The sequence below is a fragment of the Bemisia tabaci genome, chromosome 1 (genome assembly GCF_918797505.1).
Source record: "Bemisia tabaci chromosome 1, PGI_BMITA_v3".
Lineage (NCBI taxonomy): Eukaryota > Metazoa > Arthropoda > Insecta > Hemiptera > Aleyrodidae > Bemisia > Bemisia tabaci.
Window position 1 is genome coordinate 2,078,172 of NC_092793.1, and position 102,871 is coordinate 2,181,042.

General features: G+C 39.6%; 2 protein-coding genes across 8 annotated transcripts in view; one reads left to right on the forward strand and one right to left on the reverse strand.

The window, feature by feature from the left end:
* The first annotated feature begins 4,331 nt into the window (after positions 1 to 4,331).
* LOC109037215 (casein kinase I) lies at positions 4,332 to 86,326 on the forward strand. Of its 7 annotated transcripts, none has more exons than XM_072299987.1 (10): positions 4,332 to 4,509; positions 4,632 to 4,709; positions 4,859 to 4,969; positions 12,977 to 13,125; positions 15,328 to 15,556; positions 16,331 to 16,501; positions 19,228 to 19,376; positions 31,044 to 31,197; positions 47,022 to 47,251; positions 83,121 to 86,326. In XM_072299987.1, exons 2-10 carry the CDS (start codon positions 4,634 to 4,636, stop codon positions 83,250 to 83,252), a joined length of 1,401 nt encoding a protein of 466 aa, XP_072156088.1. In that variant the 5' UTR covers positions 4,332 to 4,509; positions 4,632 to 4,633; the 3' UTR covers positions 83,253 to 86,326. The 7 variants fall into 7 exon arrangements, with proteins under 7 accessions (XP_072156088.1, XP_018907317.1, XP_018907319.1 ...); XM_019051772.2 differs by lacking the exon at positions 83,121 to 86,326 and adding an exon at positions 56,593 to 60,184 and having other exon boundaries at positions 47,022 to 47,247; XM_019051774.2 differs by lacking the exon at positions 83,121 to 86,326 and adding an exon at positions 56,593 to 60,184 and having other exon boundaries at positions 47,022 to 47,149.
* Positions 86,327 to 88,274: 1,948 nt separating this feature from the next.
* LOC109037217 (L-xylulose reductase) overlaps positions 88,275 to 102,871 on the reverse strand; it is a 47,766-nt gene continuing 33,169 nt past the window's right edge. The window contains exon 5 of the mRNA XM_072300230.1: positions 88,275 to 88,449. Within this exon, the coding sequence (XP_072156331.1) occupies positions 88,301 to 88,449 (149 nt within the window). The 3' untranslated portion in view covers positions 88,275 to 88,300. The remainder of the gene's footprint in view (positions 88,450 to 102,871) is intronic.

The window sequence follows — 102,871 nt, forward strand, 5'->3', positions numbered from 1 at the left end:
AATGTACTTCTCCTTCGATGCTTGGACGGACTATCGACGTGCTTTTCCACAACATTGTCGAACATTAATTAATGGAGCCCATTAATTTTTTAAACAACAAGAGTTCTGGAAGAGCATGGTGACATCCTGGATGAACTAACTCAGAGAGATAACTGGATTGTTTCAATTGTTCATAGCCGCAAGAGAGATGCTGTGTTCTTCAGCTGCAAAATATTATTTTGCGTACACTGAAGTAGAGAAATTCCAACTGGAGAGAACTGAGGTATGATTAGACTTTCCACAGGGGGCAGACTTAGCAAGCGATCTGCATAGCTAGGGAACACGGCAGCCTTGTGATTTCGGAGCGGAGACGCCAAAACATAAAATTTAGAAAAAGAGTAACAACTGAAGTAACCATTTTTATTCTTCATCTGCCTTCATACGGGTGCGGTTGTGTAGTAGAGGAAACAAACTGATGACAATCATTGCATCAATACGATAAGCGCTAGTTAAAAGCAAGCAATGCGGTTACACTTTTTCACGAATCTAATCACATCACCAATACTAAATTACGAGTCTCCCGATCCACGAGTTCTAGGGGAAAAGTCTATGAGATACTAATTGATAATTTCACTTAATGGATTCTAACCTCCTCTAACTCTTAATTCACGCTCATGATCATGTTTCGAGAGTTATCAGCGATTATCAGATTATCTCACAATTTCACACTGACTATCGACAGTCAAGGATCGACAGTGGTGGAAAGTCAGAAACACCTATAAAGAAATCTCATGCTTACTTTATGGTTTGGCAACATCGTAAAATTCGAGACAGCCTTACATCTCGAAACACCGACCGATCGATTTTTGGGCACATTGCCAAAGTTTCGATTTCTCGCTCGACCAGCCCCCATGAGGGCTACCACGTATTCCACACCGCAATTTTGGATCGAATATGTATCGAGAAAGCGACCCGAACTCGGCGCACACCGGGCTCGGAATTCGTCGAGCAGAACATGGCGCCAGCTCTCCCATTCACATTACGACTCTATGTACTCTATGGAAAATAGAGATTAAAATTCATCATTAGACGCTTTTTGAATTTGGTAAGGTGAGGTCGGGTAACTGGGCAAGAGTTCGGAGAAAAATGTCAAAATTTCAACTTCATGATTTTTTTCCCATCATTATATTGACAGTGGAGGCTACTTTTAAATTTTTTTAGTAGGTACAACCCCTTGTCTAAATGTAGAAAGAGTCAAAAGTCGAAATTCATCTTTCAATTTTTTCCTACAAATTTTCAAAAATTTCCCGTTTTTTTGACCCAGTTACCAAACGTCGTGGGGTAACTGGACTACCCCCCCCCCCCTTAATTTTTGAGGGGGGCATTATTTTTAATTCTCATAGACCAGAGGGTGCAACGGCGGCCGATAGACGACCGCAACGGAAAAGTGCGGCCTTTTATCCCCACCTCCCACTTACCTTCCTCGCTCGCCTTTTCGGGCAGGGCTAGACTATAAACTTACAACGCTACGACGCCCGAAGAGCCTACTTGAGTGGTGAAAATTGTCTATTTATTCGATCGTTTTTTATCAGTAGTCGTGTGAATCAGATGATGTGTTGAGTATTAATGAGCACAGATTGTGCATCATGTTTACGCACATAGAGCTTTCTTTTTCTTCCTTTTCTCGTCATTCTGCGCCGCCCCCACCTCCCACCTTTTTTCTTTATAGTTTTTGTCTCTGCCCCCCTCCCACATCCCTCTCAGTTTCAGTCATAGAGAAAAAAAAGGAGGTGTTTGCATCTTGAGGTTTGTTTACCCTATGACGTAGGTCGGTACAACCTGGCCAGCGGAATCCGGAATTCGAAGTATGAAAAACGGACCATAATGTCCCATTTTTTTGCTTCAATCAACTCATAATATAATTTCAAGCACTTTTTATTGAATGAATTTTTTTCCATTAATTACACCATTTCCAAGAAAATCGATGATAAACGTCGCTGTACCGACCTACGTCATCAAAAAAATTCCAAGATGCCCGAAATGCAAACACGTCCTTTTTTTCTCTATGAGTTGTAGTGGTCTCGGTCTCTCCTGAACCAGAACCCAAGCTGTGTAATCGTACGTAGCGGTAGTGCAAGGTAGATTTACACAGGTATGGAAAAGTTGAAAATTTCCCATGAGCCTCAGTACGTGTCACATGACTACGTGACGTAGGTTAAGGGGCCCGTTTTTTAATTAAATTACAATCAAATTAGCATTCAAACGTTTGTGCGTTTAAACGTTAAAATTAATATCGCATTATCAAAATTGTGCAAAAAATCCCACAAAATTTTGACAAACGATAAACCGAACATAATAAATCAAAATAATCAAAACATTCAAAATGGCTGACGAGATAAATTGTATACAAGATAAATCGTATACTCCCGTCGAAATCAGATAAATCATATACAGATGGATGGTGAGAGGATAATTCATATAATTTGCCAGTTTGTCAAACTGTTGGGCGATCGCGAAATTCACTCTGATTTCTGATCATTCATAATTTCATAGCCCTTCTTTCTCACAAATAATGTAAGGAATTTTTTTTACCTAATACCACCAATAATTCTCATTTGGATTATTAATTATTTCTGCACTAATATTTCCAAAGACATATATTTCACATCTAGATAAGGTGGATTGCCAATTATCGATACTATCCACAGACTGTCCAGCTTTTTGGGGTAACGTAACCAGTCTGTTGGCTTAAATTTTAAGCGTCTTTGAGAAGAACTTAGTTCATTCTGACATTGTTGAGTCCATATAAAATTTAAAAAATTCTAGTGAAGAACTGTGTGCAGCCCGTTTAGGAGTCCCCAATATTTTGTGTCAATCTGTGTGGCAGTGACCGTTCGTCTGTCCTGATTAGGACGGAGGCCAATTTTTAATAATTTTAAATAAGTTAAAGATACAGTCCTACAATTTCAGTAGTGTCTTGTCAGTGGGTCAGCTCTTTTAGTATTTGTGTCTCCAGATATCCGTCGAAGTTCATCCATGTGGAGCTCCTGCACCGAAGTGTCTTGCGTCCCGTCCTTGACTTCATTCGTATCTGTTTTTCCGAGTCACTTGAACAGCTTACTCATTTTTTCATTTAAAATCTTCCAAAGGTCTGATGTTTGATCTCAACAGTTTACTTATCATAATTTAGTCAGGCCAATTTGTTCATCCTGCATGAATCATCTTGTTACGTCTCATTCCTTTCAATACGTGTGTAGTCCTGGCAGCTTGATTTGGCTCGACGCTAGTTTGTTCACACTTTAAATTGAAGACCCCACTAACTCCAGTTGAGAAATCAAGAGATAACGGGAGTATAAGGAGTCTCCGACAAGGAAGCTTAGCCACTGAAAGTTTCTTGATAACCCAGCATTTGGATAAATGATAACAGCAAGTCAAACCGCAGGTTTGCTTGGTTTCAAGAAACCTTATTGGCAGCCTCTAAAACAAGCCACTAATTAGTGGCAATTGCTCCAAATCCTTGGTAACTAACATCATCACTCTATCTTTGAGCAGAGGTAAGTGAAATTGTCGTAACATCTTATGTCGTTAATAACTCTTGTAACTTATGTCGCAGCTGACAATGGAAGTAGAGAAAAATAGCCTCATATTTGAGGTTTTACATTTTCTGCTATCGCTGTCCAAATTACCAGAGACCTGAGTTGTTGGTGAGACCCACAGCTCAGCAAAACTTCGGTCTCTGCCTCCTAAATTTTTCCTTTTCATCATTGGGCCTTATTTGTACACTTTAGTACCTATCCTGAAAAGCCGCTTTCTGCTGACTTCAACTGGTCAAGGGCATGGAGAAAGGCAACAAAATACGTGATAGAAAGATAACTTCAGCGGCCTCGTCATATCGTTGGGTTTGTTCTAATTATCTTTTGTGAACATTAAAAAAAGTCGCTTGGTACCGAACGTCAAAATAATCAACAACTCTCGGGCCATCCTAGTCACCTTATTGGCTACTAATCCCTAATTAATGATCACCATCTCTTCTTCCTTGAGGGTCCGAGGGTGAGATGTGTTTCAGATATTCTCAAGAATATCGACATTTCAAATAATAAATGTCAAATTCTGCTATCTATATTGCCCTTTTGCCTCTTCCGAAATGAGGTTAGTTTAAATTGTTGGTAGATTGCTAACAAATCATAACAAGAGTACAGTTTGATGTTCGGTACCCACCAACCAACAATTTGATGCTAGTATGCAATTTACCCATCGGACACCCAGTATATAAATTACCGTGTATGCGATTTATACCGTTAAGGGGCCGCTGGAGAGCCAATCAGAGGCCAGTTGTTAAGTTCTGTCCATACCTGTGTAAATCTACCTTGGTGGTAGTGGTAGTGCCGTGATCAGAGCCCTGCCTGGAAGGACCGTGATCTATTACGGAATCCCTCGTCTTTCTAGCGTCTGAAATGCAATTATGATTTGTTTAAAGTGTTCATAATACGGGTCAGACCTGCCTCCGTTTAATTTCGCTTCATTTACCAGGTAAATCTCGCAATTTTTCATTTTCGTAGGCCTATGTAGAAGTCGTACAATATCAAATATGGCTGCCATTGTAGCGTTTGCTGTTTCATTGTTCTAATCAATTTTATCGTGTTTGTCCTCAGAAATGGAGCTGAGAGTCGGGAACAAATATCGCCTCGGAAGGAAAATAGGAAGTGGCTCATTTGGAGATATTTATCTAGGTAATTTTTTTACTATGTTCCTTGTCTCCTGTCCTTCTAAATCAGACCTTTCAGTTCTGATAAATGGTTTTGCCATGTTTCTCGGTTTTTAGAAGCAGTTGAAGCCATTTCTTGCAAATCTTTCTCATCTTAATCTCTCCTACTTTCAGGAACGAATATAACTACTGCAGAAGAAGTAGCAATCAAATTAGAATGTATCAAAACAAAACATCCTCAACTACATATCGAGTCAAAAATCTACAAACTCATGCAAAATGGGGGTAAGTTTAATTGATCATGTATTTATTTCCTCATAGGGCTCCCTACCATTAGATTAGAAGGTCTTTTTTATTCTTATGTCCAATGCTATGGCAACTTGCTGATCTTGGCTCAGTAATATTCTGCCTTATTTTCCAATTGGTGAGGTAACTTAAGTAGCCAGGAACTCAAGTCTACTGACAGTGGTTGGAACATTTCACAACATGATTTCAGACACATAAGAAAATTAGTAATTGGACCCAGCATTTTTAAGTCACTCATCGCGAAGTTTATGGCATTTCCTCTTCTGGGCCCTAAGACGGCAGACACACCAGGGTCGAATAATAACCTCCATACTGAGCATTTTGTTTATGGTCTAAGTAACGGTTTTTACTCTGCCAGTTTGCTTTTCCTTAGCTTTTATTCTAAGTTTCTTTGCTGACTATTGCAAGTTTATTTTCTGAAGCCTCCTAAAATGATACTCTGAAGTTATCTGGGCATCTTGGGACTGGAGTCATTTAAAAGGAACTTCTTGCTTAAATTGAGGGTAGGTATACCTAAAGAATAACTGGGGTGAGGGAAGTTGACAGGGAGGGTATAAGATAGGTGAAGGCTCGGTATGCGAATTTGGAATGGGATTAGCCTCACAGGCTATTTGAAGAGGGAGAAAAAAAAAAAAAATCCTATAAAGACTTTAAATACTTACAAATAAGTATAGTGCCTTGTATTGTATTCTTAATTAAATAAGTGGCATGCAGTCGTAATCCTACAGGACCTTTCAGTTTGAGTTTCACATTGGTAGTACCATATTATTATTATTATTATTATTATTATTATTATTATTATTTTTCATATTCACTGCTGTCACCAGCTTTGCTGGGTTGCTTTAAGCCCTCACACAGGGGCAAACAATGCTCCTAGGTATGAGGGCTGTTTGTGGTTTGGGTGGCCGGGTGGTGGTTATTTCACTCCCCCTTGGGGGGTGGCTCGTCACGGACTAGGATACCTGTTTTAGGAACCGAGGCAGGGTAGGTGTCTGGAGGACGCCTGCCTAAAGGTTTCTTTCCTGAGGTGGTAGGCGGTAGGGGTGTTTTTGGTGTGTGGGAACGTTCTAGGTGTATTCGCGCTGCTCCACCTAGCTTAAGACCTTCCGGAGGATTCTGGCAGTGCCTAACACAGCAGACTTCTGGGCCAATACTAGCGAATGTTTCCCAGGGATTTCGTTCTTCAGTTTAGTCCAGTCTTTAGAGACTGCTCCGGTAGCTCCTATCACAAAGGGTATGACTCGGGTTTTGGTCTTCCACATCCTGCTGATTTCGATCTCTAGGTCTTTATACTTTAGTTTCTTCTCAGCTTCCTTTTTTGTGATGTTCCTGTCTGCTGGGATAGAGACGTCAATCAGCAGACACGTTTGGCCTTTCCTACGTAGGATGATGTCCGGTCTGTTTGCCTCAACAGTTCTATCGGTTCTGATAGGGAAGTTCCACAGGATCGTTGTCTCTCCATCTCTGGTTGTTGCAGTGTTTTTCGGTTTGTGTTCATACCATTTATCTGCGTCGACTTCGATTCCATATTCTTTGCAGAGGCTGTAGTGAAGTTGGGTGCATACTCTGTCGTGTCTCTCGATATAGTCCTTTTGGGCTAGAATTGGGCAACCTGATGTTATGTGCTCAATGGTTTCTTCGAACTGGTGACAGATTCTGCATTTGCTATTCACATGTTTCTTGTGGATTTTCCTCTCTCGGTACCTTGTGTTTAAGGCTTGATCCTGTGCCGCTACAATTAGGCTCTCTGTTTCTGCTTTTAGTACACCTTTACTGAGCCAGATGGTAGAGAGATTACTCTCGATAGAGTCATTTTCTAGCATCAGTGGATACTGCCCGTGCATGATCTTTCCTTTCCATTTGGTTCTGATGCTTTCTGAGATTTTCTTTTTGATTTTTTGCTTCCTGCTGTTTATGGGGGCCACTTCAAAGTTTTCTCCGAGCTCGGCTTCAAACTTGTTTGCTTCTTTCGCAATGTGGTCTTTGTCTAGAGCAAGGTTGACGGCATATACGGCTTTGAGAAAAGGGTCTTCGTTTTTTTTTTCCTGGAGGTAGTACTTCGCATTGATGATGGAAGATTTGTATGTTGATTCAATTTGCCTAAGTCCTCGTCCTCCTAGTTTTCTGCTCACGTATAGCCTGTCAACGTCTGCGGATGGGTGGTGCATTTTATGCATTGTCAGACATTTTCTTGTTTTTATGTCTAGCGCTTTTATTTCTTTTATTTTCCAATTCAGAATTGCAAATCCGTACTGTAGAACGGGTACGGCTAGCGCTCCGATTGCAGTTATCTTGTTTTTTGCCGTTAGCTCTGTCTTTAGTACTGCTCTTACTCGTCGTATGTATTCTCTCTTTACCTTTTCTTTTATTGTCTTATGTTGGATACCTATACTTTCTTCCATTCCGAGGTATTTGTATGTTTCACCTGGGTCTAACTGTCGGATGCTGGTGTCGACGTCTATATCCATGTTTTCTCCGTGGATGTATTTACCTTTCTTGAAGGTTACCTTGGCACACTTATCTAGGCCAAATTTCATACCTATGTCGTCACTGAATTCTTTCACCGTCTCGAGTTGATTTTGCAGTTTCTCGTCGCTGCTGCTGAACAGTTTCAGATCATCCATATACAGGAGGTGCGTCAGTTGTTTATGGCCTGCCTTGATGTTATATCCATTGTTCATGTTGTTTAGTCGTGTAGAGAGGGGTATTAATCCAACGCAGAACAGAAGGGGGGAGAACGCGTCCCCTTGGTAGATTCCTCGTCTTATTTTAATTTCAGAGGTGATAATTGTATCTGTTTTTCCTCTTAGTTGGATGCATGTTGACCAGTGCTCCATCATGTTCTTACAGGCGTTTACTATATTCGGGTGCACTCCCATGAGTTCCAGTGCACGGATGATCCAGCTGTGAGGCATGCTGTCGAAGGCTTTTTGGTAGTCCAGCCATGCGATCGATAGGTTCTTCTTGTTCTTCCTGCAGTCCTCAATGATGGTTTTGGATATTAAGAGTTGGTCAAGGCACCCTTTAGCTCCTTTGCGGCACCCTTTCTGCTCTATAGGGAGTAGTTTGGCACTTTCTAGGTATTTGTACGTTTTTCCGGCCAAGAGTGCCGTGAAGATCTTATACGCTATGTTGAGGCAGGTTATGGGCCTATAGTTTTTGGGATTTGCCGTTTCTCTATTCTTTGCTATCAGATATGTAGTCCCTTTGGCCAGCCATGGTGGGAATTCTTTCCCGTTCAGTAATTTATTGTACTCGGCTGTTAGGTACTTATGGATGCTAGGGATTTTTTTGAACCAGAAGCTTTGTATCTTATCTGGGCCGGGTGCTTTCCAGTTTGCAAGGTTTTTTATGGTAGTTATCAGTTCATCATCACCGAGATCTGTCCATTCCATTTTGTTGTTCGTGACCTCTGAGTCTTTGATCCACCCAGCCTCCGAGTTGTGCTGAGTAGGGACTTCGTAGATTCCTTTCCAGAACTCTTCCACCTTTTCTTTCTCTGGGGTTTCACCGATGTCGGAGGAGTCACCTTTGATGTTCCTGTAGAAGCTTTTGCAGTTGGTTTCGAAGCTTCTGTTGTGAGAGAATTGATTTGATCTTTTCTGGTATCTTCTTATTCTTTGGCTAAAGACAGCAATACGTTGCCTCAGTTGCTCCATTACATTGTCTATACTGCTTTCTTCTCCTTCCGCGGTGTATTTATCCAGGATTGACTGGACTTTGTGGGTTGTCTGTTGTCCTTTTTCCTTGCTCGTTATTTTGAAGTTAGCTAGTACTGAAAGGTTCCTCCTCAGATCTTGGATTCTGAACTCAATTCTTTTTTGCCATAGGGGCTTACTTTCTTTCTTGTTCATTTTAGTTCCTTTTGGGCCGTTCGACTCGTCACTGATTGTGAGGGCTGCAGCGTAGAGCAAGCAGTTGATTTTCCACAGGTCGAGATTTTCTTCGCTCTCAAGCATATTTTGTACTTCATTGTTAGTTCGCATGATGATTTCTTGGTCTTTTTTCGCCCCCTTTATTTTCCTTATCGGCTCTCTTTCTTCCAGATTCATCTCGAGAACTTCTTGATACACGCTTCTTAGCTTTGATGTAGAGGTCGTTGTTTCTAGTGTGCTCGCCGTGTTCTGCTCTTGGGGAGTTGTTTCGTGTTCTGGTTCTGGAGATGGTATTCTTAGCTGCTTACTTCTTCTTTTAAAAAAAAAAACCTTTTTTTTTCTTCTGGAGTTCGTTGGTTTGAGGTGTGTTTGGCGTTGACTCTGATTCCCTGGTGTCAGTTGGATCATTCCGTCTCGACGGGCGGTTCTCGTCGTTTGTGGCATCACCTGGTGAGCTTTCAGTTGTGTGTTGGTCAGTGGATGCTTCTATGGTGGAGTGAACATCGTCTTTAATTTCTTGAAGCTGTTGTTCGGTTAGTTTTTTCTTGTTCTCGATGTATCTTCGTTGCGTGGCTAGCTTATTAGCGTTGAGATGCAGGCGGGCATTAGGGTTTCGTTGCCTCCATAGCTCGTAGGTGGCCTTTATGTTGTGGATGCCCGTGTTTTCCTTAACAAACCAATGGCACCATATGACTTCTTTGTATTCCTCTTCGGTCCATTGTACTCTCTGGATGTGGTTGGCTGCATTATTCATTGTGGTAGGGGAGTTTTGGTTGTTATTGGTATTTTGGGTTTTTCTGGTGACACCCAGTTCACATTGTGTTGCTAGGTTTGCGGCTGCATCAGCTTTGATTTCTTCAATTTGTGCCTCACTTAGTTTTTGGTTTTTCGCAATGAATCGTCTTTGTGTGGCGAGCTTGTTTGCATCGATATGCGGGCGGGTGTTCGGATTCCTTTTTCTCCAGAGGTCATAGTTGGCGTTTATATTGCAGCTTTGAGTGCTCTCTTTGATGTACCAGTAGCACCATATTATTTCTTTATACTCTTCTGTGGTCCACTTCACTCGCTCTGTTGCTTGTCTACGCTGTGCGTTTGTGTTCTTACCGGCGGGCTAGTTGGTGGTGGGCTTTGGGCCTGTGGTGTTTGATTCAGCTGATTCTGCTGTTTCTGCGTTCTTTTCCGTGTTGTCCCAGAGACTGAGTCAATTCTTCTGCATTATCATCGGTTCGGTCGGTTTTTCCTTTGTAGTTTTGGGTTTTTCTTGCTTTAGAGTTGCGCGTTTCCATATTTGTTCCCACGAGTAAGATGAGGATTTAAGAGGGTCCACCCGTAACCTCTTTCCGGGTAAGGCTATATTAACTCTGGGAGGGCGCCTGGTATCCCAGGGCTCCGTAGGTCGACACCAACATAAGCGCCCTGGTGCCAAGGGACCCGATGGGCACGGTTCGCATAACACCCCGGGTTGGGCTTTTCATTAAGTACTCCTTGGCACATAGAGTGTGCGTCCAGAGTAACTCGGGAAAGGAGGTGCGTCAATACCCAGACCATAGGCAGTCCTCCCTGCAGATTTATTATTATTATTATTATCATTATTATTATTATGATTATATTTTATTATTTATTTATTATCTATGTGTCATGTCACACAACTAATTACCATAAATATCTGCTCCCTAAGCGCTGTTTACTCAGGTCCAACAAGGACGTGGAAAGACATTGAATCACATAGACCCTGCATTTGGCTCGGTTTTGTACAGGCAAAGCGTGACAATTTTCTCAGAACCTCATGTGGGGGGGGGGGGGGGGGGGGTTGCGTCCCTAGCACTCAAGTAGACTGCAGAGGAGCAATGGAGAATTGATTTGTGCTCTCAGTTTTTCGCACATTACTCGCCTTGAGTCCATTTGCAGGTAAAATTCCAAAGGACAAAAGTTGTAGAGTACTGTGTACAATTTTCTAACTGATAAGCTAAGTTTCACATTTCCAAACACGCAGTAGGACACTTAAGCTCAGAAGCTCACTGATGCAAGGTCGGCGCTCTACTCTCACTAGTCGGTGTGCCATGCCAGTTTTTAAAAGTTGTCACGCCCTCTGTAACACAGTATGGACGGTCTAAGTGATTTGATGTCTTTGGGATAATAGAATATATTGGATTATTAACTTCAGAAGAGTTTTAGTCAAGGATTACCATAGACGCTGAATTAGAATGTTGTCGTTGCTGTTTGATGGAGATAAAATTAGTGGAATTCATAATCAGTAAATAATTCCAGTGATGCAGGGGCGAAAAGTTGGGTGGGTGGGAGTTGTCTGACGGTGTAGGAATTTCTGTACTCCCTTTCAAACACATAGAATATTTGCCACAGCCTAATATAGTGAATATTGGCAATAGTTGAATTACTGGTATAATGAAAATCAGTTTGCATGCAAACCAAGAGACCAAGCTATTTGTTACCAACATTATCTATCTGTACACACTCTATTTTCTACATGTGTATACTATTCGAATACACATCAATCCACATTAATCCACATTATAAATCAAGATGATCTCAAATTTTTCCAGAGCTATCATTACCTCAGATTTACCTCTATTTAGAACATAGGAATATATCCTACAATCAGCTTACCCATTCTGCCTCTAGGTATTAAAGATACCCTCTAGCTCTATTTTATATCTGAATCCCTTATAGATAAGTAGTGTGTATTGGTGCTCCAAACTGGCAGAAGTGGTATACCCACCCAGTTGCTGCAAGCATTTTAACCTTATTTTTGCTCTCATGTGCTATTTTCTTTCCCTGGCCAAGACTTCAACTAATTCATTACCTAACTAAAACCGTAGCACTGACATACCACTGATGTCTGCAGTTTGCGAAGAGGATAGGTTTTGTTATTATCAGCCTTGAGTCGGTATGATCTTATCTTCGAAAGGTGCGTTTTTGAAAAAACTGTTCCGGACAGTTTGGAAACAGAATTAAAATGACTTGAGTGTTGACGTTTGAATAACCAACTTTTTAACCCAACAAATGAAAAATACGACCATCTTCAACCTTCGATGGGACTATAATGGTACTTTTTGTAAAGAAAAAACTTAATCATATCGGGTAAGTCTACATTAACATTGCAACTTAGGGCAGTTAGATATTACAATCTAGATATTATTCCATATCTAGAAATTGAAATAGAATGGATCAATTTAAATGGAGATAATAACCATTTACGTTGAGAATCATTTGTTTTGAAGGTTGTTGGTAGTTTTAACTCTCAGTGGTATGGTTTAATTAACCAACAATTGTATGAATGAGTCAAGTCGGGTTGGACCAACTAGACATTAGTGGATATGTCACGTATACTAATCTCTTCAATTTGATTATTGCTAGAATTTCAAATCATAACTTTTATTATTAGTGTATTTATAATGAGAAGAGTTAATTTCACAGCAAGAAACTGATCAATCCATACTTACTTCCATTGGAATTCAGTTTTTTCAATGAGTTTTGCTCTATTTAGATAATTTGAGCTAGTATAAGGCGATTGCTATTTTCCTCCAAACCGATCAAATTATAATACAGCAAACCCCGGATGATTCAAACTTATGTGGCATCAAACGAAATGAAGTAAACACTAATTTGAAGTAATTACTTTCTATTTTACAAATTACATACAAATAAACTATAAAATGAAGCCAGGTGTGTAAGTGGAGGAATACGAGCACACATTGTGAAAGCATAGAAGCAGGCAATAGAATGAGTGAAAACGATCAGCTTTGTCTGGCTGCTGAGAGAAAATACAACAAACGAGTAAAAGAAATCAGCCCTCCCAAAAATTAGTTTGGACAATCAGAGATTTAGTGAACATGTATTAGACTTTTTTTTTCATTTTTCAGTTATTTATTTAAAAGCTTTGCATCTCCCAAGAGCGACACAAGCTTCTACTCTTTAAAGAATACCTTTCATTTTGGCTGATATTATTAGCTGGTTCATTTTACCATTTTGAATTGAACGAAAGAGTAAAATGGTATCGCTGTTAAATTAGGTTGAAGGTATGATTAGAATTGTTTGTTTTACTTGCATCCTTTTTAACTCTCTCTTGTTTTTTTCTTACTTCTTGTTATAGTTGGTATTCCTAATATCAAATGGTGTGGCTCAGAAGGCGATTTTAATGTCATGGTGATGGAGTTACTAGGACCCTCGTTAGAAGATCTTTTCAACTTTTGCTCCCGGCAATTTTCTTTAAAGACTGTTCTCCTATTAGCTGACCAATTGGTGAGTAGTAACCCTCAGTCTTCAATTTAGTAGCTTTTACAATGGGTTAGTTGTGCAGGTCTTAGTATCGTGTTTTGAAGCTTGATTCTTGTAGATCAGTTAAGAATTTTAAGACCTGTCCGAACATCAACTTTCTACATTCAATATTAACTGAGATATCACGCTATGACGAATTAGGTTAGAGCTGTATACCGAACCCGTACCGATATCGACCCTCGTTAGAAGATCTTTTCAACTTTTGCTCCCGGCAATTTTCTTTTACAATGACCAACCAAACCGAAACATCTTCGATTCACCGAATACCGAAGTTATCGCGATATATCGTACATACCGAAACCTACCGAAACATTTTCGATTCATCGAATACCGAAGTTACCGCGATATATCGTACATACCGAAACTTATCGAACATACCGAAACTTATCGAACTTACCGAAACTTATCGAACTTACCGAAACTTATCGAGCATACCGAAACATATTGAACATACCTAAACACATCGAACATACCGAAACTTATCGAACACATCGAAGTTACCGACACATCGAAGTTACTGAACATACCGAAACTTACCGACACTTGCCGAACAAAATCGGACCCATCCACATTAACCGGCATCATCAAAGAGCCGGACACACGTTCAAAGTGGTGGCTGTTTAGTCAAGTGATGCGCATCGATGCCAGTGTCCGAAACTCACAGGCGCCAACGCACCAAATGCGCCTGAAAAATCAGCCATGGCGCCTAAAAAATGAAGGCTCTGCGCCAACGTGGCCCCTAAAAAGTGCTCCCTAAAGATCTGGATTTTCACAGGAAGTCACATAAGAGAGAAAAACAAATCTATTTGAATTGAAAAAACTCAGAATTTAGCTTTTCTATGAGCTTTTTCTTCTCTTCACGATTTTATTCTTAGTGCTTTTGCCCTCCCCAAGTTACAGCTACCTACTAGTTCTGTTACAAAAACATCTTGCATCTAAATTTTCACTAAATGCGCCGTATTGTATAGACAAAAAGTCAATTTGGCCCCTTAAAAATCTTCAATGGCGCCTAAAAATCGGGCTTGATGCGCCACATGACTCCTAAAACTCGAAGGTGAGTTTCAAACACCAAACATAGTTCAATTTTTACGTGAGCCGTGCAGAGCGTCGAGATTTATGGATAATAGGGCTTAATGCAAGTCCGTTGGATTCTTTAATGATGCCGGTTAATGTGGATGGGTCCGATTTTGTTCGGTAAGTTTCGGTATGTTCGGTAACTTCGATATGATCGGTAACTTCGATTCGTTCGGTAAGTTTCGGTACGTTCGATAAGTTTCGATATGTTCGATAAGTTTCGGTATGTTCGATAAGTTTCGGTAAGTTCGATAAGTTTCGGTATGTTCGGTAAGTTTCGGTATGTACGATATATCGCGATAGCTTCGTGTTTCGGTGAATCGATCGAAACCAACCGAACCGATACCGACATCGATCACCGACACTCGATGAGGCAGTTCGGTACACAGCCCTAAATTAGGTGTATTGCATCATCCACCGCGGTAGTGACATCCTTGGTTTCTTCCATCTTGCTTTCATGAGTCAGGGAGGCACACATTTGGACTGGTTCACTGGTCAACAAGAAACATGGATGGAAGCAAGATGGAAGAATTCCTGAGTAATCCTGAGTCCTATTGCAAACCTATTTCCTTTCTGTTCTGAGAGTGGATCTCGTCAATTTCGTGTTACGTTTTCGTGTTTCTATTTAAGTTTTTCGTTATTTTGAGTCCTATCAATTTTTTAAATTCATCTGATAGCTTATTGAAGCTACCCCAGATCTGCCAGAACCTCATTTTGAACTGTGCGGCAAATATGGTACGACTTGCGACGTCACTTGATGGCCTATATTCATAGTGCTGCCACTTCGGCACCCCGTTTGTCCACACCTGTAGTAGTGTGTACCTCGAGAAAGCAGGAACACATGGAGGCAGTTCAGGTACATGAATAATTTTCTTTCTCGGAAGAGGATTAATCTTCCAAGGGAGGGGGGGGGGGGGGGATCAATGGGGGATCATAATCATTGGGATCGACAAGAAATGGTTTTTTTTAATTAATTTCTTGAAGCTAATTTTTGTTTTGCTGTTCAAGTTGTGGAATGATTCCTTTACATTCCTGCTGGTTACTATATTGAAGTTGATGCATCCGAATTACCATAACTTTTCCCTGTTTCAGATTGGTCGAATAGAATATATTCATAGTCGTAATTTTATACATCGTGATATTAAACCAGACAATTTTCTCATGGGTCTCGGCAAGAAAGGGAATCTTGTTTACATCATTGATTTTGGTCTAGCTAAGAAATATAGAGATAGCCTTACGCATCAGCACATCCCATATCGAGAAAATAAAAATTTAACTGGCACAGCTAGATATGCAAGTCTAAATACTCATCTCGGCATCGGTAAGATATGTTACATATTCTGCCATTTTTTTCCAACGAACTTACATTTTCCATGTACCTGTATGGAATTGTCATTTTCTTCTTTCATTCTTGTTTTGTTTGAAACTCTCAGGTGCCACATACGCTTAAGAAATTGTTCTTGGCGCATAAAAAATTTGTTCAAGGAAGTTTTTTTCACCAATACTGAGAAAAATTGCACAAAGTTTTAGAAATGTAGGAAAAAATATTCGCTTCTGAATGAAGGAAATGATTGTTAACATTTTGAGACATCTTTTCATAACTGTGCCTTTACCTGTCACTTGACGTTGACACTTAAATATCTTAAAGTAAATGGGCATGAATCAATTTTGTGAATTAAACCGCTAAGAGATGTGGGTAAACCACTACCCTGCAGAAGAAGGGAGGTCTGGCATTATAGTAGCCTTGTAGGTGGAAGCCCCTTGGTGCTCAGGCACTCTCTTAATGTTTCATGATGTTTGTTAGTTTAACTTAGTATCAGTTTGCTCAAATTTGTCCGGAATGACCATACAATATATGGCTTTTCCTTTCACCTTGAGTAATTAGAAGACTCTCCTTTTTGGAGAATCTTTATGGACTAAATCATCAAACCGCTCGGATCATGAAATGAGTCATGATAAATGTAGTAATTGCAAGTGAACTGCTGAAAGTGCAAATGAAACTGAATGAGCATAATCGAAAGTTGCCCAGACATTACATGTTTGTGAGTCATGTAATAGCTATTGTATGTAACAATTATCCTTTCTTTTGTTTCAGAGCAAAGTCGACGAGATGATCTCGAATCTTTAGGTTATGTTCTGATGTATTTTAATCGCGGTTCACTTCCATGGCAAGGGCTCAAAGCTGCCACAAAAAGACAAAAGTATGAAAGAATTAGTGAGAAGAAAATGTCTACCCCAATTGACGACCTATGTAAAAACTATCCTGGTAAGTCTAATGCCCTATTAAAAATGTTTCAATTTCCCAAAAAAATAAAAATAGCAAGACTTCCTTGAAGGGCAAAGTCTGTCAAGTAGCTCCTATTATAGGGGTCTATACTGAAAGGGGTTTTCTATTTTAAATGACAGCCTTGAAATAAATTACAGTGTACTATAAAGAGCTCTTCTCACACAGAAAGAAGTTGGAAGATGAAGATTTGATAATTTTCAAAGTAAATCTAAAAATCGTAAAATCCTCTTCAAAATTGGGCGTTCCTTGGAGAAGTGTGAATTCTATTGTAAATCGCTGTCACTTAACTTTTGCGCAACATTGCAGTTGTACAACATTTTAGAGTGCAAGCATGATTGCAGTATTTCCTTGTGTAATTATATTTACAAAAATTATGAAGAGGAAAGTGGTTTCCCTTATCACCACTGCCTTTTCAAACATCAATCACCTGTAATCAAGGTCCAGGCATGTTCCACATCCCTGAGAGGACGTTCATAGTAATTCTTAGATCTATCACCCATGAACTTAAGTAAATGTGATTTAATTATGCCAAATGCTGCTCAGTAAATGACTTAGCGCCTCGTTCCTTTACTGACTATGTATCTGGTACAGGTGAGGTGTCCGGCAACACCAATGACGTATTATTATGACTGGTAAAATCAGCAGCGTCCATGGATTGCAGTAGCAGCAGGAGCAAGTCCGTGACCGAATTGCCACCATTACTAATAAGTGCTTTTAATGAAAGCACAATCAATTTGAATTACAATTGAGGACTTTGCCTAAAAGAGGATGTATTTACAAGGTACAGCTGCAGTGAGAACACGCATTTGAAAGTTTGAATGATGCCCTCAAAAATCGAATGGGCCAATTGGTTGAACCAAAGGCAATTTTATTAAACTAGATCCTTTGGTTTGAAATCCATTGAAAGTTTGAAAAAAATAAATCATTTGCCCTTTGTAATCATTAGACAAAGTAAGTCTGAGACACACCCTTCTTTTGAAAGCCTTGTAAGTAAGATGAAAGAAAATAAAGGCTTTTTTTTTTAACTTGAAAAGGGATGAGGAAGAAGGAAATCTGAAAAATAATTTAAGGCAAATATACTTCAACACTCCAAGTAGCCAAAGCTATTTAAGATTGGGTCACTGGTTGCAGAGAAATCCATTTTTTTGGTGCACTTTTTAGTGCTGAGGACACTTAATTTACCATAAGGTTGTCACACATTTCAATCGGTCACCAATGGGCCTGTTGCATGCAAGAGATACAGCCGTGCGAATAGACTTTTTAGAGGTTAAATGACACGAAAATTCCGATGGTCGCAAAAAAAAAGTCTAAAATACACTCCTTACTGTGCAATTTGTGTTGTTAGGAACGCGCTTTTTTAAATTTCCCGCGTCTGGGGGCAGTTTTCTAACGGAAACAATTAACGGCAACTCGCGGCTATTTCCGGTCAACTAAAACTGACAACATAACCTAAAAATCGGAGCTCGTGACATCGTGAAATGAAATGTAGAAGGATTGCGTTGGATATTTAAAAGTTGATCGATTTGGTTACCGCATAAAGCGTATATGGACCACTGTAGGAGATCACGTTGGGTTTGAAAACAAACTGAAGGAATAAATAACAACAACGGCTCGGCATCTTCCGGAAATCACCGAGTCCGCCGTTTGCTCGTTTCCGGTGATTAGAAAACTGCCCCCAGGCGCGGGAAATTTGAAAAAGCGCGTTCCTAACAACACAAATTGCGCAGTAAAGAGTGTATTTCAGACTTTTTTAATGTGACCATCGTAATTTTTGTGTCATTTAACCTCTGAAAAGTCTATTCGCGCGGCTGTATCTCTTGCATGCAACAGGCCCATTGCACATATTAATTCTTTTTGTCCAATTTGTGCCCCCTGAATGATAGGTTTTCTGTGTTGCCAATTTTGCAAACCTGAGATTAAAGCCTGAAATGCTATCTCGGTTCCTGTTCTGTGGAGTTTCGTGTAATTTGGTACAAAGGGGTATTTGATGATAGAAAACTCGAATTATTAGTCACATTTTTCAAAATCGAAAATCCAAGATGGCGGATATGAGCTAAGATGATATCTCCACTCATCTTTGATGGATTTTTGTGAAACTTTGTGTATAGCAGAATATTTTTATGGGAAACTCAAATCTCCAGTCAAATTTTTAAATTTGAAAAGCAAAGGTGGCGGTTGTGGCCTGAAATGTTTTCTCAGCTCCTGTTCAATCTGCTTAAACACCCATTGCCTGCCGCTTTTCAAATTTGCCGGCTTCCTCTTAAAACAGATTTTAAAAATACGTGCAAGTGCTTTTTTTGTTATTGCGGGGGGGGGGGGGGGGGGGGCAAAATATTTTAAGCTGGTTTTATCTTTTTGGTTCAATTTTTTTTTTGGTTTTAATGTGCAAGTCAGGAGAAAAAGCTTTATGGCAGGAAGGAGGGCGTATTTTTAGTTTACTTAAAGGGTCAATCATTCATGTAACGAATCAACAGATTTTTCTCAAACTTGGAAGATACACCAGTATACCATGTAGAATCAGAATAGGCGATTGCTGAATAAAAGGCGCATCTCCAGATACACCCCTCTTTTGGCACGGTCCTCAATTCATTAATCAAGACTTTCTTGTACTACATCCCTTGGGAATTTCTGTCACCTTTTTCTCGATGTTATCTTTCAGACCTCCATGTAACCCTATGGGCTTATATTATGATTTTGTATTACAGAGGAATTTCGAAGGTATCTAAAATACTGCCGAAATTTACGCTTTGAAGAGAGGCCAGATTACACCTTTTTACGTCACTTATTTAGAACTTTGTTTCATAGACTTGGTCTTACTTATGACTATGTTTTTGACTGGAACATGCTCAAATTTGTAAGTACTAGTTTTTCTCATTTTAATCTGTCATTGGAGATCAACCCCGATTATAGTTGTTTATCTGGAGACCCTTGGGCCAACATATGAATACATATTGGAAAATCAGTTCAAGTATTTCATCAAGAGAGTCCCTTACTTAGCTATGCAATTACCAATTTTTCAATTGAGTAGTATTACATCATCACAGAAAGCCTTGACAAATCCATCCTTTTGTCAGGTCAAGAATATTTGATTGAACAATGCGCTGTTAATACAAATTTTTTATCATAGAAAATCTATATAGGTACCTTAAAAATTCGATTGAGGAGACTATCAAACACTGTAACTATTGTGAGACTTAGTCAAAACAGTACACTTGCATACAAGGGACTAAGAAAAGATTCTTGTAAACATTCAATGAATGCATGTTGTTGTTTTTTGGTAAACACGGAAGTTGTGCCTATTACAGGGTTTATATTGCTTCAAAAAGTCCTTGAATATACTTGAAATTTAAGCAATTACCCCTATCTACTACGAAGTCCTTGAATGGAGCTTTGCAGAAGGGTAGGTTGACAAAAAAATTTTTGGCAATCGGAAAATGAGCAGGGCTTAAAAGATGTGTATCGACCCCAATAAAACTAGAAAAAAATCCTGGCCGTAACTCTTCCATCTCCATCAACAACATTGTGGTTGAAGTTTTGAGGGCTGATTATTCTGAATTTTTTAGTTTTTTCTAAATAAAGTTGCTCTCTGTGTCCACATTTGGGTCAAAACTGTTGCAATCAAAGGTATTCCCATGTACGGGGTCTATCTGGGAAGCACCTTACCAAGTTGATTATCTTGCCATCAACGGTTGATAAGAGGTTGTGACTTGGGATTATCTTTGCAGGGACTCTCCTGAGTGCAGGTGCACAGCCGCATTATGACACGTCGAATCAGTCATTGGTAATTTGCTGATAAGTGCGTGCTATACTGCTGTGATCGTCAGATTTCGTTTTTCCTAAAAGAGAAAAAGTTAAGGAGAGTGGGGTGGAAAGAGCTTATGGAAAGTTCATCACAAGGGACGCGTTTTGAGTCTACGGGTACAATCCTGAGACGAAAGTGCAATCGTCACTTTGGATTGCACCTAGGAGACCTAGCCCGTAGAAAGCTTGGAAGAGTCTCAGCAATGTGAAGATAATGTTGACTGTCTTCTTCCATCATAAAGGTGTCATCCATCATGAATACGCTCTCCAAGGCCCCTTAAGCTACTGACAGTTTCTCGGTAGCTCTCTTAATTGATAGTAGAGCATTGGGGAGCGTATTCATGATGGACGTCACCTTCATGATCATTGAAAAATAACTTTTTATCAGATTACATGAAGCAATCAAAAATTATTATGAAATATCTGTGAAGCATGGTTTTCGAAAGTGTATTTATTCACACATTGATACAATCCATTATTTTTTAGAATAGAATTGTGAGGTAGTGAAGTTGAACAAAAAATTAAGAAGGAAGGAGTAGCCTCTATTAGTCGTCAGCTATCAGAGCCCTGGGTTAGTGATTGTTTTTCACTTCTGTGTCGAATGAGGTGTCTTAGAGAATTGCTTCATGATGTCATCACTTAGGGAAAATCCAGAGAATTTGAAAGTTGAAACCCTGCTGTAGAAAATAATCAATTTATTGAAATCTAAGTAGATTCTTGCGTTATATTTCGTGAAAAACGTAATTTTTCAATTTTTTTACGCCTGGGGTAACTTTTCGTGAGAAGTAATCGTTGTAGTGACTTAATCTAAAAAACGATTCTTTGAGCAAAATCACCCATGGAAATGACCCTTAATCATTAGAGAGGTCGAAAGTTACGGGTTGTTCAGAAGTCATTCGGAAGTATTGCTGCAACAGCTCTGCTTAATTCAGCCGTATGTCATTTCAAGTATATTTACAACCAATATATGGACTCGTTAGACTTATGTTACTGAAATGACTTATAGATTGAATTTAGTTCCAGAACCCACCATGAGGAGGTGGCTATTAATCGAATTTCACCTGTGTGTAGATTAGCTAAAAATATTAAGATCTGCTTGAACCACAACTTCTATGTTCAATATAAACCGAGATATCGCCCTTTGAAAAGTCAGGCTCTTGACATCAGCCACCGCGGCTGTGACACCCTTGGTTTCTTCCTCTTTTGTTCTATCAGTGATATAGAGGGTGCAACGTGAAACTTCAACGACGCTAAACGTAAACAAACTGAGGTGAATTGACTGACTGCCTAATCTCTTCGTGGCAAGTGCTTTATCTCATGATATGAAGATCTTTAGAGTGCAAATCTGTCTGTTTCTTGAGTTTCTTTACGTTTAACATAGTTGAAGTTTTGCGATGCACCCTCTGCATCACTGATTGAACTAAAGAGGAAGAGACCAAAGATGTCACTGCCGCAGTGGATGATGTCAAGAGCCTGACTTTTCAAAGGGCAATATCTCGGTTAATTTTGAACGTAGAAAGTTGCGGCTCAAGCAGATCTTATTATCTTTAGCTAATCTACAAGAATCAAGCATCAAAACACGATTATGGGACCAGCGCAACTGACCCATTATTTCACACCAATTCGGAATAATTTCATTGATGGATCTTTTTGTAGCTGAACTGTCTCATACCATTGCAAAGTTTACAAAGAAAATCTCAAACTCTAAAATTGAATCCGTCTTACCACTCAAACAATGGCATTATGTCCCAGGATTTAACGCTGAGCAATGGAAGCGGTTTCTTTGCTCCTCACCACAAACTGATGCAGAGGCATCAGTCACAAGTTTTACATATCTTTCAACTTTTTGAGTATGATGCGGAAAGTAGAAGAAATTTTGGTGACGTTCCACACACACCATGGACGAAAAGAAGCAAGTTTTCGTCGTATATAAACTGAAGCGCAAGAGGTGACTTCACCGCAACGCCATCCCAGTTGATCATTTCAGTGTAACTTTTGGCTCAATAATTAAACTATGGTGCCAAGAATCTCAATTCTAACAATTCATTCTTCTCAATTCTTTGGAATGAAGGAGTCCAGCAGTTAGCAAAATCGTAGCATCCCATTCGAAAGGTCGAGAGTGAATTTTTTGAAAGATTCGATTTTTTTGGGTAAAATTCTCAGCAACGATTATTTCTCATGAAAAGTTACCGAAGGCGTGATAAAAATTGAAAAATTGACGATTTTTACGTTCCACCTTGCAAAAATCCATTTGGATTACAGTATATCGATTATTTTCTTGAAACAATCGATCTCTTGACTTGGAATACCCTTGATTGCAACAATTTTGACCCAAATGTGGACTTGAAGAGCGATTTTATTTTGAAAAATTGGAATATCCAGCCGTCAAAACTTCAACCCCTATGTCGACGATGAAGATGGAGAGGTTACGGCCTGAGATTTTCTTCTAGTCCTATTTGGGCCTATTGACAACTTTTGAGCCCTAACCATTTTTTGGATTTCCAAAAAATATTTTCGGTCCACCCTTCTTGCATGTTGCATGCATTTGTGACTTAAGTGCTCTTTCTTTTGTGAAGTTTCATAAAAAACCCAATTGTGCTGCCCGTTTTGTCTGAGACTTACACTCATTATATAGAAAACTCACAAACATGAGGCTGTTCAGGAGGTGATCGCTTACATTAAGAAGAGGGTACGTTCATGTGTAATCAAACTAATTATGTACAGATAGAGAAGAAATACATCACCAGAGTTGCCACTATGTGCAAGGATTCCAAGGTTGTAGTCACAGTTACTCTGCTAATGTTTTTGCTCTCTATTTTTGCAGGGAGAGTTTGACTGGGTGTAGAGGTGAACTCTCTCTGCAACGTAAGCAATCCCCTTCACTCAGCCTCAATGCAGAGAGCTTTCTTTGAGCTGATGAGGTGGTTTCTGAGAAAAGCATGGGCACATATCAAAATTACTCACTTCCTAAATATGAGTCTTTCCTTTTTTAGTGTATTTATTTGCATTCTCCCACAATGTCAGACCCAGACCTAAAATCCAGTGAGGAGTACCAATCATGGATCTTAGATCACGAAAATATATGCCATCTAAATTCATGTGTATCGATTTATGCTTATGTTGTTGTCGTTAGATACATTATTTGAATCGGCTCGCGCGAAAACCGCTGATGTCCATTTTTTTCAATTTTGAGATTTTTGGGGTTAAAATACTCTCGGAGGTCAGACACACTCATTAATGTAGTGAAAATGTTTGTGCCTTAGGTTTGAAGTCCTTTTCAGGGGAGGCCGTGGTCCGAATCATGCGAAAACCGCTATTGTCCATCTTTCGTTATATGTCTCATTATACTGTACAACAAACCAAGATAAAAAAATGTCTCCTGAACGACATTAAGTGATCTTTATGCATTTTAAGGCGCTGAATCCGAATATGACCTCCGTTCTTCTCCATCGCCCTCCAATTTTCCGGGAAAGCCGATTTCACTCGGAAAAATGACCATTTTGGGGCATTTTCAGTGTTTTTCCGACTGTTTTCTCCTGCAGAATGTAGGTAAAATTTTTCGTAGCTACGAGATTCAATTGTGCCGATGTATTATTAACTGATGAGTCCGGAAATTACCTTAATTTTTCCCGTTCACCTCTCAGTTTTCCGGGAAAGCAACTTTTTCCCGGGAAAATTAGCAAATCCGACGTATATTTGTCGTGCATGCAATTTATTTTTATAAATTTTCCTGGATCCGTGGTAGTATGTTACTTATGTATTTTGAGCTGCTAAATCCGAATATGACCTCGGTTTCTTCCTATCACACTTCAGATTTCCGGTTAAGCCGAGTTTTCCGAGCCTAAAATTGTGTATTGTAAAAGCATTGCCGGATCGAAGTGTATTCAAAATTCAATGTATAAATGTCTCCGATATGCGATACATCGATGCCTTTGTATTTTGATCTGTTGAATTCAAATATGATCTTAGCTTTTTCCGATCATCCATCATTTTTTCGGAAAAGTCGCTTTTCCTAAGAAAGTGCTCTTTTCAGATATTTTTGCGATAATTGTTCTGCTCTAAGGAGTTTCAGAAATTTTCCGAGATCTTCTAGAGGTCTCTGTTGCTGTATTAAGAGGCACTGAACTCGAATCTGATCTTCACTCATCTTTGACAACCCCCCCCCCCCCCCGTTTTCTACAGGGTCCGATTTTTCCAGGCCAAAAGCTTTTCCGGACTGTTCCCACTTCCAGGGAAATTCAAAACATTTTCTGCATGTGTGATACATCGATTATCACGTAATTTGAGCTAAAAACCCCGAACATGACCTTAGAAACTCGTTATCACCCACCGGAGAATTTCTGAAACCCCCTAGAGCAGAAAAACTATTGTAAAAATATCTGAAAAGAGCACTTTCTTAGGAAAAGCGACTTTTCCGGAAAAATGATGGATGATCGGAAAAAGCTAAGATCATATTTGAATTCAACAGATCAAAATACAAAGGAATCGATGTATCGCATATCGGAGACATTTATACATTGAATTTTGAATACACTTCGATCCGGCAATGCTTTTACAATACACAATTTTAGGCTCGGAAAACTCGGCTTAACCGGAAATCTGAAGTGTGATAGGAAGAAACCGAGGTCATATTCGGATTTAGCAGCTCAAAATACATAAGTAACATACTACCACGGATCCAGGAAAATTTATAAAAATAAATTGCATGCACGACAAATATACGTCGGATTTGCTAATTTTCCCGGGAAAAAGTTGCTTTCCCGGAAAACTGAGAGGTGAACGGGAAAAATTAAGGTAATTTCCGGACTCATCAGTTAATAATACATCGGCACAATTGAATCTCGTAGCTACGAAAAATTTTACTTACATTCTGTAGGAGAAAACAGTCGGAAAAACACTGAAAATGCCCCAAAATGGTCATTTTTCCGAGTGAAATCGGCTTTCCCGGAAAATTGGAGGGCGATGGAGAAGAACGGAGGTCATATTCGGATTCAACACCTTAAAATGCATAAAGATCACTTAATGTCGTTCAGGAGACATTTTTTTATCTTGGTTTGTTGTACAGTGTAATGAGACATACAGGGTGTCTCACGAAAAACGAGCCACCTTGAATATCTGCCGAACGCGTCGGAATTTCGAAAAACGGTAAAAGACGTGTTCGTTTATATCAAGGGGGACACCTTTTGGCGTATTCAACATTTTCCCAAACCGCGGGAGGGGCGCGGGGCGGGGGGTGCCCCACCCGTAAGTCGAACTTTTCAAATGGCACCCCTACTTTTTTATTTCAGAAATCAATTCTACGCCAAAAAACAAGCTACCCTGTCCAAACCGAATGTAAATCGGACAATTTTTCAGTGATTGAGAGAGTTTGAAACATTTTTTTCATGCTCTTTTCAAAAATTTCCCACGCCCAATGGAATTGCTGTATCAAACCAAACTCTCCGCCAAAAAAATTCTTAAACATTGCACTTTCGATAAAAAAATAAAAAAAATCTGCTGCACCCGAAATCTGGAGCACGCGGAGCCCTTCTTTGCGACATTAAAATTCGTTATACCGAACATTGCCGAGGGGCGCTCATCGGGAGGGAGTAGTAAGTTTTAGACAAGAATTATTAATCTTTTTTCTGAAGCATAAGAAACCGTGTCCATGAAGAAGCAGTTAAGTAGAAAAACAACGCACCGCGGAAAAATAGCGTCCTCAGAAGTATCAAGGTCCGGCTCAAGTCATTGACCCCCCCCCCCCCCCCCCAAAAAAAAAGCTAATCCATTTGTTTTTCCACTTAACTGCTTCTTCATGGACACGGTTTCTTATGCTTCAGAAAAAGATTAATAATTCTTGTCTAAAACTTACTACTCCCTCCCGATGAGCGCCCCTCGGCAATGTTCGGTATAACGAATTTTAATGTCGCAAAGAAGGGCTCCGCGTGCTCCAGATTTCGGGTGCAGCAGATTTTTTTTATTTTTTTATCGAAAGTGCAATGTTTAAGAATTTTTTTGGCGGAGAGTTTGGTTTGATACAGCAATTCCATTGGGCGTGGGAAATTTTTGAAAAGAGCATGAAAAAAATGTTTCAAACTCTCTCAATCACTGAAAAATTGTCCGATTTACATTCGGTTTGGACAGGGTAGCTTGTTTTTTGGCGTAGAATTGATTTCTGAAATAAAAAAGTAGGAGTGCCATTTGAAAAGTTCGACTTACGGGTGGGGCACCCCCCGCCCCGCGCCCCTCCCGCGGTTTGGGAAAATGTTGAATACGCCAAAAGGTGTCCCCCTTGATATAAACGAACACGTCTTTTACCGTTTTTCGAAATTCCGACGCGTTCGGCAGATATTCAAGGTGGCTCGTTTTTCGTGAGACACCCTGTATAACGAATGATGGACAATAGCGGTTTTCGTATGATTCGGATCAAGTTGTTTGAGGAAGAATGGGATTTGTTGAGAAAAGAGCTTGATGCTAAAACGACGTTTTTCACCACCTCCCCCTCTGAAATTTCTTGAAACTTTGTCTATTAATTACTCAAACGCGAGAGCTTCCTTTCCCAAATTTTCAGACCCCCAAAAAATCTCGGGGGGGGGGGGGGGGGGTGTAGCGCGGGACTTATCTTTTTAAATCGACCAAACCAAATGTTGCACTGTCGTCAATAGCTCTATGTGATGAAAATAATAGCAGCCAAAAGGATTTTGAAAAAAAAATTCTAACCTGGCCTGCACACAGTCTAAAGATGGATTTTTTTCCGAGTTTCTGGGCATTTTTACCATCTTTTTTTTTTATATTGTAATTAGTGGCAAGGATTTGATTGATACACCTTGTACTGACAGAGGAGGACCCATTCATGAAGAAACGGCCGAAGAATGGTATTTTTGATGGTATCGAAGTGATTGTGGGCTCCGCACAATGAGGATTAAAAGACCTAGGAACCACGTAGAATCTTTATTCCTTACAGAGGGTTTGAACTTATTTTGCACAAATTCTTGGACCTCCACTGCCACCACAAGGCGGCAAATTTAAAGACGAAAAAACGGCCTAGTTAAGGTATTTTTGACGTTTTCCCTGCCATTTCAGGACAAAGAATGTATGACGTAAGGAACAAAGTAAAATTGTGTATTCCGTTCAGATGGTATGGACTTACTTTCCACGAATTTTCGGACCCTCATTGTCATAGGCACCCTATGGGGTGTCCAATGAATTTTCAACAAGCGAAAAAAGGGTCAAAATTGAGCTATTTTTGACAGGTTCTCCGCCGTGATGGGCATTGCTTGACAGAAAACTAGAGACTTAGGAGTGTTTTGAAATTTACCTCTCCATAATGGTTGTATGGACTTGCTTTCTAAAAGTTTTTAGATTTGTACTACCATTAGAGACTGCTCCAAAAGTTCATTATATGTTGAAAAACTGTGAAATTTCGATTTTTAGAGCTACCGAGCATCATGTTTAGGTGCTACCAAACAAAGTGAGAGTGACCTCTGAGATAAACGAACATTTTCTTTTAATCTACAAGGTATGTGCTAGGTTTGTGTCCATTTTTGAACATCTAACATCAAATCCTTGCCTTTAATGAAAGTAAGAAAAAAAGACGGTTAAAATGCCTATAAACTCAGAAAAATAAAGATCTTTAGGCTGTGTACAGACCGGGTTAAAAAATTGTTTTTTTCAAAATCCTTTTGGCTGCCGTGTTTTTTACATCACATAGAACAATTGAAGACAGTGCAACATTTGGTTTGGTCGATTTAAAAAAATAAGTCCCACCCTACACCTCCCACCTCCCCCCCCCCCCCCCAGATTTGTTGGGGGTCTGCAAATTTGGGAAAAGAGGCCCTCAAGCATGAGGAATTTAAAGACGAAGTTTTAAGAAATTCCAGAGGGGAGGGGGCGAAAAATGTCGTTTTTGCATCAAACTCTACTGAAAGTAAGGTATTGAAATCAGAAAGAGGAAGGGAAATTTTGGATCTTAATTGTTTGTAGGCAGGACTTCATAGTATAACATTTCTGACTGGGTGGAGGACGTTCCAAGAGAGGCAAATGGGTTGTATGTATGTTTTTTGTTGTTGTTTTATCAATTTAGTATAGGTACTCTAAGAAAACAGTGAAAGCGAGGAGGGCGCGAAGGCTAAGAGACGAAAGCCCACCCCACACTCCATCTCATCTTTAAAGGGGGAGGGGGGGGAGTAGCTCCACCAGCGGAAGTGTAAAAGTTATTAGGGCAAATGGCGAGGAGCCTTCCGCTACTCTTCTGCACACACAACTACACAGTTGACAATTTCGTTGAACACTTTTATTACCAAAGATTTCGACAGACTCCAGACTTTCATTAAGAACGGCTAATATACAATTCACAGCTCAAAACACACTAGTTCGTTAGATCGCTTTAGGACGGGCCGATACACAGTCTGGCTGAAATCATTAGCGAGCCAAAACGAGACTCAAAATCCATTCAAAAACACTCTCGGACCTACACGTGGCTTTCGTGCGGAGTCCGTTTAGAACACGGCGTGACGGGCCGATCGCGGCCTGGCCAGGACAGCTGGTGAGCTAAGATGAGACTGATTTCAGAGATTTTCTGAAAATTTCGAGTAGTGTCGCTTTAGCTTCCCTTCTTTCCTGCAGCCTAATCCTCCGGGCCAATCAGGGCATTACATGGGACTCTGATTTTCCGGGCTGATCGCGTTCACACAAGAACTGAGGAGCTAAAACTCTGTTTAACATCATTTTGTCTCATCCTTGCAATCTTCAACTGAGCTGTTGTCTGGACAGGAAACAAAGAGCACTGTTTCTAACCGCAATACGTGTTTTTCCTTTACAGACAGAAACCCAGACTCTGCCTCTTAATAATGTGGTTTTATAGGTGATTGAGTCTAATCAGTAATCCCTCCTCATCTTCTCAGTGGATTCAACCTCTAGAATCCACTGCATCCCTCCTAGTCCTTCAGACGCCATCCTGGCGTGGGGACTAAAAATTTCAGAGGGGTCAATATCCAAACTCAATCAGCTGATCGAAAAATACTTAGCAGTGATCCTGACAAGTACTCAGCGAAAAAATCGCTAGTTGGTATTACATAACCTATAACATGATGGGTAACAGTGAGCGCAGAACAATGAAAACGTTGAATCTACAATGCTCTTGACTTGGTTTGCTCGCAGATCACCAGCTGCATAATGAGAAAAAGAAACACCTTGTTGCCTCAATGGCGGAAGTTAGCCTTACTCCAGACATATTTCACCTCATACACTCGACTATTTGTGAAATTTTGTGTAAGCTTATCATGGTTTTGTAAGAAAATACGTACATAGCAATAAATATTCAAAAGTCAACTCAAATTGTGGAAAGGTTGCACAATAATTTCAGTGTATCAAATTTTTGAGATTCTGGAGCCACAGGGATGAGAAGCGGTCGAATGGCCAGCTCGATCACCTGTCCTCCAGAGAGTAATCCAAGGGCCTCGCTCTGGTGAGCTCGCTGGGTCTAAGGCTCTGGCTACCCCCTCCACTTTACTCGGAACTGGTCAAGCCTTGCCTTGCGCATGCGCAGGAAGGGATGCTACCCCTCTGCCTTCTCATTGGGAGTGCTCCACCGATGCCCAGTCGTGTGAAGTATGGGTTTTTGTCAGCGCCCGCGACTTGGGTGCCAGGTCCCTGGGCCACTCTCACAAGATCATCAAGCTCGACTTGCCTGGCCGAAAGTCAAACTTGACCTCCTGATCATAGAGTCAGCACAAAGACCATGGCACCACAAAAAGGCCGAGTTTGTACATGTTTAGACATCCGGAAGCTCAAGAATAACAATATGACCTCCGTTTTATCCAGTAATCTTCATTTCTCTGGAGAAAATATTCTTGCGCTTGAAAATGTGTTTTCCTACAAAATAAAAAACCTAAATTTTCCAGAAAACTGGCATCTTCTGGACAAAACGGGCATCATTTTCGGATTCAGCAGCCAAAATTACATAAGAATCACTGTAGGTCCAATGTTAACCTTGTTTCATCTCTCCTATCTTGTTGCACAGAGAAATTAGATCACTCAGAAAATCACATAACCGCTACACAAAAATGGCCGAAAAAGGCTCCAGGCATGAAAGGACGCATAGAAACCTAGGAAATCCTGTTAGAGGAATATATGAGCTACATTATTGCACCAAAAAAATGAATCAGTCAGAAACCTTAATAACGAAAAATTGAGGTCAAGGTCATTTTTGGCTCATTTTCAGGCAAAACTTTGGAGTCTTGCAATGGCTGCAATATTAATCGAACACTGAAAACGATTAAACCATCAAAAAGTGCTCTCTTTAAGCTTTTTGTTCCATATTTGATAATGAGGGATCTATGCCGACTTTAGACAAACCAACACAACACGAGGTATTACATGCTAAGGAGCACCCCGAATTCTCACATTTATTTACCTTTCTTTTTATTATGTTAAATTGAAAAATTGCTTTTTTTTCTTTCCTTGACCGCAGAGACTTTTCAAATGTTGAATACAGTTTGGTCCGCACATATCATCCATTCTCTTCTCTTTACATGAGTAACAGAGAATGGAGAGATAAAAAAAATAAATAATTTCTAATCTGTAGGCATTCCTTAGTACCTTTCAAAATGTTTGTACTTCCTTGATAGTCCTTGATTTTGTTTTTCAAAAGTTCATGTAAACCCTGCGTCAACCGTATTTTTTTTTACATTCGATGCTTCTATGTATTGATGAATTTTAAGGTCAGTTGCTCTGTTTTCAGGGTAAACATGGAAGTGGCGAAGAGGATAGGAAAGAAAGGTTGACGCGTATGTCACAAAGATTACCAGAAGGCGAGCACAGCAGACGGACTAGAGCGGGTAATTTAAATACGTGTGCAGTTGCAACGCAAGAAACTAATGCAGCAACTAACACTGGTAATGCTTTACAATTCATTTTATATCACAGTGAATGTTCCATTAGTCAGTATCAGTTTCTACAGTCTGCAGAGACTGATTTGACAGGCATTTTGATTTTATTGCAAAGCTTGATCCTTTTTGCTCTCAGAAATTTTAAGTTTATTGCAGGTAAATCCCCTTTTTTTATTTTTTTCTCCCTTGGTGATAACCTCATGAATGGATAAGGAAAGCTTGCAAAGTGTTGACTTCCACCACCTATAGCTTCCAGATTTTACTGCACCAAATGTCCAAACTAACTTTTACTCAGCTCATGTTTTTTCAAAGTGATTATAATTGAGGGGCTTGGAAGCCAAGGTGCACAGGTGCAGTTTTAAAAATTTGAGACCAGAGATTAGAGCCCAGCCGCCGCATCTGCATGCCATAGGTCGTTATGCTTGCATTTCAACATGGGAGATACAAGGAAACAACCGGACCTCGCTAGAAGCACAGAAGATAAAAACAGGAAGGAAAGGCAAACGGGAATTAGAAATTCAGACTATTTTGTGTTTTCCTGTGTTGAAAAAGAAAGGACGGAAATAAGAATAAAATCGTGTGCTCCAGAGCATGTCTTTGATTAAAATTGAGTCGTGCGTGTTTTTTGGTAGTTGCAGGTATTTTAGGCTATCAGAATACCAAGCGATTTTGTTTGGAAGTCATTTGACGCGGAGAAAACAGCAAATGAGATAAGTGTATTTTTCGTTCAGAGAGGACGTGGGATAAATACGACCTTCCATCACTTTAAACCCAATTGCTGGTCTCAATTTGGCTCAACTGAGCTGAAAATTTCAGAAAACGTTCATGAAGGTGTGAGACAAGCACTTGTAAATTTTGAAGGTATTCGGAGCACTCTATAGGTCTGAGTAAAATGCAGAACTTCAAACTCTTTTTTCTCCTTGTAATAATAAAAACTGCACTTATGCGCCTTGTCTTCCAAGTTCCTGTGAAATTCTAGTTTCTGTGAATTTGTTCTGTGAAATGAGTCAGTTAAGTCATTTTTTTTTTTTTTTTTTTTTATTGTATCATTGGGAAGTAGTAAGTGACTGAAGCTTACAGTGTTTTTCCTAATTGTTTTTGATGACTGCAAACTGGAGAAAAGTCTATTTGAAAGTGCCAAAAATTAGGATGGTCTAAAACGGCGTTTGAACTGCGCGCTCCTAGGCTTTAAATGTACATGTCAGGATCAATATGGCGGCGGAATGCAAAGGGGAACAATAAACGGTGCACAGTGGGAAAAACAGCCGATCTAGCGCCGAAAAAGTCTGAAAATCGGCATGAATGGAAATGGCCGAAATCGGTACGTATGTGTTCCTGAGGACCTGCTGATCAAGTATCAGCCATGTTTTACTTCGTAAGGTCGACCTTGTCAGAGATAATGATGAGAAACGCAAAGGTTAGCGCGGTGCTGATGGAAGACCGCCTCTGAATGTTTACATTCAATAGCCTCCTATGTTTATTAAAGAGCGTCATGTAGTTACTTTCAATTTTTGTTGGCAATGGCTGACCATTCTAATAGAATGAATACCATTTTTTTTTCTTAAATCCACTTTTTTAATTTACAGCAATTTTTTGAAGTTCGTCGCCAAAATAGTAACAAATTCAAACTTCTAAAGACTATATCTTTCGAGATCAAGAGAGATCAAGTGAGATTTTTATATCCAGTTACTCGTCATACTATCAAGAATACGATAATCCTTAGTTTGGGTGCGCATCCGTGCGCCATTAGGAGATATTTGATGAAAAGAAAGTGGACATTTGATAAAAAGAAAGTGGACATATGCTCAAAATGAATGCAAAAGAACGTTGTGCATGGCGTCAAATCCCACAGTCACATAGGGAGGGGGACAGGAGAGTGCGTGCGCTGTGCGCGCAACTGACGCAACTCACGTTTAACAACAACCGTTTCAGTGTCATATCAGAGTGGAATTGGTAGCTGACAAGGGGAGCTTCCCAAGTGTAACCGTAATTTCGAGTTGAAATTTCGCATGAAGATACTAGAGATGATTTTAGGTATGCGTATTTTTTCGTTTTTTCGAATGGGGTCGGGAAAGCCCTCAAAAATGGGGCGAAAGATGCGGAAAAATCGCGTGCGCTAGCGGCACAAGGTAAAGATAGGTGACAGAGGCGATCCATCCTTATCAAAACCGCATGGCCAAACGGTAGCGCGCTCGCCTCGCAGGCGGGTAGTCCCAGGATCGGATCCCGATTCCGGCCCGTAATTTTATTTTACTTTATGCTTGTTCATTTCTCACTTACTTTATTTTGCACCATTCTCTCCGTCAACCGACTTACGAAGTAGAGCACGTCGTGATTGAAGATTTTTTACATATGCTGATAAAAACTCGAAGTTTCTGTTAGTAGGGAGAAAATGATGATTTGACCAGGTAAAAAATCCAATAAAAATCGTACAGCGTTGCATGATGGTGCAGAAAAATATGAATTAAATTACAGTGTTGTATAGGGATTATTATTCAATATGGCAACGCTGTAAAGTAAAAGTATTGCATGTTGCCCCTTCAATAATCGGGTTATGCAATCGTGTAATGTAGCCCCTTCAATCTGCGGTTTATGCAATGGTGTATTTTTCAAGATGGCGCAGCAGCGTTGCCGGACGGTGCACTTAAAGAAATGATTGAATTATTGGTGAAATTTAGCAACATCGCATTTTACAGTGTTGCCAGATGGGGTGAGAAATTAGTTAATTTTTCGATACAATGTTGCCAGATTGTGCAAAAAATTCGGATTTTCGGACTTGTACAAATTTTCGGTTTCGGAAGACCGTATCTAACAGTATGGGCCTGGTATCGGATACTGTAGATTAGGGTCTGATCCGGGAAATTGAAAAATTTTCGGAAAATCACCCTCCTCCGATCCGTTGCGGATCGATGCGATTCTTTTCTACTTTCGAAAATCGGAAAACTGTACGGATCGAATTTCGATACGACTTTTCGTTTCCGAGATTTCGGACTTGTAAAATTTTCGGCTTCGAAAGACCGTATTTTACAGTATGGGGCTGCTATCGGAGACTGGAGATTAGGGTCTGATTCGGTAATTTACATTTTTTAGCGCTTGGAGATGCGTACGGGAACCTTGCGACTGGGATTGGGTATTGCAATATTCAGTTTGATGAATCAAAAAATTTTATTATTTTTTTGTCGGATATTTACAGTTAAAGGTACAGTTTAAAACAGTTCGCGTTTAGAAAACGCAAACGCAAACGCGTTCAGAAAACGCAAACGCAAACGCGTTCAGAAAGCGCAAACGCAAACGCGTTCAGAAAACGCAAACGCAAACGCGTTCAGAAAACGCAAACGCAAACGCGTTTAGAAAACGTACACGTTCAGAAAACGTGCGCGTTCTAAAAACGTGAGGGTTGTCAACCACAAACATCGATTCCCTCTCCTTCTCCGAACTTTAAATCAACACTTATATCATCGACTTTCCGATTTTTATTTTTCCGGGCCATCCTGATGAAACGGAACTTGCAGTTGGATGATATGTACTTAGAGTACAGGTACGGAGCGGAGCAAATAAGCGCCAGTAAACTCAAGATGAATAGAAGAACGTCCGTCAAGGTAGAGGGTGCACATTTGATTTCCGGACAGACCGGGCACATTGTGATGTTTGCTTCGGATGAGTTTTCCGCTACCGTTGTGGAATTCACTCCAACAACAGCAATGATGATGGTGATGAGAAATATTTTATCAATCATGATTTTTTCCTTGCGATACTGAGAAGAGAATGCATACTATTTATACGAAATCTTTACTATAGAGAGCCGCTCTCCTCTCTCTGGTGTATAATACTATGCGAATCGCACTCAAAAGTCTGCATATCTTCCAGTCCCGTTCGTCTACTTTCTTGTACCCCTGCTTTAAGAAGTACATTATTTCATGCTCGTCTGCGACACATTCTAGGAGATGGCAAAATCTTTCCGTTATCTCAACTAACCCATAACACTGACGGGATCGGAAGTGTCTATTGAGCTGAAATTAAGATGGTGGAACAACTTGTCAGGAAAAAGGAGTCTGGCAAACTTGTTCAAAAGCTCTGCTCGTATTCCTGGAATCTTGAAAGAGAGAGCCTCATATACCGTGTCCAAGGTGTTCATCGCTCTAATCGATTGTGATTTGAGGGTTGGAGCGTCCATACTTGACGAGTTCTTGTTTTGAAATGATCGATCACACTTCCTCGACACTATTTATACGTTCCCTGACCAGAATTGTTAATTTTTCCCACTTGTATGAAAGCGTAGTTTTATATTACTACTACAAATTATGACTACACAGTTTGTCCGAGTGTAATCGAGTCTGGTGATTAGCAAATACTACTATACAGGGTGTTTCAGACCACCCGTACCAGGCCTTTTTCTCGGTTGTTTTAGGTCGTACGAAGTCGGGAACCGCGGGGTTGAATAGGGATTTGACCCCAAGGAATCCGAATTTCGTGGTCCCGAAACCCCCCCCCCCCCCACCCTCCCTTGGGGGGTAAAGGGGGGTCACGATGCTAAAAGTCACGGTTCCCGACCGAATTGCGGATTCATCGCATCAGAATTGAAAAGCACGGAAAATTTCACGTGAATTTGACCCCTAAAAATCCATAATCGGCCCATCCAAGGCCCAAAAATGATCCCCTAAAGAGGGGGACAGTACCCCCCTCCATAATTTCTCTTTGGTCCCAAAATTGACGTAGATTCTCCAGAAAAAGATGGTTTCCCAGGTAATCGACCCCGAGAAATCCAAATTTCATGGTCCCGAAGCTCCTCTAGCCCCCCTTGGGAGGTAAACGGGGGACCCAATTTTAAAAATCGGGGCTCCTTTCCGAATCGCAAATTGATTGCATCCAAATTGAGGAGCAGAACACTTTTACATCTTCAGTGACCCCCAAGAGTTTTAATTGACCCCTCTGAACGGCAGAAAGTAACCCATGAGGAGGGGGGCTCCGTCCCCGCCAAAAATTTCTCAAGATTCCTCTTTGGTCGCAAAATTGACGTCGATGCTCCAGAAAAAGACGGTTTTCCAGGTAATCGACCCTGAGGACTCTGAATTTCATGGTCCCTAAGCTCCGCTACCCGCCCTTTTGGGCAGAAACCGCCTTTTTTTGGAGAATCGACGTCAATTCTGCGACCAAAGAGGAATCTTGAGTAATTTTTGGCGGGAGTGGAGCCCCCCTCCTCATGGGTTACCTTCTGCCGTTCAGAGGGGTCAATTTAAACTCTTGGGGGTTACTGAAGATGTAAAAGTGTTCTGCTCCTCAATTTGGATGCAATCAATTTGCGATTCGGAAAGGAGCCCCGATTTTTAAAATTGGGTCCCCCGTTTACCTCCCAAGGGGGGCTAGAGGAGCTTCGGGACCATGAAATTTGGATTTCTCGGGGTCGATTACCTGGGAAACCATCTTTTTCTGGAGAATCTACGTCAATTTTGAGACCAAAGAGAAATTATGGAGGGGGGTACTGTCTCCCTCTTTAGGGGGTCAATTTTGGGCCTTGGATGGGCCGATTATGGATTTTTAGGGGTCAATTTCACGTAAAATTTTCCGTGCTTTTCAATTCTGATGCGATTTATCCGCAATTCGGTCGGGAACCGTGACTTTTAGCATCGTGACCCCCCTTTACCCCCCAAGGGAGGGTGGGGGGGGGGGGTTTCGGGACCACGAAATTCGGATTCCTTGGGGTCAAATCCCTATTCAACCCCGCGGTTCCCGACTTCGTACGACCTAAAACAACCGAGAAAAAGGCCTGGTACGGGTGGTCTGAAACACCCTGTATTTACTTTGATCTAAATTACGACGACACAGTTTGTCCGAGTGTAACCGAATCTGGTGATTAAGAAATACTTCTATATTAACTTTTATCTAAATCATGACTCCACACTTTCTCCGAGTGTAACCGAGTTTGGTGGTGAACGAATACTACTATATTTACTCTGAGGTAAATTATGACTTTACAGTTTCTTTTCACTCGGTTATGAAAAGTGTAAATTTGTCTCCGAGCGAAAGTCCGTCGGTCTAGGTTTTGATGACATTAGAAAACCTCAAGTTTAAAATAGTTTTCACTCGTTCACTCTGAAATCTTTTCAATGAACAGAATCTAGCAAACGTAAAGATAGTATAGATTTTCTGTTGTGACAAACTCAGAAAACTTAGAGCTTAAAAAAGTATCACTTGTTCGCTCTGAAATTTTCTCAATGAACAGAATCTAGCAAACGTAAAGCTAGTATAGATTTTCTGTTGTGACAAACTCAGAAAACTTAGAGCTTAAAGTAGTATCAGTTGTTCGCTCTGAAATTTTCTCAGGGAACAGAATCTAGCAAACGTAAAGATAGTGTAGATTTTCTGTGGTGACAAACTCAGAAAACCCCGAGCTTAAAATAGTATCACTTGTTCGCTCTGAAATTTTCTCAATGAACAGAATCTAGCAAACGATAAGATAGTGTAGATTTCCTTTTCTTACCGACTCGGAAAACGTTGAGCTTAAAATAGTATCTTTATCATGGCTGCTCAAGAACAAACACAACAGATTGTTGAAACTTTCATCCAATGTGATATTTGTGATGAATTTTATAAAGAAGGTGTAAAGCACGAACAGTGTGCGGAACAAATTAAGAAGGAGGAGGGTATCAACGATGAAACGCATATTAAACAGGAGCACAGCGCGCTCATCCATTTTGATCTTTGTGATGAGTTTTATGCGGACGGAGAGAATCATGAGCAATCTCCCGAACATAATGAAAAGATGTTCACCATGAAGGACACCTCATCACCTACCGACAACGATGAGAATCAAGAATATTGTGACACGTGCAAGATCTCATACCATAAAAGAGAAAAACATGAAGAATCTGCAAGTCACATAAGAAATTTGTTTGAGACTAAAGTACCGATTGTTCAAGTTGAGACTGCTTGTCAAAGTAGGTTGAAAACATTTTTCATCACGAACCTCCAACCGGAGATTCTCATCATCGATGACTACCTACTATCAGCTAAAGACCTCGTGATTGGAAAAATTAAAGAAGAACTCACCGACGAGGCATTGAAGGTAAATATACTAGTTTACGCAGAATACGAGAAAGCTGACGATAAGGACAAGGAAGGAATGCAGTTGAAAAAATTCAAGACTAAAAACGAAGCTGTTTTCGCGTCAACGGATCTGGACGAGTATTATGAAAAGTTCAGGGCCAAGATCAATAAAGAGTCATTCGATTTTCACATGAACGGATCCGGGTGGGTGCTGAAGAAGATACAAGGTATGGAGCTACGTGTCAACCGCTATTACGCGTTACATCGAGGAGGAACGTACGTTAAGCTTCCGTTTCGAACGAACAATGTTGTCAATGTAAATAACGGTGAATATAACGATTGTTTCTTCTTCGCAATGTTGGCAAAGTTCGTCCCGAAGGAAGAGAAGTATAAATATGATCCGGCTAAATATGTAGATATACTCCATCATTATGATTTCTCGGTCGTTCGATTCCCCACGAGCATAGATGACATTATCAAATTCGAGAAATGGAACAACGTATCGGTTTCGGTATTTGGGCTCCATGAGAGTTTGGTGTCCAACAAGAAAAAGTATACAGTTTACCCAATTAAAGTTGCCGACCCGGAAAAAGAGGACCACACCGACCTACTATATCTCTCAACCCCCGTACCTTTCAGTTACCATTATTGCTGGATCAAGAACTTTGAACAACTTGTACGAAAACAGTTGACAAAACATGCAAATCGTATCTACATCTGCAAGAAATGCTTTACGCACAAGTACTCGATGGAGCAATTGAATCAACATAAAGTTCTTTGCTCTTTAGTTAGCAAATACGCGTTCCTGGCTTCATTTCCCGACGAGCGATACCTCAAATTCAAAAATCACCATAAGGAAATAAAACATAATTACGTAATTTACGCAGACTTTGAAGCCTACTTAGAACAACTTAATGGTGACTCGGAGCATCCAGCTTCTGCGTATAGGCGACACTTCTCAAATTCTTACGCTTACCTCCTCGTCACGGAGGATCCCGAATTTAAAATGACGGAACCGAAACTGTACCGTGGCGAAGAGGCACATATCAAATTTCTGGATGATATAATCACTCTGGTAGAAAGAATCAGTGAGAGTTACAACGACAAAGAGGGAAAAATAATAATGACACCTGAAGATCGGGCCTCATTTGAAGCGGAAAATAGGTTTGGACATTGCGAGGTGGATTTCTCACAACCAGGTATCGTGAAGGTAAGGGATCATGACCATCAGAAGAGAGCGGGAGGGAAAACAGGGTCCAATTATCGAAAGCCTTATGTTCAAATTGCAATCTTATTTTCCGACATGAGAAATGTGTTAGAGTCGTCCTGCACAATGGTAGCAGGTATGATTTCCATAAGGTAGTGCTGGCTCTGAACAAATATCCTCATAGCGTCGAAATAATACCACACACGGAGGAAAATTACATCAGCATGACGGTCCATCTGGGTAACAGGTTTTCGATCAAGTTCATCGACTCGTTCCGTTTCCTCCCCGCGTCGTTGGATAAACTGGTTCAGACGATCCCGCGCGAATCTTTTGTTCGCACGAGGAAGCTCACTCGCACTGACAATGAGTTCGATATGGTTTGTCGGAAAGCTCCGTTCCCGTACGATTACGTTGACAATCCGGCCAAGCTGAACGAGCCGCGTCCACCACCGCGAGAGGCTTTCTTCAACACCCTGACTCAAACGGACATCTCCGAAGAGGAATACCAAAGGTTTCTCCAAGTTTGGCAAACTTTCAATTTCCGTAATCTCGGCGAGTATTCAGATTTCTACTTGCGACTCGATGTGTGCCTCCTCAGCGATGTGTTCGAGGAGTTCCGACTCTTTGGGATGAAAAACTATGGTTTGGACTGTGCCAACTACTTAACGCTACCCGGTTTCGCTTTCGACGCCTTCTTAAAAATAACTAATGTGAAAATTCAACTCTTCAATGATATGGATATGGTATTCATGATTATGAGCTCGATCCGAGGTGGGATAACACAGGTGGTGAAACGGCACGCTCTCGCAAACAATCCTTTGATACCGGATCAGTTTGATCCTAAAAAACCAGTGAACTATATACAATACTTGGATGTGACGGCACTTTACGCACACACCATGAGAAAGCATCTACCCTACGATAACTACACTTGGGTCCCGGAAGGAGAAGAGTTGCTAACTCTGGCGAAAACTATAATCAACCATCCCGACGACGCTCCTTTCGGGTACATACTCGATGTAGATATTGAATATCCAGAACACCTCCACGACCTGCACAAGGACCTTCCGTTCTTGTGCCGGAACGAAATACCACCATCGGGAGCGGGGAAATATACGAAACTATTGACGATTCTAGCTAATAAAAACAACTATGTTATCCACTATGTAATGTTGAAAGAAGCGCTCGGTCAGGGATTAAAACTCCTGCGCGTCAACCGGGCCATCAAATTCCGTCAGGCTCCTTTCTTGGCACCCTTCATCGAGCTGAACGCCCGGTTGAGACGGGACGCTACGAATCCGTTTCACCAAACGCTCCTGAAACTATGCAGCAACGCTTGCTACGGAAAATTTATCGAGAACCCGTTGAAGCGAAAGAATACTAAATTGGGTACAAACAACAGACAGATACTGAAAGCCATCGCACGGGTCGATTTCATAGATCGCACGATTTTCGCAGACATAACTATCCGCGTCGTAAAGTACGGATTCTCGGATTGTTCGATTTATGGCAAGCCGATCTCGTCGAGATGCAACCGTACGCCTCGGTCAACAAAAGATACAGATATCTCCTCACCGTCATCAACGCGTGCTCGAAAAAGGCGTGGGCCAAACCGCTCAAATCGAAAACGGCCACGGATGTCACTTATGCTCTGCAACGCGTTCTCAAAGCAGCCGGAAAGTCACCGAAACATTTACAAGTCGACATGGGCTCGGAATTCTACTACTCCAAATGTCAAGCATTGATGAAGCGTCACAAGATCAATATGTACAGCTCGTACTCGACAACCAAAGCCTCTATTGTGGAGCGATTCAACCGAACGCTCAAAACTAAGATGTGGAAAGAGTTTAGCGCGCAAGGATCGTACAAGTGGGTAGATCTATTACCGAAACTCATCCGTGAATATAACGGGAGCGTTCATCGTACCATCGGGATGAAACCAATCGATGTCACCGAAAAGGATGTACCGATGATCCTGCAAAAGCTTCGTGGGCCGCCGCTGAGTAAAATTGAAAAGAGACGTTTGGCCAGACGAAAACTGAATGTCGGTGATCACGTCCGGATCTCGAGACTCAAAGCCATGTTCGAGAAAGGATACACACCGAATTGGAGCACGGAAATTTTCAAGATTGTCAGCGTCAATCCGACCGTTCCGATCACGTACGATCTGAAAGACGCGCACGATACGATCATCGAAGGAAAATTCTACCGCGAAGAACTCCAACCCACCAACTATAAGGATACGTTCCTGGTGGAGAAAATTCTGCGTTGCAAAAAAAACCAGGCCTTTGTCAAATGGTTGGGTCTGGACGCGAGTCACAACAGTTGGATCGATAGTAAGGATTTCGTATAAATAGTATGCAACGCGAACTGTTTTAAACTGTAACTGTAAATATCCAAAAAAAATTTTTGATTCATCAAACTGAATATTGCAATACCCAATCCCAGTCGCAAGGTTCCTGTACGCATCTCCAAGCGCTAAAAAATGTAAATTACCGAATCAGACCCTAATCTCCAGTCTCCGATAGCAGCCCCATACTGTAAAATACGGTCTTTCGAAGCCGAAAATTTTACAAGTCCGAAATCTCGGAAACGAAAAGTCGTATCGAAATTCGATCCGTACAGTTTTCCGATCTTCGAAAGTAGAAAAGAATCGCATCGATCCGCAACGGATCGGAGGAGGGTGATTTTCCGAAAATTTTTCAATTTCCCGGATCAGACCCTAATCTACAGTATCCGATACCAGGCCCATACTGTTAGATACGGTCTTCCGAAACCGAAAATTTGTACAAGTCCGAAAATCCGAATTTTTTGCACAATCTGGCAACATTGTATCGAAAAATTAACTAATTTCTCACCCCATCTGGCAACACTGTAAAATGCGATGTTGCTAAATTTCACCAATAATTCAATCATTTCTTTAAGTGCACCGTCCGGCAACGCTGCTGCGCCATCTTGAAAAATACACCATTGCATAAACCGCAGATTGAAGGGGCTACATTACACGATTGCATAACCCGATTATTGAAGGGGCAACATGCAATACTTTTACTTTACAGCGTTGCCATATTGAATAATAATCCCTATACAACACTGTAATTTAATTCATATTTTTCTGCACCATCATGCAACGCTGTACGATTTTTATTGGATTTTTTACCTGGTCAAATCATCATTTTCTCCCTACTTCTGTTGGATTGAAACGTCATATATAATTGAATAAACAAAACACTCTGAAACTCACCAAATTTCGTTGCCAAGCTGAATTTTTGAAGTATCAGTCAGATACTTCGAAAATAAAATTACGGACCGGAATCGGGATCCGATCCTGGGGCTACCCTAGTGTAAATATCACCTTGCGGTGAGCTAACCATCACCTTGCGGCAAGGTATCGGCCTTGCCGCCCTCTCCGAGCCCTATCCGAGCCCTCACCGAGCTAGTTCATGGAACTCGACGACCGGGAATAAAACCGTATGACAACACTGTAGACCCAAATCCAGACGCAGGGCGCGAAAAAGGCGACACAGCATCGGGAAATACCCCGTGTTGGGTATGCTTTTCGTCTCCAAGGTTGCCATGCATAATTATTCCCAGTCGTTAAGTTCCACGAACTGACCCGGCGAGGCCTCGGATAGGGCTCGGAGAGGGTGGCAAGGCCGATACCTTGCCGCAAGGTGATGGTGAGCTCACCGCAAGGTAATTTTTTCTCTAGGGTACCCACCTGCGAGGCGAGCGCGCACCCGTTTGGCCATGCGGTTCTGATAAGGACGGAACGCCTTTGTCACCTATCTTTATCTTGTGCCGCTAGCGCACGCGTTTTTTCCGCATCTTTCGCTCCATTTTTGAAGGCTTTCCCGACCCCATTCGAAAAAACGAAAAAATACGGCATCCTTAAAATCATCTCCAGTATCTTCATGCGAAATTTTAACTAGAAATGCCGGTTACACTTGGGAAGCTCCCTTTGTGAGTTGGCAGAGGCTCTCACTCCCGGGGAGAAGGTTTTGAGTTTGATCCTACCCGGCGGTAATATTTTGATTTATCAACCCAGCGCAAATTTTCTTTTTTAAGTCGACACTTGCCACACTATAAATACCCTCTGCATTCATGCTCATTGCAGCATTTGATAAGTGGTTTTACTTTACATTAAGTCTTTAGAAATAAAACATCAGGTGCATCAAGCAAAAGGAATTAATTGCCAAAATTTCTGAGTAACAACAATACCTAACTCCACTTTTGTGAAAATAAAATGCATTTGTAAAATGATGATATTTCTCAAATTAAGTATCCTGTGTAAGATCCCTTATAGTGATAAATTAAATGTTTGTAATTTATTTGTTATCCTAACAAGAATTAGAAAAAAATTAGATCAAGTATTTATACATGAATTAGTTATGACCATTCCATCGTGCATTGAATTTTGTCGAAATTTATAAATTTCAAGCATTTTTCCCTCCTCAGTATGTTTATTATTGCATTTTCATCCATTAACATCTTTAGTAATAAGTTGCTGATTACTTTCATTCTCTCTCAAATCTTCATTTTGAAACGCTCACACTTTAGGCACATCAGAAAAGGTGGAAAATGAGATGAGTACACTGTATAAGGAAGAAAAGTAACCAACAATAGCATAAATGATGTGAAATATTATATTTTAACTCCGCTGACAAATCAGAACGACCACAAACCAAAACACAATCTCATGGGAAGTAAATTATAGGTGATTACTTGACTAAATTTGGCTTAATAGCTATTATATTTACAAAAAATTGGCGCAGTATGCTCTTTACAGTGTTTAGTTAGATATATAATAACGATTAAGTGTGAAAAACTAATTGGAAAGTGAAAGATGGAGCATCAAGACTTTTTCGGCGCGAGATTGGCTGTTTTTCCCACTGTGCGGTGGCATCACGTTGGCAGTGTGGTTTTGTTGGTCAATTGGAGGTTATGTTGGTTACTTTGTTCGAGATTTATACCCATTGTTCTTAAAGTGAATCTTCAGCGGTGCGTAGTAAGAATTTTCTCTGCACAGGGAGCGCCACCGCTGTGTTTTGATTTTTTGGTCCAAGCTATCAAGAGTCCGTACAGCCCCACATGAGTCCTTGAGCTTTTATGAAAGTTAAAGGAATTTCTGTTAAAATTGAAGAGTCATAAGTTCTAGCCATAACATTCTTCTTCCTATTGACACTAAAAAAGACTTGAAAAGTAATTTCTGAAGCTCTGAAACTTGATCCCAGAAGAAAGTAGGGCTAAGCAGGATGACCTTGATGCAATCAATCGTGATTGATCGCTCCCAGCAGTTGCAGATATCTCTTTCACTGTGAGCTATCTCTCTCGCACTTGCAGATATCCCGTTAGAGCAACTGGGATCAAGTTATGGCATTTATTATTAAACTTTTAAAGCTCGCGTTTGTTTCTAAGCATCCCAGACGTATGCTGCTAGAACTTATGTGTCTTAGAATTTATTATATCTATCGTGATATTTAAATAGTCACTGATTTCGGAGCCGGATTTTAGCAGCACAACGTGGTGAATTTTTTCAGAATTACAGCTGAAGATTCACCTTAATTCTTTAAGTTTTTCAATCAGAAAGCGATACAGATTTATATGATACATTCACACAGAACTTACTTAACCTCAAACGAGAAATCGTGATGTCAATAACGGCGGCGTGGCGGTAGTAAGCAGGTTGGCTTCGTCGCCGCCATCTTCCCGTCTATGACGCGTAGATTCGAAGATTCATGGAGGTCGGTTCAAACATGTTTACCAGGACCCTTAAAAAGGAAGTGTTATATCTCCGCAGGGTCAATTTTTCGTTAAATTTTAACGTGTGCATCGTTCGTCACGCACCGAAAACTGTAAGATTTGACTATATGCAGGCAGATCCCTCCCGAGCTTAACTGACTCAATGTATGAATTGGACTGCATTTTGCAATTTGGAACTATAAATTCTCGCTCATCTGAAAAAACACTCATGTGCATGGGGAAACTAATGGCACATACATTGTTTTTAAACCGGGCCAGAATTTATAGTTCCAAATTGCAAAATGCAGTCCAATTCATATGCAGGCAGTCACTATTTTTATATCAACTTGTATAGGTACATCCAAGTGTCATTGAAGCTTAGGAATGTCTAGATTCATTCGTGAAAAATAGCCTCTGGGTTGCAGAAATTTAGTGATAGTGAGGTACAATTGTTACTAGAACACGTATGAGGCATAGTTTTTTTCTTGCATCATGGGCATATCATCTCAATATATTACATCTGATCGTGAGCACGAAATTGACGCGGAAAATGGGTCAGTTGTGCTGGTCACAGAATCGTGTTTTGATGCTTGATTCTTGTAGATTAGCTGAAGATAATAAGATCTGCTTGAGCCGCAACTTTCTACGTTCAATATTAACTGAGATATCGCCCTTTGAAAAGTCAGGCTCTTGACGTCATCTACTGCGGCAGTGACATCTTTGGTTTCTTCCTCTTTTGTTCAATCAGTGATGCAGAGGGTGCAATGGGAAACTTGCATGATGTTAAACGTTAAGAAACTCAAGAAATAGACGGATTTGCACTCTCAAGATCTTCTTATCATAAGGTAAAGCACTCGCCACGAAGAGATTAGGCAGTCAGTCAGTTCACCTCAGTTTGTTTACGTTCAACGTCGTTGAAGTTTCACGTTGCACCCTCTAGGTATATCACTGATAGAACAAAAGAGGAAGAAACCAAGGGTGTCACAGCTGCGGTGGCTGACGTCAAGAGCCTGACTTTTCAAAGGGCAATATCTCGGTTTATATTGAACGTAGAAAGTTGTGGTTCAAGCAGATCTTATTATTTTATGCTCCTCTGCAAGAATCCAGCATCAAAACACGATTCTGTGACTACTATAACTGACCCATGGCCCTCCCGCGCACCGCTCGGCGGTGGCTCACCGATCGCTCCCCGCAGCAGTAGCCCCCTCCTCCCGGCGCCCAGACGCCCGACCCCTGCCGCACAGTACCAAACTTCCATAGGCAGTTTGGACAAAAATCTAAGGTACCACATAAATAAACGTACAGAATCAAAAAGGCATGATATAAAGGGTGTACCAAGTAAGAGGCGACAAACTTTCAGGGGTTGTTCTATGGCTCGAAACAAACAGAAAAGTCCTTTACCAAAATCCTCCAAGACGCGTGGTTCTTGAGTTATAGGAAGTTCCATTTTTGAAAAAAAGTATCGTACGTGCTTGGTTATGACGTCACAGTGGCTAATAGAGTTACTGACCGCTTACAAAAATACCGTATTACCCAACGTCGCAAATATAGGAGGTCAGGACCAAAGCGGTATTTTTTTTAGTGGTCAATAACTCTATTAGGAGGGGTTTAATGAAAAAAACCTAAAATCAATTTTTAAAGCTCTTGATGAGTTTTCAAATAATTAATGAAGCCACTTGCCTTAAGATTTTTAGTATTTTGAGGAATGGATTAGTTACACTGGTCACGGAATTATGTTTTGATGGTTATCAAACATGAATAATAAGTAAAAAATAAATTTTTAAAACCTTAATTTATCGTCATCATTAACTTTTAATCTATTTTGATTTTCTTTTAGCCACTCGAGGACGAGGAACAACAGGTGAAGCGCTTCAAGAAAGGCGAACTAGTTTAAGATTAAATCGGAATGCCGCAGCCGAGCGTAGCTACCCAGCTTTGCAGCTGCTAAGTGAGTCTGAGCAACCAGTACGTAACTCTTTCGCTACTAAAGCAAATATTTCTGATTTTTACCAACCAGATGCCCAACCAAGTGCAACGCAGCCGACGCCAGACAAGCAAACCAAGTCAGTAGTTTGATGCAAAATGTCCGTGTTTCCTCTTGCTTTTGTGTTTAGATCTGCTTGTCGTAGCATCTGTCTTACAAGTGCTTGTTGTTGATAGTTTTATCCAACTTAACATCCTTTAATTTGGTTGTAGACTTTGCTCTTTGACTGGCTGTGATAAGTATGATTCAAAACCTGAGCATCTGCATTGATGTCATAGGTCACCAGACTTTGACTTTACAATATTTTCAAACAAACGAGTGTCAATCTCATTCAGTTTGTTAATTATGAATGTTTTTTTCTCATTGATCTCGTCATCTTTCTTCTCTTGGGAGCCAGTGCGAGGTAAGGGGTCTGCTGCAATCTAAAATACAGATAAATTAACAGCCTTTTCCAATATTTAAATGTCCTATAATCGCGCCAAGCCCATCATAGGAGTCTGAAACCCAATCTTTGTGTATCGGCAAATGCCTATTTGGCTAGGAAACCTTTGGCTGGGATTTCAAGATTCTTCTATGAACTTCTTTGACTTAATTTAACCCTCTCAAAGTTTTAGTTTTTCCTTCCAAATGATAGAAGCTTTCTCATGACCTGCACATATCTCACATCCGTGAAATGCTTGTATGGCAGGAAAGAAGCAATCCACAGTCTCCCAACGAAGTTGAAACAAACACCTTTTGGCATCAGCTCCATAACTTAAAAGAATTTGATTTCCTAAAAATCCCAGGGGAAGAACCCCTGCACCATCCTTATGGGAAATCTCCCCCCCCCCCCCCCCCGGTCAATTCTGATGAAACTTTGATATGTTGCTCAGCCAGTCATCTTGGTGGTGATAAGACCACCCGGTTTAGTGACGATGAGCAAAGCCTCGTGAGCGTCGGATTCCGAGCCTCGGGTATTGGTGGCGGGGAACAGAGGAACTGGAGTGGACCAGAAGGGAAAGGTGCGAGTAGCGCCGCACAATGGTTCGGCCGCCGGAACCTCCGTACACGTATATATGAAACGGCGAATATCTCGAAAACGGCACATAGTATCCTGTACGATAACAACAGAAATGGTCGCACCAAAAAAAGTCTCGCTCCTTCCTCTTGGCTGAGCTGACGTCATCGACGCCTCTGACCGGTTGGCGGAAGTGACGTCAGCTCAGCCAAGAGGAAGGAGCGGGACTTTTAAATTTAGTGCGACCATTTCTATTGTTATACTACAATCCCTTTCGGCCCGTGAGAGATGATCAGAATGACCAGCTGAGCAACAAATTAAAAGTTTCATCAGATTTGACCAGGGGGGGGGGGGGGGATTTCCCCATAAGGATGGTGCAGGGTTCTTTACTCTAAAGGAGATGACTCCAAAAAATTTCAACTCCTCCAATATTCTGTTTTTACCATGACATATGCCGCTTCTTACTTTTAGGTGTCCTATTTCATTATTGTTGTGATCACTGTGAAGGTATCTTGTAGTGAAGCAGCTATGAAAGGTGTGACTCAAATAGGGAAGTATCATCCATGGTATTTATGGAACCGCGTGTGAGGAACAATAAAATAAAAAATCTGAACTTTTTGGTTTGCTAGATCTTGGAATGCGTTGTGGCTGAGTGGCACCACCTATTAAAATACATTAACTGTTTTGATTGCCATTTAAACTTGTCTTGGTTATTTTATTTTACTTCAACTTTTGTCTTCATTTTATTTTACTAAAACAATGGAATTGTGACTTGTTGCTCCCCCCCCCCCCCCTCTTCTTTTATCCTACTAAAATCAGTGCAAAAAGATGGTTTTGTCATGTTAGAAACTGGGGCGATCTGATGAAGAATGATACGCGTCTTTGTAATGCTTACTAAGCCTGAAAAGGATTTAAAGTGATAGATAGATGATATCATCATCTCTCTCTTCCTTCTTCAATTCAATGATACTGAGGACCAAAGGAAAAAGGCTTTGATAGTTGGCAGGGTACGATTGAATAATAGCCAAAACCCTGCATTTTTTTTATCAAAAATTGCCGCTTTCAGGCATTATTTTTATGGTCAGAAGAAGCTCTTTTAGAAGGGGAAGACTCAAGGATCCGTGCAGGAACCAAGATGGGGGCCGTTAAAAATTGCCGCCAAGCGTTTTTTCAGCGTGCTATATCTCAGAAACTACTAGTCCGATTTTCGTTTTCTTGGTCTTGCTGTGAAGCTAAAATGCTGCTACAGAAGTCTACCGCATAAATTTTTTCGCCCAAGGCACACATGAATGGTCTTAAGGAAAAGTTCAAAATTTTGAATTTTCACTCCAATTTCAAGAGCGTGTAACTATTAAACATGCAAGAAAATGGCTTTTTTGCCTTCAGTAGTGGCAATGGGAAATTATTTCACATTTAATTTGATACCAAAACAATTTTTTGCGTCAAAAAATGCAGTTGCTGGAGCAATTTAAGTGAAGCGTCACGGTGCGCGGTAAAAACGGCGCAGTACGGGCAATTAATGTGCTATGCTAGTCATACGTGCGCTATATCTCGGCACATTCTCGTCCAATTTTCATTATTTTGGGCTTGTTTAGAAGCTATGTTCAAAGTTAAGGAGTCTAACAGATACACTCGCGGTTTACTTCCAACTTTTCCTGGTATTTTTCAAAAGAACCGAAAATTTTCGGTTCCTTTGTAAATCTTGAAAGAATATCAACATGAGTTTAAAATCCGTAATTAATTAACACTCCGGTCTGTCACTGAAAGTTAGGCAGTACTGTATTATGTCCTTGGATATCATGTGCCGTAAGTCAATGTTTGTGCACGTATCATAAAGGTCCTGAGGAGAAAATTTGTTCGAGATACAAAACTCTTCAGCAAAAATCTTTATAATATGATATGCGCTCCGCATAGTTCATAGCTCCTCTGACGTAAGGGCGTATCTCAATTTCTATGTGAGCTCTGTTCACCATATAACTCCATGTTTTTCACGGCTCACGCAGAAACAGATACGCCCTTACGTCAGAGGAGCGACAAGTTGTGAATTTCGATTGAATAAACCCTATCTCGACCCCCGTAGTGATTAGTTGGTACCCCCCCCCCCCCCCCCCCCATCAGTAGTGAATCTTTTTAATTCGACAAACAAGAATTGTTGAAATCTATTTCAGAAGTAAGATATTTGAAAATAATGAAAGTCGGGAAAAGGAGGATATAAGAAACAGAAATTGGGCTTGTAGTTTCGGAGGTATAGCACGCTGAAAAAACGCTTGGTGGCCAATTTTAACGGCCACCACCTTGGTTTCTGCATGGATCCTTGAGTCTTCCCCTTCTAAAAGAGCTTCTTATGACCATAAAAATAATGCCTGAAAGCGGTCATTTCCAATCAAAAAGTGCAGGAGTTTCTTGTGTACCCCGCTGTCTATGATCAGTTTTGATGTTAAGATTAAGGCTGTGAGTTGGAGTAGTGGTGAATAACTCGGCTGTCGCGACCAAAATTTTGAGTGTTTGCCTTAGAGGAAAGAAATTCTCAAAACGTTTTGGGACAAGGATAGCTAGATTGGAGCAGAATATAAGTAATGGCTTGTTATATCCACATTTTAATATGCAGGTCTCAATTTAATCATGTAACACATTCTATAGAAAGAAGTAAAGGACGGATCTAAGTATAATCACTATTTCAAGTCCTTCAGCTGAAACTTCAATGTCTGAGAAGTCTCAAGCTTTATTGTCTTCAATGTCGTCCTACTAAATGAAGTACTGAACACAGTAAGATGGTAGTAGCACAGGATGTGCTTCTTCATCAAAATCTCATTGCACAATTGAAACTGGAAACTTGTCCAAATACAATGGATATAGATAAAATTAACACTTATTAGTGTACATCAGAATCAGTAAATTTTAACTTTCCACCTGCAAATAAACTAAAATCAACCAATTGAATTGCGTGGTGCAAAAACCACTAATGTCAATTTTCTGTAACTTTAAGAAAACTGAATAAAACTGTACAAGCCTTTATAATAGCGGATTAATAAATGTTTGGAAGTTAACTATTATAGGAGTGGAATTTAGTAAAGGATTCAGGACTGTCTCCGGCTTCTCTTCTGTCTTAAACGGAGTAATTGCGAACAAGGGACACTGGACATTTGCGGTTTTCGCATGACATGTGAAAATCACCTAGTTTTGAAGCTGTTTGAAATATTTAAAATTCATCCAAAAGAGATTAAAACAGTAGAATATTATTGAAATGAAGTTAAAAAAATGAAATTCTTGATAATTGTGGTCTTTTAAACAAGTTTTATTACAAAGCTACCGACAATTAGCTGGACTTAAGCGGTTTTTGCATGATTTTTGCGTGTTTGGTTTTAAAACATCAAAAACCTAGATTTTTGAGAACAATTTTTTTTAAAAAATTAACAAAAAGTATTTTCTGAGAGGAAAACAATTGGAAAGAACATAAAGAAGAACTTTAATCTCTGTTGAAACAAGTCTGCCAAAGATCAGATTAATAGCTCCTTATACTTTTCCTGGCTCACTTTCATTCCTTTTCTCATTAAAGGAGTAATTTGCTTCAGCTACTGGCCAATTTTTATAATCATTATAGTATTCTAAAAAGTCTTCAGGTGTATGATTTAAATTCATTAACATAGCAGGTTGTCGCGACCTACACCGAAAGCTGGACAATACTGATCTTCGCTTTATTTTGAGCACAGCCTCCTCCCCCTCTAAGAGGAGTTCAAACCCTAAACGAATATTTTCACCACATTAATTTATGTGTAACCTTCAAGAGTATTACAACCGAAATATCTTAAAATTGCCAAAAATGGACATCAGCGGTTTTTGCATGACACAATCCAGTTAATCACCCTTAGTAAACAGGCCAATGCTTTACAAAAAACCATTGTTGGATTCCGAAGACATTACCCTCTTACTTTTGGGCATGGACAAGAAAAATTTAGCTCACTGAGACAAGTATTTCATCATATACGCTGAAAACCTAATCTAAGGGCTAACTTGATAAAAGTAGACTTTGGATTTTTTAAGGTTGTAATACTCTTGAAGGTTACACATAAATTAATGTGGTGAAAATATTCGTTTAGGATTTGAACTCCTCTTAGAGGGGGAGGAGGCTGTGCTCAAAATAAAGCGAAGATCAGTATTGTCCAGCTTTCGGTGTAGGTCGCGACAACCTGCTATGTTAATGAATTTAAATCATACACCTGAAGACTTTTTAGAATACTATAATGATTATAAAAATTCAAAAGTCACCTACCACCCCTATAACTTTTTTCCTAATTGAGATAGAAGTTTCAAACTTTGGGAATGTTCCTCGGTTTCAGGTAGCAACTTTTTGGTCCCCCCAAAATTGTGGGGGGCGGGGGCTAACTTTTTTTTTCAAATGGCAACCCCCCTTTTGTGACACCTAATTCAAAAGATAATAAAAGAAGAAAAATTTTGGCGCCAACCGCAGGTCAAAATGTTGATTTTTGACAAAATGGCGGCCGGTCACAGTTCAAAATGGCGGACATTTGGCATCTCCGTTTTTTATCGGCGGATTGGTCTGAAACTCAGAATCCTAGGGTTTTTCGGGACGAGAAAAACGATTCTGGCATTAGTTTTCCAGAAATTTCAGTCCTTTTCTAAATGGCGGCTTAGAGCGGAAAGTGGATATTTAGGCTGCTTATCGTCGGATTTGTATCAGACTTGATATCCAGGGGTATTTCGGCACGAGAAGAACGAATCTTTCATTGCATTTTTGAATTTTTTAAAAACTTCAAAATAGCAGAGAAAATGCGAATGGCGATGGTGGATGCGGATTTTCCGTTATTTTTCCGCCACCATTTCGACGATATTCAGTGTTTCAAAAATCTAATGAAAGATTAATTTTTTTCGAGCCAAAAACCACCAGAGTATTGACTTTTGTGCAAATCCATCGGTAAACAGCCGTGATGTGAATTTTCCGTCATTTTCCGCCGCCATATTAAAGTTTTCCAAAAATTCAAAAATTCAATGAAAGATGCGTTCTTCTCGTGCGGAAATACCCCCGGATGCAAGTCTCATACAAATCCGACGATAAGCAGCCTAAATATCCACTTTCCGCTCTAAGCCGTCATTTTGAAAAGGACTGATATTTCTGGAAAACTAATGCCAGTATCGTTTTTCTCGTCCCGAAAAACCCGAAGATTCTGAGTTTTAGACCAATCCGCTGATAAAAAACGGAGATGCCAAATTTCCGCCATTATGAACTTTGACCGGCCGCCATTTTGTCAAAAAACAACATTTTGACCTGCGGTTTGCGCCAACATTTTTCTTTTTTATTACCTTTCGAATAAGGTATCACAAAAGGGGGGTTGCTATTTGGAAAAAAAAGTTAGCCCCCGCCCCCCCCCCAAAATTTTGGGGAGACCCAAAAGTTGCTACCTTAAACCGAGGAACATTGCCGAAGTTTCAAACTTCTATCTCAATTAGGAAAAAAGAACCTGAATCTCAAAAGTTATTGGGGAGAGGGGCTGTTGTACAAAAGCAAATAAAAAATGAAAATGCCTTCATTTTTCCTTTTTCATTAAATTAAATCATAGCAAAGGAAAACATTTTTGGAGTCTTCAAAAATCCAACCCTGTTTCAAACAGAATAATATCTTGCCTGTGGATTTTATGACGGCATAAGGAGAAATGGCTGGTGTGTATCATTTCACCTGCGATGATTTATTTACTTTCAGGTTGCAATTGAAAGAAGAAATTGTGTATCTTGATCATGCTTGTTTTATTATTGAGGTTTAAAGTTAATGTTCGTGTTTTTTTTTTTTTTTTTTTTCTTTTAACAAAATTGTTTGTTCATGATTTTGTTTGTACAGCCATGTTGCATTGAATTCAATGTGGTTTGAACCATCGGGCGTTGCGACATGTGACATCATAAGCCCCAGGCCAGTGAGAAATTTTATTTCTCCAACTTAAACTTTAAGTCTCTTTTCTTCCCAGCAAAAAAACCATTTTGAGCTTTTCAAAACTCGGATACACATTTCTTGCTGAAAATACATTAGAAACACCCTTTTTCAAGGGATTTCCTAGATCTTGCAACAGCCCCATTATAATAATTATACCGGGTGTTCATAAAGTAACTGAAAAGTGGGTATAATTTTTGAACAAAAAAAGATAGAAGGTCGCGGTTTGTGGCATTCTTCATCATCCAGAGGGGGAAATTTTTCGATGGGGGGTTTTTCTTGGTGGGCCCCAAGGGGGGACAACTTTCAAAATTCAAATAGCAACCCCCATTTTTTTGGACATGGTTAAAAAGAACTTAAAAAGACAAGAAAAATGACGCAAATAAAATTAAAATCGGTTCACTCGTTCAAAAGTTACAGCCGGTCAAAATTTTAAATTGACCACTTTTCAAAAAATCACCGTTGAGCTCCCTATTACCGAAACAACAAAAACAGACCTGGAATGAAAAGTTTGAAAAGTGCCCTTTAAGGCAAGGAAAACCAACTGACGTTGTCACAAGTTTGGATGGAATTGTTTCAAAATAAAATTTCGGAAAATTCAACATGGCGGCAAATTTGAGGAAACGCGAATAATGAAAATTCCAGAAACTGTTATCTTTCAAATACCCTCTAGTTTAAGGAAATCAATGGTATCAACTTTTTTTCCTTTATTTGGCCAAGTAAGAGCAATAATTTGCTGACTTGAAAGTTGGCAAGCGGGACCCCTTCAATCGTTGGAGTATGCAACATCACATGCACAGGATTAAGTGTGCTGTCAAAAAATGAAGCCGATGTGAAAAAGCGCTCCTCCTTTGGGATGCTTTAGTAATGTTCAAGGTCCTCATCCTCAAAAAAGAAGAAAAGAGAAATTAAGCAATTTGTACCCACAAACTTGGTGAGCCAAAAAAAAACATGGTATATCCTGATGGGGTAGGGGCGGTTGACATTTTTGACATTTCTCTATCTGAAAATTGAAAACGCAAGAATAATTGTGATTCTCTAATTCCTGGCACTCCGAGTTGGCAAGAAGGATATCTGCTACGCTTTCAATTCCGAAAACGCCGTTCTACTCTTGATTATTATCTGAGTTGAGATTATCTTATTGACAGCCTCAACCTCATGATTTGAGGAACCGATATTTTAGGTAATATCTGATGCAATATCTGATCGGTAACACTGTTTACGAATCTGAAATCAGTATGCTAAGTTCTCTTGATCATACTGCGTTCTGATTTAGTTGGCAATTACTATTGTAAATTTACTATTGTTTGCAGCAAAATGAAGATCACTTTGAACATTTGACGGAATAACAGAGCATCAGGTATAAAAACTTCCACTTTAAAAAATAATAAAAATAAAAAAATTGCTCAATTTTTCTCTTCTTCTTTTTTGAGAATGAGGACCTTGAACATTACTAAAGCATCCCAAAGGAGGAGCGCTTTTTCACATCGGCTTCATTTTTTGACAGCACACTTAATCCTGTGCATGTGATGTTGCATACTCCAACGATTGAAGGGGTCCCGCTTGCCAACTTTCAAGTCAGCAAATTATTGCTCTTACTTGGCCAAATAAAGGAAAAAAAGTTGATACCATTGATTTCCTTAAACTAGAGGGTATTTGAAAGATAACAGTTTCTGGAATTTTCATTATTCGCGTTTCCTCAAATTTGCCGCCATGTTGAATTTTCCGAAATTTTATTTTGAAACAATTCCATCCAAACTTGTGACAACGTCAGTTGGTTATCCTTGCCTTAAAGAGCACTTTTCAAACTTTTCATTCCAGGTCTGTTTTTGTTTTTTCGGTAATAGGGAGCTCAACGGTGATTTTTTGGAAAAGTTGTCAATTTAAAACTTTGACCGGCTGTAACTTTTGAACGAGTGAACCGATTTTAATTTTATTTGCGTCATTTTTCTTGTCTTTTTAAGTTCTTTTTAACCATGTCTAAAAAAATGGGGGTTGCTATTTGAATTTTGAAAGTTGCCCCCCCTTGGGGTCCCCCAGGGGGGTCCACCAAGAAAAACCTCCCATCGAAAAATTTCCGCCTCTGGATGATGAAGAATGCCACAAACCGCGACCTTCTATCTTTTTTTGTTCAAAAATTATACCCACTTTTCAGTTACTTTACGGACACCCGGTACAGGAACTAGTTGATCCATTTTTCATATCTATCTATCAGAAGTCAACTCAATGCATTATGTGAACGGCAGTATGTTGATCCCTCTGATCCAAGAATTTTAATAGGTTTCCTTTTAACTTTATTTTGATCAGTTTCTTGTTTTACAATGTTATTTCAACCTTTTTTTTAATGCGGGTTGTTAGATTTCATTATCATCTAGATCATTATTTTTCATCTTTTCTACTATTTATTTTTTGTTTGTTTTTGTTTTGTTTTAATCTGCTTTCTGCCGCTCTCCTCTCATCTTGCACGCTTTCACTCACCGCCCTAACAGACAGCAGTGATCCGGGGCCTCCAGCGACCTGAAACGAAAAGAAAATAAATTAAAGTTGAAGCCAGGTGTTCTCAGTTTACACTCCTATCTTTAAACTCCTGTTTCAACTCGAATCGTCATAATCCTAACACTTGAATTCGAAGTAATTCATTCATAGAGCTGACTCGAATCTTCTAAGGTGTCTCTGCATCTCATGTCATCCTTTTTTTACTAATTATCATGAAGCCTAAGATTTAGATCCCCATTGAAAGTCAAACTTGAATGAGATAATGAAATCATGACCTTGAAATATTCAACTTTGCTGAATAGACCACTGAATTTGAATGAGTAGTTGAAAGATTTATTTCTCAAGTTTTGTTTTTTGTTTTTCCCTCATTTTATTTTTACTTTAAGGTGTGTAGTTTGATTAACATTCCTTCAATTGTGAAATGAAGGGCCGTAGTTCTATCATCAATTGGATGCCAAGATATTGTGTCAAGATCAAAGATTTGAATTTAATTGGCACTTCTTTAAATTTTCATTGCTCAGCCAAAAATTTCACAGTGAATCGAATGCAAATCATCATTTCGGAAGGTATTCATGCTGTGAAATTATGTTACTCATAGCAGTCGCATTTATTATATGATTTAACTCTTTTTACATGCTGTAATTGTAGTGCATGACCTCTTATCTCTCTCTGTCCTTTTTTCATCAGGGTTTTGAGTCGTACCTAGGTCTCAAGCGCTTTATTTTTCTCTGGTTTCATCTCGAAGCCTTAAACTGAAGAGACATTTAGAGTACATTTTGAAATGAGGAACCACTGTCTCTGTCTCATCCACAAAAGCACTATTTGCGTGAAGAAACTAATTACACATTTGTTGTCTCTTAAATGAGTCAGGATTTGTAGTTTCGCATTGTAAAATGGATTCCAATGCAATGAAGTATTGCGTTTTAAATATTGAAGTTTCCTGCAGTATGCTCGTCAATACAAGGAAAGAAAAAATGTGTGAACCCTAAAGTAACAAAAAAGGAAACACATCAAGGTGGAAACCATGGTAAGGAACTATGAGCAAATAAATTAAACAAAGCAAACTGGAAAATAAAAAAACTCATAACTCACATTTCAATTAAAACTGCCCACGCATTTTGTGGCTTCCCAGCTCCTTCTTCAAGGCTGAATTCCAATTGCTGCAGTCAGAATTTATTCTTGAAGAAGGGGCTGGGGAGCCGCAAAACGTGTCAGAGGTTTTAATTTAATTTTGTAAACGGGAGTTTTTTAATTTTCTTGTCATTTTTATTTCAAAGAAAAAATGTGTTAGTTTCTCTAGTGTCTGGAGGTTGACCCAATTATTGCAAGCCAGAATACACCTTTTTTCTTGCTTTCCCATCCTTGTAATTGTTTTTTCTCTTGCCATAAATCGGAGAATGACTAGCAATAGTTTGCTTAGCTTTTCGACTTTCTAGAATTTCATCTCATGTAATTGAAGGCAAAAAGGCAAACTAATCCAAAAAGTGGCAGTTTAGTATGATCTTGAGATATATTTTGTTCTCATCTGCATCTCATATCCGATTATTGAGTGAAAAATCTAAGAAGAGTCTTTTTGATCTCTACAAACACCTAGTTCATCGAAATTATTGATCTAAATTATTTCCTCTGATAAGTTGTGAGGAAAGACTCAGCTTTTCTTGCAATCCCAACACCCACTATCTCTTCTTCAGTTTTCAGATTTGTTGAATGAGCTACCTATGCGGAGAAAATCGTGCTAGGCCTTTGTTTTCTTTTCAAGGAACTACTTTGTCTTTCAGTTTTCTTCCTCCTTGAAGGATCCTTAATTTCCCTCCTTACTCCCTTCAAATGAGATTTCAGTGCGTATAGAGGTGCAATTCTCTTTTTGTTGAATAATACTATATTGTTATACTAATTTTTTCTGGTTATATCGTAATTTAATGTGTAATTGTGTTTATCTTGTAGGAAAATTGTCGTAAAGGGTTCTGCTGTAGAAACTCTGTACATAAGTTTATATATTTTTCAATTATTGTGAATTTGTGTGATTTAAAGAGCAGTCAGTAAGTGAATTTCTAACCAAGAAATAACAGCATAATCTTACTTGGAATGTGCTCGGCTTTGAATTCAATAGGAAACTGTAGGGGAAACAATTTCAATGGCTTTAAGTATGTAGGTAAAATTATTCTGCCAATATCAATAGTTGGTTAAACAAAGTAGTGAGATTATCCTTGACTGTACCAAGTTTGCCAAACTATTTTGCCCAAAATTCTACTAATATTTGCCCTTGCTGATGAAGCATTACAAAGATGTAGTATTTCTGCCTTTTATTTGTATTTATTTATTCATCAATTTTTTAAGTCTTTAAATCATGCTATAGAAAGTAATGTTCTCAGATTGTGCGTTCACTCATATGTTTTGATGCCCCGTCCCCCTCTGCCGTACATTTGCTTCCACATTGTGACATGTTTATTAAGTGTAGCTCATGTTCGATCTCAATTGATGTCCCCCCCCCTTTCTTTCCCACTCCCGCTGCTCTACCATCATTTATAGAAAGATGTAAACAGTAAGCGGATAAATTACAAAGGAGTTTAAATTTTGAGGATGTAAAACTTAAGTAAATAATTTCCAAATTTAAGAGTTTCCTTTTTGATCATTCAATGAAGTAAAATCCTCAGACTTGGCATATTCAGACATTTTGAAATTCATCTATTTCTCCTGTTTTTTTTTTTTTTTTTTGTCTGTATTTTTCATATTTCTTTGTCATTGCCGGTTTTGGCTGTATAAATTACTCTCTCAACAATTTGATCATGAACTGTAATGGTGTAAGGTGTATTACTTTGACCTAGCTCAACCTATTAATCTTGAAAGAAAAATTCGAAGACAAATACTCAAGTGTGAACTCATTTTGGATAGGCCTCAGAAAATGAAGGACAGCAAATTTACAGCTTTCATGAAACGTATTTTCATAGTGTATAGCTTTTTCACTCTAAATTAGGTTGAAAGATTCTAGGTAAGGTTACTTTTAATAGTAGAGAGACGAGAAAAAATTCCCAGAGCAAAATATTTGAATGTGCCTGAACGGTCTTCTTGATTTCATCAGTTGATTCTGCTGTATCCTTTTCTGTCTAGCATCTCATCAATTGGCTCCCACTCATAGTACCTGAATAAGAATGGCTCCTCTGAATTGACGCAGTCTTAAATAGGATCCAAAATTCCTTGAAAAGTAGTCAGTATCAGTATATTTTCGAAGTTGATCTTTCTGTTTGAAATTTCTACATGATAATTTATCTTATTGATTGAGATCCCCAAAAATAATCGAAGTCACAGGAAAGAAGAAATGAAACATCAAGACCCTCAAAATGAAATTTAAAATTTTAACTACCCTTCTCCCCCTCCCTTTTTTTAAAAATGATAGCTGTAAGAGCCAAGTATTGATTTACGTATGTTTTCATTGATTTTTTCACTTTCTTGTTAGAATTGCACTTTATTTCACGACATTGCCATTGCGATGTTGCTTCGACTTTTGTCAAATGTTGACCGATTTTAAGTCATCCTGTAAAATTTGACCTCCTTTGCTTGGAAACCAAATAAAACTTTGAAATTGCATATGCATGTGTATGTTGCTGTCTTTTGTCCATGTGCGACTGACCAATTCCTTTAATTTCTCTTCTTAACAGCTTATTCAATCCACAAGATCTGTAAAAATGATTCTCTTAGTGCTTCTCATGTTGGTATCATTTTTATCAGAGTTGATTGGTCTAATTCTACTTTGCTTCTTTGCAGAAGATTCGTTCGAAAGATCTTTTTTGTAGCTGTAACTTCCGAAACTTCTTGAAAAGCTATTTCTTAGAATTAGGAAACTAGATGAGAAATAGTTTTTAGCTGATGTTTTAATATATTCTGATCTCACATATATAAGAAGCTGTCTAAATTGTTCACCCTATTTTTGTTCTTTACTAATATTTCAATAAAATACATTTCATATGGTGGTCCATACACCAAAAACAGAATTTCTCTTTACTTAAGATGAAGAGAGCCGCTTTAATTTGTGTTAGGAAAGAATGAAAGAAAGGAATTTTGTAATGTAACATTGTCTCAGCATGCCTATGCTTTAAATCTTTTAACCTCTGGATCAAATGAATCCTCGCTAAGCGAGGACGTTACTGACATAGTCGTAGGAAAATTTCAAATTTTATCATTCCCAAGAATCAATTTAATAACATTTCCCAAAAATTTAGAATGATTTGCTGTCTCAAAATCAGCAGAAAGTAGTGCTAGTGCGCAGGATGGATTCAGATTGTAATAATGATGTTTTCTCCAAATATGCCATCTCTTTTCTTTTGGATGAGAATTTATCTAAATTTCTACAAAAAACTTGAAATCACCCACCAATCTTTTGATTTCAAAAAAGAGAAAGATAGTTGCTTTGTTTCCATGCTCTTGAGTCATTATCGCATACTTTTTACGTGTCGGAATGGCTATGTATGTTTGAGTCAGAAATTGTTTGATTATAGATTGTTCCAAATTTCATTTCATAGGAAATCTAATCATTGCTTTCCTCTTTCATTTGCCTATTTGCCTCCAAAATTGAACTTGCATCCAAACATGGGTACAGATGCAATCAAAATTGTCGCTTTGAGATGTGCCTCTTTTCTGAATTATCCAGTAATCTGAATAACACTGAGAGAGATAAGGGTGAATACTTACTGTACGTTAGTTTAAAGTAGCCACACTTGTTAATCACAAGTTCCTCTTCTCTTTCTCATGTAATTTTCTTTCTTCCTTGGTCAGATATCATTTTGAACATTTCTCCCGCATGAGCCTTACAATACTCACAATGTAAGCATGTTTTTCACTGCCATCATGCTGCACAGAATGAGCTGTGCCTTTTTCATGGGTACGTATCTTGTGAGCAGTGAGTATTGAACATTGGCCTGTCGCGACAAGTCTGTGAAATCAGATGTGCGTTCGTAACAAAAGATTAGCAGCGCATAGCTTAGAAACACATTAATTGATTGTATAGCATCAAAAGCCTCCAGCGTCGTTTGGTTTTTGTGGAATAAGTACTCGAGTTGAGTGTAAAGCTCAGATCTACGGTAACAGATACCACCAACCCGGCAAAAAACTCTTAAAAAGCCTTGACACTGCCAGTCACAGAATGAGAAAAGTTAAGGGCGCTGAGTCAGTTAAGCTCGGGAGGGATTTGCCTGCAAATAGTCGCATCTTACAGTTTTCGGTACGAGAAGAACAATGCGCAGGTTAAAACACGAAAAATTGTTTCCGCGGAGATATAACGCTTCCTTTTTAGGGGTCCTCGAAAACGTGTTTGAACCGACCGCCGTGAATCTCCGCATCTCCGCGTCATAAACGGGAAGATGGCGGCGACGAAACCAACCTGCTTACTGCCGTCACGCCGCCGTTGTTGACATCACGATTTCTCGTTTGAGGTTAAGTAAGTTCTGTGTGAATGTTTCATATCGATGGTGAAACTGCCAAACCACGTATCTCAGTTTGCGACGTCGCAGACTTCCTGTCATACTTTATTTTTCAAATGAAAAACTACTTAATGTCCAGTCTTGAGAATTTCTGTGATTTTTCCTCTTCGTGCGAAGAAAATTCTGTGAAAATTTCAAGGAATGATATTGATTTGGTCTATTTCAAAAAAATAAAATGTGAGCGTAGATTTTTAAACACCGCAAACGAGATACGTGGTTTGGTAATTTCACCGTCGATATCCTACATACACCTGTATCGCATTCTGATTGAAAAGCCTAGAGAATTAAGAACAATGGATATGAATCTCAAACAAAGTAACCGACATAACCTCCAATTGACCAACAAAAACATACCGCCAACGCGTCGCCGCCGTGTATTCTTCCACTACGCATTCCGCCGCCATGTTGATCGTGACGTGTACATGCGGAACCTACGAGCGCGCAGTTCAAACGCCGTTTTAGGCCACCCTAATTTTTGGCACTTTCGAATAAACTTTTCTCCCGTTTGCAGTCATCAAAAAAATCTAGGAAAAAAACTGTAAGCTCCGGTCACTTACTACTTTCGAATGACACAATAAAAAAAAAAATGACTTAACTGACTCATTGTTATGGTGAATTACAGTAAATATCAGGACCAATGTTGGGATTTTTAAAATGTAAAATAACTTTCTACTTTATCCATCACTGGTTTTAAATCAACTTTTTTGATCAGGTGAAGGTGAGCAGAAATGAAACTTTCAAGACAAATGTTTTTGAGTATCAAAGTAAAGGAAATCTAGATAAAATCATGGATAAGAATGTCGAAGGTAAAAATACATTCATGTGTTTGTTAGACCTCCTGTGAAAACTTTAAAATCAATCAAACATCAATAGCCAAATTAAAGAACTGATCGAATTTTGATTATCGAATGAACGTTGTGTTTATCATTTGGACATGTAGTATGTAGGAAAAGGGTTGATGGCTAACACGAAAAGAGCTTTTTATACAGGGTGTCTCACGAAAAACGAGCCACCTTGAATATCTGCCGAACGCGTCGGAATTTCGGCAGCGGTAAAAGACGTGTTCATTAATATCGAGGGGGACACCTTTTGGCGTATTTGACATTTTCCCAAACCGCGGGAGGGGCGCATGGCGGGGGGTGCCCCACACGTAAGTCGAACTTTTCAAATGGCACCCCTACTTTTTTATTTCAGAAATCAATTCTACGCAAAAAAACAAGCCACCCTGTCCAAACCGAATGTAATTCGGACAATTTTTCAGTGATTGACAGAGGTTGAAACATTTTTTTCATGCTCTTTTCAAAAATTTCCCACGCCCAATGGAATTGCTGTATCAAACCAAACTCTCCGCCAAAAAAATTCTTAAACATTGCACTTAAGATAAAAAAATAAAAAAAATCTGCTGCACTCGAAATCTGGAGCACGCGGAGCCCTTCTTTGCGACATTAAAATTCGTTTCACCGAACATTTCCGAGGGGCGCTCATCGGGAGGGAGTAGTAAGTCTTAGACAAGAATTATTATTATTTTTTCTGCAGCATAAGATACCGTGGCCATGAAGAAGCAGTTAAGTTGAAAAACAACGCACCGCGGAAAAATAGCGCCCTCAGAAGTATCAAGGTCCGGCTCAAGTCGTTGACCCCCCCCCCCCCCCCCCCAAAAAAAAAGCTAATCCATTTGTTTTTCTACTTTACTGCTCCTTCATGGCCACGGTATCTTATGCTGCAGAAAAAATAATAATAATTCTTGTCTAAGACATACTCCTCCCTCCCGATGAGCGCCCCTCGGAAATGTTCGGTAAAACGAATTTTAAAGTCACAAAGAAGGGCTCCGCGTGCTCCAGATTTCGAGTGCAGCAGATTTTTTTTATTTTTTTATCTAAAGTGCAATGTTTAAGAATTTTTTTGGCGGAGAGTTTGGTTTGATACAGCAATTCCATTGGGCGTGGGAAATTTTTGAAAAGAGCATGAAAAAAATGTTTCAACCTCTGTCAATCACTGAAAAATTGTCCGAATTACATTCGGTTTGGACAGGATGGCTTGTTTTTTTGCGTAGAATTGATTTCTGAAATAAAAAAGTAGGGGTGCCATTTGAAAAGTTCGACTTACGGGTGGGGCACCCCCCGCCCCGCGCCCCTCCCGCGGTTTGGGAAAATGTCAAATACGCCAGAAGGTGTCCCCCTCGATATAAATGAACACGTCTTTTACCGTTTGTCGAAATTCCGACGCGTTCGGCAGATATTCAAGGTGGCTCGTTTTTCGTGAGACACCCTGTATGAATCCAAGAATCAAAAAAACTTAGCTCGTTCTGTATGCCTGTAGTGCCTAATATAACATAAGCGTAGGTAATTTTTATCTCCAATTTTCTTCTTTATGCACTGCATTGTTTTCATGTACCCTCGTTGAGGTGGTTCTTATTTTTCGACTTTTCGAAAATCAAATGTCCCATAAGTTGTCTTTTGATGTGAAATGAACGTACAAAAAATTTCAGCTGGATCGGATCATTCTAAGTGGTGCCGCCGCGCCGGGGCCGACAAGTCTCCAAGCGGGAACTTCAAGGGACAATCGCGTTTTTCCGTCATTTCGCGAATTCCCCCCCCCCCCCCCCCCCCCTTTAAAATGTACCTAAGGCTATGAAAGAGGGTTATGCAAAACGGCCAAAAAGTGACCCCGCGGGGATTGTACGAAACTTTGTGGGATGATTGTATAGGTCATTTTGGGCCTGCATCTGGCTGCTTTTAGGCGAAAACCGCAGGGAAACAGCGTTGCCATTTTTTAAAGTCGTAACCTTCAAACACCCATAACTTTCGCAAAAATGCAGTTACAGAGCTCGTATTTATACCAAAAAATGCGGAAAATTTTGTTCTATCGACCAACGCAAAGGAAATTTTTATTTGAGTCCACTGTTGCCACGTTTTGGCCATTTTTTTAATTTTCATAATGATTAAAAATCACGTTATCGCCTAAAAGTGTGTTTGCAGTTGGTGGGGATTGAATAAAAACCTGTCGGAATTATTGTTCGTTCGATTTCGCATCCATTGATATGTTATACTTTTCTGAGAGGCTTAGGGAATCCAAGTTACAGCGATTTAAAAATTCGGCAACACGCCCGACGCCCGATTTTGACGCTCGTTAAGGTACGTTTCGCGACTCCGTGTTGAAGGAGAACGCCTAGATAAAACAAAATTCGAAGAGCCAGTTCATGTTTTACGCTTTTTTGAAACTTTCACGTCATTTTTAGAAATTCAAGTAGCGGCGGTGTTGCCGGTTTTCGATATTGTATCGAGATCAAGATCGATGGATCTAGGTCCCTTTCCAAAACTAATCATCAGACCGCTCGGGTGATTCGGTAGCCTTAAATTTCGATACCTCGTTATTGTCGGACACCAGTGCCGTTGCAAAGAGATAGAAGAAACCATCGATTCGATAAATCGACAATTCCAACTACAGAATAAGGCTGGACGTGATTTAATGAGTGATACATTTTTTTTGTGATTGCGGCGGCGGTTTCCTTGAAAACTGGCAACCCCGCCTCTACGCGAATTCCGACGGAAATTAGGCGACGTTGTTAACATCATGTCGCAAATGGTCAGTTTAGGATAAACTATGTAGCTAGACGTGATTAAATGAGTGCTACTTTCAATTGTGATCGCAGCGGTGGTTTTCATTGAAAACCGGCAACACCGCCGCTACTTGAATTTCTAAATATGACGTAAAACATGAACTGGCTCTTCGAATTTTGTTTTATCTAGGCGTTCTCCTTCAACACGGAGTCGCGAAACGTACCTTAACGAGCGTCAAAATCGGGCGTCGGGCTTGTTGCCGAATTTTTAAATCGCTGTAACTTGGATTCCCTAAGCCTCTCAGAAAAGTATAACATATCAATGGATGCGAAATCGAACGAACAATAATTCCGACAGGTTTTTATTCAATCCCCACCAACTGCAAACACACTTTTAGGCGATAACGTGATTTTTAATCATTATGAAAATTAAAAAAATGGCCAAAACGTGGCAACAGTGGACTCAAATAAAAATTTCCTTTGCGGTGGTCGATAGAACAAAATTTTCCGCATTTTTTGGTATAAATACGAGCTCTGTAACTGCATTTTTGCGAAAGTTATGGGTGTTTGAAGGTTACGACTTTAAAAAATGGCAACGCTGTTTCCCTGCGGTTTTCGCCTAAAAGCAGCCAGAAGCAGGCCCAAAATGACCTATATATACAATCATCCCACAAAGTTTCGTACAATCCCCGCGGGGTCACTTTTTGGCCGTTTTGCATAACCCTCTCTTGTGAGGTAACACTCACTCTATAGGGGGCTTTACAAGAAAAATAACACACTTTACCTTACAACCTTTAAAATGTCCTTTTTCACCCCTCAAAGGAGCCTTATCGTGCGATTTCGCCGATTTTTCGTTACATTTTCCGGCACGGTTTGTTTGAACGAGTTAAAATTTTTTGACAAATAAAAAGCAAAAACACCTCAGATTCATAAGAGCGTCTACCGAAAAACATTCTGTCGAGCTCCTGGTAAATAGAGTCGACTTAAAGGTATTTTAGGGCTAAGAGGGGCAACTTACCGGCAGTAAGTCCCGTTACATCACTGAAAATAAGGTGGCAGATAAATCGCATACTCCCATCGAAATCAGATAAATCATATACTGATGGATGGTGAGAGGATAATTCATATAATTTGCCAGTTTGTCAAACTGTTGGGCAATCGCGAGATTCATTCTGATTATTCATAACCCTTCTTTCCTGCAAATAATGCAAGGAAATTTTTTTACGGAATACCACCAACAATTCTCATTTGGATTATTAATTATTTCTGCACTAATATTACACAACTAGATGGTGAATTGCCAATTATCGATACTATCCACAGACTGTTTGCCGGTCTTCTCCAGCTTTTTGGGGTAACGTAACCACTGTTGGCTTAAATTTTAAGCGTTTTTGAGAAAAAATTAGTTCATTCTGACATTATTAAGTCCATGTAAAATTTACAACATTCTAGTGAAGAACTGTATGAAGCCCGTTTAGGAGTTCCCAATATTTTGCGTCAATCTGTGTAGCAGTGGCCGTTCGTCTGTCTTAGGTAACTAGGACTGAGGCCAATTTTTTCATTTTATTTTCTTGTTTTTCAATTCTTAAAGAAGTAAAAGATACAGTTGTACAATTTCAGTAGTGTCTTGCCAGTGGGTCAGTTCTTTTAGTTTTTGTGTCTTCACAAATCCGTCGAAGTTCATTCATGTGGAGCTCCTGTACCGAAGTGTCTTGCATCCCCGTCTTTGACCTCATTCGTATCTGTTCTTTCCGAGTCATTTGAACAGCTTACTCTTATTTTCATGTAAAATCTTCCAAAAGGTCTGATGTTTGATTTCAACAGTTTATCACAATTTAGTCAGGCCAATTTGTTCATTCTGCATGCATCATCTTGTTACGACTCAATCCTCTTAATATGTATGTAGTCCTGGCAGCTTGATTTGGCTTGACGCTAGTTTGTTCACCGTTTAAGTTGAAGACCCCACTAACTCCAGTTGAGAAATCAAGTGATAACAGGAGTATTCGGAGTCTCTGACAAGGAAGCTTAACCACTGAAAGTTTCTTGAGAACCCAGCATTTGGATAAATGATAACAGCAAGTCAAACTGCAGGTTTGCTTGGTTTCAAGCAACCCTATTGGCAGCCTCTAAAACAAGCCACTTATTAGTGGCAATTGCTCCAAATCTTTGGTAACTAACGTAATCAGAATATCTTTGAGCAGTGGTTGGCGAAATTGTCATAAAATCTTATGTTGCAATAACTCCTGTAACTTATGTCGCAGCTGACAATGGAAGTAGAGAAAAATAGTCTCGTATTTGAGGTTTCAAATTTTCTGCTATCGTTGTCCAAATTACCAGCGACCTGAGTTGTTGGAGAGACCCACAGCTCAGCAAAAATTCAGCCTCTGCCTCCTAAAATCTTTCCTTTTTATCGTTGGGCCTTACTTGTACACTTAAAGACCCTGAAAAGCCACTTTCTGCTGACATCAACTGGTCAAGGGCATAGAGAAAGAATGGAAGGTGATAGAAAGATAACTTTAGCGGCCTTGGGACATTGTTGGGTTTATCTTTCCTCTTAAATACCTCCTAAACTGTGAATCTGTTCAGACAACCTCACGCTACTAAATGTAATCGAGTTTTAATGATCTGTTGTGAACATTACCAAAAGTCGCTTGGTACCAAACGTCAAAAATAATCAACAACTCTCGGGTCAACCTTGTCACCTTATTGGCTACAAACCTCTGACTAATAATCACCATCTCTTCTTCCTAAAGGGTCCAAGGGCGAGATGTGTTTAAGATATTCTCAAGAATACAAAAAATAAAATAATAATAATGTGTATTTCAAATAATAAATGTCAAATTCTGCTATCTATATTGTCCTTTTCCGAGATGAGGTTACTTTATTTTGTTGGTAGGTTGATAACAAGAGTACAGTTTGATGTTTGGTACCCACCAACCAACTGTTTGATGCTAGTATGTGATTTACCCATAGGCCTCGATAGACGATCAAATTCCCGAACCAATTCCGATCAAAGTAGCATCAAAGTGTCGGGAGTCACCAGTCTGAAATTCATTAATTTGCTTAATTTTAAAATGAAAACTTGACAGAAATGTTTCCTATGGCAGGAAATGATGAATGGTGGCACTCCGGTCTGTTCTTACTTTGATCAAAAAAGTGCGGCCCGTCAAAATTTGATGGTAGATGGTGACCACCAGTCATCCTTTGATCGGAATTGGTTCGGAATTTGATCGTCTATCGAGGCCTCATCAGACACCCAGTATATGAATTACCGCGCATGCAATTTATACTAACTCAGAAAATAACTTTCCTCGATAGTTATAATGCCTAGGTTTCTTGAATGAGCTAAAATAACTTTCCTCGATAGTTATAATGCCTAGGTTTCTTAAATATGATCTATCGATACATCGATTTGCTTCATCGACTTTTCCCGACTTTACAAGGAACATTGGTGGTTTCCGGGATCAATATTCGTCAGTATCGGTCAACAAAAAAAGTAACGTTCCTTGTAAAATCGGGGAAAATGCAGTAAAGTGAACCGATGTATCGATTCCTTGACCTAAAAATTGAATTCTATGTGAAAAAGTAGTGCAGTATTGATAGGCTGAACATGTGTGGACAACTAGAAGCCCGCGGCAACATCAATTAAAAAAACACTGGCGAATATTAGATGGGATTTTACTCATCTTCCCCCCCCCCCCCTCCCCCCAATTCGGAAACCGTTCCTACGTTCTCATCGAATTTTTTCTCTGAGCTCCAGTTCATTATAAGCTTCCATTTCAAACTCGGTTCGATGGCCGAACCGACGGCCCAGAAAGCAGGCCATTTTCGGAGAGCTTCATGGAAAATTTGAGAAATTTTTGGTTTCGATGGGTAATTTCAAGTCTCGAAAATTTACCATGCTGCTAGAATCTGTGGTTAATAGTGTTTGAGTGCTTAAAATAACTTTAAGTATTCAAGAAACCTGGGCATTATAACTATCGAGGAAAGTTTTCAGTGATACCTATATAACGGGATTTACCATCGGTAAGTTGCCCCTCTTAGCCCTAAAATACCTTTAAGTCGACTCTATTTACCAGGAGCTCGACAGAATGTTTTTCGGTAGACGCTCTTATGAATCTGAGGTGTTTTTGCTTTTTATTTGTCAAAAAATTTAAACTCGTTCAAGCAAACCGTGCCGGAGAATGTAACGAAAAATCGGAGAAATCGCACGATGAGGCTCCTTTGAGGGGTGAAAAAGGACATTTTAAAGGTTGTAAGGTAAAGTGTGTTATTTTTCTTGTAAAGTACCCTATAGAGTGTGTTACCTCACAAGATTTCATAGCCTTAGCTACATTTTAAAGGGGGGGGGGGGGGGGGAATTCGCGAAATGACGGAAAAACGCGTTTGTCCCAAATCTGAAGTTCCCGCTTGGAGATTTGTCGGCCCCGGCGCGGCGGCACCACCTAGAATGATCCGATCCAGCTGAAATTTTTTGTACGTTCATTACACATCAAAAGACAACTTATGGGACATTTGATTTTCGAAAAGTCGAAAAATAAGAACGATCCTAACCCTCATGGCTTTATTTCGCACTTAACTAAATTTCAAATTTAATTGAACTTGTTTGCTCTGGTGCTGTAAAATTTGTCCCACCTTTCTCATGAGAGCTCCTCCAATTGGAGACTCTACTCTTAGGACAATCAGCCGTAGTTTATGTCCCTCGATGAGATATTGCATCTGCATTAATATGGAATATCTCGGCTCCAATGAAACTTAAAGCACCTCTCTTATATGAGTTTCTAATCTTTCTCTATTTCCATGGTTGACCTTGGCTATCAAATATGCATGGCTAAATGCAGACAACGCATACCTATCTCAATTGTAGTGTTTAAAAATCTTGGATTTTTCTCAAGGAATACCTACCTACTAATCACAATGCCTGCAATTCGGTGCGATTTCTTCAGAATAAGTGAAGGAAATTCACAGAGAATTTACTCAAAAACTGTTGATTTTTTTCTGTCAGGAAAATGAAAAATCAGCGGAGACTTACAACGTTCCACTCCGAAGTATATTGACAATGAAATTCTCAAACCACATCTCTCTGTTTTCGACGTTTCTTACCTCTTGTCGAATTTAATATTTCACCGGAGAACTACTCAACGGCACTTTTCAATTATCTCCTTGATTTTTCTTCTCTTACCTAGTGAAGCAATTTTTGAAAAAAATTAAAGAAGTGATGTTGATTTGTTTCCTTATAAAAAAATAAAATAGAAGCAGAGACTTTAAACAGGTACGTGGTTTCGGGAGGTTCGCTGTCGATATGCAATTTTTCAATACTAGTTGTTGATAGTTTCATTTAGGTATACCGGTTGATTTTAGTAATTATTAAGATCTTACATTCATTGATTTGTCAATTACTTATAAGTTTTCCAGTTCAAAAAATCCCATCCCCTAGCAAATCAACTCAAATGAAACCTTCAAAATTTTAATTGGTTCAGGAAAAGCGCATGTCCTACTGTTGACCATCACAAGCCTTCTCTTTGCATGAAGTTTGCTGACTTTGCACACCTGCCTCGCTCGGAAGGCTTTGTTCCTCTGGATTTAGATTTGAATATTGGCTCAACTTTAGCTTGCTAATGTGTATTTTTGAAGAATGTAGAAGTTCATTTTTCAACATAAACCAGTTTTTTTCAGAGACTGCTATCCAAAAGTTTTTTTGTGAGCGTATTTTTTCTACTAAGCCTTAAGGTATATTATGATAGGAAATCAGAATTTTAACTGGCATGAAAAAGGTAGGCATTTGCTTGTAAGCTTTGGTTGGATCAATGCAATAGGTATTATTCATCGCTTTCTGGCAGAAGGCTCTTTCCCTCTGATTCAAATTTGACACAGTTAGATAGTAGGCCATGTGGTGGTATTAATTAGAGTCCCTTAATACCTAGAGTTACGACAACTCACTTTTGGTTGGGCTGAAAATGGCCTAAAAAAAAATCCAATTCTGATTGGTTCTCCCTCATGGAGTCACGAACGAGTGCACCAACATGGCGGTGACTCGAATGTGAACAAAAATAATAAAAATATTACCTAATTATGGTTTATCAAGAGTTAATTGTTATTTTCATCGGTCCAAAATGAAAACAGATTAAGAAATTATTCACAAACCAATCTCATTTTCGTAATAATTGATCAATTTTGTTGATGTTGGGTATTGTTTTGGGATGAAAGACATCGCAGGATTCCTTATCCTTATCCCTCAATATCGTTTGAACCCAATTTGTAGTCCCCAAATTTCGGGCAAAGTTCAAAAAACGAAATTTAAGGTGATTTAATTCAACCACTTAAATTTCATTTTTTTTCTTTACTTTATTCGAAATTTGGGGACTTGAAAACGCAACGTTGAACTAATTTTGAACTTACCAAGATAATGTTGAGGAAAAGTAAGGGGAAATTGGCTCATTTCGCGAGAAAATCGTATGACCTTTAAAATGACGTATTTGGGGGTCCAAAACCCCCCTTAAAATTAGTTTGAAGTAATTTCTGTGATTTTTACTGAAAAGTGCTTACAATTTGGTAAATTTTCCCGTTTTATTTTATTCTTTACGATAATTTGAACCGGAGTTATGATTTTTTGAAAAAAGGTCAAATTTGACCTTTGACCAATCATAACTCGGTCAAAAATTAAGATATTGATTTGCAATTTGCGCCAAAATTCTTAGGTTTTTATGCTCTTTCCAATGATGTATCACAAGATAGGGGTTACCTTTTGAAAAAAAAAGTCTGGGGCCCCGCGCCTCATCTGAAGGGGGACAAAAATTTTGACCTCCCCTAGAAGATGGTCCCCATTAAGATAGAAACATTCTCAAAGTTTCGTTTTTCTATCTCTAACCGTTCAAAAGTTACGAGGGGGGGGGGCGGACTTTTGGGACACCCTGTATAATGTTCCATTGTCAGGTTCTATCAAAACGGATGGCCTAGAGCCTAAATTGCCAACGCAGAATAATACTAGTTGATGGGGCTGATCGGGATGAATTGAAACTTGTGCTCAAGAATAGCGAAGAATCGCCTCGGGAGGCCATTTTGAGGTCCCGTTAAACTTTTGTTTTGACTTTTTACCATGTTTCAAACACATAGACTATTAGAAGAAATATATTTAAGCTTAAGTTTAGCTTGGCAGATGAAAACGAGTTCAAACGGCCGATCGGTGGGACTTGAAAGTAGGCCTCCGGAGCCATGAAACGTTGAAGTATTATCCTGAGCGGTCTTTTCAAGTTCCCTTGACGGTAGAATATGACGAAGTTCTACTACATTCAGCTTCTTATAGTTCATCCAGTGCAAAATTTATTCTTTAAGCGTAAAAAAAATATAATATTCTCCCGAGCATAGAACCCGGAACTTTTCAAATATGGGTGATATGCGGTGTCCACTACACCACCTCTTTAACACGTCACGTACGTCTCAATTTGAGGTTTGTCAACAAAGCATTACCAAAGTTCTAACAAAGTATAAAAATGTTAGAAGTGGAATTTTTTTGGGAAAAATATTAGCATATTTACACTCAGCGACCCAAAAAATCCCTGAAAACTCATGTTGCAAGGTATAAACATATATACCTGATTTAATGCCGCTTAGATCGGCCTATGGAACCATAGTGAGGTGACTCACACTCTGTAGGTCCGGGGTCCGATTCTCGGCCGGCCACTTATTTTTAGTGTATTTTCCGAAGGAAAGATACACTATTGCGTTCTCCCTCATGGTGGGACCTAGACCTGGGACCATGTAAAGAGCACCGATCTCGAGTCATAAATCACGATTATATATATACTAGGGGGCTACGCCCCCTGGCCGCTACGCGGCCCAACCCCCTGAAGGCGCTCCGCGCCATCAATGGGCCGCTACGCGGCCCTATTTTTACCCTCCTATCAGTGTTAGTTTTATTTTTCCCCTAAAAAATTACGATATGATGTATACTTTCATTTTCAACTTTACTTAAAATTACTTTAAAATTAAAAGGACGCGTTCTGTAATGACTGCTTGATGAAATATTGCAGTAAGACAACGAACAGTGATAGTCAGGTTTAGCGCAAGCGGCAGGGTTTTTATATGCAGGGCCGGATTTACCTACATGCCGCCCATGGGCCGCCTGTATTTTTCCTCCCCCTTCTCATTCGTTTTGAAACATCATTAGATATCGTATGCGACAGTGGTTCGATGTCATAGAGTACATAGAGTCGTAATGTAAATGGGAGAGCTGGCGTCATGTTCTGCTTAACGAACTCCGAGCCCGGTGTGTGCCGAGTTCGGGTCACTTTTTCGATACATGTTCGATCCAAAATGGCGGTATGGAATACGTGGTGATTCCTATACTCTTTGTTTAGGTACATCGGATGACCGGGTACCCGTGTATCGTGTATCGCAAACAATCGATTATGTATCGAAAAAGTGACCCGGCGTCACACAGGAGTCTCGGAATTCGGACCTGGAAAATGCTTAAAAGTGGCGCCAGCTCACCCACTTACATTACGACTCTACGTACTCTATGTTCGATGTATCGTTTGGTTCAAAACAATAGAACATTCAAACAAAAGTTTTAGGATTTAATTGGGAAAAGCTGAAAATGAGAAAATTCCTAACAATTTCACTCTTCATTGCCATTTGGTACTCGAGAGGATAAAAATTCGATCACATAAGACCCGTTACCTCAGATTTCTAAATGGACTTTTGAGGCTTTGGTTACATATTAAACCAATCGATATCAATATAATCTCACCTGTGTGATCTGTCGAATACGATCTATAAAAACCATCAAGTGAACGTGCCGGTGGGGGAGGGGTGTATGAGACGCGCTTACTCGTGTTGGGCACATTTTTTGTCAAAGCCCTGTCAACACTAACAAAAGTTCAGTTCCGTAAACCCATCCCTGTTTGGACAAGGCCCTCCATTTATAAAAAAGAACGAAAAAATTATGAAAGAACAAACATAAATGTGGTTAAAAATTTTAACTTCCGACGCCGCGCCGACTGCACTGTGTTGGCGCAATGCGTGGGGTATTCATGCAGTATTGTAGGCGCTATGCGTTTCTCGCCGATCGCTGCTGACCACACTGTTTGGCGCAATGCGTGAAGTATTTATGTAGTCTTGTAGGCGCTATGCGTTTCAAGCCGACTGCTGCTGACCGTAGTGTGTTTGACGCAATGCGTGAAGTATTCATGCAGTCTTGTAGGCGCTATGTGTTTCATGCCGATCGCCGCGCCGCTCCGTTCCAGGTTAAATTGCGAGTTTGGTTTCTCTCTTAACTCGAATAATTAAAAGTATTGTCTCTTGCATCACCAGAAAACGACAAAATTGGAAATTACTGTACATTTTCTCTCAGGAAATGAGAGATTTTGTCGCCTTTTCTCGTTTATAATTTATTTTCTGAATCCGATTGTTTTCTCTCATTTTTTGATACCTACATTCAAAAAGATTTTAAAAGCCGCCCCCTAAATTTTGCCGCCATGGGTCGCGGCCCATGTGTCCACCCCCTTAATCCGGCCCTGAGGCAAGAGGTTTAACATGTGCATATAAATTATATGCACATGTTAAACCTCTTGCTCTTTGTTGCATGCCTTTAAATTCGAAGTTCCGGAAAAGTTTTCGTATTTCCACGTTCAACTTTTGCTCTACCTATGTACAGTTACTTCATTTTACATCTACTACATGTGAGGGCATATTATCAATTGGTCGAACAGGTCCCCCGCATTCTATGAACGGCCCTTTTGCTCTCAAGATCACACTTCAAATATGTCAATTAAAGGTTCAACGTACACAAAATCATCATAAGTAGGGGGGGGGGGGGGGACCTGTTCGACCAATCGATAATATGCCCTCACGTGTAGTAGATGTAAAATGAAATAACTGCACATAGTACTAGAGTACCTATACAGGGTGATCCAAAAGTCCCTTCCACCCCCTCTAACTATTTACCTAATTGGGGTAAAGATTTGGAGCTTGGGGGATGTTCCTAGGTCAAAGGGAGCTATTTTTTTGTCCCCCTAAAAGAGCTCGATGCAAAAACGGCTTTTTTCGCCCCCCCCCCCTGGAATTTCTTCAGACTTTGTCTATTGATTACTCATACTTGAGCGCTTCTTTTCCCAAATTTTCAGACCCCCAAAAAATTTTGGGGGGGAGCTAGGAGGGGTGGAAGGCAAAACCTGTGAACCTCGATATCTCTCGAACGAAGAAAGATATCGAGGTCCGATTTGGACGAAAAATCGTCTAAAATTGCATACTTTAAGATTCTAATGGTCAAAATCCCGATATTACATTTTTAAGTCAACATATGTGCTTTTTTCCAGTTTTTAGGTCTAGAAAATTTCTTTTAAACGAAAAATTTTCAAAGATCTCAATTTTTAATTTGAACCAAAACCAGTTTTTTAAATTGTTCGTCTTTTTCCGCATCCAACGAGTGGTCCAATAAGCTGGGGAACCAAACGGTTCAGGAGTTATGATCGATTGAAGTTTCCGCTCAACGCGCGCCGACCGATTTTCGCGCGCAAAAAAGTCGGATTTGACTTTTATTAGATCAGATTGAATGTTCAAACTGAGCAAAATGCATTATTAGGGACTCTTGAGGGTCGCTGAGTTCAGAAATTACAGATACTTCCAAATAATTCACGTTTTTAAAATTACAGCTCCGTAGCGCTATTTTAGAGGCCCACTGAGCACCGACCGGCCGCTCAGTGGTCCTGTACGGAGCTGTAATTTTAAAAACGTATGCACTAAGCATTAAAGTATGCAAATTTAGACGATTTTTCGTCCAAACCGGACCTCGATATCTTTCTTCGTTCGAGAGATATCGAGGTTCACAGGTTTTGACTTCCACCCCTCCTAGCTCCCCCCCAAAATTTGTTGGGGGTCTGAAAATTTGGGAAAAGAAGCGCTCAAGTATGAGTAATCAATAGACAAAGTCTGAAGAAATTCCAGGGGGGGGGGGGGCGAAAAAAGCCGTTTTTGCATCAAGCTCTTTTCAGGGGGGCCCCCCTTGGGGGAGCAACGGACCACAATTTTTAATTTTCAAATGGGAAGACCCCCTTTGTAATAGCTCGTTTGAAAGAGCATAAAAAAAGAAAACTTTTCGCGCAAACCCGAAGTTGGTATCTCAAACCGTTTCAAAATGGCGGCCGGTTAAAGTTCAAAATGGCCGAAAACTCACACCGGTTATTTGCTGATGGATTTGCTCGAAAATCAGTGTTTAGAGATATTTTGACACGAGAAAAACGAATTTGACGTTAGATTTTCAAAAAAACCGAAATCTCCAAAATGGCCACCGGTTAAAGTTCAAAATGGCCGAAAATTGCCACCTGGGTTTTTTGCTGATTGATTTGCTTCAAACTTGGAATTTGAGGGTATTTCGGCATAAGATTAACACATTTAAACTTAAGACTTCTAAAAAAACCAATTTTTGGTCGAGGTATTCGATCCCAACTCGAGGTATATTTTGACACAAGAAAAACTAATTTGACGTTAGATTTTCATGAAAACCGAAATCTCCAAAACGGCCGCTGGTTAAAGTTCCAAATGACCAAAAATTGATTTTTTTAGAAATCTAAGTTCAAATTTGTTTATCTTATGCCAAAATACTCTCAAATTCCAAGTTTAAGGCAAATCCATCAGCAAAAAACCGAGGTGACAATTTTCGGCCATTTTAAACTTTAACCGGCGGCCATTTTGGAAATTTCGGTTTTTTTGAAAATCTAACGTCAAATTCGTTTTTCTCGTGTCTAAATACCGCTTGGCACCGAATTTCGCGCGAATCCATCGACAAATAACCGGTGTGAGTTTTCGGCCATTTTGAACTTTAACCGGCCGCCATTTTGAAACGGTTTGAGATATCGACTTCGGGTTTGCGCGAAAAGTTTTCTTTTTTTATGCTCTTTCAAACGAGCTATTACAAAGGGGGTCTTCCCATCTGAAAATTAAAAGTTGAGGTCCGTTGCTCCCCTCAAAGGGGACCCTCTGAAAATTTTAGGGGGACAAAAAAGTAGCTCCCTTTGATCTAGGAACATCCTCCAAGTTTCAAATCTTTACCTCAATTAGGTAAAAAGTTAGAGGGGGTAGAAGGGACTTTTGGATCACCCTGTAAAGGGAGAGTATGCATGGACATGTCGAAAATTTTGAGGTAAGGTGATGGAGCTCTTAGACCCCAAAAGGGCAGGCAATCTATGAATTCAAATTATCCCGAGTGATTTATAATCACAATTGTTGGGAACTGTCGTTCGTAAAGCACGTTTTTGACTTGGTTTTTGCATAAACTTATTCATTTTTGCGGAAGAATGCTTACTCATGAATTTTCTTGTCCATTTTCGTTTGATATCGAAGTCTAAAGATTGACAGTGACATTTTTCGTTTTCAAAGGTTGCCTACCCTTTTGGGCCCTAGGAGCTACATATTTCGAGCTGTCCATACTCTCCCTATATCGATAGTGAAAGTGCTGAAGTGCGTATCTCGGAAAACACGATTTTTCAGGAGAGTAAAAAAACTGTCTACATTCCTCCTTATTGTCAGTAGAAGGGCAATAATTCTCGAGGATAGCAAGAATAAGATGCTTTTTTAGTCTTCATCAATATTTTGAATAGTTTCTAGCGCTGTTAGAAAATACGGCCGAAATGCTGAGATTCGCGTTTTCGGCACTAAGAATTGACTCTTTATCATGAGATATGCATTTCTGCAATTAGTGTTTTAAACCTATTGTTGGCGGATTTTGATCTTTTATAAACTGGAAAAAGGGTTTCATGCTTACAATTCTTTATCAGAAGCTTTAGTTCGACCTCATACGGCCGGATCAAGCATTGTATGATTGGAAACTGACATTAGATTACGAGATACCTACGCATTTCTGCAATTAGTGTTTTGAGGCTACTCTTGATCATTAGGATCAAAAATAGAATTTATTCAACCTTAAAACTTATTTAGAAGCTTTAGTCGATCCAATACACTATATGAAGCATTGTTTGACCGGATTGACTCTAATAAAACTGGCCGTTGTGATGAACCGTCAGTTCAATCAGTTCATGACTGCATTGGTTCAGAGAGTAAAAATGGACATGAACGCCGCGCGTTGCTAGTAGGTAGTAGATACCTTATGAAGAAATGATACTGGAGGGCCCTCGAGTGATAATCCGCCTTCAATTACAAGCGTATGCAACATTAATGACAAGTAACAGTACCTAATCCCCCCCTTCCCTCGTCTATCGGCCTATCACCAGCATTCACTCATATTATGCATGCTGGACTGCCTGATTATCCACATTTATCCACATAAACTTTTCTTTTAGATAGATAAATGAAAACAATTGAAAACAAACATGGAACAGCTGATCAGCTGATGTGCGGTGTTGGCGGGAAACGCTGCTGAGGAGGTTTTTGCGTTTGGCCCAGATATTCCAGACCAAATTTTCATCAAAAACCAAAGTCTGTCATCGGTGTCAAACTCGCTCCTAATGTAAACAAACGAATGGAGACATAGTCCGGACATAAACAAAGCCCTCGAGATGTTCCAGACTCAATTTCTCAGCGTTAGCGTTTCTTCACCTCGACAAAAGAACTTTCGTCCGCGTTTAACATTTATCCCTTTCATAAAATCAAATATCAGTTACCCCGTTGATCTGTTCATGGTGATTTCAAGTGAAATTGCGGCGAGATACTCCAGACTCCTAATGTAAACAAAGCGGCCTGTACCTGGTCGAGATGTTCCGGACTCATTTCTTCATTTACGTTTCTTCATCTCGACCAAAGAAGTTTCTCGCGCATTCAAAGTAACATTTTCCGGTTCCATTGTTAGAGAAGAAACAAGTCATTTTGTTGTAAGTTAGGATAATATTTGTGTTGATTAAGTGGCTTGAGCATTGGACTACCTGGCTGCGCCTTGCATAGCTGCCTCTATATCAAGATGATTGGGAGAAAAGCTTACTGGTTGATGTGCGAATCTGAATCCTAAATCCCTAGGAACGGTAGTTGTGAAATCCAGACGGATGTACAATGCTAGGTACCTTGCTCCTCACTCACTTTCTCATGGATGTTCGCTGGTCTCTCCAAGGTTCTGGTTTTGCGATGCGTTGAAGCCAATGCTTTAAGTTTAGCTATAACAACCAGGCTTCGGAGATACTAATTAACAATCCTAGCAGTCACCAAATTCTCCAGCAAACCCGCATAGTTGTCTATTAACAGCTGAAGAAGCAATGGAAACCGTATTTACCTATGACAACAAGATTTTTTCCGTTGGAACTCTGATAGTAAGTATGAGGGGGAACTATCACCTTTAAGGCACGTTTCTCCATGAATTTTCTTGTTTTTTGGCATCAAACTAAGTAGAACTCAAGGAAAATGAGGCAAGACTTTACAAGTTACCATGTAAGGTTCATCTGCTGAAAAAATAGAATAAAGTCTAAAATTCCTTATGAACATCACCAAGATGGTTCTGCCACCAGCAGGTCCAATTTGTGCCTATAGCGCCTCTACAACTTTGCAAATTTGGACGTTACCTTTTGAACATTTCATCCCTTCCCTTTGAAATTACTTTGAATAAGTACACTTCACATATCACACGGGACTTTTATCCGCATATTTACTTGGCTTTATTCGCAAAGGATCTTTTAAGAAGTAAATTCTTTCGATAACTTATTGAGGATGGTCAAGTCACCAATTAGAGCCCGTCATTCCATGCCATTATTATTACAGGACTAGGTTTCTTACCTATAATTTGATGGGCACCGTGAGAATAATAGATAACCACAGTATTTGATCCGTGCCTTAAAAAATGAACTAAGGTGCCGCTAAGTAATTATTAAATGAATTTTTTATTGTTATTAATTACGGAAAAGAGGAAAAGAGAATCAGGCCGAATGCCAAAATCCAAAATTCGCAAAGTGTAGGGGCCGAACCTTCTTTGAGATTACGGGCGGCGAGCGGCAACCTGATTGGCTACGAAGATTGCCGAGCATGGCCGAAGGCCTACTCGCCGCTTGGTAGGTGTTGACGGCGGTTTGACAAACAGCAGTTTTTGGTGAAATGTGGTCCGGAATATCTGGGCCAATCTGTTCACTCTGAGGAGCGCGCGTTGTGTTTGGTTGTGCGTAAGGCGCGCCGAAAAATGAACAGGCGTGAGTCAATCGGGGCTATTTGGGAAATGCGGGTCTATTTGGGAATTAGCGGATAAAAATATTTGTTGGCAATGCTGTGCACTCCATCTGTCTCATAAAACTATTCGCGTATGGCGGCGCTATCTGCATTGATTCGAGAGTATTTCTACGTCGCCAAATAACGAATCCGATGTTTTCATGAGTGCTAGTATAACAATATTGTTTATCACTATTTTTCGTGATCTTTTGAGGTTATGTCCAACTCTTGCATCCCAGCCGGACCGACTGCTTCATTTGGCAATTTTGATTTTTCCAGTCATTTACTATCATAGTCAAGACCATATCCTGAAAATTTCAGATTTTTTTCATGAATTCTTAAGGAGTTATTAGATTTTTTCTGTGTTGGGGCAATTTGGGAAATATAGACCCTGTGCGAAGTGAGAAATCAAATGGAAGCCAAGGAGCCATTTAGAAACGTTCCGAAGAGCATAGAATCTTATCATTCATTTGTTTATTCATTTTAGATATTCGAAGATATTTTTGGGAACTTAATATACATTTTCTTGAGGGATTTTAAATTTTGTCAATACCCTGTGTTACTTTATAAAAAAATTCTATATTTTCATAATTTTTTTTAGTTTTTGTACCCAAATACATTTTTTAAAAATTAGGTTTACCTTCCCAAATAGCCCCCTGTATGAGGTTATTTGATAGCAGTTCATAACATATGGCTTTAGTACTATTTCCCAAATTGCCCCTTGATGGGGGTAATTTGGGAAAAATCTTTCAAAATTGTTTTACCCCCCCCCCCCCCCCCCAAGGGGAGGTAAAATAAGTCAACCCTAATTTCTTATGCTTTGAGGTCAGAACTTTCCAAAATGCCCTATTGTTTTGAAATTAGTGGGAGATTTCTAGTTAAAAATTCTAAAAAACTGCAAAAAATTTCCCAAATAAATATGTTAATTTTTGGCCGGAAACGGTCCCTGTCCTATATGCCTTCGCTCACTGGGTTAACTTGACACCCCAACGGAAAAAAAAAACCCTGCCCCAAGCAGAGAGTATGGAGGGTTCCTTAACATCTGTCCGCAAGCGGCAGGGTTTTATTACCTACTATTCTCTAACTCAAAAGAGGAATAAATTTCTGAAATCGGTTAATGTCTTAGAGAAAGAGAGGAGGTGTTTGCATCTTGAGGAGTGTTTACCCCGCGACGTAGATCGGTACAACGTGGCGTCGGTATTTCAGCTTAATCCAGAATTTCAAAATAAGAGAAACGGTCCATAACGTCCGATTTTTTTACTTATATCAACTCATGATGTCATTCCAAACATTTTATTTATATTAAGACTTTTTCCCGTAAGCCACACCGTCTCCAAGGAAATCGATGATAAAAATCGACGGCACCAACGTACGTCATCAAAAAAATTAAAGATGCCCGAAATGCAAACTCCGTTTTTTTTCTGTGGGTTAATATTGCATGAATGACTAAGTGAGTGTCAGTAGTTAGCAGTGCAGAATTCATCTCTCAAAAAGCTTCTTTTTCTTTCTGGGGGCCGTCCATAAATTAAGTGGGCAATGCTCCAGGTGGGAGGGGGGTCGTTGAGTAGAGCGTGACGTCATTTTGTTTTTACGTGCTAATGGATACCCTAGTAGCAGTGGCTGTTGAGAAAATTTGTAAAAAAACTCGTCAATTTTATGAGAACTTAAAATCTACTTCAAAACCACTTGAAAATTACGTAAAGAAACTCTTGAAATATTCGTATCAAAAATCCGTCGGGGGCTTTTTTTACATAAAGTTGAATACAATTTACGCATTTTTTTTTTATAAACTTTCTGTGGGCAAAAACGAGGGAAAAAAAGTGGTGAACAGAAAAGTATTGAAGGGAAAGTTGCAGCTCACAATAATTGAGGCAATAGTTTGTTGATTTTTACGTAAATTTTACGTTTTCTTTTAATTAAAATAGATAACCCTATATTTTTATTTAACAGAATCCCCTAAAATGGTTTCCTATAACGAGTATTTTAAGAGTTTTTTTCTTAAAATTTACAAACTCTAAAAATTAACTAGTTTTTTACATTTTTTTGACAACCTTTTGTAGAATTTTTTTTAAGAACCATCGCTACTAGGGTAGGGACCACGTCACAAAAGCATTAAGGGGTTGGGGGTCAAAAATGCCGAAAAAATGCGTTAGGTACGTAAGTAATTTATGAACGCTCCCTAATGCCGATAGCCAATTATTTTCTGCTGTCACCTAGCTATCTGATAATAATCTCTGAGGAGCTTGCTCTCTACAACAGCAACTTTAAGTCAACTGTTAGAAGTAAAAGTTATTTTTTATTTTTCGAGACAGACATATTTTTTGTATGTTTTCTTGTTTGTTTATTCTGGAAGCGACAAAGGTCAGACGGTCTGCTACCAATGAACCCACCATCAACAGTTGGAATCGGAGTAAACTTGCGGTCAAAGGACAACAGCAGTAGTCTTGCATCATCAACAAAGGAAGGAATTGCCAAGAAGAAATGAGTCCTAGAAAAAATCACGCGTATTCCGTAAGCCCCTTCTTTTCTTTGATGTCCTCTCTTTTTTAATTTTTCTATGAGAGTGAAGTTTCTATTTGCTAGCATAAGTGACTATGACATTAACAGTCCATAGTTTGTGCTAGCTTCAAGTATCTTCATTGTAACTGGAGCATTGAATCTACAGTCAAATAGAGTCAAAGATGATCTGGAGTAGCAAAGTTCAACGGGACAAAGCAGTTTTAAAAGTCAAATTTGCCCTGGGGCCTAGAGGTTTGTCAGTTATTTTTCCTTGATGTAATGAGTGAAAAAACTTTTAAGTACTCTTTGTTCTTTTGGTCATCATACTCTAAAAGTTGATAATGAGAAGAACAATAATGGGTCTGTTCCACCTATTTTTTTTAAATTCATTTTCTAATAGTGTGCATTATTCTAAGCTTAATGAATTTTTCCCAGAATTTTTTGACCCCCCAAGCACCCCAAAAAAGCTCCTGAAAGTTCAAACATTTTTAGTGGGAAAATTTAAAACTACAAATGGCGGGAGAGTGTAGCCATTGTGTGACGTCACAGCCAGTACCCTACGTTTGTTTATTTTACAATTACATGAATTTACCCATGAGGAAGCAAGAGGCAAATTTTCAAAAGGAATTATCAGACTGTTGGAGGCCGTATTCATCAAATTTTTTTGCGATAAGAACATCCACGGAAACTTACGAATCGCATCCGATGATGTACTTATCTCCGATGTATCAAAGCGTGTCACGAAAGTGAGGTTATGTTTACGATCTTTTCTGGGATACATACAAGTCCTATTTTTATGGCAAAACTCTCATATAATGTAGTTTTAGGTTCCTTATTCGTAGAAACTAGCTGCCGTGGCATGATGCAGCTTTCTGAATCTAATTCATTGGATATTGGATCCTTAGATTCTACTTTTTTGCATGAAATGTGTCTCGCTCGGCTGCACTAGCTAACTAGCTGAGGGATCAACGTAATCTCATTTGAGCATATTTATTTGTTTAAATCTGTCTGCTCATAAATAAATTAGTTGAACATACTATCAATTTTATATTAGGTGAGATTCTACGGCAACCAAGCACCAACTATGAACTGTTGGTGGTCCTTGATCACCCACCTGGTTGAGGAGTTACCCCTCCGTTTAATCCAGTGCCTGTTTGGATGAATGTATGGTATCTTGGTAATGTAGAATTTGCTCGTACATTTTCTATTGCTTCATCTGAAAATGCCTAAAGAGCTGATTTTGAGTATTTTTATGATTTTTTTCTGCCATGGGAAATAGTATGAGAATAGATTTAAAAGTGAGAAAATGCACCGCCTTGTGACGTCATCAGGCGGCATTTGCCATTTAAACGCATGTATTTTAGCAGATTAGATCATTTTGTCATATCACCTCCAATATTTGTTCAATTTATGAACCAAGGGTATTCTCGTGCTCAGCTCACTTGGTTGCGTTCCTTTATACACAGAATTCATCAAATTTCAGACACCTGCAAATTATTCATTACATATCGACGGTGTCAGTCGGCAATCACATAACTCGTTTGCGGTGTCTGAAAATCTCCACCGCTATGTTAATTTTTTAAAGGAGAAAAAATTGACATCATTCCTTGAAGTTTTTGCAAAATTTTCCTCGCACAAAGGAGAAAAATTACGGCAGTTTTAAAGAAATGCCGTTGAGCAGTTTTCCGTTTAAAAAATAAAGTATGACAGGAAGTCTGCGACGTCGCAAATCGAGTTATGTGATTGCCGACTTACACCGTCGATATACCTAATTATGAAAAGAGTATGTACAAAAACTATATATACAGTTATGATATCGGGGGCAAATAGGTATTTAAGTCAGTAGTTCCCAACATATTTCTAAAACTTTTAATGAAAGATAGCCGTCGCAGTGAGCGAGATACAGATCAGGAATACCTTACTCATACATCATATGCAGTGAATTACTGGGACAATCAGTCATCATTAAGAGTCAAATAATGGATACAAACTTGGTTTTACACCATACATCCAATACTTGCGTTGATGTGTTTGAGCAAAAACGGGTAAATATAGCATTAACTTGACCAGCGGAACCCCCTTGAGAGAGACCTAACCTCACTTTCGGGACTTCCTTAGAAGTATTAAGCGTTAATATGATGCGATTTTAGAACACCCGTTGATGCAGTTGTAAAGTAGAGGATGTGAAGAACTGATGACTGTAAGAAAATTTTGTAAAATGAGTCACAAATTGACCTAAACTCGTTACAGAAAAACGACTTTAGATTCCTTATGGGGAAACAGGTGCATCGAAACGGCGGGAAAGGAGCATACTGGTTGTGACGTAGCCGACCAATGAGAGGCCTCCGTTGGAATTTTGAGCTTTATTTAGCTTTTGCAACTTTAATATCGAACCAAGAGTGTTTTTGACCCCATCATCCGTCTTTTCGTGAAAATTTACCTATGAATAGCTCATTATTTTCCAAATCCCTCCCGAGTGCAACAGACCCATTGTCTTGTAACGAATTCCATTTATCCATAGAATAATATATAGCTTCGCTATAAGAAGAGCCACGGCAATTTCTTCAATAGAACAGTGTTTTCAATGACCTTGAACGATGTCGGTTAACCATGTCATTATTGTTTGTCAGGAATCTCGGTTAGCCATTCTCGGAAGTTGACTGCCTTCTTGTAATCTTTCCTAGGCTCAGTATGGAACGCCGTTAGTGTCAAAACCCTTTTCTTGCGCGCGCGGAATTTTTTCTGGCGCGCGGAATATTTTTTCGGCGCGCGGAAAGAAAAACCCCGTTTTCGATGAAAATCTCTGAATTTCCGGATTCCGCGCCGGTTTTCGATATATTTGCGCCGTTTGTGTCAAAACTATTTTTGTCGGCGCGCCGCTTCAAATCTGTTCCGCGCGCGGAATTTTCGATATATCGATTCCTGCCCGCCGATCGTGTCAAAACTGTTTTTTCCGGCGCTGCACCAGAAAATAATTCCGCGCGCCACTTTTTCGATATATCGATTTTTCTGCGCGCGGAGAATATTATGAACCTAATAGAAAAAAGTTATAATGGAGTAATTTATAATTGACTAATACCTGAAAAAGATGGTCAACGTAAAGCAGCGTGAAGTTTATACAGCTACTACTTAAATGAACTAATAAAGCAATGAGTGGGAATTTGAATATGAACTGTTTTTTCCGGTGCTGCACCAGAAAATAATTCCGCGCGCCACTTTTTCGATATATCGATTTTTCTGCGCGCGGAGAATATTATCTCTCTTTTGAACGATTTCCATTAAACCGTTGGAGGGGAAAAAGTGCAGTGTTGCCGATAATTTAAATTTATTTATTCCTGAATCCAGAAAGTTTGCTCTATTGAATTTGTTCATATTCAAATTCCCACTCATTGCTTTATTAGTTCATTTAAGTAGTAGCTGTATAAACTTCACGCTGCTTTACGTCGACCATCTTTTTCAGGTATCAGTCAATTATAAATTACTCCATTATAACTTTTTTCTATTAGGTTCATAATATTCTCCGCGCGCAGAAAAATCGATAAATCGAAAAAGTGGCGCGCGGAATTATTTTCTGGTGCAGCGCCGGAAAAAACAGTTTTGACACGATCGGCGAGCAGGAATCGATATATCAAAAATTCTGCGCGCGGAACAGATTTGGAGCGCCGCGCCGGAAAAAACAGTTTTGACACAAACGGCGAGCAGGAATCGATATATCGAAAATTCCGCGCGCGGAACAGATTTGAAGCGGCGCGCCGACAAAAATAGTTTTGACACAAACGGCGCAAATATATCGAAAACCGGCGCGGAATCCGGAAATTCAGAGATTTTCATCGAAAACGGGGTTTTTCTTTCCGCGCGCCAGAAAAAATTCCGCGCGCGCAAGAAAAGGGTTTTGACACCAACGGCGTTCCATAGGCTCAGGTCGGTTAACGCAGCAAAATATATCTGGGAAGTGAATTTGCTTATTCCGTCAGTATATTTGGCGAAAGATGTCTATGAAAGCGTCAATTGCAAAAAGAAAAGTTTTATTTCTCGTGCATTGCGCGAATATTTGGTGAAAGAGCTGCAAAGATTACAGAGATTATCAACGTCGGTCGAGCACTTCAATGTCATTCGTAGACCTGTTGTAGATTCTTTCACGTAGCGCTTCTTATATCACAGCTAGTATAATTCTTCTACAGGGTGGCCCAGACCTACCGTACCAGGCCTTTTTTTTCGGTTAATTTGGGTCGCACGAAGTCCAGGATCGCGGGGATGAACAGGGAAACGACCCCAAGGAATCCGAATTTCATGGTCCTATAGCCCCCCTGGCGTCCCTTGGGGGGTAAAAGGGGGGTCCGTACTTCAAAAGTCAGGGTTAATGTCAAAATTTTGAAATTATTTCATAACCCCTTTTACCTCTTAAGGGGCGCCAGGGGGGCTCTGGGACCATGAAATTCGAATTCCTTGGGGTCGTTTCCCTATTCATCCCCGCGATCATGGACTTCGTGCGACCCAAATTAACCGGAAAAAAGGCCTGGTACGGTAGGTCTGGGCCACCCTGTATAATAGGCCTGAATACACGATCAGGCTGAGCTTAAGTCTGGCGTCAGTTCGATCACATAACATATAGGCTTCACCAACAGAAGGCTCACTCCCAGCGTATCTCGGTCGAAGAAGAAGAACACACCTAGAAAGCATTGCTTACATTTTGCCTTTAGTCCGGAGATCGGCCGACCTTCAACGCTGTCAGTTTGTTTGGCGAAACGCGCTCCTTCCTATCCCTATTTTCTACCTGAACGCATTCACGTGGCAACGTTGCAGAGCCGCTGGAAAGTACAAAACGCGATACATTGGAGTAAACGGGAGTGAACCTTCTGTTGGTGAAGCCTATATATTCTGTGGTTCGATGATTGGTGCCTTAACCGTTGAGACGATAGGACTGAAGACAACTTGCGAGCCGATACACGTTCAGTGCAGATATCTGTCAAATGTTGTCAAATGTACGATAAAAAGTAATGAGAACATGTTGCCCATATTAAAATTTAATTAACATTATGTTATTATTAATATTGTTAATTTGTTATTATTATGTGCCATTGAACAACACTGCTTACGCCATCCTGATTCAGCTCTAACGTAACTTCTAGTGGTTTTGTTGTTTGTTGAATTTTGCCGCTCTCTGAAAGCAGTGCAAATCATTGCTAAAACAAACCAATAAAATGAAAGAATATTAGTTGAGTTTTTATTATTTTTTTTACTGTTGAATGTCAAGTATGTTGAGTGACGCAATCGTTTTAAGTTCCGGCTTATTTACAGGGAACATAGTGTTGCCAATAAGGCCTACAAAATATAAATGAACAAATATTTTCCTTAGTCGAAGATCAAATTGCGGTTAAAAAGTCGATTTTTGCGTACTTTTAGCTCATCAAAAAAAAATCTCCAGGTGGTCCTAAAATTCCTCAGATTCCTAGAAATTCCGGAAAATCCCTAGATCTAGAGATCTAGAGATCTAGAGCCATCGTAGTCCAGGCGCCTGGTAAGTCTACCTGGAATTTTGGGTACACAGCGATTTTTTTGGCCTACTTTATGTTTTTTGGGTCGCTGAATCCGAATCTGAAGTTTCCGCACGCGTATCTGGTGAGCATTTTCCGCTATTTTGAAAAAATGGCCTAAAAAGGCCTTTTTTTGCGGTTTTTTTTATATAGCGGCTACGGATGAGGAAAAGTCCCAGATTTAGCTAATGTTTTGAATAGCTGACATAATTTGGAAGAAAATGGTGTATACATATGTTAGGTTTGCTTAAAAATTGAGGAAGATACAGCATCGTGAACATCGCGCCTATTCACGTTTTCGCGGCGCACCCGTCAACGCGCGATCCGGCTCGCCGCGGTCAGCCAAGTTCCGAAGCGTTCTAAAATTCCGAAATCCGAGGTTCCTCAATTTTTGAGCAAACCTAGCATATTCATATACCATTTTCTTCCAAATTTTGTCAGCTATTCAAAACATTAGCTAAATCCGGGACTTTTCCTCATCCGTAGCCGCTATATAAAAAAAACCGCAAAAAAAGGCCTTTTTAGGCCATTTTTTCAAAATAGCGGAAAATGCTCACCAGATACGCGTGCGGAAACTTCAGATTCGGATTCAGCGACCCAAAAAACATAAAGTAAGCCAAAAAAATCGCTGTGTACCCAAAATTCCAGGTAGCCTCATTTTTAGCTACCAGGCGCCTGGACTATCGGCTCACTGCTCACGAGACCACATGAACCACACGGGACAGCGGGTCGGACGAAAATGGAAAATGGCATCTTTAATGGAGATGTTGCACGTGCGAGGGATTTGCGATTTGACCATTGATTCTTATGTAAAAGTTCGTGAGAAACACGATGGTGCCACTGGTTTTCTCTGAAATCAACTCCCAAGCTGGAAAAAAGCTCTCAAGTTGAGCCCAAAATGGATGGGATATCCCACCCTACCCTGAGAGTCCACCTCTACATCAAGACAAACTCTCCAAGCAAAGATAGGGAGCAAATACATTAGCAGTGATGCCATTTTTTTGGGGACTCCAAAACTGAAAACGCGGCAACCCTGCTAATGTATTTGCTCCCTATCTTTGTATGGAGAGTTTGTTTTGATGTAGAGGTGGACTCTCAGGGTAGGGTGGGATATTACCTCCATTTTGGACTCACTTTGAGAGCTTTTTTTGAGCTTGGGAGATGATTTCAGAGAAAACCAGTGGCATCATCGTGTTTCTCACGAACCTTTACCTAAGAATCAATGGTCAAATCGCAAATTCCTCACACGTGCAACTATGGAACGCCGTTTGTACGAAAACCTATTTTCAGGGGGAGAAGTGATTTTTCTTGGGGGAAGAGCAATTTTCGTCGGGAGAGAAACACTTTTTTTGGCGTGGAGAAACTTTTTTAGGGGTGGAGACACTTTTTCTATGGTTGGAGAAGGAATTTCAAGGAGGCGTGAGAATTCTGTGCTCCACTCTCCCAATGAAAATCTTTCCGTCCCTGATCGTGAATATATCGAATATCTGGAGGAGAAATGAAAAAAATAAAAAATTCTTCCCTCCGCCGTGCGTTCGATATCGCGACTCCTCGGTGCGGAGAAGGATCTTGCTGCGCCGCGACTGCTTTCGATATATCGATTGAGCGCGGCGGAGAAACGTTTCTACGCGTGGATCCACTTTTTTTCGCGGCGATCCACTTTTTCGCGGGGAGGAGCCGATCGCGACTGCTCGGCGCACAATGGTCCACAGACTGGATTTAACGGATCTTTATTCGAAAATGCAATGCACCGTTTTGAAAGTTGAAGGAGCTAATCATTTTAGGGTCGCGGATTTTATTGTACATCTTAGTGAGTGAAACAAAATATTACTTAACATCCTGACCGAGAAACTTGACTTTATTTGTGATTTCTGACCCTTTTAGGAATAAAGGTCCAAGGATAGCGAGGCTTTGTCAGAGGCAAGTAGAGGTCAATCTCGGGTTCGATGGCTCTAAAGACATCAGAGCAGACCTAAAGAGGATCTCGGAAAATGTCTAAAACTCCTCAGAACAGGAAAATCGTCGCAACAGTACTAAAAAAGCTGGTTCTCCGAGGAAAATCGACTTTGCCGGGAAAAACAGGTGTGATGGTGGAAATCAAAGGTCATCAAGTCAAAATACATAAGAATCGATGTATCACACATCGAAAACATTTTTACAATATATTTTTAATAGACTTTGGGGTCGCAAAGGGTTTTACAAGGAAGGCTCGGAAAATTTAGCGTTATCGGAGTGCTGGAGAGTGATAAAAAAAAAACCGAGGTCATATTCGGATTTAGCAGCTTCAAATACATAAGAACAACTCTACCGTGGGTCCAGGAAAATGTACCAAAATGAATTGCAGGCATCACAAGAAGACGTCAAATTTCCTAATTTTCCCGGGCAAAAGTCGCTATTTCGGAAAAGTGAAAGATGAAAGGAAAAAACGAAGGTCATTTTCGGACTCAGCTGCTCAAAACATATCAGAGTAGTATAATTTCGTACATGAGAAAAATTTTACCTACATGCTGCAGGGGTCAGCAGTCACAAAAACACCAAAATGCCCATTTTCTGCCCAAGATTGAAGGGCGATGCACAAAAACGGAGGTCATATTCGAATTCAGCGCCTAAAAATTCATTCAAATCACCTGATCACGACCGGGAGACTTTTTTTTAAAAAAACAATTGTTTATACATGTTCTTTATTGTCGTAATAGGAGAAAAAAATCTTGAGTCTTAGAAGGGTCAGAAATCACAATTAAAGTCAAGTTTCTCGGTCAGGATGTTAAGTAATATTTTGTTTCACTCACTAAGATGTACAATAAAATCCGCGACCCTAAAATGATTAGCTCCTTCAACTTTCAAAACGGTGCATTGCATTTTCGAATAAAGATCCGTTAAATCCAGTCTGTGGACCATTGTGCGCCGAGCAGTCGCGATCGGCTCCTCCCCGCGAAAAAGTGGATCGCCGCGAAAAAAAGTGGATCCACGCGTAGAAACGTTTCTCCGCCGCGCTCAATCGATATATCGAAAGCAGTCGCGGCGCAGCAAGATCCTTCTCCGCACCGAGGAGTCGCGATATCGAACGCACGGCGGAGGGAAGAATTTTTTATTTTTTTCATTTCTCCTCCAGATATTCGATATATTCACGATCAGGGACGGAAAGATTTTCATCGGGAGAGTGGAGCACAGAATTCTCACGCCTCCTTGAAATTCCTTCTCCACCCATAGAAAAAGTGTCTCCACCCCTAAAAAAGTTTCTCCACCCCTGAAAAAGTGTTTCTCTCCCGACGAAAATTGCTCTTCCCCCATGAAAAATCACTTCTCCCCCTGAAAATAGGTTTTCGTACAAACGGCGTTCCATAGTGCAACATCTCCATTCGGGGTATTGGAAACTCGGGCCGATGGTTGCGGGTCAGGATTTGGCGGCCCGCTAAATTCTGACGTTCACCAAGCAACAAACTCATCAAACAGACGCCAGACTTAAGCTCAAGCTGATCGTGTATTCAGGCCTTGTGATTTATCTGTATATCCCTGAAACCAGCATTGCCAATTTATTTTTTATTTTAAGGGCTGCATAGTGTAATCCGATGTCTTATATACAAGCTTGAGGCTAAAAACTTCATGAGTTAAAATTCTTTTTCTGAAAAATACAAATGAGTTGGAGGAAGGCTTTACTCAATTCTTTTTTTAATAGTAAATATAGCCATCGGAAATGCTTGTCTAGAGTTTCTTAATCTATTTGAACCAGAATTATATTGTACATTTTTTTCCTTGATGTAAATACTCCTGGCAGTTGTCAGTTTTATAGCTGGCATTGTAAAATTATTTTTCGCTCTGTATTTAATTTTGTATGGAATTCAACTTGCATTTGACGATGTAATTTTTCTTTGAAAATTTAGATAAGTTGTCAATTGAAATTTGGAAACGTATTTTAAATGCGTGTATCACTAAATCAGGTCCTCTGTATTTGAAAGCCTCTTTTTGAAATTTTTGGGCAGCTCTTTCCAACTACCTATCAAGAGATTGTCATAATTGTCTCTAAGACAGTGGTTCCAAAAGTATGGCCTGAACAATAGATAGAAAAAAAAGAAAGTGAAAACCACTCCTGATGAAGAATGAAAGTTAATCATTGTGTTTCAGTTGTGAAGGAAGAATTTAAATGGGTCAGAGCTGTTGGAAAAATACAATTTCAGTCGTTAGTATCGACATAATTTTTCTCATTCATGTTTGTGAAAATCGCTCAAAAGTCCATCTTTAAGGTCAAAAATTTCAATTTCCTCAGTTTTCCTCCGTCTGTCTTCCTTGAATCCCGAAAATACCCACTTTGGACTATAACATTCCGCCTTAAACCGCTTGAGCACAGTTGAGCCCAAAAAGAAATCAGCCTCTGAATCCCGAAAAAAATGTTTACTTTTACATCACTTTTCAACCTCCTGTGAAAATCACTAAGTAAGGAAATTTCGAAAATACTGTGGTTAGTTGTGTAGAATATACCTACCCCTAAAAATGTGTTGCATATCGCCGAACTTCCCTCCTATGGTCGCACAGTTGAAGTAAACTGATCGACGAGGAGCGCGCCGAAACATATTAAAATAATCGCTGAGAAATAAGTAACTTCGTGGTCTCTTCGTGGGAAATTGAGCCACTCAAAAATGGCACATATACAGGGTTATCCAAAAGTCACCTACTACCCCTGTAACTTTTTTCCTAATTGAGATAGAAGTTTGAAACTTTGGAAATGTTCCTCGGTTTAAGGTAGCAACTTTTTGGTCCCCCCAAAATTTTGGGGGGCGGCCCCCCTTGAGGGGGGCGGGGGCTAACTTTTTTTTTCAAATGGCAACCCCCCTTTTGTGATACCTCATTCGAAAGATAATAAAAAAAGAAAAATGTTGGCGCAAACCGTAGGTCAAAATGTTGATTTTTGACAAAATGGCGGCCGGTCACAGTTCAAAATGGCGGACATTTGGCATCTCCGTTTTTTATCGGCGGATTGGTCTGAAACTCAGAATCCTAGGGTTTTTCGGGACGAGAAAAACGATACTGGCATTAGTTTTCCAGAGATATCAGTCCTTTTCAAAATGGCGGCTTAGAGCGGGAAGTGGATATTTAGGCTGCTTATCGTGGGATCTGTATGAGACTTGGTATCCAGGGGTATTTTGGCACGAGAAGAACGAATCTTTCATTGGATTTTTGAAATTTTTAAAAACCTTGTAATGGCGGCGAAAAAATGACGGAAAATCCATATCACGGCTATTTCCCGATGGATTTGCACAAAAGTCAATACTCTGGTGGTTTTTGGCTTTCATTAGATTTTTGAAACACTGAATATCGTCAAAATGGTGGCGGAAAAATAACGGAAAATCCGCATCCACCATCGCCATTCGCATTTTTGCCACCATTTTAAAGTTCTTAAAAATTTCAAAAATCCAATGAAAGATTCGTTCTTCTCGTGCCGAAATACCGCCGAATACCAAGTCTCATACAAATCCCACGATAAGCAGCCCAAATATCCACTTCCCGCTCTAAGCCGCCACTTTAACTGCAGCCATTTTGAAAAGGACTGAAATTTCTGGAGAACTAATGCCAGAATCGTTTTTCTCGTTCCGATAAACCCTAGGATTCTGAGTTTCAGACCTTAAATTTTTTGGGCATGGCAGTGTCCTGATGAACCTAGAAGTAGGTTACTAATCATTTGACTATCAGAATTCTAATGCTCATTACTCGGTTGTTTTCATAATACAGGCAAGTAGTGGAGTAACTTGCGACTAATGTAATTTTTAAGCAGGAAAACAGCGGAGTTTGACCTGAACTTGCGCTCATTAATCTATACTATAAGCTCCGAGACCTCCTAATTTTACGAAACTGGTGACGCTTAGTTCCAGCGTTCTACCGGGCCGATTTTCATGATTTTTGCGGCAATCGACGGGCAATTGTCTCTAGATTAGCCAACTCTTTTCAGATTTTCAAAATATGGCCCAGGTTTTTTTATATTACGTGGTAAAGTTGCGAATTCTCTCATAAGAACAATGTAAATTTATACTTTTTGTCATAGTTCGTTTGAGCGTTCTACCGGGCCGATTTCCATGATTTTTGCGTAGATCGTCAGGTAATTGGCCCTAGATGTGCCCGCTCTAATTAGATTTTGGAAATAGGACCCAGGTTTTTTCAAAATCACGTTATAAAAGTGAGTAACTTTACAGAATGCTCCGGGACTGCTGCCGCTATGCGCGGGAGGATGCGCAGTGGTCGAGGAGGTTGCGCAGTAGCTGGGTAGCCTGCGCATCAGCTCTACACTTATCTACACAAGATTCGCACCTTCAACTCATGGCGAGCGGTGGCCGAGTCGTCTAAGACGTCGAATGCGTAATCTATATCCGCAGCGTGGGTTCGATCCCCGACACATGAAACCTGAATTATTACCTGACTATCATTGTTCATTGTTTTATTGCAATATTTCATCAAGCAGTCATTCCAAAACGCGTCCTTTTAATTTTAAAGTAATTTAAAGTAAAGTTTAAAATTAAAGTATACCTCATATCGTATTTTTTTAGGAGAAAAATAAAACTAACACTGATAGGAGGGTAAAAATGGGGCCGCGAAGCGGCCCATTGATGGCGCGGAGCGCCTTCAGGGGGTTGGGCCGCGTAGCGGCCAGGGGGCGTAGCCCCCTAGTAATACTCTACCCTGAGAGTCCACCTCTACATCAAGAAAAACTCTCCATGCAAAGATAGGGATGAAATACATTGACAGGGCTGCCACTTTATTTGGGGAGTCCAAAACTGAAAACACGGCAACCCCGCTAATGTATTTGCTCCCTATATTTGCTTGGAGAGTTTGTCTTGATGTAGAGGTGGACTCTCAGGGTAGGGTGGGATATCCCATCCATTTTGGGCTCAACTTGAGAGCTTTTTTCGAGCTTGGGAGTTGATTTCAGAGAAAAACAGTGGCACCATCGTGTTTCTCACGAACTTTTACATAAGAATCAATGGTCAACAATGGTCAAAGTCAACAATCAAATCGCAAATTCCTCACACATGCAACATCTCCATTCCCCTGGATGCGAACACTAGAGTCCCTCTAGCGAACACCTGCGAGATCTCGGGCTCGCAAACGTAGACCGCGGACGAAACCCTAGCTATGTTTATGCGAGGCTCGAAACCGAGGTTTCACGAAACCCGAGTTTGTAATGCAAGTTTTCGCCGTCGGGTTTATGCGGGCGCTGTAACCCGACTTTCGCGGGAAATCAAACTTTCCGATTCTGGCGCTGTTTATGCGCATATTTTCGATTGAACTTGAATTTCATGCGTTGGCGCCATTTTCACAAGCTATACTTAATTTTTTCAGTATGAATTGATTCAATAAAATTATTATTACTCTTTTATCCCGTGTACCCTAGTAGCAGAACAAATGTTTGTTTTTCTAAAAAAAGTATTAAAAAAACATATCTGTTATCTAAATGATCGTTTTATATAAAAAAGGTGTAACGCTTATATAAAAAAAAATCAAAGTTCAGACCTGACCGTAATACATGAAAAATGATAAAAGCTAGATACGGTAATTTTTTTTTTATACACACATTTTTTATTTTTTTATATAACGCATGCATACGAAAGTGTTAAAAGTGAACATTTTTATGTAACCATTATATAAAAAAATAGGTCATCATTTTCGTGAGATTTTTGGGAATTAGAAGAATTTTTAATATGTTCGCGAAAAACTCAGGAAAATTATAACATTTTTTTATATAATGGTTACATAAAAATGTTCACTTTCAACACTTTTATATGCATACATTATATAAAAAAAAATTAACTTTCGTACATAATATTTATCTTTTCCTTCTGTGGTTCTGCTACTAGGGTACTTATGTTCCACAATTTTTCCGCAATATATAAGCGGAGGCTTCATCTTCACTAGAAAAGCCTTTACTGACTTTCTGAGCAACAGTTGGAAAAATGACAGTGGATTTTCAATCATTTTAAGTTCATATTTAAAAATTGAAAGAATACCTAAGTAATCTCAACAACCCTTCAAATCATGCTCGAGCTTATATTCTGAGTTCAAAAAAGTTGCCATAGGTAATTTTAGTGATGTTAAAAATAATTGTGGCAGGCGCCGAAATTCATCATATTGTTTATTAAGCTTCTAATGATCTTACAATAGGTAGATATAGGCATTGAAAGTGTAGGAGTGCTAATCCAGTAAAGCACAGCACCTTCACTCCATGGTGTCGTAAAGAGTGTATGTCTGCCATTATTGTAGTGAAACAAATAACTAATCGGGAATACTTATGGGAATCGCTCCTTCAAAATATGATCAAAATAAGCGGATATTGATAGGTCAACAATGTATCGCTGAAGCAGAAGCGTCTAAATCCTCTTGAGGCAACGGACGGTGACAATCTTAACAAACTGATGACGCTTCACAAATTTTAAATTTCCACATTCCCAGAGACACGCGCTGAAATCCTGTTTCTCACCCCTCTTTCCGACTGCTCTCCGAGTCCATGAGCAAGACAGGAAGAAAATAGGCAAGCTACCTACTACTGTTTGCCTACCTATGTGTTTTTTTTCTTAAACTTGATTTTCAAAGGTGACTCATGTAAAGAGCAACTGACAAACAAGATTTCAGAACCTGCCATTGCATTTCACTAACCTAAGACACAAACCCAACCTTACCATTGATATTCTTTCGCTAACACTGTATATTATTCTCCCATTGAGATTCGATATGAACTCAATTCAAAGATGCTTTTGAATTTAATTATTCGGGTAGATTGGAATATGGAGCTTTCAGTCTATCTGTAAAGCGCATTTACTAACATTCACTGCTGTCACAAGATATTTTTGCACAGGCAGAGCCACTTTCCACAGTTGATGCATCTCTAACGCCAAGGCTCAATTATGACAAGTGATTCAACGACCAAAAATTGTTACACGCCTCAATAAAAACCGTATTCTTATCTCAAATTGCAAATCTTGGATAACAGAGCACTCACCAAAAAATCTCCTTCCTTCTACCTCAGTATGAGAAGAGTGACGATACTTTGGAGCAATAACTTTGAACTAGTTTCAATAAATGATGGCCTCAGAATTTGAGTCATCATTTACAAGAGATTGGATCAAAGAAATAAGTCAGCAGGTCACGGTTGTGGCTGGTCTCACACTTCCAGTAGGACAACCAGGAAATAGATACATGGATAATACACAAATTCAAGAGCTACGCAGCTCTGATTGGATCAGATTTTAGATTTAATCGGTAGATTGAAATGAAAAATTCGGTGCACTACTTAAAGGGAAGCTGGGTGCCTTATCTTGAAATCTTAGGCAAATCGTGTGGATACAGTAAAAAAGTTCTCCGCAGATGATGAACTGGTAGGTAAGGCTATTACTCAATTGTAGCCTGTAAAGCTCTTTGCTTGCTTGGCTTCTGTAGTCATAAAATGTTGATTAGAGTTGCAAGAATTATCTGAAAAAGCAGTAATAAGCCTGGATTCCATCTGACACTTAACACCTTCACTACAAAATAACGTTTTAGCTAAATAAGGATAAATAAGCCACATATAACTGAAGGAATCACGTAAAAGTGCTTAAGCAACAATAAAAGTAAAATTATGATCGTAAAAAATGTTAAATAATGGCAAAATTAAAGCTAAATCGTGGGATAAGCACCAGTTGTTTACGAACGTTATGATAATAAATCCGCCATATTGCCGATCGCGCACCTGAAAATCGCATCTGAAGTCGAATTTCAACTAATTTCAACCTCCGGTTCGTTTATGCGGAGTGCGATAACCTAGTCTTTAATGTAAAATAAGGTTTCAAACACAAATTTCGGAAACCTACATTTCGTTAGTTCCGTATCGTTTATGCCGTGATTTGAACCTTGGTTTAAAACTCAGGTTTCGATTGAAGTTAGGTTGTTGTTGTTGTTGTTGTTGTAGGTTGATTGGCCTAATTCCGCTTTGCAGATAAACAGCCACTTACAAAAGTTCGGGATCACACACTAGATGAGGCTCGCATAAACATAGATCCTAATCTCTCGACAATAGTATGTTTATCGATGTTTATTTTTTTTTATATAAGCGTTACACCTTTTTTATATAAAACGATCATTTAGATAACAGATATGTTTTTTTTATACTTTTTTTTAGAAAAACAAACATTTGTTCTGCTACTAGGGTACACGGGATAAAAGAGTAATAATAATTTTATTGAATCAATTCATACTGAAAAAATTAAGTATAGCTTGTGAAAATGGCGCCAACGCATAAAATTCAAGTTCAATCGAAAATATGCGCATAAACAGCGCCAGAAACGGAAAGTTTGATTTCCCGCGAAAGTCGGGTTACAGCGCCCGCATAAACCCGACGGCGAAAACTTGCATTACAAACTCGGGTTTCGTGAAACTTCGGTTTCGAGCCTCGCATAAACGTAGCTAGTCTTCTTCACGTGCCCTTCTATTTTGTCGATTCTATTGAGTTTCTATTTGTTTGTTGACCCATGATCTTCGATTTTTCAATATGTTGAAACAATTCAGGATTTTATAACTGTCCAATAATTACGATTTTATTCATTTCTCGGTTGTCATTTGTAATGTGTTGGCATTTATGCTCAAATTTCTCATCTCCATTCCTTTTTCGAAAATTTCTACACTTAGTCAAGTTTATTTGTTAAATATGAATAAAATGCAGTGGCACCCTCCAGCGGACCGCGCTGTAAAGGCCTAAATACACACGGCGATTTATCGCCGCGATTGAAAGACGAAAGCCAATGGAGAGCCTGGATTTTTATATATCGACCAAGACCAATCCACACAGGTCAGTTATTGCGCAGCTTTTTTGAAATCCACTCCCCCGCCCGGCCCTAACTCGCAACACTCATTGTGACGTACTATTGAGTGCACCCATAAGAAATACATTGCAAGCACTCAATAGTACGTCACTGCGCGGTAGAGTACCAAAACTCGTCCACCGGAATGACTGACCTGTGCATGTGGATTGGTCTTGATATCGACGTCAATGGATTGAAATCCAGGCTCTCCATCGGCTTTCGTCTTTCAATCGCGGCGATTAATCGCTGTGTGTATCTAGGCCTTAAATAACCTGCTTCGCTGCGATTGGTTTACTGAATATCTGCGAAAATCGTCGATCGTCTGCGGTCTGCGGTCCGCAAAGAATCCTACGGACGAAATAAAAGATGGCTCATGGTGGTAAAATGCGTCCAAGCGTTTTTTACAAACGTTAATTGAGTTGAGTTGAGTTGTCGTCGTGAGTCTTAAATTGATTTATGACCGGTCCATAACAATATTTTAATAAATTACCACTATTAACTCATGAAGAATGTACACATGAGGTTAGGTAGGTATGTTAGTTTGTTTTGGTTTGAACCAAGAGCTCCTTATTACCTATATCAAATGACGTAGTCACTAAATCAGTCTATTTGTGGCATGATAAGTGCAGGTGACACAAATGATTAGCTGAATCCCTCTGCTTTGAATGGCTTTGAAATTTCAAAGCCATTCATTAAGTAAGTTTTCTTTTATTCCTTTTTTTTAAATTGAAAAAAGAAACAAATGAAGTCATTTTTGTGTTCGTTTTAAAGTTAGTGTAGGTAACACTATTTTGAATTTTTACTCTTTAAATACCGAAATTGGCGTAGCCAATAATAGAGTTCATTTCTCATCTAGACGAAAATGTTTCAACCCTCCTCTATTTGAACAATTATTAATGATTTATTTGGGTGTAAGTAAGTAATTTTGGATCCGAGACCAAAGGGATGGTCATTATGTGATGTTCATGTAGATAAAGGAATAAGTCTTCTAGTTTGAGGAAAGTGCTTTATGCATTGCTGCATGCCATGAAAAAATGCAAAGCAGGAAAAAAATCACAATTTTTTAATGATTAGATTTTCTTGAAGTGCAACTTACTATAACGGAAGTTTTTGCAGTGAAGAATTTGATTTCCTTACTTAACTTTCGTGAACAAGCCGCATTTTTCAGGTTCTACCACAACTGTTCGGAAGATGTTTTCTTTTCTTGGTAGTGGGGGAGGGGGGGAGGGGGGCTCCAGGGGTTCTGGATCTCCCCCCCCCCTTTGCCTCGTTAATTGTACTTTTCTTTTACTTTTGGGGGCAGACGTTAAGTATAATCAGGGACGTACACAAAATAATGTAAATGGATCCCCCCCCCCCCCCCGGTAAAGAATTCCCAGCTACACCACTGTTTCTTTGGGTTGCTTGAAGCAGCCTAAGAATGAAATAGGCTTTAGTCCATTCGTCCATTCTGTATACATTGACCAGGAGAAGAGGCTCCTTAAATTTTCAATCATGAAAAAGATAGGCAGATTTTTTAGTTGAGATATGGATATGACCTTTAAACTCAGGGCATTTAGCTTTCAGTTCCTAGATTTTGGTCTGAGAACTGTAAAAATTCTGTTACTAATCATCAAGTTTTTTATTCTCTGTTTGGTATCAGTGTTGTTTTGTTTTATGCGTATAGTTCATTGGACCTCAGACACTTTTCAACCTCTGAACAAATTAAAAAGAACTGGAACCTTTTAAAAAGGTATTACATTTTGATATGTTTGCAATTTTGTATAGATCGATCAATTTCCATTAGCATGAGTATCAGTTTATATGCACTAATTTTAAAGTTCATTCTGGTATCAATTGTTACGTACTTTTTGTATGTATTGGAAAAATATAGAATGTTCGTCCTGTTTTTATCAAACCCATTTATCTTCATTTTGTAAAATCAGATAACTATTAAGCCAATCTACCACTTCAGTACTAGGCTAGGGGCCACAAAGTTACATTCGTGTGCCTCCCTGAAACATTCTAGGTATCTTCTGTCCCTCGGACACCTTTTTTCAGTTCCTTGTCAAAATTTCCGTATCTCGGGGCAACATACTCAAAATGGCCACCATGTCCCAAAACGGGAGGTCCGGAGGTGCTTCCAAAAATTGCCGATGTACTCGAAAATTTTCACAGACACGCAAAATTGTATAAGGACCCAAAATGTTCGGTGCAAAATTTCGCATGGGCTCTCGTCCATTTTAGACTCCTGATTTTCTCAAGTATGAGAAAAACCTTACTTTTTGCCAAAAATTATGGTTTTACGGGAGCATAGCTGTAACCCCAGTGCCTCTAATGCTTCAACTGAGTGCAAAATAGGTAACTTCTTTGTACCTTTTAGTTTCATAGTCCAGCAAGTTCAAACCTCTAATGCCCTGTTACTTCCATAAGTTCAGCGATAAATCTCATTTTTTGCAAATTCCAGTTTGGTGACATTTTCGACAAAGGCTGTGTTACAAGTTTTAGTTCGCGGAGAACTGTAGAAGTTGGCTGAGCCCCCACAGTTTACTGTCCTAAGTACGGGGATCGATGATAGCTTCTCAAATTTCAAATTCATAAAACTACCCCCCCCCCCCCCCTGAATAACAAATCCAGTATGGTGTCTAAAGTGACCCTTCCAGAAAAAGAAAAAAAAATATGTCGCAAATTTACAACTCACGGTATTGATAATAATGTATTTATGATGGTAGAATGGATTCGAATCTGCAGTCTGCAGTCATAAATAATCCTAAACATCAGGGCAAGGCCTAAATCCAATACGTCGGCCAAAATGACCCTTCCTGTACTAGAGAAACATTTCTGTAGTAAATATGTCGTGTACCTAAGTTGTCGATTGTTATATGTACTTATACTTATGTCTGGTCTCAAAATCCGAATCTTTAATCAGATTTTACCCAAAACATCAGGAAAATGCCTAAATCTATTATGTCGACTGAAATTACTGGTCAGGGCGAAAGATTGCACAATGCAGTTTTAGATGCATAGTGCTTCAGGTATCAATGGTCTTGGTTTTCTTGGTTGCAGAGTCTAAAAACGTGGCCAATTTTCCGTTATTCCGATTTCAAGGAAGTTCCTAAATGAAATATGTCGTCTCTAAAATCAAGTGTGGCATCTTTAAAATTAAATCTGATGTCAGGAATGGTCGTGTGTATTAGGGTATCGTTAATTAAGAGTGGGCCAAAAAACAGCTCATTCCGTACCTAATTTAAATAGAAATACTGCGGAAAACTAGCGTA

Excerpts from the sequence above, each read along its gene's own strand:
- LOC109037215 (XM_072299987.1), top strand. The coding sequence starts at position 4,634 with ATGGAGCTGAGAGTCGGGAACAAATATCGCCTCGGAAGGAAAATAGGA. Across the intron at positions 4,970-12,976 it reads CAAACTCATGCAAAATGGGG|TTGGTATTCCTAATATCAAA; the intron begins GTAAGTTTAATT and ends TTCTTGTTATAG. Across the intron at positions 13,126-15,327 it reads TCCTATTAGCTGACCAATTG|ATTGGTCGAATAGAATATAT; the intron begins GTGAGTAGTAAC and ends TCCCTGTTTCAG.